Source organism: Aphidius gifuensis, linkage group LG3, assembly GCF_014905175.1.
Source record: "Aphidius gifuensis isolate YNYX2018 linkage group LG3, ASM1490517v1, whole genome shotgun sequence".
NCBI lineage: Eukaryota > Metazoa > Arthropoda > Insecta > Hymenoptera > Braconidae > Aphidius > Aphidius gifuensis.
The window spans coordinates 5,174,244-5,296,139 of record NC_057790.1 but is presented as its reverse complement, the minus strand read 5'-3'; the positions used below and the strand labels follow the sequence as shown (position 1 = coordinate 5,296,139).

The 121,896-nt window shown below is 25.8% G+C and overlaps 9 protein-coding genes and 2 non-coding genes across 15 annotated transcripts; 5 read left to right on the top strand and 6 right to left on the bottom strand.

The window, feature by feature from the left end:
• The first annotated feature begins 1,048 nt into the window (after positions 1–1,048).
• LOC122851629 (UPF0472 protein C16orf72 homolog) lies at positions 1,049–6,150 on the top strand. Of its 4 annotated transcripts, none has more exons than XM_044150985.1 (5): positions 1,049–2,328; positions 2,948–3,022; positions 3,555–3,723; positions 3,787–3,947; positions 4,056–6,150. In XM_044150985.1, the coding sequence occupies exons 1-5, from the start codon at positions 2,139–2,141 to the stop codon at positions 4,160–4,162; spliced, it is 702 nt and encodes a 233-aa protein (XP_044006920.1). In that variant the 5' UTR covers positions 1,049–2,138; the 3' UTR covers positions 4,163–6,150. The 4 variants fall into 4 exon arrangements, with proteins under 4 accessions (XP_044006920.1, XP_044006921.1, XP_044006919.1 ...); XM_044150986.1 differs by having other exon boundaries at positions 1,050–2,328; positions 3,805–3,947; XM_044150984.1 differs by having other exon boundaries at positions 1,052–2,328; positions 3,805–3,947; positions 4,020–6,150.
• Positions 6,151–6,841: 691 nt separating this feature from the next.
• On the bottom strand, positions 6,842–19,320 carry LOC122853544 (the record flags this gene model as incomplete). Its single annotated transcript, XM_044154045.1, is given in 13 exon segments — positions 6,842–7,300; positions 7,374–7,694; positions 7,763–8,060; positions 8,117–8,389; positions 9,985–10,128; positions 10,854–10,896; positions 11,188–11,218; positions 13,109–13,586; positions 13,680–13,932; positions 14,187–14,849; positions 15,591–15,722; positions 16,541–16,624; positions 19,308–19,320. Coding segments are annotated over 13 exon segments (3,192 nt in total), but the record flags the coding sequence as incomplete, so codon positions are not given.
• On the top strand, positions 15,053–15,124 carry Trnat-ugu. Its single transcript has one exon. It is a non-coding gene; the product is annotated as a tRNA-Thr (tRNA).
• Positions 19,321–19,526: 206 nt separating the features above from the next.
• On the bottom strand, positions 19,527–61,539 carry LOC122851628 (dipeptidase 1-like). Of its 2 annotated transcripts, none has more exons than XM_044150982.1 (13): positions 60,733–61,539; positions 52,962–53,955; positions 50,751–51,074; positions 37,882–38,162; positions 37,647–37,803; positions 31,264–31,396; positions 30,007–30,157; positions 27,537–27,606; positions 26,985–27,161; positions 23,552–23,636; positions 23,357–23,432; positions 22,789–22,927; positions 19,527–22,693 (listed from the first exon to the last, which is right to left on the bottom strand). In XM_044150982.1, the coding sequence occupies exons 2-13, from the start codon at positions 53,223–53,225 to the stop codon at positions 22,604–22,606; spliced, it is 1,947 nt and encodes a 648-aa protein (XP_044006917.1). In that variant the 5' UTR covers positions 53,226–53,955; positions 60,733–61,539; the 3' UTR covers positions 19,527–22,603. The 2 variants fall into 2 exon arrangements, with proteins under 2 accessions (XP_044006917.1, XP_044006916.1); XM_044150981.1 differs by having other exon boundaries at positions 61,175–61,220.
• Positions 61,540–85,284: 23,745 nt separating this feature from the next.
• Positions 85,285–88,012, top strand: LOC122851627 (regulation of nuclear pre-mRNA domain-containing protein 1B). Its single transcript, XM_044150980.1, has 5 exons — positions 85,285–85,743; positions 85,980–86,296; positions 86,366–86,515; positions 86,782–87,057; positions 87,125–88,012. The coding sequence occupies exons 1-5, from the start codon at positions 85,593–85,595 to the stop codon at positions 87,272–87,274; spliced, it is 1,044 nt and encodes a 347-aa protein (XP_044006915.1). The 5' UTR covers positions 85,285–85,592; the 3' UTR covers positions 87,275–88,012.
• Positions 88,013–88,387: 375 nt separating this feature from the next.
• Positions 88,388–89,426, bottom strand: LOC122851626 (nuclear envelope phosphatase-regulatory subunit 1 homolog). The gene is made up of 4 exons (XM_044150979.1): positions 89,313–89,426; positions 89,143–89,214; positions 88,924–89,058; positions 88,388–88,810 (listed from the first exon to the last, which is right to left on the bottom strand). Exons 1-4 carry the CDS (start codon positions 89,338–89,340, stop codon positions 88,653–88,655), a joined length of 393 nt encoding a protein of 130 aa, XP_044006914.1. The 5' UTR covers positions 89,341–89,426; the 3' UTR covers positions 88,388–88,652.
• On the bottom strand, positions 89,331–91,335 carry LOC122851625 (alkaline ceramidase). Its single transcript, XM_044150978.1, has 4 exons — positions 90,894–91,335; positions 90,653–90,809; positions 90,328–90,565; positions 89,331–90,254 (listed from the first exon to the last, which is right to left on the bottom strand). The coding sequence occupies exons 1-4, from the start codon at positions 90,984–90,986 to the stop codon at positions 89,927–89,929; spliced, it is 816 nt and encodes a 271-aa protein (XP_044006913.1). The 5' UTR covers positions 90,987–91,335; the 3' UTR covers positions 89,331–89,926.
• Positions 91,336–91,481: 146 nt separating this feature from the next.
• On the top strand, positions 91,482–96,104 carry LOC122851622 (WD repeat and HMG-box DNA-binding protein 1). Its single transcript, XM_044150975.1, has 3 exons — positions 91,482–91,699; positions 91,789–94,572; positions 96,027–96,104. Exons 1-3 carry the CDS (start codon positions 91,623–91,625, stop codon positions 96,034–96,036), a joined length of 2,871 nt encoding a protein of 956 aa, XP_044006910.1. The 5' UTR covers positions 91,482–91,622; the 3' UTR covers positions 96,037–96,104.
• A 97-nt stretch (positions 96,105–96,201) lies between these two features.
• On the top strand, positions 96,202–99,323 carry LOC122851623 (organic cation transporter protein-like). Its single transcript, XM_044150976.1, has 6 exons — positions 96,202–96,354; positions 97,337–97,736; positions 97,829–97,983; positions 98,077–98,574; positions 98,662–99,112; positions 99,203–99,323. The coding sequence occupies exons 1-6, from the start codon at positions 96,333–96,335 to the stop codon at positions 99,240–99,242; spliced, it is 1,566 nt and encodes a 521-aa protein (XP_044006911.1). The 5' UTR covers positions 96,202–96,332; the 3' UTR covers positions 99,243–99,323.
• A 14-nt stretch (positions 99,324–99,337) lies between these two features.
• Positions 99,338–102,810, bottom strand: LOC122851624 (epoxide hydrolase 4-like). The gene is made up of 7 exons (XM_044150977.1): positions 101,631–102,810; positions 101,137–101,216; positions 100,996–101,041; positions 100,650–100,924; positions 100,408–100,565; positions 100,098–100,346; positions 99,338–100,034 (listed from the first exon to the last, which is right to left on the bottom strand). Exons 1-7 carry the CDS (start codon positions 101,835–101,837, stop codon positions 99,853–99,855), a joined length of 1,197 nt encoding a protein of 398 aa, XP_044006912.1. The 5' UTR covers positions 101,838–102,810; the 3' UTR covers positions 99,338–99,852.
• An 841-nt stretch (positions 102,811–103,651) lies between these two features.
• Trnal-aag lies at positions 103,652–103,733 on the bottom strand. Its single transcript has one exon. It is a non-coding gene; the product is annotated as a tRNA-Leu (tRNA).
• Positions 103,734–121,896: the final 18,163 nt, after the last annotated feature.

Sequence of the window (121,896 nt, the reverse complement as noted above, 5' to 3'; positions counted from 1 at the left end):
AAATAATAAACAATTTTAATTTATCATAAGAAATACAAATAATTTATTTAATTAATTTCAATTTTTTACTAACCTGGCAATAACGTGGAGTCTTTTTTTTACGTCAAGCCAAAATGTTGATTTTAAAATTTCATCTGATACAAGCTTGTTTTTTTTTTTACATAATTTATGTATAAAAAATTTTTACAATTTAATTTTTTCAATTTCTAGAATGATGTTTAATTTACTTTTAAACATCGCCTTTTATTTTTCTTAAAATTTAGTATCAACTGATACTTAAATTCACATTGAAAAAAACAAATAGCTCGTAATTTTTTCTTCCTACAATAATTATTTTTTTCATTCTTTTAATAATTGTTTTTAACATCTTGCCAGTAGTCATCCTTAAAGAAAAAAAATTCCATTGTAATCTCTATAAATAACAAAAATATTTGTCTAAATAGGAAAAAAATTAAATAATATTAAATTCTTTTTTTCAAATTAGTAAAATCACAGCTGTAGACTTACTTGGCTTGTCAAATTATTATTTATATTTTTTACAATCCATTTTTTCTAATGCACATCTCTATTGTTTTTAATTTACCAATTAATCAGTATACGTCAAAGATTTAATTTTCGTCTGGTTATTTTCACAATGCAACCCCAGTTAAATCTCCAATAACATGCATCATATTGATGCTTCTGAAAAATACCTAATTTTTTTTTGTTATCAATAAATTAATTATAACAATATTAATAATAAAAAAGACAAGTCAAATTACCTTTGTGAATTGACATTCTTTACTGGCTTATCACCTGAATGTTTATTTATCTTGTAAACATGCAGCCAAGTTGAGCACACGTTTTTCTTGTATGTAAACACTAAACAGCTGTCAATTGACAATTTACAATCAACTACCAAAAAAATAATAACAATCAACCTCAGGCTAAAACATGTTCTGCCACCTCTTGATATATTTACACACCAATAAAATTATTGTTGCAAGTCATTTATCCCACAAGTATTTCATGGTTTAAAAATATAAATAAAAATAATAATAACAATAGTATATTATTATTTCCGTGCGCGTGTCATTGAAGAGGGGATTTTTTAGCATACACTCCAAACTACAAATAATTTGTGAGTGCGAATAAAAAGTTTTGATGGAGATCTTGTTGTTTTGAGAGATCCTGTGTGTCTCATATTATATTATTATCCACCAGACAGTAGACACACAAGAGACTCATCATCACAATCATCTCACAATCGCACCAATATCTCAAAGTATAAATTTTAAATTCCAAAAATAATAATAATAACAAGTATCAAAATAATAGTCCTAAATTATTTAATTATCCTCTCGTGTATTTTCGTAAAAGTTTTAAAGTATCAAAAAAAAAAATTAGTGTTGTGAAAAGAGATAAAAAAAAATAGATAAATTAGTGGCTTCTTAAAAAAAGTTAATTTTCTTTTGAACATTGATGAACTGTGTTGTGTTTGTATATATACGAAAGAGGTGTGTGTATGCATACATCCATTTTCAAAGTTGATACAGAGACTACGAGAGAGTTATTTGTAATGGCCGCAACCTGACCTTCATCGTGTTTCTGAGAGAGTCACTTCACCTCGAAGAAGACTTTGTGTATATCACATGTATATTATTTGCATTTGTATATAATAAATGTGGTTATTGTGTCTCTCGTTTTATCATCAATTTTTAATAATAAAAAAAAAAAAAAAATCATAAAAATACTCATATTTTTTAATATAAATAAAAAATGATTAATAAAATTATTATTATTTATTTTTGAGTTATTTTATTTTTAAATTGATGATATTATTGTCAAGCTGTTTGTGTGGTGAACATAACCCGTCGTGAAGATCGATTGAAAATAACGTGTCTGTGTGTGTGTATGTGCCTGGTATGGGTGTCGCCAACGAGGAGAATCGAAAAAACTAATATAATTTCTTTTTTTTTTTTTTTTTTTTTTCAACAATAAAATTTTCATATTAAAAATATATTTAAATAATTAATTAACAATTAGTGTGTGGGTGTTTATAGAGATATAAAAATATTAAAAATTGAAGAAAAAAAAAGAGTTTAAGAAAAAAAAAAATAAAGTGTGTGTGTGATTGTCAATATAATATCATAAAAGCCATGAGTGAAGATAGAGAGGAGGATTCCCTGATGGATTTTTGGTACACTAGTTGGGAACAACAGTGTGTAGCTGCAATTGAGGAACAACCAGATTATGAGACTCAATTGCACAATCAAAAAGAAATTTTCACGCAAGAGATATGGTCAGGTTTTCAGACAACGGCATCGGCCATTGCTCAGCTTTACAAAGGCAAGATATTTTTTATTCAAATAATTAATTAATTAATTATTATATTTATAAATTTTTAACAAATTGAATTTACACAATTACCCTACTCATCATTTATATGAGTAACAAACAAAAAGTTTTGAATTTATTAAATTAACAATGATAAAAAAAAAAAAAACATTTCAACATTATCATATTGCACTTTTAATTTTTTCAAGAGTCGTGTCATGCTTGATTCCTTCTCTTTATGTTTCTTTCCCCTTGTCCTGGTGCATTCAAGTTTATTATGGGGATCGTCCTCGTCTTCGTCCTCGGACCAATACTTGTTTTCTTTTCTTTTTTTTTTTTTCAATACAAATTTAAAAGTGTTTCTCTCTCATGCAGGAGAGACACATGCTTTTTAAATTCACTGCCATTTCATTCAATCGTCTCTGCACCCATTTTGTATGACAATTTTATTTTTAATTTAAAGTCTATTCTATTTATTTAAATGACAATGACAGAGAAAAATGACTTGATGCTGGAGAAAGACTGATTGAAGTAATTAATTTTATAAACAAAAAAAAACTCTGCATGACATTTATTATCTTTCATTAAATTTACTCCAAAATAATTAATTAAAATAACATTAATTATTCAGATCGTTCACAAGGAGCATCATCACTCTGGGTGCCTTTTCAGACTGCTGCTGGTACAGTCACATCACTATACAAAGGTAATTATTATTAATTTTTTGTTTATTAAAATAACAATAATACAATTTCGTCACAATCTTAGTTTTTTAAATGATACAAAAAAGTAAATAAATAATGATAATTTATTCTTATTTATTGAATAAAAAATGATATTCATACTGCGTCATTTATTTTATTGTAATTGTAATAAATTGTGGAATTTTTATTTTAAATTTATTTGAATTAATGAAGAAAAAAAAAAAAAAAACAAACAGATCAGCTGGTGTTTCATTTATTTTTGTATAATTATTTTATTGATAATATTATTTACGTATATGTGAATGACTATATAAAGTAACGTTGGGAGAAATAAAGTAAATAAGATTGTAATATTCATATTGAAGATAAAAAAAATTCATTGTGTTGAAATAATATGAAGATAAAAAAAACTGCTTTATTCAGCCACGTGATGATACAAGTATCAAATGACTAATCAGCTGTCTGTTTTTCTTTTTTTAATTCTGATTAACTTGTAAATCTAGTTGAATAATTACTAATAAAATATTTTTACAGGTTCAATAGATGGAGTAAGAAGATTTACAGATTTAGGAACTGAAGTTGGTAAACAAAAACGTAGTAAAGAACTTATGAATTGGGCTAGAAAAAAAAGACGTATGATTAGAAGAGAAGATTTATTGGAATATCTTGCTGGTAAATCACCACCTAGGTCAATAAATCAAAGGTAAAAAATAGTTAATTAATTGATTAATTATAAAATATGAAATTACAAATATAAATTTTTTAGCAACATTAATAATTGTAGGAGTTCACCAAGAACAAGAATGATGGTTTGTGGTTCACCATCATCACAAAATCAAGCATCAAGTATGGTTGTATCACCACCAGCAGTACCAGATGATCCAGATGCAAATCTTCATGCTTTTAGAGAAGCAATTGCCTTATCCAGTAAATATATTTTTTTTATAATAAAACATATAATATATTTTTACCAATGAATAAATACAAATAATTTTACAGATTCACCAATATCTCGACGTAACGGTAAACCATCAGAATTAAGTTCATTTATAAGTAATGAATTTGCACGACATCATAAACGACCTGCCTCACACGATGTAGATATGGGTTCACCTACACATAAACGTTCTCGTTTTATGTAACGAAACGTATTATCATTAATTCTAGCCCTGTGACCTTTTAAAAGTCCATTTAATAATTAATTTATTAAATTTAATTGATTTTATGCAAATGATTCGATGCCTCAACGAAAAAAAAAAATTATAAATAATAATTAAGTAACTGCAAAGAGAAAAAAATTTTAAATGAGGCTTGATTATTGAAAATAAATAGATGAAAATTAAAAGCAAAGGAAATACTTTGGTTGCCATTTCGTGACATTTCTCGATTGGTTTGTTATTAGACCAATTATAAAATGATCACACTGTGTGGTTTTTTTTTTTCTGTTGAAGACATGAATGCCACAAAATAACAAAAAAGTAATAATTATATATGAAATTCACATACATGAACACTTGAATATATTTACATATATATAATAAAAATATATAAATAATTGTATCTATAATTTACATGATACTTATATTTATATACATATCTACTGTGACATATAATTTGATTAACAATAAATAACTATCTGGATTATGTTTTAATAATTAAATAAAGGTAGTATAATTTAATAAAATTTGTGTACAAAAATTATCATTTGGTATAGATTATTCCAGACAGTTATTTATTGTATCATCAATAATTATGTTCATGTGTTAGTATATGATCAAAAAAAAAATTGTATAAATATATTCTCATTTACTTGATTGATTGAGAGTATTTATTCAAAGGGGAATAAATTAACTGAAAATGTATAATATTAAATTTAAATTTGTAACGCACTGTGCCTCGTTTTGCTTCGGGGTCTCAAGACCGATCAGAACATCGGGAATAATTCTCATGATAAATTTTTTTTATATCTAAATTTATTGACATAATTTATTTCTTTTACGTTTTTTTTTTTTTGTTATTTTTTTAACAATATTAAATGATAAATATAATTAAATTGAATATCGTGATTTTAATTGAGCAGAAAAAAAAAACGCAGGCGTTGTTTTTTTTTTTTCTTTATTGTGATTGTTAGCTCAAATTTTTTTTTTTTTTTGTCATTAATCGATGCCTGTTTTTTTGTTTTTTTTAAAAAAAAAAAAAATAGTACTACACAGACGGTTAAAATGAAATAATTAATCAGCTTTTGATTTATTAAATACGCAACCAGTTTTTGGTAAATAAAAATTTAAATTGTAGAATTGGTTTCTCATCGATTGAGACCCGTCATTCGTCCCCTCGTAAACCACATTTTTAGACTTATTTTAATTTTATTAATAGAATTATTACTCAGTTGTAAATACGAACATACGCATACTAATCAAATTATTGTCGCGAAATGAAGAAATTTAAAAAGAAACAAAAATGAAAGAAAAAATAAATAGAATCAGTTTGAATTAAGTAATTTCGTTAGTTAATAAAACTACCATAAAAATTTAAATTGTATTTAAAAATAATCAATTGATCGACTATTAACAAAATAATATTTATCTAAAAATACTTTTTAAAAAAAAAACATTCTGCAATATTCGGGTAGTTATAAATTTTCAAATTTTTCATATTTTTATTTTTTAAAGAATTGTGAAAATTAGTTTTTTATTTTAATTGTTTTTTAAATAAATTAAAACTATTTAAAATTATAAATTAAAATTATCATGATAAAATAAAAGATGACAGCGACAAAAAAAGAAAAATCATTGTAAAAAAATTTTTTTAAAGAAAGAAAAAAACAAAATCGTGTGTGTTATAGATTTTACGCGTTAAGTAGGTTATTTATAACTATTTTATTTTAGTAATAAAAAATTTGATAGAAAGAATTGAGGTCTGCGAAATGAATTTCATGTATTTTAATTATGATTTTAAATTGGTTTTTTAATTTAGATTTTTTTTAAATTGTTATTTTGTCACATTTTGTGCTTACAATTCGAAATAAGAAAAAAAAGTAAAAGTGATTTGTTTACGTTGAGTTTTTATTGAGAATTAATTAACTATAATTATAAATAAATGAAATAACAAAACGAAAAAAAAAAAAAAACATAGACAAATAAATAAAATGTGTAGCTTAAAGTTGAACGTCGACGCGAGCTTACACTTGCAATGAGCATATAAGACTCTCTTTAACGGGTATCATAACAAATTCATTACCCGTTGTGTCTCCACGCATAAATAAATTTAAAAAAATTAATTAATTATGTTGTCAATAATTAAATAAGATTAAATTTAGCATAATAATTAAAAATGACACTGTAATAATGCGATCAAATAATTAATGAGACACACGATGGTGCTGTTATTTTTATTCTTCTCCATCAATTAAGAGGGAGTTGTATATTTTTTCGCCACTTGTTTGTACGTAAAAAATAAAAAAAATATAAATAACAAAAAATATGAAATTGAACAAAACAAAAAAAAAAAAACGATAATACATAAGAATTAATGAAACGAATAAGAGAGCCCCGTAAGAATGTTTTCATGATGCGTTTATATACGCATATTTGTAAAACCAATTTGTAAAATTACTGCGAATGAAAAAAAAAAAAAATATTAAAAGAAAAAAAAAATCAATTTTAAATTATTTTATCGATATATAATTATTTATCGATCAATTATACAATTTTAATTAAATTTAATGTTTTTTAATATTACTTTTTATCAAGATACTTTTTGTAATTTTTTTTTTTTCTTGATATTTATTTATTGTACAAAATATTTTAGATATTTTTTTGTTTTTTTTTTTTTTATAATCTGCTGTCTTTTATAATATTTTCAGTTGCAAGTGCAATTTTACGATTTGCAATAGCATTTATAAGTTTTGCTCTTGGTCCAAGAGGAAGATTTAATGCAGCTATGTCATTTTCTGTTAGTAACATCAATGCTTCAAGATCAATTTGTTCAGCTTCAAGAATTAATTGTATGGATGTTAAATTATTAGCAACAAGAAATCTTTGTAAAGGTGTCCATTCTTCATCAGTTTCATCAGTTTCATCTTCACCAGATAAACGATCATCATCCCACATACTTTGTCTTCTTGCAAGACTTCCAGCACTACCAATACTTATTTCTTCATTATTATGAATATTATTTTTACGACAATTAACTGATCCATCTGTTGATTCATTTGGATATATATTTTTTTGTTGATTATTTATTTGTGATACTGGCAAATTATCTAATGTTGATGTTATCTAAACAAAATATAAAAAATTAATTAATATAATTCTACTTTTATTTATGTGATAAATTTAATTTTTTTCTTACAGCTCGTCTAAATGCAACAGAACCAAATCCGGGTCTATTAAAAATACTAGCTGGTTCTTGAAATAATACAGCTTCTTGTACGACATTTTTAATTTGATGATTATCATTATCATCATCGTCATCGTCATCATTATCGTAGTCCCGATCACCCAATAAATCAGGTGTACTTTGAGCCTTACTCAGAGTTCCCCAAACATCTGATATTTTTCCTCTTTTACCCATTTGTTGTGCTTGGGTCTCATATGTTCCAACATACATAACTTCTGAGTCTCTTCTAAGACCAGTTAAACTTCTTACTGATTTTCTACCATCTCCTTCAATCTTGTTAAAATTAAAAATAATCGATTATTAAATTTTAATAAATTATCATCAATAAAATTGATAAATACCTCAACAACTTTAAAATCATCAACTGCTTTTTTAGCAAGTGCTTTTCTACTGACAGCACCATTACCACGTCTTCTTGATGTTGCACTTGATGCTGTTGACAGTGTTCCAACAATATCACTAAATGTTTGTGATGGTTTAACTCTTCCTTTAAAAGTCAAAATACTCGGTCTATGTGGTAATACATTGTGTTCATTTAACATTTCAATATCCATTTTTGCACGATCTTTTAGTAATTTTTTTTGCTCCTTCTCAGCACGTATATCTGCTATTTTTTGTTGTTTAACATAGTCTTTTAATCTAAAAATAAATTTTAAATTAATATTAAATTTAAATGAAAAACAAAATTGAATTACCTTTTTTCAGCATCTTTTTCTGCTTTTTCTCGTAATATTTTACATTTTTTTCTGTTTAATGTTTCTTGTTCAGTTTGTGCAATATCCAAAAATTGTAATATACTATCACATCCATTAATTGCTGCTAGTTCACGTGCTGAATGTCTATCAATATCTAATGACCATATATTACATCCAAATTTAACTAAAAATTTTACACAATATTCATGTCCACGTGCTGCGGCTAAATGAAGTGCTGTATTACCAAAATAATCAGTTTTATCTGGATCTCCCCTAAAACAAATATACAAAAAACTAAATTATATCGTGACTCATCACGTGTTTTTGATTGTTTTAAAGGTTTATTGGATTTGTTTAGTTTGTGATTGTTTAAACTATATTTATAACACAATCAAATATAGTAATAACAACAGGTAATTGGTCTTCCTTATTTGATTTTTCCAACATATACATATAAACCCATTATATTCCGGTACGTTACATTTCGCTTCGGATGGAATTACCTTCCTTCCTTCCTTAGTTTTTCTCTTTCTTTATACACAATAAACATCGACATATTAAACATACATATTTTTACCTAAAAAAAAAAATAAAAAATCGATCTGCAAGGGGAGCATACACTTGCTGGTGGTATTCAAATATACATATCCAATTTGTAACTTTATTTTTTTTATTTTATTTCACATAGGGAATTAAGCAACCCCCATATCCGGTCACCTGTCACTCCGCCAGTTCATTCATAACGATCGATATGAACCTTCGTGATGAGACCCAACAGAAATACATTTTTAAACCACAATACAATTTTTTGTTTTTTATTTTTTATTAACATCATAATAAAAATATTAAATATTATATTTAGTTTTATTTTATTTTTGTTTTTTTTATTTGGTCAATGATAAAAATTCAAGGTGGCGGGATTAATGCTTGGATGCATAATACTGTTGACAAAACATACAATAGCCGTTGCAATTTCAAAACAAAAGACAACCGGTGGAATTTTTATTTTTTATTTTTTATTGTAACTCGTGTTTATATCATTATTATTTTGATATTACGGTTTGTATTATTAGTCATCCGGTCACGCGTAATCAATGGCATAATCGAGTGTCAAAAAATAAAAAAGTGAAAGTTTTAAAAAAAAGAGTAGAAATAATGTATAAATTTATTGTTGATTTTGGAGTAAAAAATTGAAAAAATAATAATATGTAATGAGTTGATAAGCCAAGAGATTAAAGTCATGTCAGTTGGTCAACAGTTTATATTTTTTTTTTAAATAATAAATAGCAGCTGTTGATAATGAAAAGTATTATGATGAAAAATAATACAACCAGACATTTAAATTTCCCTTGAAATTTTGCTAAATAAGCTTGAATTGCAATGACAGGTGAAAATAAATTTGCCATTGACTGAATGAAAACAATACTCCCTCAATTTTTTCCCCGGAACTTCATGGTCGACATAATGGATAAAAAATTTTTACTCACAACAATAATACAACAGCAAGTGTAAGCTTTTTTTTTTTCAAATTGTTTTTTTATAAATTTTATTAATTTTATAAATTACAGAGTAGTATTTTAAAAATTAATAATTGGATAAATATATATTATTTTTTATTAAACTCAAGGTTAACAAGCAGTGCAATAAAATGTGATAATAAAAATACGAAAAATATAAAAACATTTAATGTTTAAAAATAAATAACATCAAAGTATAATAGAAAATATGATGTAGCTAAAAGTTCACTGGCATGTTTTGTATTTTTTATTATACAACATTTTAAAATTTATAATATTATTGATATGAAAATGAGTAAAAGCGATGATGTGGGTAGTTGTTTAGTTGTGATAAGAGGATAAAATACATACCCCCTGGCGACCAGCAGTCTTAGTGAATCTATATGGCCTTCAAAGGCTGCCCACAATGTTGGGGTCATTCCCCCATCATCTCTTGTATTACAATCTTTTTTTGTAGCCTCTTTCAATATTTCCAGTGCTCCATCTCTTGCTGCTCTGTAATTTTTATTTAATATATTTTTTAAATATTTACATTATCATAAATTTTTCTTTTTTACTCTAAAAAGAGAAAATAAATTATTTTAAATTATTTCAAGCGACAAAGGCTTTGATTTTACAAGCTTGTCAATTGCAAATTTAACATGACATTTGAGCACATTGGATAAACATCTTAATTGGCTGGAAAAAAAATAACAAGTACAATGACCGCACGACAATTTTCTTCTTTGTAAATTTTCTCTTTTTGTTTATTTATTTTAATTGAATTTTTCATAAATAATTTTTCAATTGGAGTAAAAAAATTATTACTAAGTCGTGTCATTGATATAGATAATCGATCTTTGTTTGTTCATTGATTAATCACTATGATATCAATATGATAAATATTATCAAAAACAACCCAGATATAGAGCAGTGTTTGTTTTGTTTTTTTTAATCAAGTATCAATTCCACGAATATTCCAGATTTATAATGACTTTACTTGTTAAATTGATATTTATAATAATATATAAAATTTTTTACTTTTTTATTTATTGATTTTTTATAAAATGACGAAGAACAAAAAATTAATTTAAAGCTATTATATGTGATATTTGACAATTAATTTAATTATTTTTTCTTTTTATCTTTATCTATTTTTTAAATTATTTATATGTTTATTATTGTGTAAAACAATGAAGATAAAATAATGTAGAGTAGATGATTATTGTGAAACAACTTACTTGTGAAATCGTTCGGACGACATCCTATATACACTTTCCAACACTTAATAATTGCAACTAAAGTATTTTGTTGATTTTTAAAAAATTAGAAATTTATTATTACATTAGTTCATATGGATATATATTCAATATAGAATTAAAATTCTATGGTATTTATATCATTTTTTAAAATGCGGGAAATCTTTTGTTTTTGTTTTTTTGTGTATTATTATTATTACGGTTTTTTTTTGTTTAAAGAAAGTAACTTTGTTGTACGTTTATGGTATGGCAACCGGCGCAACACGACTAAAAGCTAAAAGGCAACTCAAGCGATGATGCCATGAGCGTATTTTACCTCTACATTCACCTTGACTATCTTCCTCCCTCTACCTGGTCATTTATTTATATATTTTATTTACTTTATTATTATAAATACGTCAAAGTTGTTCACTGTTTGCACCTGTTGTTGGACCGGTTGCATACAAGGCTTCCTGGAACACACTGCTAATTTATCGACCGAGTTTATTGAATTATTATTTCTTCAAAAATTATTAATATAAATTATAACATTTTTCTTTTTTAAATTTTTTATTTCGATATGTTACAACAATCAACATGCAAAGAATTTTTTTTTTTTGTTTACAAGATTACATTTTACATGGTTTTTTTTTTTTACAACAATCTATGATAATATTCTTACAAGTTAATTATAAATTTGTTGATATTAATGTCCGTTTATTGTGTCATTTACAAGGAAAAATATAATAAAAAATAAAATACACAGTTTAGTAAAAATAATAACAGATAGTCGTCGTCAAGGTTCGATAAAAAACATTGTGTCATTTTATTATTTTTTTTCGGACGATTGTTTGTTGGTTTATTATTTTTTATTTTTTTATCAATTGTTTTAACGAACCGGCGATATATGTATACATCACAGCTCAATTATGTTTTTTATGTTGCTTAATATGTATTTTTTTATTCTGTTTTTATGAGTTGTTTAAAAACAATTAAATGATATTTAAATAAAACATATGTTACAATGTTAATTCACATTTTTTATATATTTAATGTTGTAATCAACATTTTGATGACCATCTTTATACTAATTTTGTCATCAGATTTGAGTGAATTTTTTAAATATATTTATGAGTATGTATTAAGAGTACAAATATGATACAATTGATATGGCGATATTTTAAGATCAACAGAAATAATAATGCCATCATTTCCAATGTCAATAAATAAATGATATTTTATTATTTATTGTTTGAATTGATTATGACGATTTTTGTAGATAATGAAATTCATTATTATATCTATATTGTATTTTTTTTGCTTTGATGATGAGTGTAACGATATTGATTTGATAATGTTTTAAGAACTCGTCATAAGTTTGCATCACAGGGTACAAAAATATATTTACACGACCGAGGTGAAACTACAATTTTTGACTTATAAAAAAGTCTCTTCAATCTAATATAACAATAACTTTTTTTTTTTTAGACGTCAAAGACGTCTTTGTATCTAAACGTACAAATAACTTCAATTTTTATTATGAGGCCAAAAAATCAAATTTATAAAATATTCTGTATTTGTCTTTTTTATTATTTCTTTGCTATTTTATTTTTTTTTTTTTGCTATAATGTTGATAGAATTTTCACCCTGACATACCGGAAATAATTTTTCATAATTATCTGATTTTTTATCTTGAGATTATGATATACTTTGTTTTGTAAAATAATATGTATATGCCTCTCAGTAAATTTAATCAATGTCTTTTAATATTTTTTTTTTTTTGTAACAACAGTATTTCTAAAAAAAAAATTAAAAATATTTACCATTTAGAAAGGATTATTTGAGCAATATATAAATAGTATATAGAATAGAAGAAGTCAGACTAAAACAATTAAGATTGAAACTTTTTAGTTATTATCTTCTTTTTTTTTCTTTTTTCGTACAAATTGATTGTCACATCACAAAAACGCAATTCGTGAAGTTTTTCTTTTTATTACTAGTCTTGAAAGTTGAATATTTTTTTTATCAAAGTCAGTTATCAACAAAAAATAACAAGTCTACTCTAAAAATCCAGTGCTAAAAAAAAATATATATCTACATTAATATTTTGTATAGCTCTTGGAGCTTACTCATCGTTGATTCAATTTCTTTTTTTGTTTTTTTTTTTATTTTCGTAAAAATTTGTCTGAGATGAATAAACAATCTCGACAATAATTAAAAATTGCATTATAAATTCAACATGTTTATCAATCATCAACATTAATTGTCGGTTCATTTGAATTATATTCATCGATATATTTATTTTTATTTTTTTCATCATCAATAATTTTGTTGGATAATTTTTCATCAATTTCATTGTCATTAATAGTTTCTAGCTCAGGCTCTTCAACAAGTGCATTATCATTTGGATAATCCTCAATTGAAGCAGTTGTAATATGAATTTCTGTCTCTTCAATTTCAATAACATGACTGTCTTCAGTTGTATTTGAAGCATTATCTTTGTCAATTGAATTTGGTGTAAAATATTTAAGCTCATACTCTGGACCACAAGTCTCAATGACAACTGGTGTATTTAATGAATGTCTACTTTCTTGATGTGAATCACGACGATTATGACGATCCAAGGATTTTCGTCTTGATTCATCTGATTTTGAATGATGAAGTTTGTGACGTGCTTTACGATTACTTTCACCAGTATTAGATCTTGATCGTATTTCAACTTCATCCATCATGTATCTAATGAAAAAATAAAATAAAAGAACCATTAATTAGAAATAGTATAATAATAAATTAATTAAATATTTTATTATACATAAAATAAATACTAACTTGTTATCAGAACGACGAAAATCTGGACTTTTACGAAAATCAATACTTGATTTACGAAGACTTGATGATCTATCAACAGACATTTGACGAAAATTTTGTGATGTTTTTCGCAAATCTCGAGGTGAATTACCTTTACTAAGTACACCAATTGCACCATACTCATCAGTTAGTCTTAAATCAATTGATGCTCTTTTTCTTGATACAAAATCTGTTGGATATCTTGCATATGCTCCCATCATATATGCCACTGATTCTAAAATATTTGAAAGTTAAATAAATATTTAATCAATTGAAGAGCTATATGATTAATTAATATATAAATGTAAAATGAAGGCAATGCCACTCAAACAGTATGAAAATCAATAATTCATTTAAACAGTTTCCAAGTTTGGCATACATTATTATTCATACAATTCTACTGCATATGTCTTGATATTGATTTTCATTTTTTTCTTTTGAAATAATACTGAATTATTAATAAAAATATTTATATACGAAATTTCTTACCAGCATGTCGTCTTATTGAAGCTTGTCTTTTAGCTTCTTCTTCTTCCATGTCCTCAATTTTAGTTTGTCTTAATAATTGATGACGTCTTGCTGTGTCTGATCTGTCTTTAATTTTAAGTGTAACTGGTCCTTTATTTGGTAAATAAAGATCCATTGCCATTGACATTTGGCTACCATTAATTTTATTATTATTATCATTATTATCTCTTGATTTTGTTGGACTATAGCCTGGATTATCAACTGATAATGCATGTCTTTTTAATAATTCTGGATTTAACAATGAACAACCAGAATATTTTGTTGTTTGTTTTTTTTTAAGTGGTGATTTTTTTGTGACTAATGATGGTGCACTTGGACTTTTTTTAATTGTATTTATTTGTGGATTATTTTTTTCATTTAAATTTTTTGAAAAACGTAAAAATTCAGCTGTTAATTGTTTACGTGATATTTCATATGCATTTGGACTTGGTGTTTTATTGATACGAAATAATCCCAATTGATGATCCCATTTACTTGTTTGACTTGATGTTGAACGACGTGGTCGTTGATTACGAGCATATTTTAATGTTGAACCTTGACTAAAACGAAAACGTGCTGGTACTACTTTAGCAGCACTATCACGAGCTTCAAAGGTCATTACGCAGGCTGCTACTACAATGAAACCTGTTGATATATATATTTTAAACAATAATGTAAATTTACAACACAATAATTATTATTTTCAAAATATAAAAACTTATTTTTCTATTCATTATAAAAAAAAAGAAAAAAGTAATTTAAAACTATTGAATTATTGAGTAGTTGAGTTTAATGTTGCTCGTGAAAAAAGTGTTGACTATTTATCCTTAATAAATATATATGTTAACGCCTCCATAGCTCAGGGGCAGAGCACTAGTCTTGTAAACTAGGGGTCCAGAGTTCGATTCTCTGTGGAGGCATTATTTTTGGATCCTTTTTTCGCCCTTTTCATTTCAATAAATACTCCAACATTATTGTTATTATTTTTCAATGTTTTTCGTACATTCATTTGTAAGAAAAAAAAAGTAAGTCATGTTTTATTTACATTTTTTCTTTGTCTAAATGTGCTCGTTTGAAGCTTCTTCATCTTTCATCACGTCAAAATTGTACCCGAAGCAATACTGTCATATACGTCACAAAAAAATTCTACATAAAATGATCGATTGCTCATTGCGTTCTACTTTTTTTCTACCTCTTGAAATATTAACTCTTGACTAAATGAGTTTTTTTTTTTTTTCAATTATATATAAGAATTCTGATTGAAAAAATATTTTTAATTATTTTTTAAATTTATATATTTGATAAAAATATTATTCAATTATCGTATTTGCGATTTTTAACGTTGTAAAAAAATTATTTTATATTAATTTTAGTAATTTTAATTACCTCCAACACCCATGACGATAGGTCCCGCATAACTTAAATTGTTGAGATGAAAACCTTTTGATTTATTTTTCACCTTGACCGTGACATTCCCTCTTATTTCTTGTCCAGTTGATAATTGATCAGCATAGTATCCTGTCATTGACAAGTACAACATATTATTTCAGTATATATATATTTTAATTAAAAATTATTAATAAAAACAATCGTACCAATCGTTGCCATACATGCACCGAGTAGCATGAGAAGAAGTCCAATCCCGAGAGCCTTGCAAGCATGCCAAAGACATCTGGTCGTTACTTTTCCCCTTACAACCTACAAAATTATCTCAATCATCATAAAAAAATATCTCTATCAAGATATCAAACCCTCATTTTATCCTTTTGTCAATTTTTTTTTCCAAATCATCTTTTCCCTTATAATCATTTCTAATTTTAATTCATTTATTGATTTTTTTTTTTTCTTACTTTTTTCTTTAAAATATTTGCTAAATTACAAAACTTATAACGAATAAAAAATTCAACAAGCTTTTATAACTCCTCAGGGTCAGTAAAGAGATTTTTTTTTTAGAACAAGTTAACAATTAAAAAAAAATGAAAATAACTTTTTAATTGGCCCTTAAAGTACTCCGATAAAAATTGCAAGATTTCAAAGTTTTAAACATTTTTAATTCTTTGTTTTATTTTTTATTCTCTTTTTTTTTTTTTTTTTTAAATTCTTTGTAGGGTTGGTTAAAATGTACATTAGAGACAATGAAAATTTAACAACTCATGACAATATATGAAATTATTTAAAGAGAACTTTTAATATTAAAATTTTAAACAATGAAAAACTACTTAAATTAATTAAATGACTTGAGTGTTTTAGTTTTGCATATGAAAATTCATTTTGCAGATTTTATTTTTTATTTATTTGTAAATGTCTGTTGTGATTGTCGAGTGTTGGGAATTTACCTGAACATTCCAGTGTGCACCAGGAGCACATGATCTTCTCTGTGTCCCTTGCCAATAAATGCTTCCCTGGGGCATTCTGCACTTCTAAAAGTTAAAAAAGGCCCTTTTTTTATTTGAATATACATAATCATTGTATACAAACAACAAGCTAACAAGTGCAAAATAAAAGTAAACCACACAATATACACATCAAAACAAAAAATAAATAAATAATGAGAACATGACCAAAAAAATAAAAGGCTAGACTCTGTAAATTGACTCTCGTAAATTGAACTCTTAAAATCTCTCCCAACACACTGACAGACACATATATGTATATATAAATTTTAATAAAAAAAAACAAACTAGAACATAATGATAACATTTTCAATATATTATTATCGAAAAAAACTTGATTTTATTTGGTTTTTTTTTATCATATTGAATCGAGATTTTTTATACTCTATTTTTTTCATCTTATTTTTTATTTTTTTCATCAAATCTGCTTTATACAATATTATCTTTATTTTTAGTATTTTTTTTATTTTTTATATTGTTGTTATTATCATTGTTATTATTGCAATATATATGTTTTTCTTAAGATAATACTTTGATAAATAAAGCAGAGATGATTTTGATAATAATTGTGTGGTTTTATATAGTAGTTTGATTACAAAATTTTAGTTTGATGTGCTGATACGTTTGAAGATGAAACAAACCAAAGGATATTAGACTTTGCTTCAATGTCTATGTGCATACATTTTATGTGTATGTATAAATCATTTGTACAATGTGAGGTTGTGCTTGAAATTCACTTGTTCTATTATCTGTAAAAGACTTTGTTTGACATGTCTCATCTAGATGTGTGAATACACGCGATCATGAAAAAATAAAAAAAAATACGAAAACGAGATAAATTAGATCTTTCATACATTTTATCGATCGTCTACTGTATTTGCAATTTCATCAAACAAAGAAAAACATTTTTTTTCTCAATTTTAATTAAATTAACATTTATTTTTGTAACATTTTTATATCATACATCTCATTGGTATATATTCAACACTGAATTACTTGCATTATAATTTATTATTAACAAAAATTAAACATATTGTGCATTGTGTTGTTTTTTTACATATATTTAATTTTTATTTTATTTTATATATAATGTAATGTAAATGACAAAAGACATACCTTCCCGCCACGACAAGCGTGCTTTTTCTCGCGTTGGCCTGATTAGCGCATGTCAAACTGTCATCATCCTCGTGTTTATCCCCCAGCTATCAATGTATATAGATAGTTTTTCATTAAATATAATTATAATAATCTTGATAACCCTCCAATATTTTCAAGCTGAACAAGCACAACAAAACACCAAGATTCGATGATGTATGAAATTAACGCGTCGATACATTTTTCACTTGATATCAAATCAACTTGATATTTACTCTGGAAATATTTAATCAAAAAATCAAAATCAAAAATATTACTAATTTAACAATTCCTTATGTATTTATTTATTTTTTTGGTATTAATTTTTATATTCAATTCAAAATAAAGTTTTTAATTTAATTATGAGCTGTCAATGTATTTTCACTTGTCAACAATTTATTATAAATAATAATATTAAATAAAAAATATTTTGAATTTTTTTTTAGTAATATTGTTTATAGATGCTCATTGCAAAATGAGGCCATTGTTGTTTGATATTTCCGAACACATATTAAAATTTCACAAGCACATAAACACTCACTTTTGATATGCTGATGATTTTTAGTTGAACATTAAATAATAATTTAATATTTCATATGAAAATTTAATAATCAACAAGTAAAGTTAGCTAAAACTCAGTGATACAATAACAACAGACAAAATATGAGCTTTTATTTAAATACCAAATATATATCCAAGGGAGTGTCTCCAGCATCACCTGTTGGTTCGTATCCTAGTCGAAACCGACGCTGTTCTATCTCTCACTCCGACATTTTTTCATCTGTTTCACTTTTTACGGGATGCTGGAACATGAAATCTCTCTCAGAATTAGTGCGCAAACTCCTTGTAACCAATCAATGGGTCAGCATTTACCTCAATTTATTTATTTTTTTTTCATGTTTTTCATATTTTACTAATAATATTTTCACCAAGAACCATAAAAAATATAAATAATACTCTCGTAATTTATTTTGGTTTCTGTGTTTTTTAAAAATAAATAAATATCCAGATTATTATTTTCTTTTTTTTTTTTTTTTGTTTTAAATTTATTGAGATAATTGAAAAGGTTGATTATTAATGAATTTGTTGTGCATCTTCATCTTGAAAATTAATGGCATGGTGATTAATCGTTTAGTTAAACTTTTTTATCCCCCAGTGTGATTCATCTGTTCCTCTTCAAGTTGAGATTGCTTTTTTTCATTATTAGTCTATGCTTATTATATTTCATTTATTTATATTCACTAATGACTTGAATTTTTCATTTAATTGATGATAATGATGATGATGAAGGAATCTACAAGGAATTGGATTTATTAATATAAAATAATTCAACACTGTATTTCATTTTGTTTCTTTGTTTTTGTTTTTTTTTGTAAATAATATTTATTAAATCATAAGTGCTTACGTATAGTATATAGGTAGTACTTTTCAGTTAAAATTCGTTTTAATCTTTTATCTTTATCTCACAATTCGAATTGATTTATTCAATTATTTCTTATTTTTTTTTTCTTTTTGTATCAATGATGATGTGTATGTAAAAAACGCAATGAATTTGTTTATATATTCTTTTATTAACCCATGCTCGCCATGCTTATTCTTTTTTTTTTATTTTTTTATTTTGAAATAAGTTTCAGTCTGCATTACCACGTTACTAGAATTAATTATTCATCTATTGTGTATTCATGGATTGAGAAATATTTAAATGTAATTTTTTTTATTTTCTTATCTATAAAATTTAATAATAAAGAACAAAAAAAAATCGATAACCAGTGATGTAATACTGAGGCTATTATTATTTTGTTTTTATATTGATTGAATTTTTTTTTGTATGACAAGACAAATTAAAATTTTCACAAGTACAATTTATTCATTTAATATTCTCATGACATCATGAATACCTAACATCAAAAAAAAACTGAAACAACTATTTATTTATCTTATTTCATCATTCCTTCTGGGTCTATGTTTTTTTTTTTCTTTTTTTTCTTAATCCATAGCATTAAATGTCTTGAGTCTAAAGTTTTACTAGATTAATGATGTATCATCTTTTTTTTATCTTTGCTTGAAATGTGACGAAATCAGCGTGTGACTGATTATGATGAGCAATGAGCCAATAAAGTTATATTTTCATGTGTCAGTAGTAATAACGATGAATGGTCAGGCAAACGCCAATTCAATTCTGACTATATCTTTGTTATTTTTGCATGAAAAATAAAATTAAAAAAAAGTTTTAATCAATGTTAAATTAATCATTTAAAAAAAATTTATAAACATTTTGTAATTTCACGGTGTTTTTTTCCACTATAAATATTCATTTGTTGATAGAAAAAAAAAAGAAAAGTTTCGAGCTTTCAGTTAGTTGTGATAATTTCTGCATTTCCATCAGTTGACATATTAGTTTTACACACAGCATCACGATGAGATTTAAATAATTAATTTTTATTTTTAAAAGAATTTATTAATATAATTTATTTCTTATAATTATGTGAAAGAGTGCGTCATAAGAAATAGATTAGTGCACACGTGAATTCGTCACAACTTTTATTCATTTATATATATTTATTTTATTTTTTTTTTCAATAAATTAACAGCCAGACAAACAAGTCAATGGCAATATAGAATTTCAATATTTCCATTTTTCTAATTTAAAAAAATTTAACTAAATTTTTATTGATTTTTATTTTTCATATAAGTAAAAATTTACCTTGAGCGATTTTCTTAATTTTTTTTTTTGAATATTAATTTGTAATTTATTTGCAAAATCTAATCATTCAATGAAAATCACTCGATGAATTTTTTTTTTTTCAATTTATTATTTGATAACTGGTATGATAAAGATTTTGATAAAGATGTGTCTATTCAACTTAATTAAAACTTTCTATAAGATGTTGATTTATTTATTCATTTATTTTTTTTTTCATTGTATTATTTAATTTATACTATTTAATCCTCAGTCATTCCATGTAAAATCAATTATTCTTATGCATAAATTTTTTTTTTTTAATTTAAATTTCATTTTAACTATTTATGAATTCTTAATTATATGTTTCATTTCTGAAAATTCTACTAAAATTTTTATAGTTTTTTTTTTTTAAATTCATTCTTTTATTTCATTTTTTTTAAATTCTGTTTAATTTTCAAGTTTAAAATTACTGAAAATATTATATTTTTTATTTTTAAATTTTCACTTGACATACTTTTTGAATTATTCTAATTAATTTCAGCCTATTTATTGATTTAAAGATTTTTTTTTTATATTTCCATATTGTATAGAACAACAGGGATTATTATATAATTGAGTTAAATTTCACAGTGACATTGTTCTTACCCAGTTTTTCTCTGTCAATGAAATATTTTCAATTCTAGTATTTTTTTATTCTAAACTCTCATTATATATAATTTTTTAAATTCATTTATTTTCATGCAAATATGTTCAAGGTAAACATTTTCGCGTCGAGAATTCAATAAACAAATAAATTCTCTTGTTGACTCATTTATTAAATTTTCTTAATATCATTCCGTACCTATTTTTTTTGTTTAATTAAATTTTCTATTCGCATCTCAACGTTTGAGATAAACCGTATGTACATTTTTTTTTTTTCATTGATATAATTAGCTATAATTAATTACAATTATCATACCTATATATGCATTTTTATAATTTATATATTTATATGTATAATATACATACATACTTTTATCTGTCATTAATAATGACTCATTATGTATGAATACCTAGTTGTAGAGGAGCTGGTACAAATATGAAAAAAGATTGTAAATTTCAATTCAAATTATATTCATATATATTATTATTATATATATAAATATTTATTGACAACTTAAAAAAATCTTGTAGAGGAATAAAATGTGATTCCGTATTTGCATTATTATTGTTTTCTTTTTTTTTTTTTTTTTCATTTTCATTAATTCCATTCATATTATAAATATCCAAACTTTGGTTTTGTGCGTTTGGGCGTATGATTAATTATTAAATTAATTAATTTTTTTTTGTTTAACAATATTTTCTCTGAGTTCTAGGCAGTTTATTTATAAATTACTTTATTGTATTGATCAGTTAGGTTTTGGATTAATCGACGTATTTATTATTCTTATTATGAATTATTTTTGAATTAAACTAAAATTATCAAAGATATTTAAAATCATATATTTTCTATACAAGGTTTTTTTTTTTATTAATGTTTTTAATTTTTTATTTCCATCATACGTTATCTACAGATTTTTTTATTTCGTTAGTATATGAACACGTTTTTTTTTTTTGCATTGGAAAGAAATGTTTGATGGAAAATTTTCTTACTTAATATTTTTTAATTAATTTTAACTCACTGATTATCATTTTTAATTAATTTTTTATATATTGGCACTGGTCCTCAGTCCTCATTACAATGTTTCTTTGAATTTTTATTATTAATATTATTTTAAATTCTACTATTATACAATTATTCATTTTCATCCAATTGAATTATTATCAATTTGAATTCAATTTTTAAAATTCCATCCGTATCCTTTTTAATTGTTGAGCTCTAAAAAATTCAACACATCTCAGAACCATCAATATTGTTACATTTTATTAATATTTTATTATTATTATTATGATTCATTGTTTAAATATATATATGTTTTTTTATTTATTTTTTTTTTTAATAATAAAAATAAAAATAACAATGTGAATATTATTATAGAATAGTTTTTTTTTTAATTGTTCGATTTGAGTTTTTCTTTTTATTGAAAAAAGACAAATTATTTTTACGTTTTTACTACTCGTATTTTGGTGTTTGGATCTGGTGGACCATGTTCAATTTTTGGTGAATGTCCCAAGTCAAGAAATCCTGGAACAATTGTTCTCAAGGAAGATCAGGATGCACCATAAGCACATGCTGAATTATCTGGTGGACTTATTTTTTCTACTGGTAATACTGCTGCTTTTTGCCACTCGTCTCTTATCTAAAATTAAATTACATATTTAATCAATTATATAGCTTGATTAATTTAAATTTTTTAATTCAATAAATTATGAAAATATGATATGAGAAACTTACCTGTTCAACTTTAGCAAAAACTCGTAGTAAATTAAGACCAGCAAGTTTTTTTATATCATCCTCACTCCAAGTAGGATCCTCAAGTAATGTTGCCAGTAATTGAGGATATCTTGATACATCTTCAAGACCAGTTGGTGTACTACAATATATACCAAAAAAACAATTAAATTTTATCAATGTGTTTCATCTATAAAAACGTGCTTTTAATTATCTTTTTTTCTTTGTCAATCTATGTTACTTCAAAGACCAAAAATTAATTAATTTATCTGTAAATAGTTTTTGAAGTTCATTGATATATAACTTCAACAAACTTCCATATGAAGTAACATGAAATTCCAAAGAATAATTATCAACTTTTGTGGTTTCATGAAGTTAATAAAGTTAGTGATAAATTTGATTGATTTAAGTCATGAAGACTTTTGTCAACTACTTTTAAAATCAATTCGTATTTTAAATTTTTCATCTGTTAAAAAACTTTAAATAAAAAAATTAAATAGCAAATATTTTTCATTCCAAAACAAGTGAAAATAAGATATATAGTAATCGATAATTCAAAGATGAAACTTACAAATTTATTCCATCGAAACCAGCACCAATACCAACATGATCGATACCAGCTACTTTTCTTATGTGATTGATGTGTGCTAAAACAAATACACAAGACCAATTGATATGGGTTTTTTTAAAATCTATATATATTTTTTCCTTCATCATGCAGACGACAGATTGTTAAAGAAAAACAAATAGAAAAGTGTTCACTCACCGATCACGTCTTTTATCGTTGCTGTACTGTTGCACGTTATAAAGTACGTATAAAATGGTATCATGGCAACGCCACCATTTTTTGCCTGAAAAATAGAGTACAGTACCATGATGAATCAATTTCTTTACCATTATACTTATTGCTCATAAATTTTCAAGATAAAAAAATAAATAAATATACGACAATAACAATAAAAAAAAAAAAAATGGAAAATATAAGTCAAAAAAAATTGTCGCCTCATGTGTGCTCAGATGTTTATGTTTTTTTCGAGTGCCTCATCTTTCTTCAGTGCATCATAAACTTTATTATTTTTTTATATTTATATTTTCAATTTTTATTATTTTATTTATAAAACGTGAAGTGTGTCTATGTTACGTATGATTTATTTATGATTATGTATTTTGATTGATTGATCTATTCAGTAAATTAAACGTGAAAATTAACTAATTAGTATTTTCGTTCCTTTTACACGTCCTATCGTCAGCGTAGAAGAGGGTTGGAAATTTCTAGGGAGTAATTGATAATAACTCGAAATTATGAAAAAAAAAAATTTAATAAAACGTTAAATCACGGTGCCTCAAACCCACATTCGCTCTAAATTCAGCGCCGTTAATATTTTCATATGAAATAAATTTTTTTTAAATTATTGTTGCAGATGATATGAATTTGAATGGAACAAGACAACATCAATCGAAAGCTCTCCTCATCAACTGGAGTAATGGTGAGTTTAAAAATTTTTTAAATTTATTTTATTTTGATTTTTAGATAACTCTTTTGTATAGCTTTTAAAATTTTTTCTGTTAAATTTTTAAGACATTTAAATATTGCATTTAAACGTAGAAAAATAATTCATCTAAGACTGATATAATATATTTACGATTTCTTTATTTAAAACTTATTTAAGATTTAATATACTTCAAGTATATTTATGAAAAAAAAACTTTGTTTTTTAAATTTTGAAATAAAACAATATTACAAAGATGTCAGACGGATGTCCGTTTAAAAGTTTCGGCCCAGCTTGTCTTCCGGGTTTTGCCATATTTGCATCCGGTGATTTTGTTGATAGAATAAACTGGCATCCGCATAGCTCTGCAGCGAGTCAAACTGACGATGCAGATTGCATATAGAACGTGTATATGTAGATTGTATAAATACTCAAATATATCTATAGATAATAAAACATTACGACAATGCATTCTATAATATATAACATCATATATATATATTAGTGTAAACGTGAGGGGCCAAAGACTAATCCGTTGATTTATCTTTCCCAAAATCTCTATAGACATCATCGCATATTATACTCTGGAGGAAGTGATCTCTCCACTCACGTTGGAAATTTCAACTTTCTTGATAGTCGCGTGCATTGATCTAATATATGTATATAGGATATATTATTATACCCAAAGTGCATATCTATATATTATCATAAAGTTTTAACTAAAAGTTTTCCAAAACTCTTGAATCACTTTTGACAAAAATATAAAATTAAATAAAAATTACTTTTAATTTATTGTTCACCACATTTATAATTTTATTATACGTGTTGGGAATACTGCATTATAAAAGTAAAATTTTTTATTTCTCTTTTTCATTTAAATAAAACAAGATAGAGAAAAAAAATTATTTATCTAAAAAAAAAGTAGAAAATTAATACAAGTTTTGTTTAAAAAATTATGCAAGAAAAAATGTTTGTATAATTCTTTTTTTCTTATAGATATATAGGAAAGTTATTTGGTTTATTGATGATAACGTGTGAGGAAGATGATTTGCCCAAATTTCAAAAAGCATAGCACTGTGGTTTTACCCACATAAACCACAATTAACTGATCGTATATCTATTGATACATGAGGAGAGGAGTTTCACTTAGAGTTCGATACCATATCACTGTCTCACTCGAGAAAATTTATTGATCAAAGCTTTGTATATTTGAGTTATTTTGAGTTAATGGAAATACGTGTAATTATAATTAACCGTAAAATATTCATACACAAAGTAATTATTTAATACTACGTGAAATTTATTAAATAATAATCTTTAATGAAAAAGAAATCAATTTGATAGTAGCTCATAAGTATACAATGGGTTTATCCAAAATGGTATTTATTAATAACGATGACAAATATTGATTAAATTTAATAAATTTTTTTTTCTTTCTTTTATATATAAATAATTAAATATAATATTTTTTTAAAAATGTATTGTTGAATTAACTGATGGCCCTTGAAAGCATGATGCTATAGGCCAAGTGTTGGTTTGTGAACGATGATTAACCACGCTCAAAACAGTTTTGCCTGTGAAGGTCTACTAATTGACCCAGCTCGTTGGCTTTGACGCCTGATAATTAGCCTTCCCGCGACCCAATTTCATCAAGTAATATTATTTTTTTTTCTTTTTTTTAATTTATTCCATTATCTTAATTACCACTGTATTCAAAGAAAATTACAAAAAGAAAATAATTTTCATTAGAAAATTATTGTTTTTATTAAACCCATTGCAATTGATATAATTTAAATCAATTTTGAAACAGTAAAAAGCATTTGATAGTAAACTAATTAAATTTTTTTTTTCATTTTGAATTTGTTTATTCACAAAAAAAAACTTGGTAATTGCTAATGAAAAGTTGTTACTAATGTTTTTGAATCAATAAAATGCTTTTCTTCATATACATATTTTATATATAACAATGTTTTATTGACATTAAACTTTGAGACTCTTTTCGTTCAGAAAAACTTTGTGAAACCACTTTCATAGCTTTCATGATAAAGTTGAAACGAGAAAAAACGAATAAAATAAAAAAAAATAACAACGTATTATAATAAATTTGAAAATAAAAAAAAATATCCAATTTTCTATTTAAGTAGAGAATCCATTTGAGTGATTTTATTCATTGTTGAAATATGTAAAATAACAAGTAATTTAAATTTTTTATTTTTATTTATTTTTTTTTAATAATAATTATTATTTTTATTTGAAAAATAAATCTTTTTAATCTACTGACAATTAAATTGTCTTGTTTATGTTTGTTAACTAAACAAGCTCATGAAAAAAAAAGTAAATTAATAACAAAAATATTTAATTACTTTTAAATCAATTTTTAATTGAAATTTTCAACAACAATAGTTTAATTTTCGCTGTCATAATTCTGATTATAATTATTTCTTTACTATTTTAAAATAACATCTAAAAAAAAAAAAGGTACTTTGGTTATTTACCTGGATTGTTCATCGATCGTTATTTTAATTTTAATTATTTCCAACCCAAAATGACCTCATTGTTTTGTTATAATTTGAAAAAATTAAATTTTTTTTTTTTTTAAATAAAATAAAATGTTGAGTACGCACACACATTTGTCTTGACATCAAGTAACTCTACATTCGTTTTCTATTATACATAGATATTAAATAAAAAAATATAAAAAAAACTTACCAGATTTCTGAGCACGTCGTCAGGCACGTTTCTACTAGAATTGCAAAGAGCCCGTGCTGCACTGTGCGAGAATATGACCGGGGCACTTGTGATTTGTAGTGCGGCTCTCATTGTTCTCGTTGATACGTGTGAAAGATCCACAAGCATTCCAAGTCTATTTAATTCTCTCACAACTGCCTGTAATAATATTATTATTATTAATTATATGTAAAATATATTTTAAAAATAATTTTACATGTAATTATAATATTTCAATTTATCCATAAATGTCATTGAATGGACATAAAATATTCTGTGCAACATTATCTCTACATCACCACCCATATTAATAACAGCCATATTCCATCTATATATACCATAATATTCACATCGTATAACCCATCAAATATTCTCAATTTAATAGACCATTTTGTGGTACTTTTATCACTTTTATAGTACCTTTTATGGCTTAATAAAAAAATAGTGTTTACATCAAACAGATTTAAAACATCGTTAAGAGAAAAAGGAAAAAAAAAAATTATTAATGTAATTGTAATAAATATTGTTACATACTTTTCCAAATTCACTGAGACCTGGTATGTTGTCCTGTGTTGTATTGGTCTCACCAACTGAGCATACTGCCCTGCCGAGGAAATAAAAATTGCTGTTAAAAATGAATTTTCCTTTTTTTTTTTTTATTTTTATTTTCTAATTCATTTTTTTCATGCTCTAGCAAAGGCATTGGATAAGTGTAAAAGAGAAAAAAAAAATACAAGAATAATATTAAGTACAAAGAAAAGTAAAAAAAAATAAAAAAAATATTGTAGAGAAAAATAAAAAGATGGAGAGTGGGAAATAAAAAAAAAAAGATTTTATAAAAAAATGGTATACTCGTATAAATGTCTTCAGTGAGAAAAATGGAAAAGGCGAACAAATGTAGACGACTTTTGCTCTCCAAGTGTACACCACCACCACCACCCCCTAGGCAACATTAAACAGGTGCAGTTGTTTTTTGGAGTCTCTGTCATGCACGTTATACACACCCCCTATATAATATACACGAGTAATAAAAAAAATAAAAAGAAAATGTATACAGGAATTGCTAAGTCCGGTCGTAAGTTTGACTTTCAGAGTATACAACCGAGAAATTTACGTTCTACGTGAGCTCTAACCCTGGCTGACGTGATTTTTACAGTAGTACATGTTGCATTTTGTATTGACATAAGCAAAGTTAATAAATAAATAACATAAATAATAAAAAAATATCTGCGATAATAAAAACTTTACTGTTGGTTTTGTTTTTAAGATCGTAAAGTTATTATTTTATATTTAATTTAAATTTAAATATTTATATGTTTCATATTTTTATTTTATTTTACTTTGTGGTTGTTTTCGGGGGGGATTACAAGATGATGACCAAGTATTTACTTCAAAAGTATTTTAAATTCAAGATAAATTGAATAAAATACATGTGAAATTTCCATGTGACATGTACTCGAAACTAACTTACTGAAAGACTTACTGCATACATCTACATAAATTTTTAAATTTGACAAAAAATAATGACAGTAAAAATGTATAAAATTTAAAAACAATTCTACAGATATAATAGTACTAAAAAATACATAACTATTATAAATTTTTATTTTATTTTTTATTCGTTTTTTCGATTGAGTGAATTTTCTTTTTTTAAAAAAAAAAAAAAATTTATGATGTAGTTATTCATCACCGTCCAAGATCTAATCAGTTTTCGAAAGTTAAAAAAAAAAAAAATACAAAAATAATAAAAAAAAAAATTTTATATAAATTTATCATGTATAAGAAATGGACCGGACAAAATCAATAATTTAATAATATTCCTTTATTGATATTTATTTTGATTTATTAATATTAAAAAGTAGAAATATTTTGACAGCAATAAATTAAAAAAGGGCATTCAAGATAAAAAGAAAAAAATAAAATATAAAGGTATATTCAGCATGTGTCGTCTTATTCTTATGTGCGGCGGTAAACGGTTGTATAGATCACACAGCTTGTGTGTGATTCCGAGTTTTGTAAAATGGGAATATATGTACTGTTAAGGTTGAAGTGAATGGGTAATTTCACGTCAGCCAACTTCGCCAACAACCCAACTGTTTATTTACGATTCTGCAATGTAGACATCGTCGAGGGAGGCGTAAAAGTGAGGCTAGTCCAGCAAAAATTGAAAAGTCAAATAAATAGATGTGTGACTAGCAAAGAGCAAAGTATTGTAATAAATATATTTCTATGCATTTTGTAAAAAAAAAAAAAACAAAAAAAAAATATATGCATTTGAAGTAAATGGAGACACCGAGGCACCTAGGGATCACATGAACATGAGTATATTCTCTTTGGACCACAGAAAAAACAAGCGGGGAAAAAAAAAAAAAAAATTAGGGATATAAACATGATGGTAAAGAAAAATTCTGATTTGGCGCAATGGCTCTTTGGCCGACCAGAATAGTCATTTTTCTATTCAACGTACATAAAATCCCAGCCAACTTTTCACTTGCCCAGGGGTGTGTGTATATCTGTGTGCGAAATGCTACTGGGAATTTTCTGACCTTTATACCGAGGCCATTTACCATTTAATCGTGAACATTATTATTTTTATTTTATTTATTTTTTTGTCTTCTAAATGTATATACATTTTTTTTTTTCATCTACCTACGCAACAAATGAACAAATATATATTTATAAATATTTTTTTTCTCATCTTCAATATATAATCTAATTATATATTTTTTTTTTTTATCATTACTATCTATTAATAATTTGATTGACTGATAATTTTCTTCAATTTCTATCGATGCGTTTTGAAAATATCTCTCTTTATTTTCCACAACAAATAACTTATTATTATTAGAATTATTTTCGTCAGTTAATGAAAGAAAAAGAAAAAAGGTGAAAATAATTTGACAGAGATTAAGTGGTATAGATAAAACAAAGAAAGTTAAATAGATTTTTCGTTCAACTATTGTTTGTGATTATTATTACTTTTTTTTTTTTTTTTTTAACTCACCACGAAGTGTCGCAAGCGTGTGTCAGTGTTAGATATCGTGCTCCAAGTCCGTAAAATGTTCTCAGAACCCCAAGAGAGTTGCCTAGAGAGTGGCCGCCTTCAACGCCAATAAGACTTGCAATTTTGCCATCTCGATGAGCATTGATAAGACCTAAAATATATAATAGTAATAATAAATTTATATTCTTTTATGTTTTTATATTCTCTTGGCTCTACGTCTTTTTTTTTATTGGTATGGTTTTTTTAGTTTTTTTTTTCCAATTAGTGAATCATCAAGTTGAAGAGCCATTTAAATGCGATTCACCTTAAAATGCTTTGTTACAATTTTAGTATCTGCAATGCAGATGCACATGAAATATTACTCAACATTATATTCGCATATATATGAACCATACAAATACTGGACTACGTGTGTCATTTTCATGTAATCCTCTATTCATCTGTCACTATTAATATCAAGTACAATATATATTATAAATATTAAGATCAGTAATTTTAATATATAGAGTACATTTTGCGATGGTTTTTATGAAGATTAAATCTTGATTTTTACTTGAGTATAAAGTAATGACTTTAATACCAGCTGGAAATATTCGCAAGGGTCTTTTTTACTCTCCGTTAACTTTTCCGAAAAGTGACACAGTTGTTATACAAAAGTAGATAATAAAAAACAGAAACAAAATAAGGATAAACAAAAAAAAAAAAAAACAATAAAAAGTGACTGCCAAATTCAAAGTTTTTTTTTTTTGTGGTAAAATTCGGATATTATTTTTCGTATTCTTCAAGAAACTTTTGAACTTTTTTTGTTTTTTTTTTTTTTTTTTCTAACATACAAATATATTAAATAGTAAATTTTTTGATGTCCAATGTTACAGTTTAGTTTGCCCTCTTGACTGAATATGAAATTTCGTACTTATTGTTTTCTTTTTTTTTTTTTTACATTTATTCATTTTTTTTTTATTATTTTTATTTTTATAGGATACTGTCTTTTGCTTAACTTTACAGACGGATTGTCGAGATTTTATTATTTTCTATTTTTTTATTTAATCTCAAAGTTATTCAATCATTTTATTTATAGTGAACATAAAATTTTTCGCATATTATTACATATTATTATTATTATTATTTTATTGTTGAAAAATTTTATTTAAGTATTTTTATCATAATATTCATATTTTACGAGTGCGTTGAAAATAAAATTTATCAATTTTTTTTCTTTACTCAATTCAGTACAAAAAAAAATGTATATATATTTACCTCTTACTGATGTAACAAGTGTTAGATGTTGTGCATTCATCTCAGCCAATCTTCGAATAACATCAATTTGTTCAAGAGATAATTGTACAGCATTGAGTTGAGCTGCACCACAAGGCACATATGCCGACCAAAACTGTAGAAAATAAAGAATATATTATCCTCCTTTTACCAAAGAGCAAAAGATATATACTTTTTTTTTAAATCTTTTACTAAACCCATAAATAAACGTATTTAAAAAATGAAACTATTGCAAATCGTGTGAGTGTGAAACGATTGGATTATCACAAAAATCCCATCTCTTCCACCATATAAACACAGCAGATATGTTTGCACTTTATTTATAATCTATAGTGTTAAAAAAAAAAATGAATAATTTTTTTTTTTTTTTTTTAAATATTTATAGAATAAAAAAATAAAGGTCAAATGAAACGGAAAAATGTCAATTAAATGCGATGAATAATAAAAGTTCTTGATTGAAACAGAAAAAATAAAAATTATAACTTTAATAAATAGCTATTTTTATTTTCTAAAACTTTGAGTAATTAAAAAAACAAAAAAATTCATTTTTAAATGCCAAATATGAGTAATAATAATAACTATTATTATTTTAAACTGCAATAGGCATTTATAGCCTGACCGTTAATACGAAAACCTTTCTAATACACATATACGTAAATTGTATATATACTAAAATTTGGATTACCGTTGATTGTCAAATACTAAATAGATCTGTAGTATACATATGTACACAAAAATTTTAATACATATGTATGTGTATATTAAATACAAACGTACAATTTAAATTGAACAATTGGAAAATACATTTGTTGAAAATTCAATTGGTTTTCAAGGCACATAGTTTGACTAATATTGAACATTACAAACTACTTGATCCTGTCGATGATGGTTAACTCATACATGGCTCTTAATTTTGTTTCGTGTGAATAATACATATAATGATAGTGCATCATTATTATTATTGTTATTACTATTACTATTTATCAATCTATTTATAAATATCGATATATATTTATATTTAATATTTAATAATAATCTCTTTATATATAAAGTTAAACTTAACAAATATTTGTAAGCTGTTTATTATAAATTTATATATAATATTATATTGTTATTATAACAATAACAACAATATGAACTATTATTTAAAAAAAACAATACATTCACTTCATTTTGAAGGCATTTTATTCGTAGAGAAATTGATTAAACGGATTAAATGTCAAAATAGTTGAAGCAAAAATAATAAAATTGAATAAAAAATCTAAAAATAATTGAAATTAATTTTTATAACAATTAGCATAATTTTATAAAATTTAGACTTAGAAATATTCCTCGAACCATCAGAATCTCTAGCCAATATTTGACATTTTTTTTTCGTTTAGTTTTACTCTTGATTGAGACATAACAAAAGTGAGCTTTTTTTTTTTACAATTTTGCACCTTGTTAAATAAATATATAATGCTAGTTTAGTGTCAATGACCTCAAAAATCGGTAGTATAACATTGATAACTTTTGTCTTTTTCATCTAATTTACTTCAAGGTTAAAAATATTTTTTTTTTTTTACATATTTCATTTGATTTTTGTGTTGATATAATAGTAGAGAATTTTCGTGTATGATCTAGTGCTTTTTGGTCTAGGTATATACTATAGTACTGCTCTCCACAGGCCACTTTTACAAGTGAGTATGCTTTTATGCATAAGCGCTCTGAGCGTTGAACTTTACCAATGCGGATTTTCTACTCATAGCTTCCATTAATACAACTTTGGCTTACAACTTCTGTTTTTGCTTGCTTCACTTTTGTTTTTTTCTCTACTTTGCTTTATCCATTTTTACATTTTTACATTTTTTTTTTTTTTTTGCTACACTGCAGTGTAATATCAGTTTGTATACCAGTTTGTCTGTTTACGAAAGATTGCTGTGTACATGTATGTTTATGCTTATGAGTATATACTGTGTGTTTATTTACATGGAAAATGAGTCGTTTCATTTTACTCGAAAAGTTAACTTTTTGGCTTTTTTTAAATACATATATATATTTTTTTAAAACTTTATTTTATCTCTCAATTTACGCCTCAATATATATTTATATAACTTTTACCTTGTTTCATAAAATTTAATATTTGAATTTGATGGTCATTTTATTCTTGAAAATATTTATATGAGTCGATTAAATTTTTTATTGTATGATTTTTCCAAGTTTATTAATATTCATTTAACTGTGTAATATGTTAAATTTAATGTATATTGAAAGTAATTTTGTTTAGTTTTTTATTCAATTATTTAAACATACTTATATACTTTGTATGTTTTTATAAAAATTTTTAATATCTAGTTCAAAAAGAAATACATATGTATACACACACCATACTTGATATTGTAATTTCATTTTTTTACGAGTAAACTTTATGAGCTTAATGTGTCATATGTATGTGATATTTTATTATATTTATATGGCTTTTTAAAAGTAAAATGAAACGAGGCAAATGTCGGTTGAATTATTTTTATAAAAACGTAATAATATTTTTAAACGAAAATGCGTAAATACAGATGCAAACGAAAAAAAAAAAAAAGTTTTAAAAATAAAATACGGCTTTTCATGTATTTATATGAGTTTTTCATTAAATATGTGTTCAACTGGATGATTTTCAACATTTAATGAAAAACTTGTTTCCATTTGTAGCTCTACCCTCGATTATCATCTGTAAAACTTATACCTAATTTTTTTTTTTTTATTATTAAAATTTAGTTATATAAACATTATTAAAAAATCGAGATAAAAAAATATTTCAATCGAGATTTAAATGAATTTCTACAAATATATAATTTGAATGATCGTTTCCTTTCATCGTATGATTGAAAATATTTATCTCTGAATATTTTCAACACGCAAAGTATAGATATGGTGAAAAAAAAAAATAACATATGTAAGCACATTTGTTACCTTCATGACGATATCATTTTCGATATTGAACGAATCCATATATTGATAAATATATATCCGTTATGATGGTTTCACATGGAAAGGACTATTTATTGACGATATCAATTTCCGTTGATGGGTCAGAGTGGTTAGTTAATATAAATGTTGATGATGATTTTGAGTAAAGAGTACAACACATTGTTGATGATATGGTATAGTTTGATAAAATACTAACTACAAGTATCCATACACGATTAAAAGTAATATCATATATCAATTAATTATGTTAAATTATATATCTTCTCACTATTGGTACAATGTATTTCAATATGCACATTTTGTATATATAAATTAACATCTAAATTTTTGAGTTTATCTTAACTGGATACTTGATATTTTGATAGCATGTATATGCAATTTTGATAGGAAGCACTCAAAGTTATATGACATAATTCCAATATAGTTATAACTGTATACATGTATATAGAACGATATACACCACATGGCACAAGACTGAATTGATAAAGCCCATGAGTAGCCAAATGGGAGTTATTTCATTACATATATATGTATGTATATATCATACGAAGAAAAGGGGCCAAGGATTGAAAATGAAATTCCGAAATGCTAAAAATAAAATATGTATATTCTCTACTATATTGACCTGGTGTTTTCTATTACATATAGAAAAATAAAAAAAAAATATATGAAACAATAATTCATAGGCCATAAATTGTTATTGTTATTGTTCATATTTTTTTTTTCCATTTTCAAAATTCTATAGATGTATAGTGAAAAAAATATGACATATGCACATGAGTCAACTTGACCCACCACATTGTTTGTTATCCTATTGTTCATGTCAAATTCATTGATGGCTTAAAGCCCGAGTGTATCATTTCTTCCAAAACTTTATCATCAAAACATTTATTTTTCTAAAACATCAAATTTTTTTCATTTTTTTTCTGTTGAACCTGACCTAAATGTCAACAATGTGATTTTACTAAACTAATTGTTATTATTATTTTTTTTTATCAGTAATAAAACAATTGAATTTCAATTCAGGTCATTGAATTTAATTGAAACAGTATGAATTATTGAATAAAAAAAATAAATAAATTACCAAACAATTTATTGAATGAATAGCACAACAATGACATATTTACATCATCTACATGGTTGACCCAATTATGATTTAATTCTACATTAGGGTTGTTGAAAATTGAGTACATTAACTAAAGCTGGTATTCAAAATGATCAGAAGCTGTAATAGTGCTTCTTGCTGACCGGCCACCATCATCACCAATTTCTGATCCTCACTTTACTATTCTATTCAACCAGTCAACCAAGCATCCAACCAAATCCTTTCATCGATAAAGCAACGTCATTCAGTAATCTCAATACGTGATTGGCATATCGACACCTGTCAATATGTTAAATCAACTTGACTTTGTCAACTGTGAACTTGATGTAAATTTTATCATTATCTTAAATTCAATAGAAAATAAAAATAAAAGTTTTTAAATACAAACTATTACATTTAATATATTTATATTAATAAATAATATTTAAATTATAAATCTTTACAAAGTTTATATTAAAGAGTTTTTGTATAGTAGACTTTATAAAGCTAAATTAGCTTCAAAAGTTTATTGATTAGGCATCAGTTTTGCCAATATTCAATGACCTACTTTAATTTACAAAACTTGAAAAAAAAAATATTCCAATAGATTTTGAAACCTTTGAGTTTACTTTATTAATTCATTTGATGTATGTATATCAATATTTCTAAGCCAACTTGAAGATTCTTGGATGTTATAATCATGACAGTTAAATTTGGGAATTTGTATGAACAAGTGCCATGCCAGTGATATGCTTTTGGGGCAATACACTGATTTACAAATTGAAAATAAGAGGGAGAAGAGTGAGTACCAATTGCTGGCCAATTTCAAACGGGTTCTATGATGTAATCGAGCGTGAATAGAGGTAATCGACAAAGCTAAACTTTAGTATTGCATTTAGGTCATTTATCGAACAGAATATCACATTACTATGTTCCAATTGGCATACTTTGAAAGATGGACTACTAAAATCAGTATATTTGATTCTTGATATTCAATAATTTTCGTGGTTTATAAAAGGTGTTAAAATTATGTGAATATATATTTTGATATTATGTATCTACATTCAATTCACAATTGAAATATTTGTGACATTTTGAATTGAACTGGTTGGTTGGTTTGTTTCAATGCTTTGTCACGCTTCAATTCGCATTTATAATCTACATAATGAAGCAAGATTTGATATACATAATAATAATGTATATCAAATTAAGGACACACTGTGTTGGCTCAATAATTCATTATGCTTATTCAGAGTATATCTGAATGGATGCATTTAGCTATTTTTTTTTTTTTAATTTCATAAACTTCATTTACCTCATAGTTATGTCTTTTTTTCTAGTTGATTCAATTAATATATAGAAAATGAAAAATATTAAATAGAGTAGTAGTAATAATACAAGTAGAATTTTTTTATATGATTCTATTGATTGATTCAGTTTTTTTTTCTTCTTTTTTTGTTGATAACTTTGTGGAAAAGAAAATTGCTGGTGACATTAAATCTCGAAGGATGTCTCGTTTGGACAAAACTTAGCTCACTTGTTGACCTACCTCATGTACTATCGTAATTTATCGAGATCCCTTGCTATAGACTTGTATCCAGCAAAATTTATCTTGTGATCAATGTATATAATCCCAACAGTGAGTCAAGTAAACAAAATATATATATATACTAAAAAAATATAAGGCACACCATCATTTTTCGAGAGTTATATTGTCCCATTGTGGACTAGTTTACTGATAAAATAATTTATTTTTTACTTAATCTTTACTAAGAATTATTATATATAAAAACCAACCAATGAAAATCAATGTGTAGTATTACAAAAAATGATAACATATATCGTAATAGACAACTATATGCTAGCTATAAGCACCACTTCATCGACACATATAACAAGCTTGAAAATTTGATCTCTATCATTTGATGTTGTATTTTTATTTATTTATTTATTTTTTTAAAATGAAAAAAAAAACTCGTTTTGTTGATAGCGAAACATGATAGTTAAATAATACAAAAGTGCTTATGCAATAAAACAACATGAAAAGTCGATATCTCGTTACAAATGAAATGGCAAAGTTGTATATCTATTTACTCGCTGACATTGTACAGAAAGTTTTTTTTTTTCATTTTTACTATTTATTTATTTACTCGATTGGCATTCAGTTTATTGTTTATAGCTGGGTAAATAGAGTTGACCCGATGTTTCGATTGAAACATATATTATATAAAAGAAATGAAATTTTAAGTAATAATAAAATTGAAGAAAGCTTTGTAAACTGTACAATGTATTTATGTCAATAAAAAATAATGAAACATACCTGGGCTCCAACGAGACCAGCTCTCAATCTTGGTATATCAGTGTGACTCCAGTCTGATCTTGCCCATGGATCAACTCTACCAAGATCACTACTTAAATTCATTTCACCAAGTTGATTGTGAACAAATTTTCTTACATTCCAAGGAAGATCATTATGCCTAAATTAAATATTATTATTTAATTATTAATAATAGATAAATGATTAATTAATAATAAATATTTATTTATTTACTAACCCATCTATAAGAGGCACTTCAGTGAGTATCCTTCTGATAACTTCAAGTCTTTGTTGATGTGTTGCTGGTGCAGAATGTAAAAAAAATGGTACACATAAACCACCCATCAATAATGCACCAATAAATAATAATACTGGTGCTAAAGTACGGCATTTATTTCTTGTATTTTGATCTCTTCTTTCTTTACTACCACCAGAACTTGGTGATTCCACACAGGGTGGTGGAAGACGAACTGTTCCGTTGCACGGTGCAACATCTGGTAATTCAGTTAGGCACGTTGTCTGTAATAAATGAAAAATTAATAATAACCTCTCTCAGTCAAATATAATACAAAAAAAATATATATATAGTGTATACCAAGTTTTTTCTACTAATGTAATTACTAATTACATTTAAGTTAAAAGTTACGAGATTTATATAAAAAGATTGCGATAATATATTTAATTCTTTTGATGATACTCAAAAATAATATTATTAAATGATGTTAACTTTATTACATAAATATATATCTTGAAATTTAAACCATTCAACTTTTAGCTGTTGTTGGTTGTGCCATTTAAAATAAAAAAAATTAAATTAAATTAAGATAGAAAAAAAAAAGTAAAATACAAAACACAGGTTTCTTTAGCCTCAGGTTTGGTGGAATAAGTTTGCCAACGGCTTTATATATAGTACAGCTAACTCAACTAACCTAGATACGACAGTTTCAAGATCTAATTTATTTTTCTTGATGTTTTTTTGCAAATATGAAACTTGAATAATTGTTCTTTTGAAAATCATTGAATTTATTGGGAAAAACTTTGATCTCATCTCAAATTTAGTTCAAGAATTGTTACATTATTATTGATGTGTAATTAATTAATTGCACATTTTCAATTCTATACAAACATCTTTTATCTAATAGAATATTATGTCAACAATGTTGATTTTGTAATGTTGTCGCGTAAATTTATCCGAGTGGTTTATCAAGGTGACGATGGAGCTTACAAATAGACTGTAACAAGGTGTCGTATAGTCACTTGAAGCTTGTGATATAGAGACATCAAAAGAAGGACAAGACGAAGAAATAAACAGCAAAATAGACAAGTAAAGGACATGAATGATGAGACTATATATTCATTTGTATATACATGTATACAAATTTATACATGTATATGAATATATTTGTTTATATATTGCAAAGGACTTGGAACTTTTGTTACATACATGTATTTAACAGTGTTGGCTATTTGACTTTGAACTATCAAGTTGTTTATAATTGTAGTGTACCAAGTGAGCTCAAAGACCATGTTGTTTGTTAGGTTTGTAAGTTTACAATACAACAACAATGTCAATGTAAACATTCAGATTTGTTTAATAATGTCTGTATTTCTTGTACAAGCCAATATTATCATACTTTTTAATTCTCTTTGTTGATTTAATTTAATTTAAAAATAAAGTCAAAATAAATTTTTTTTTTTTAATTAAAAATGTCATTCTAAAATTTGACATTTATTTATTTATGAACTCTCTTTTTTTTGTATTTTAAATTTCAACAATTAATCACGTTTATATAAATGATAGTTATTGTTTTATTTTTTCTATTGTTCAATCAAGTTGATAAAGTTTCAAAATATATAACTATATATTCATTAAATTGGCAAAAAAGAATTTGTGAGTTATACAGAAAAGAAACAAAAAAAATTTTAATTAAATGAAAACAAAATAAAATGAATATGTGGTATAATTTACTAGATAAAACAAGTTTCGCTTGATTTAATATCAATTTCAAAACCTCATCAATGCTGCAATAATATATAAACAAAAAAGAAAATTACTGTTGAGAAAATATATAGTACAGGTGGAACAATAAAAGTAGCATTCCATATATGGATCGATGTCTCGTTAAAATTTGAATATAGCAAAGAGAGACAACAACAATGACAACAACAACAACAACAACAAACAAACATTGGACATCAGTGGCATTGGATTTTGCTTTACGAGAAGCATCGTTGTACCAACTGGCGCACAAAACTTGTATACACGAATGAAATTACTATTACAAAAGGGGGATGGGTGAGATGGTGTATATAGGATTGTATCAGTCAGTGTGATGGAATTGCTCCAGAGTGCAAAGCAAGTAGAATGGGCAAGGGTCATTGTTGTGATAAATCATGTGGTTGTTTGTCCAACAATTGCTCCTGATTTTTTTCCACATAAAGTTAGCTAGTAAATTTGTTACATTTGATATGTGTATTTTATATATATATGCAGTACAAATATATATATTTTTATTATTTCCAATGTGAAAAATATTATTGAACATGAGATAGGCACGTAATAGGTTCGAGCAAATAGCTTATTCCTGGTTCCGGACATTGGTTTTCTTCGTGTGCACCTCTGCAATGTCAATGATCGACAAAAAAAAAATATAAAAAAGAAAATGACAAGTAGAAAATTGAGAACATCAACCGAAGAATCAAATGTTCAATACACTATATATAAAATTTGATATAAAGACTGTTTCAAGTTTATCCAATTTGAATGTAAAAGAGGACAATAGTATCATCTATTGTAAAACATATATAAAAATATACATAATATGATATCTAAAATGAGAATATTGTCGTATGTAAAGCACGAAGTAATCTCATTTTTATCACCTCACTCAGGTATACATGTATACATCAAGAATACAATATATAAAAAATATATTTGATAATCTATTTTTCCTTTTTTTTTTTTACTTTAGAAACATTGTGGTTTTATTTTCATTTTATTATTATATAACAAAAGAAAGAAAATCTTTTTATTTTTAAGACAAAAGAGAAAAAAAAAATAAATAAATAAACGAAGACTTGACAAGTCTGTCTAAAAATCATGGGACAAATGGTTGTGGTAGCAGATCTTCACATTGGCCTGGGGGTTGGATTTGGAATTACAATTTGTCTCTCTAAGAGTTTTGGCTTTATTTATTTATTATTATGATTATTGTTATATTTTTTTTTTTTGTCACATCTCATCCTCGTTTGTGTTTACCCCATTTTAGTCCCCTACTCGTTGATTCAACTCATGCTTACTTTGTTGCTTGCTTGCGGCTCACACTTGTCTCACATCGCCAACCAAACAATTTTTTATCAAAACAATAAATATATAAAATATGGAATATTATATATACCAAAATGACTAATGATTTTTGCAAATAATATACCATATTATATTTCAATGTTTTTGTTAAACCAATTTACTCATCAATCATTAAATATATATAAATTTATATTCCCAAAATTCAAATATACTTAATGAAACAATTCAATTTAAATAACAATTAAGTACTTGCACATTGTACATGTATTTAAAAAAGTACTTTGAATAAAAATTAAAAAATAAAAAAAAATGCTAAAGTTAAAAAGGATTATATTGTGATTTTATAGTCTATTTTCAGCAGATAAACTTTTAGTCAGTATATATTTCCTCATCCTTTTTTGCCTATCTCATGCAAGTGCTATTGTAGATACATGTATGTAAGTATATGCAATATATGTTGAAAAAAAAAACAGACAAAAGTCAGTGAGTGAGTAAAAAGCAGCTTCTAGGCATTAGCAATGAGTTTTACCCCAGAATGAAAAAGATGAAAAAAAAAAAACAAAATTAAAAAAAAAAAATAAAATGAGTAAACTAGGCCCGTCAGTCGAGGGTTAATTGGACAAGGGTATGGTAACGGAAGTGTTTGAAAATGATGGTGTGATATAGTGATTGTAGTTGTATAAGTATGTGTGTTCTACTTTAAACTTAACCTGGGATGACTATTTCCTTGAATTGCTTAGCTATATATATGTACAGAATGATTTTACAAGTAAATGTTTGAACACATTCACACTTGAGATGAAGTGGGATATGTCTGAGTCCAGTTACACCCCCAGGTCACATACCTAAATGTCAAATTGTATATATATCTATATATCTACTACATTTCAACATTGAAAATTGAATGTAACATTGCCTAAGTGCAGTTTATATGTTTTGTCTAGTTGAATTTTAAACTTTTATACATGGCTATATTGCTTTCAACGAATGTTGATTTGTAACAAGAAGATATAAGTGTTATTTTTCGTCTTTTATAAATGTATATATGTAAAAATATGTCATTTATTGTGAACCCTTGGTACTTATGCTGGTCGTTGGATGGCTGGTGTAGGGATGTCGAAATAGCTTAGGCTACATATCAGTTACCTCATGTCTGAATGCTGCTGTTGGGGAGAATAAATAAATATATATTTATGATGCAATGCCAATGGCAAAGACAAGAGGGCAGAGTGGTGGCATTATCGATGACATATACCTTGGGTATTGTATTGAGAACGACAACGTTATACTGATGGTACATTACTTTAACATGCTTGAAAGACTTTCGTACTTGAAAACATACACGCCTATATTGACTTATGTGACTTACAAGTATATAGCTTGACTGCTTGTGTCAGTTTTATATATATTTGTGTTGGTAAAGTGACTGTATATACACGCAACCTGAATGAGATGAGTGTATAAAGTGAGATCTATTTCATGCTTCATGTCTTTCTTTTGTACACTTTTATTCCTTTTTTTTTTGTCTATACTTTTAATACATTTTTTTTTTTTTTTTCTATTTTTTTAAGTCTTCCTTAACCAGGCTGTTGCTGTATAGGATAAAGTTTTCTTTGTGGGTAATGTGAATTATTACTGAAAGGTATATAAGAATTGTATCTAGAAACGAACGATGTTCTCTTGTCCTCTTTTTCTTTGTCTGTAGATTTTTTTTTATTTTTATGACTATATTTTTTTTTTTTTCATTTTTTTCTCTTGAATCTTTCAACTTGGATTGCTTTTTTATTTTTTTTTAATTTTATTTCTCTCTATTTTTTTTATTTTTTTTTTACTATTGTTCTGTGATACCGGGAGTGTTGACAATTTAATGTTGAGTAAACGATTGTGAAATAATGTCAAAAAGGATGACACATTGCATATGAAATTGTCACGTCATATGTAGATTTTATATATAAATTATTTAATTTCAGAGACTTTAAATAATTAATTTAACAATTGATCAGATACTTGATAGTGGTATATTCAATATTTAAATTTAATTCAAATTGTTAAATGATTTATGAATTATTTGAAATATGATAGATTGACAATTAAAAACTATTTAACATTTTTATTTTTAGATTGTTTTAATATATTATCACTTTTTTTTTTTACTCACTTGACGTTGATTCTTGATTTCATAATTTCACTCAACTTAATTAATTCTAAAATTAAATGTTTTATAAATTTAATCAACTAAAATTTTTATAGAAAATTATTTTTCAATTTTTTTTTTGTTTCAATAAAAATAAATTTTGACACCAATTGGTTTTAAGCTTTTATTTATATGAAAAAAAAAAAAAAACTTGTTACTTTTGTTATTTTTACTGTAAAACATGGCAAAAGATATTTTGAGTTTTTGAACTTTTTTTTTCATCAATTCTTATCCGTTTCAACTGTCAAAGAAAAGTATAAATAATCGATAAACAAAAAACCGTTGAGAGAAAAAAGAATGCATTATTTTCCGGTAACTATTCTCTCCTTTTCATTTTGTCAATTTTTTTTTTTATTATTATTTTTTCTATTGGCCCTTGCAAAATGTGAAATTGATGCGAAGTTCTTATATCCAAGACACTTTTCTATCCATTTTCCAACAGACCGTATTTTCGTTGTATACGTCAAGTTATTGAATGACTCCACACGTATCATTTCTTTCCCCTCATTTTTTATTTTTCGATTGTTAAAATGTCATTTTTTTAAAATCTATCATTTTCAACATATTCTCCCATTTCAGTTGAAAGTTTTTATATCTTTTTTTTTTTTTGCATTTTCCCCCGCATTAAATGTTAAAAGTCTACCCACGTTTTTTGAAAAAAACATATGGGCGTGACCTCTGTTACCTACTAAAGAATTAAGTGTCGATTATGTTGGCTATGGAAAAAATAAAAAAAAGATTCACCTTCACCTATTGGATCGTTGATGCCAATGTTTATGAAGGGGTTAATGTTGCAAAATGGCAAAATGAGGGTGCCTGATGGAAATTCGATAATAATTGTACTTGTGTGCCAATGTTATATTATCGATTGTTGACGATCAAAAAACTCTTTACTATTTTCGAGTATGTACTCTTTTTTTTTTTGTTACTTTTATCTTTCTTATCTCAGCAAACTTGGCCTCTAGACCTCACTTAAATTCTTCAATAGCTTTTTTTTTTTTTTTTATTTTATTTCATAATGAACAATACAATTTTCTGGATTTTCGTTTAAAATCAAATCCATGATCTCGAGAATATACGATAACTTTTTTCAATATAAAATTAAGTTTCATTATCGAGTTTAAAAGTTTAAGATAATTTTATTTTTTATATAACTTTCTGGTTTATTTTACTTTATTTTTTTTGACGAAAATAGTTTACAAGTTTGTTGTTTTTAAAAATATTATACAAATATACATTTCAATGCTGATGAAAATTAATAAGTTATATAAGGTGAAAAATAAGGAAAATAATATTATCAAAAAATTGAATTAGACATTAATGAATTATCATTAAAACCGTGCTTGTGGTTGAACACAAAGAAAATTTAATAAATGAAAATTTCAACTAGATTAAAAATTTTATAAAAGTTTATATTTTATCAGTATAGAATATTTTATAAGCCACTGAGTTTTCCAAAAGTTTAGATAGTTTTCCGTCATGTATAGAATTTGTTTAACTTATGAATTAATAATATGTTTAATATATATATACGTCAACGTGTTGATTTAATATCTGCATATTTGAATTTAATATGATATAATATCACTGATATCACATGGACTGTGCACATTATATTATAAAAATAATATTGCTATTGTAAATGTAGCATAAAAAATAAAAAAAAAAAATTATAAGATTGATGAGGCTGTGGCTGAGAAACAAATCTTTATTTACTTATGGTTTGTTGACTCTGTCTTTTGATATTGTGATGGGAAAAAGTTGTGGCTCAAAAGATGAGTGACTAAAAATCGATTTATCACACCTATTGTATGTACGACCTAGTGAACTTGATTTGAAGAAAAAGTGAGTGTGTGCAAAAAAAAAAATATAATAATAAATAAAAAATAAAGAAAATAATAAAGAACGTTTAAAGAGGTTTTCCATATAAAAAATCATAATAATTATTTTTTAACTCTCTTGTAGTCTCATGTGGTCGCAAGCTCTTAGTTTTAAATTTGACCATGGAAAAAATTAAAAAAATAACTGATGTAGATACCTCTTATCGAAACTAAAAGCATCTTTTTAATATCTACAATTTTATATAAATTTTAATATTTTTTAAAAATTATTTTTCTTTATAAATTTTATTCATTCATTGTTGCTATATTTTTCTTTTCGTATTGTGAAATATAACACGTTGAATATGACAAAAAAAAAAGGGTAGGAAAAATAATTTTTTCCAACTAAAATTAAGCACAAGGCAGTCAAGCTGCACGCAAGGTGACTAGCAAAATTTTACAACCCCAAGAAATTCCAACAGTATGAGTTGAATACTGAGAATGTTGCTTTTTGCTGATTTTAGAGAGAGGGTTGATGAAAAACGATTAATTTTCCACCGCGACACGGATTTTAAAACTGACAGCTCGACCTGGCGAGCTCTCTTGCGCCTCGAAAAATATATCTACCCCCATCTTTTCCCTTTTCCATATATACTCCTGTCTGGGTCAGCAATCTCCTCTCGCATTTTATATCCCTTCTCTATCTACCCTCGTTTTTTTTCTTGTCATCCCTCTTTTCATTTTTTTTTTTTTTCCTCTACGCACTGATAATTAAAAAATTCCAAAAAAAATTACTAATATTGCTACAGTATTACTTTTAATTTTTAACTAAATTAATTTCAAATAATTTATTAGCTTTAATAAATTCAATTTATTTATCTCGTTTATTAACTCGAGAAAAAATCCATCAATCACCAACTGACGAAACATTGTTTATTTTCATTTAAAATTTAATTTTCATTGATCAATAAAGTTACTTGAATATCAATCATTATTTTCAATTATTGACTCGTATAATACTATAAAAATATTAAAAAATTATTGACTTTAAATATATATTTACTCTTATATTTCAATTGAATTGTATATTTATTTTTTTTTAATTATTGTTGCAGATGATATGAATTTCAATGGAACAAGCCAACATCATCAATCGAGGAGTTCCATCATCAATTGAAATAATGGTGAGTTTAGCAATTTTTTCATCTATTCTATTTTGATTTTTAGTTTACTAAACTCCATAAAAAATACTTGCGTTTAGAGTGTAGTTAATTAAGTTTTTTCGTTATAAAAAAACTTTGTCATGTTCCATTGGATCAAAATCTTTAGTATATATCGTTTGAATATTTTGACGTCATTGCTAGTTTAATTTTGGATATTAAAGATTGAAATCCATTTGTTATTATTTATTATTTATTATTTTTGTCGAAAACTCGAGTCAAATTGAAGTAAGCTTAAACCAGTTTCCAATCAATCGCTTGAAAAAATCCGGGTAATAAGGCAACTTCTTTCCCCTATCAAAAACTTAGCCTGTCAAGTTACAAGGTGAAATAGTTTTTGGCGTCTGTTGAGGTCGTGAAAAGAATTGGAAATCAAAAGTATTATGGGTAGTTTGAGAAATGGTATGATGAAAAAATATCTAGGGTGTGTGAGCACTAGTATGAAAGATGGATTTACGAGAGAGAGAGAAAGAAAAAATAATAAAAAAAAAAATAAATAAATAAGAGAACAGAGTTATGGGGATTTTCGAAAAAGTTTGTGTTTCTGAAGCAAGCGAAAACTGGACAAATATATATTGTATTTGAGGGGTAAAGAAAATGGTAGGACAGGGTTACTGATCGTAAGGGTCACCGCATAGAGAGCGACAGAGCATGAGTGATGCTGCGGCAGAGAAGGCTGCGTCATGGAGTTCAATATAGGTGAAAGAGTTTTTGTAAATAAAAAAAAAAAGAAGCATACAGTAGCTGGGTAATGTTGGGTATGCTCATATACTCATGGAATTTGTAAAGTTGCATGGTCATAAAGCTTGACAAAATGATAGTTCATTTATTTTTTATTTACAAAAAACTTTCATTCACTTAATAATCTGCAAACAATCAAAATATTATGTTGAAAATATTATCTGTTGCTGTTTCTATATTATACATATATACTGATAAATAATGTCAAGGTATTTTATTTCATAATCGAATAGATGATGATGACACAAAATCAATAAAATCAAATTCTTTTTCTTTTTCTTTATAAATACCATTTTCAATAATATTTTACCCTCGTTTTATATTTATTATTTCTATATTTTTCTATTTATTTTTTTTAGTTTTTTTTTTTTTTTTTATATCTATTCATCTTGACTTTATTTAATTTTATAAATTTTTTTTTTATTCAATATCTAGTGTATTTATAAATAATAATTAATATCATAAAATCTCGTTTTACAATTCATCAAGTAATTGTCTATTTTATTATGATTAAATTGTATATTATTATATCCTATTGATCATCAATATAAAATCGATTATTATTACATCATTAAAAAAAAAATTTTTATTTTTTATATTCATATATAAGTGTTGCGGATATTAAACGGTGTTTGGATGATTTAAGTAAATGGCTGTTTAAAGATAAGAGAGTTGTAAAGAAGTCATAAAGATGTAGATATCAATTGTGTGTTGAGGGTGATACCCTATAAGCATTTAAGACACAATCATTATTATCATTATCATTGTCATTTATCAAGATACAAACAAGACATTAAATTATTATTTTTTATAACTAATAACAAATTAATTTATTTATATTTAAATTCACGTTAAATTCATTTTTTTTGTTCTACTTTAATTTAATTTTTAAACATTTTTTTTTTTATATAATTTTTATTTTTCTACGTTCTCATAATCTCAAGAGCTTTTTTTTTTTTCATCTCTTTTTACACATGTGTAGAATATCAATGTTTTATTCTTAAGCACCCAGCAAGAGTGGACACTAAATATTTTACATATTCTATAAAATGGTCACCGATAGAAACCCCTTTGGTTTCTATTCAGGTCGTGTAAAAAAAAAAAAAAGAAGAAGGGTGCAAACAAAGACACCAGAGAATCTGGGGGTTGAGAAACCCCTCGTATTATTATTCTCGACCTATAATGGTTGTGCAGGCAACGACAAACGAGAAACAAGAACCCCAGACTGATGGTATAAGGTATATTTTGTATATATGTATATGTGTGTTGGATGCTTTCTCTCTGATACACAGGTAAATATATATTTGTGCAATGTGTAATGTGTATGTGTAAGTTATCTAGTGTGTTAGTCTGGGCAACGGTGACTAGGGAAGCATCAAGGTGACCGGGGAATATACTGGTGTGGTCACGATAAAGATGAAAATGCATCTTTTGAAGTAAAATATATATAATGGATAAAAAAGAGATTGAAAAATGTCTACCAAGAAATATCCATCCACAAGATTGGTTTACAATATATAACACATTTTTTTATAATAATTTTTTTTTCTTTTTTCAAATTTATTAAAAAATTAATATTCATTATTTCTCTCATAAAAAAATATAATCCAATTTATGATTTATATATATTTATTTATTAAAAAAAAATATAATTAAAGTTTTTTTTTTTTAATTTAATATAAACTATTAAACACTTTTAATTATGAAAATAATTAAATTTTCGTAAATGAAAATACGTTAATACATATATAATATAGTTATATTTATATTTTCTCAAGCAAAGGAAATTAGTCTCGGAGGATGAACAAGAGTGTGATGAATATAATTAATTATTATCATAAATATAAATCTGTTGTTGGTTGGTTTATGATGTGTTTGAAGTTAAAATTCATTTAACGTATATATATAAATAGATAGATATATGCAAATAAAGAAAATTGATTTTGTAAATTAAAAAAGTTGAAAACAAAAAAAAAAAAGAAAAATAGATTAATAGACATATATGGATATAAAGAGAAAACAAGAGAAGTGAATAAGCAGAAATTGCAAAGAGGACATTGATTGGTTTGAAAATTCATCTGTTCTATACATGAATGTATATGAATAAAGTGATAAAGGTGAAGAGATGCAATGAAGAGAGAAAGAGGGATGATTATATTGTGGTAGTTGAGAGACAACATATAACAAGCACTATACCACGTTGATTCTATGCCACCTAAAAAAATTTTAACTGCAGTGCTGTGGCATAGAGGTAAAACTCAGTAATACATCATCATATATATATATATTTATACCACTAAAATAACCAGTAACCGCGATTCTGGTTTATTTTATACGTATATGTATATTTAGCTTTTTCAAACTTTTACATTTTAGTTTTCAGTGGCGTGGTAAAACTCAATATGGCTTTTCTCAAATACATTGAAAAACTTGAAGTGAGTAGTAGAGAGGCTTTTTGGTCTGGCATCAAGATCCATGATCATTCGAGTTTTTATATATTTTATTTTATTTTTTTTTTATTCTGCAATACATGTACTGCATTAATCATGAAAAAAACTAAATTCTTATATATATATAGGTATATATCGAAGAGAAAAAATTATTTTTTATTTGTGAATAAAAAATTGAAATAATTTATTAATATATACACTGCCAACACGCGCAACTTGAAAGGTTATTTTGAATAATATATGAATAAAAAAAAAATAAATAAATAGTCAAGATATGCTTTTATAATATTGAATGCTATACATATATCATAACTTTGCTGTATGATGTATACAAGACGATTGAATATTGGTATTTTCAAATGCGCATGTGATCGAAAACAGATGCTGATGAAAATTCGTTGGATAAATACATGGGAGGGAAGAGAAGAAGGGTGGTTTTAAATATAAATATATAACTGGATATTATCATATTATAATTGCGTAAATATAGAATATATTATAAACACATATAGACATGTATATTTATGCAGCTAAAACTATAGTTTCAAATCACGTGAGTTTTCAATTTAATTTATTTTCCGGTAATTATAATATTGAATCTTGACAAGGCCATGAACGTATCATAGATTGAGAAATCAATATATTGACTGGCCTAGTATTAGTATATTGTGCATATGAATAACAAGAGAATGACATCGTCATTCTAGTGCATAGTACATTGTCAAGTGACTTTATGAATATAACGATGGTCAGCAATATTGAAAATACTAAAATAGACTGGATGAAAAAAAAAATATATATTGCTTAATCCATTTTTGATATATACAGAAAATAAAAATAAAAAAATCATTTAAAAAATCAATGCCATTCGAACCTTATTTTTTTTTTTGCTTCTATTGTCCAACCATCAGCTTCTTTTTCAAAGGGACACTTGGCACAAATGGTGTTACCACAAAACAAAAATGAAATAAATGAAATTTAAAAAATGAAAAAAAAATTCCTAAAAATAGTTGGAAAAACAAATGCTTGAAATTCATTCACGCCTGATGGTTGGTGTTTTTTTTTTTTTTTTATTTTTATTGTTTGTTATTTTTTTTTGTATTTATTTGCCATCGCTTTTCAAATCGAGAATCAACGATTGAATTGAAAAATAAAAAAAAAAAAAAAATAGTATAGAGAACGAGAAAGGTAGAATGGAGTAAAGTAAAAACCATGGAATGACAAAATGAAACGGTACAGAAAAATAAAAAAATTAAAAAAAAAAAACTTACGATTCAAAAAAAAGCACAAGTTAAAAACAAGAGAATGACGAGCTTGATGGTATGATTTTTATATGAAACAATTGACGTAATATGGATTATTTTAATTGGCTTACCTGGTAGTCCATGTAGTTACCATAGCCCATGTGATTACACGTACATGCACATGCCTGTATGTGTCTTCTCATATCAAGCTCAACTTCTTCACCACAAACACCTCTTGAATTAGCCATCATCGTATCACCCATACAATATGTACCAGTACAATACATTCTTGGATCATTTTGATCCAAGTAACCACCTCCAGTATCATTATGATCATAACCCATACGGCTTTGACATCTTGAGTCAGTAGTAAATCCAACTCGAGATTGTGATCTTTGATCCTCATAACCAACCCTTGATTGTGAACGAAGTATTCCTGGTGTTGGTATCTCTTGCTATTGAATATTTAAATTTACAAAAAAATTATAATATTATATATATACAAAACTTTTTAATTATTAATTTAATTATTTCATTATCAATCATATATAATTAAAATGCAAAATAAATTTTTTTTATAAAATTTAATATGTTATCTACAGTTGAAGTGGAAAAAAAATTAAAAAAGTAATTTAAAAATAGAAAAATAAAATAAAAGAGTTATCAAATAATGCAAATTTTCATTAAGAAAAAGTTTTGAATGTTTGATAAAATAATTATGATTTTATAATTTAACAAAATATTAATTTTAACTGAGCTTAAAAATATAGTTTGTATAATTACAATAAAGATATTATATTTTATGTTTATAAAGTAAAATTTTCGTTGTTGAATAACATTAATGTTATGTTAAAAATTTAGAAATATTTGTTTTTCATTATAGCTATATAGCTTCAGGAAAAACTTTAAATTAAAAATCAACAATATTGATTTAAATTCAAACTATTATACATGTACAATTACGTTAATTGGTGTAATTTTATGAGTCAAATATTATACAGTTAAATGTTGAAATTTGAGAAATTAAAGTTGGCACGATTTTTGGATGGCGCCAACATCGTAATAAGGTCAATAATATCTACCATGCCAAATATTAACTTGTGCTGAATGTTGTGTGTTTAATTGAATTTCAACATCTGCTTTGTCTTTGCATACAATATTAATAATTATAAATATTTATCTTCATATATTATTACTATTTTATTCCTTCTAATGATTCTAATTATTTCGTTAAATTGTCTTTAAAAAGATAACATTTTAAACCCTAGTAAAAAAACAAAACTGTAAGTACAACTAAAAAAGTATAAAGCCATTTTTTTTTTGTGGCTGAGTGTACCATACTGTGCTCTTTCATTAACAATAAACTTTTTTTTCTTACATGATTTTAATGAGATCAGTACAACAACAAACACTATAAAAAAAAAATAGTAATAAAAGACTTACAGAACATAGTCCATAACAATTTCAATGTAAAGCCTCATAATACCAAACAATTTTTTAAATCTACTTTATTTAATTATTAATTAATTTCAATTTAAAATTTAAGATATTGAAATTCAATATTTAAATAAATGTTTGATTTACAAATATATTGATATATATGAGTATAAGTAATTAAACATTCCAATAGCAAAACTTGAAATACTTTTGATTACAGTTCAAAGTAATATTGCATTTATAGAATGTGACTTTTAGAGACAAGTTCATCTGTGAATATCACACAATTGTTTCACAAGAGTCGTCATGTTCACGTCACGTAATGCATTAATAAATACCAACTCATGTTCACCCTGGTACAAAGTCAAGCAATTGATGAATATTATATACAATATATATATATATTAAGAGATTTGAGGTGTGCACTTTGTGAATTGACAGCAATGAGTGTCTACGTTTGTATATAACCGTAAAATACAGAAATACTCTAGACAGTTGTATGTATAGGTACACTTATCTCACATGAATTGCTATAAGAGTGGCTTTGAAGCACTTGAGAAATTTTGTTAACTACATTTCAACCAAAATGAGCTTTCTCTTATTGAACTGTATTTCATAAATAACGAGGAGAAAAAAAAAAATTGGATACTTTAATTTATGTTTTTTCAAAAGCATATTCAAGTGATTTTTTTTTTCAAATAATTCATGTTTTAATTTACACCCTTGCCCTCTCTGTCAACCCCCAATCCAACATTTAAAAAAAGATAATTTTAAGATCCTAATGCTTTTTATTTTTCCCCTTTTTCATTGACCGAAAAAAAATTTCTAAATATTCAAATAACAATGAAAATAATACATTGAAAAATATATCATAATTATAAAATTAATAAAATGAGAAATATTACCTGAGGAAATGTTTCCTCTTGATAGGGTGTACGTATCCTCTGACAATCATCATAACAACGTCCATCATAAGCACTTGGTGGTCTTGGGTATGTTTCTTGTGCAGCAGCTGCAGCTGCAGCAGCCGCGGCTGCACAACAATCTGGTATTGGTGCTTGATAAGACTCATAAGGACATTTTCCATCAAGTGTAGTTGTCCCGGAAGCTCTTGACACCTGGTGGACACGCTCCTGTGGACCACTACCGTAACTAGCACTGTGATGCATTCTAGTACCTCCACTATATCAACAAATTTCACTCTTTTTTTTTCCTTTAATAAAATCAACACTAAATTTTTTTATTTCTTTTTTTGATTCTCTCACTTGAAGCCTTGTTTATATATAGCTTCTTCTATTTTTTGTTTCACTTATTTAATTCACTATCCAACACAATTGACCAATGATTAGCCATAAATTACAATCCTGCTTGTATCATGAATATCTTGGTACATCGGTATTGCAATTACCAAACCTTGGCACAGGCAAACCGACGATGTCATGTATTCAGGACACTGAGTATTCAGCCACATTGAGACTGTCTCATCAATGTCCTCGCTATCAATAAATCGGTCCATTCTATCACGAATGGACCCTTCGAGGCCTCAATTACTATTAACCCCAACAATCAACCAACCACCCTCTTCTCTTTCTCTTCCCTTTCTTCTCCCTTTTCCTCCCTCACCTCCTCTTTTCTATCGTTCCTTTTTTTTTCCTCAATTTTTTTTTGCTTAGAAATTTGCTTTTATACACGCACACACACTCAAATACACTCACACACACTATTATCAACAATTTACTACATTTCCATTATCCAAAATCTTTTTTTACACTGTTTTTATTGTTAAACAGGATTTTGTTTTTTATGACAATAGCTGTGTGTTGTTATTATTATTGGTATAATTTTTTTTATTTTTTTGTTGATGTTATTTTTTTAACTGATACCTTGTTAATATTGTTCCTGAAACAGAGATAATTATAGAAAATTAATTTATTAATTTTTTTATAGTTTACAAATAAATGAGTATAATATTTTTATTTCTTTTTATGTGTTTATCAACAATATTTTTATCATATTTATTATTATTAAATTCATTAAAATAATTAACTTATTAATTACAAGTTATGATTTTTATTTTTCTCTTTCAATTATCATTCATATTCATTTATTCAACTCATCAACTACGAAAAAAAAATAGAGAAAAATAATATATTGTGTAATGATAAAATAAAATTTATAAAAAATAAAATGAAATATATATTATTTTAATTTCCGGTTATAGTGTATATGAAAATGATCATAAATCATTGTAGAATAAAAGCAAAAAATAAGATATAAAAAAGGAAAAAAAAGTCAAAGCGTGTGAGGTCTCAAGAAAGATTGACTAGCGAGAAATCGAAAGAGTACCAACTTTTTTTATTAGTAGTATATAGTATCGAGAGGATGAGAGGATGAGAGGATAAAGCTGTATTGGTCTCGAGGGAAGTGAAACATCCTCTATAGATTTTTCGTCTTTTCATCCAACTTTGTATCTTTCTATATATATATTTAGACAAAAGACACTTCTTGTTACTTCGTTTCTGATCCAGAGTAGCAATTTCAATGTTACACCTCGTCAGTTGGAAGTCCCGTGATAGTTTTATTCTTGAAAAATTTCGTCAGTTTGCTATATTTGTACTGTGATACATGAAATGTTACAACCTCGTACTATTCACTGCATGGTTTTTGATATCGCAACAGAAAACCTCAATATCATCCGACAATTTCTTTCTTTCTATAGCTCTTTTTTTTTGCTTTTTTTTATTTCTTTGTCACAAAATGTGGTATCTTGCCACATCCGAATACATATTTCTCTTGTTCTCATTTTTATTTTTTTTTTATCTTTTCATATTTTTGGTCTTTACCCTTATTTTATTTCTTTTCTATTTTTTCATTCCCTTTTTTTTTTTTTCATCAAATATTCTTTTTTTTTGCTTTTATTTGTACTTCATCTTTTTATACTCTCCCTTTAGCGATAACGAGGCTCCTGCGAATCTCTTGCATAAACTTTAGAAAAAATAAAAACAATATATATGCAACATAGAGTCTTGAGTGCGGATAGGTGAGAGGTGAAGAAATATATATAAAAAAAAGAAGAAAAAATGAATATATATAAAAATAAAAATTTCGAAAGAAAAAAGAAAATAAAATTATTAGACTAAGGGCTCAAAAGAAAAGTAAAAAAGTCCGTACGCCATATTTTTGCGTGAATCTTAAACTTTTTCTTCTACAATCTCTCTCGTGCTACATTATTATTATTTTTTTTTTCTCATGAAATATTTATATTATTACCATTATTGTTTTTTTTTTTTTTTTCATACTTTACTTTTGATTTCAACACTCACCTTGCCACCTCTTTTTTATATATTTATTTACTTGATTTTTTTCTTTCATTTCCAACTTGTGGATAACTCTATGAAAATTTTTTGTATCTTTTTTTCTGTTTTTTTAACAATTTGGTATTATGTCGAATTTATGTAATTCCTTTTGAGCTCAATTAATTAGTATGTACGAGGTTGTTTAGCAAATAGTACGTGGTTAAAATGGTATTACTTTAAATAATATAAAATTACCTGTTGTGATAATTATTTGTATACATATATGGTCTCAAAAAAGCAAAAGGGATTTTTGGGTAAAATAGCTTGGTAAAAGATAGCCGAGGTTGTTCGTGTATTTAAGCCCATATAAAATCCGATATGAGCATTAAACCTAACCCTCCATTAAGGAAGACATGCAGTGTATACTATACATCAATGTCTCATATATAAATTTGACCTCAATTTACATCCTATAATTTAATAAAAATCTGACTTATTCAAAAAAATAAAAAATAATAAATTTAAAGTTTAATTTTAAAAATAAAAGATAATTAAAATTTATCGTGTAAACCAAAATACCAGGTCTTTAAAAAAACATTATCCTCAAATTCTACCTGAATAATTTCAATTTAAAATAAAAAAAACCGTCAGGATTAAAAAATAAATAAATAACCAAATAAAAAAAAAAAGAAAAGCTAGTAAAATACACAAATTGAGAACAATTCAACCAACGATGCTATGAATCAGCGAAAAAAAAAAATAAAATAAAGAAAAAAAAAAATGATACCACATCAATTCGTGTCTACTAGATCATCAGAGAAAAATATAAATTTATTTATTTATTTATTCATTTATTTGTTTAGCCTGAGTTGAACATGACCCTCATGTATTTTTTTATTTTTTTCCTCACCCTACTGTCACATGTAAAAAAAAAAAGATCGAAATAAGAAAAAAATTGAAGAAAACAAGATACATATCAAGCTCTCAGCAAGGTCGATCTTTTTTGTAAAGAAAAATAAATATAAAAAACAAAAAAAAGTGAACTAAAATTTAAAAAAAAAGCACGAAAAGTTGATGTATTCATGTATTTTATAGAACCCTGTTTAAAAGAAAAAAAAAATAATAATAAAGTGACAGGAAAAAAAAAAATATTAAAATACAAAATTTATATATACACATCAAAGTAAAGAAAGTAAAAACCCTACACACACTTGGTATTTTTTTTTTACTTGTCAAATAATTTTTTTAAATATTTCACTTTATCGTTTGTCGTAAATCATTTTGAAATTTCTCTTTTGCAATAGCATTTGTGTGTGTGATGTATATTTGAGTATTTACTATATATAAAGTTAACCCAAACATTTTGCGGTTTGTTTCATGGATTTCATGGTAAATAAGGGTTTGAGGAAATAGCGGCAAGAAGGGTAGGGGGGTTGATGTATCTTTGCAATGTTATACCAAACCCACATGCTGAGGTGTATCTGTGAAATTGATGATAATCATGCGTATAGCCTCAAGTGATGACGATGTAGATTAATCGGATCGATATCAAATTATGCGGGTTCAAGTGAGAGACACCAAGAGATGGTTAAAGACAGGTATTAACCCTTTAAGCTTGTTTCTGAGTATTCAAGATTGCTTAATACTCGGCAAATATTATGTACCTATTTGACAATTAACACCCTATTATATTACATCAATTTTTTTATATCTATATATTTAAAAACTATTGCTATTATTTTTTTTTTAATTTAATTTAAACTAGTTTAATTATGGAAATCAAAAAATACTAATTTTTTAAATAATAAAAGTACTTTGATTTTTGGACATATTAAATTTTACTTTTCTATATACATGTATATGTAATAAAAGGATAAACTAATTTACAAAATTCACTTTGGTTTGAAGGAATAATTTATAAACTCTGTGTAATACATTTAGGGGTTGAGGGTTAGTGTGAGAGTGAAAAAATAAAAATAAAGTCCAAGGACTAATCCAATTTTATTTCTCGTCTTGGTTTCATTTATACACTGAGGGATGATCTATATACATTTTTATTATATAATTATATATATGTATGTATGTACTGGTTCTAAAAGTGCTTGTCTTGTTACTTGACTTTCATGTCAAAAGTTTCACTAAATTGATTGAAATTAAATCATTCAAGCACAACACTCTTCTTCATGACCAAGATAATCTATTTTTCATTATCTCATCAAATTTTTTTAAACAATTTAACCTTTTTTTTTATATTATTTATATGTACACGAATATGATATTTAAAAAAAATATCATTTTTAGCTTTTCAAAATAGGTAAATTTTAATTAACACGTTTCAAGTTGTTGTTATTAAATATACTTTGATGTTGGAAGAGTGATAGAATTTCATTTGTACGCATGTTTTATCAAACTACCGATTAATTCCCCTAAAAATATTTATTTACTTGAGTAATGTGAAATATGTTTGTTTAATTCATCATTTGTCGTATTGTCACAATGATACTTGCGATTATTCATATAGAAGCTTTGTAAATATTTGTTTGTATATATATTTTTATAAAAAAAAATAATATAATATTATTATCACTAGAATAACATGATCATTAATAATAAATTTATTGTTAATTATATCAAAAAATATATCAAATTATAATTTACATTTATAAATACGGAAAAGTAATGTAAACAGTTAATTATTTAATATTATATTATCATTAATAAACTAAAAAATGTATACAAAAATGTATATCTAATAAATAAATAATGAAAAACAAATATTTACAATTTACATATTTTAAATTTTCTATTAGTATATAGGTACACAGAAAAAAAATATTTTTAAATAAATAAAAATGAAAATATCCGGGAAAATTTAATAAACGTAAATTACAATTTAATTAAATTTGAAATTGTACTTTCAAAGTATGAAAAAGGTTTCATAAAAGTAACACCATAAAAATTGAATTAAGTTGAGTGTATAAACAATGTATTTTCTGATTTCTTTTTTTTAATTTTTTTTTTTTTTTTTTCATGTGGTAAAAAGTACTTGTTTTAAATATAATAAATTAAACAAAAAAAAAGAAAAAAAACCGGTATAAAGTCGTTAAATATTAATACCATTTCAATGTACACAGAATTTTTTTTTATTTTTTTTTTCAAACATGTAACTATACCCGATTTTAAATTGAAATTAAATCATCGAGAAAAATGAAAATTTATTACTAAAATAAATGGATAAGTTAAAAAGTTAATAATGATAATGAAAAAGTAAATAAATAGATATCTTAAATACTTGAGAATTTTATAAAAATAATTTATCGGTAAATGAGATTGATGAAATTCTTGATGAGCTTTACAAAAAAAATTTGAAATGCAATTTTTTAAGTTATCTACTCGTATAAATTTCACTTATTTCATCTTATCTTAACATATATTATTAAACTTTATTATTTTTAAATTGTTAATATTTTTTTCTATAATATAATCTACTAATTTTTATCAAAATAAAAACTACCCTCTAGTTGAATAATAACAAGTGTCATTTTCTCGCTCATAATATATTGTCAGGCAAAGCCAACGTAAATTTAATATTGTTACAAAAATAATGTTAAAACTTAAATCAACAAGATTATGGTTTAAAGAATTTTTTTTTTTTTAAATTGTGCATCAAGTGGTTGGTGATTTAACGTAGTGGGGATGACAAAATTCAATGTAGCAACTGGTAAAGAATTCAACAAAAAAAATTAATAAAAATAAATAACTAAAGTTATCTTGAAAAATTGAATTTTAAAAAACACTAGTAGCATAAATAGAAAAAAAAAAAATTTAATTTAAATAAGAAAAAAACAATAAAAGTAAGAATGGTAGTAGTAAAAGTAGATCAGTAGTAAAAAAGAAGAAAAAAAAAATAAAACTATTGAGTATTATCAAAGACAACGATAATATCATGTAATAAATATTTGATTAAATTCAGCAATATGCAATTGATCGTAAAACGTAAATTAAAAAAGTCCATATTGATAATTGAAAAACGTGTGTAGAATAGTATGAATACGTTGTTTATATCTGCTCAATATACATTTACATTTATAAAAATTTATCAAAGAGTTTTACGTTTTTTTTATTTTGTTAATAAAAAATAATAAAATAATATAGCATAGAAAAAAAAATCCAGTAAGTACATTAACAAAGGAGATTCATTTTTTGATGCTTGAAGAAAAAAAAAAAAATCATAAAGTAAAAAAAGAGGTATGCGTTAATTAATTAAAATAATTGGACGCTTGAGACTAGGTACTTTGAAAAGTGGAACAGAAATAAAGCAACAGCCGGGTGAAGATAAGAAGATGACAGTATACAGAGTGTTTCCGATACTTAGAAATACTTATTTTCACAAGAGTACATCAAATAGTAACCTCTTCATTTATCGATAATATCAAATTTACCATTAAATTTTTTAATTATAAGGAATTAAAATAATATTCAATAACTAGAATTAAATTTTTAAATTGAATAAATACTTTGATATACTTTCATGTATACAATGCGTGTGTATAAAAAAAAGTACTTGTATCTACAACAAATAATTATATAAAAACTCTTATCCAAGAATAAAAAAAATAAATAAAAAATCGTGTTTTAACAAAAATACAGATAACAAGTCAAAAGACGAAGAATGCGAAAAAAGAAAAAAAAAATTTAAATAAAGTAAAAAATCCATTGAAAGTAAAGAAAGATACCAAAGTTGGTATTTTTGAAATAATAAAATGAATAAAAAATAAACTACAAAGCAGTAACATAAGCTATTGTAATTGGGTCTTTCAATTTATTTATTTCTTTGTCCAGTTATATCTCTTTTCACTCTGTAAGTCCCATTTACGACAAACCTTTTTGTATTTCATGTCGAAGGTGCTGATGAAAGGAAAAATAAAAAAATAGAAATAAAAATCAGGAAAAAAAATAAAAGTAAGAAAAAAAAAAAAAAAGAAATTGTGAGAAGGAAGTACAGAGTGGATTGGAACGGCGACGTCAACAGCGTCGAGACGCCTCAAGCGTGATATCCGAGATAGTGTAGGCGAAGAGTAAAGTCTCAGTGAACGAGCGCGGTTACGGTAATGATGGACCTCAGGCAATTCAGTATATATAGAAAATCTCATCTACTCACCTATACTCATAAAAATATATGTATAAACATGCATATATATATATTTTATATATGAACCTATATTGTTAATCTCATCATGACTCTGTATATGCATGTGTACAATGAAACCACGTTTTCTCTCTATTTACGTCACATTCACCTTGAAATGTCAGACAAAAAAAAAGAAAAATAATATTTTCAACAATAATAATATCAAATTATTATAATGATAATACACACCTGAATAATTTATTTATTTTTTTGCCTTCATGGCTTCATTGATACGTTATTTGTTTATTTTTTTTCATTGATCATTTTTGCGAATATTCTACAAAATATAACTATCAATTTTATTCATTCATTATAAACCATTAAAAAGTATATTTTTAAATTATATCATTTTGTAATTGATTATTACTATTATTATTATTATAATACGGTTCTATTTTGTATGAGTAAAATCGCGAAAACACGCGTGGGCAGTGAAGGAATAGTTTTACACATAAATTTTTTTTTTCTTCACTTATTTATTTATAAATTTAATTATCTACTAGTTGTTAAGAAAATTAATGCAACTAAAATTTAAATATCTCTAAAATTTTATAATTAAAAAAAAAAAGTTTCAAACATTGTTTATTATTTTTTTTAATTAAATTAATTTTTATATAAAAATTATTTATACCAAAATAGTAAAATCCAGTAGGATGAAATAAAATATTTAAAAAAATTTTCACAATAAATTATTGAAAATATAAACAGTCATGAAAAGTATGAATATTATTGTTTTTTTTTTTTTTTTTTTTTTTTAAATAATTATTTTTTTTAATAGTAATTACATAAAACACTGGAACACACAAGTACACACTCACATAAATTAACACACGTGGGTTTTTTTTTTTTTTTGTTTTAATAATTAATATGTCATGTTTATATATATATTTCCTTATTATTCAGGCACAAGTACACACTCGTATTTATCTAAAAATGAAATATGAAAAAAACAACTGTTCAAAAGCGAAAGCCAAAGCACGCTCGAGTCGCCGCGGCAAGACTGGGGCTCCTCTGCTACCCGGCCGGGTAGCTCCCATGGCAACCCTGGCTTTACCCTCACTCTTTATCTCATTTTCCATTTCCCATTCCCTTTGCCCTCAGTTTACTCTACCCCTGCCAACCGTCATACCATTTGCCGCCTCTGCAAGCTCTTCCACCCACTGTAGTTTTAACATATATATATTCAATATCTACAGCGCATTCAGCAGCAGTTGTATGACACAAGCGCCATCTCTATGTCATCAACACTTTTTTCTTTCTCACAAGCACTTATTCAAATATATAAAAAAAATATCACCATCTCTTTTTTTATCTTGCTATAATATATATAATACGTGTAATACGCGAATTGCGTGCGCACATATAACCTCTCATCATCGAGGTAAAGTTGCAGAAGCTCGTGGCTTGCCCAGAAGCTTTTTTTTTTTTTTTTTCTTTTGCAGCTGTCCTTTCCCTCAGTCTCCCTCCAATTTTACCCCTGACCCATCTCATTTTCCTACTTTTCCTCCTCCTCCTCCTTCTTCTTCATCATCTCCTCGTTCTACTCTTCTTCCTTCTTTGTACACGAATATTCTACAATACACTGTACCCTCAACCTTTTAATAGACAGAGACAAAATACATAACATTGCGTCCTTTTGGCGAGGTAAGCTTCCAAGCCAGAAAATCTAACGGCTCGACATGGTTGTGAAGTGCAAAAAGAAAAAAAAAAAAAAAAATACCTCGATCACACACGTTTTCAACTCCCTTCTTCATTACGTGTTTCAAAGAGCCCTTTCTTTTTTTTTTCCCTTCCCTGTTTTTTTATTTTGTCCCTCAATGACGCTGAAAGTAATGATTCTATATGAGTCTTCTTTTTTTTTTTTTTTTTTACATGTTTTGTTTTCATTGTTATCTTTGTTTTTTCTTTCTTTCTTTGTCGGAAAAACCATGTAAAAATTAGTTATCATTATGTCGTGTAAATTTTTTTTTATGCCTATTTGTAATTTTTTTTTGTTTTTTTTTTTTTCATTCAAGTTTTACGATTATCTACGGCTAAAGAAAAATGTCATGTTCAAATGCACCGATGGGTTATCTATAGAATTTGTTGCTACAGATATTTTTAGTTTTTTCGATATACATGTATAGCGTTGTATGTCGAAGCAATCAAGATAAAATCGTATTGAAAGAGATGATATTTAAGAAATAATGAAAATAAAGTGTAAAAAATAAAACGATGAGTAAGAAAAATTCAATAGTTGAGTCATGTGGAAGCTGTAAAATCGATGGTAAATAATGTGAATGAAAATAAAGTTTTAAATGAATTTGATAAAGATGAGATAAATTTTTCTTTTTATCTTTTTTATTATTATTTTATAATTTTTTTTGAAATTCTTTCTATTGATGTTTCCAAATCAATGAAAACTTATAGATTAACGATAGAAAAATTAGATCTTAAACATTTTTATACATGCAAATGGATGTAAAAATAAAAAATAGTTATATTTTTTTCCAATCTATTTGATTTAATATTTTAATATTTAATTTTTTTTTTATTCAAATATATTCACGTGATATTTTTCTGTTGGAATAATAATTTTTTATTACTTTTACACATCGTTGTTGATTTTGAAATTTTATAAATACATTGGAATAATTAAACATAACAAATATCGAGAAAAAAAAAAACAAATAAAATTAACATAATAAATTGTATCAAAATTTTACATGAAAATATATTTTTTCATGTTTTATACACGTCTGGTTGAATAGAACTTGCTTACAGTTCACCAGCCAAGTAGTGTCAGTCACTGCTATAGTCAGACACGCTTGGAATTGTCAATGGCACAAGTATCTAGTGAAAATCTATAGTCCAGTTGAAACCAGAACAGTCAGTCTAGCCGCATCCTGAAGGTAATCGTTATTTTCTTTTTTAAATTGTATTTTACAACAATATATAAAAAATAACTCAAAATATAAATTTAGTAATAAAAATAAATGCAATAAAAACTTTGACGAGACTTAAATTCTCAAAACGAATGCTGCAATATGATTGAAGCAAAAACGAGAAAAAAAAATTTAAAAAACCATCTTTTACTGGTATAATGAAACGGAAATGAAAAAATATAATTATCTATTTTTTTAATCGATAGAAAAAAAATAACTAAAATTAAATTATTCGTTATTTTTTATCTTGTTAATATAATTTTTTTTTTAACTTTTACACTTCGTGTGATAATCATTGTGAATGTACAAAATTGATAGTAAAAATTAACGATAAAATATAACAAAAATAAAATAGAATGAAAAAAAAAATAAATAAAGGGTATAGAAAATGGGCTAGAAAGCACGTTAAAAGGTGGATATAAATCTTGAAATGTACTAGCAAAACGACGTTTAAATCTATACGATTCGGGTGTACGATTTGGCCTTGGACAACGGTCGAATGAGTTTTCTTATATTGAAAATACGAAACGAATAAGACAGCCAAGATAAGACAAAAAAAAAAAAAAAGAATACCAGTTGCTGCAACCATTGCAAATCCATTGCAAATTTTATTTTATTTTCTTTAAAATCTATACTTACATTGAACTATTCTTGAATTTAAAAAATCTTTTATATATATATTTTTTTAAAATTTATTTCTCATATTCTTAACGATAAAAATCAGTATATAGATACATTTAAATAAAACCAAGTAAATTTTTTTTTTTTTAAATTCTACATATATTCAGCCAAAATGAAAAAGATATTTTGAGATCGCATGATAAGTAGCTGTCTCATAAATTCATAATCCATTGCTGACAGGAATAAAGGAAAAAGAGATAGCAAATAAATAAATATTAAACCATGAGAGTGCACAAAATACACAGACTAAAAAATTTGTCAACATATATTCATCGTTCGACTTTTACATTTAGACATAAAATCCAGACAAGCATTTTTACATTCACACTGTGACCTTTTGGCTATTATTAAATTATCCATTTTTATATATCATTTTTTTTTTTCCTTTACTTTATTTTCTCAAATAAAATAATCGAATAAATTTAAAAATGTCAATGATTATAAAAAAATATAAAAATAACAATCAATTGATGATATTTACTTGATAAAAAAAAAAAAATAATATAATGAATTTAAAAAAATAATTATAATTTTTACCAACTATTTAATTCATTTGTTTTTTTTTTTTTTTAAATTCCTTGTTCATTATTTATTTTTGCAACACGTCTCATTGTGCATATGAAATTTTTAAATAATGTCAATGAAAGTGTGAATATATAGACAGAACATTTACCACATGAGAATAGTGACAGTGCTTCAGACCCCCTTTGGGTTAGCCGCGAAATTTCGCATGCCATTCCAAGCTTTGTTTCTCTTTTGCCTGCTCATTCTCATCACATGCATTTATACATATATATGTACACATGAATTGGACCCTGACACACGCTCCAATAGACCATCAGCATGAAGAGAAGATTCCACTGAAGCCATATAAATATATATATCCATATACGTATATATGTATAACTCATGATAAATGAAGGAATGAGAAATTCAGAAGTGAACTAACTGTTGTTCTCTTTTATCCTGTACGTGAATACATTGTAGAATTATTAGTAGAGACGTATGAATGTACTTGCACATCGAGACAAACCACTATATTTATTAAAGACACAACCAACCCCAAATTTAACAAATTAAATCCAAGAGCTGGCTATATCAACGTTTATACTACTTGCAACGTTGCAATTCATCGGAATCATTTTATAATAGACAATGAAAAAAAATATTTCAAATACTAAAAAAATTACATGGTTTTATTGTTATTATATTATTCAGATATTGTATCTAAATTCCATCAACAATTATCATTATTATTATTATTATTATTAATTGAATAGAATGCGTGTGGCTTTTAAACAAAAATAACAATTATGCTGTAACTCGTTTATTCTGTTAATTTAACTTTAAGATATGAATTCATTGTTTGAATTATTAATGTTTCCGCTTTTCCTTTTACTTACATCTACTCATTCTGGACGTGCTTTTCAACAGACATATATATATGTATATGAACAGTTGAGTTTGGCAATTCGGCAGTGCGGGTATATGAGAAAACATTCATCTTGTTCATATTGTACTTCCTTGGTTTGGTATTCACCCTCAAAACTCAAACACAAAAGCAAATTTTGTGCATAGTTTCAAGTTATTTGTTTGTGCATTTTTTTTTTTTTTTCTCAAAAAACTTTATTACAAGTTTTATGGAGTAATTATACAAGAAATCAATACGCTTTAAAGATAATTTATTTTAGATTTCTTTAATAAATCATAGTGAATTTAAAAAAAAAATCATAGTTTGTTAATAAAAATAACAAGGGTTTTGTATATATGTATGAGAGTTTTGTTGTTCTATGTGGCAAATACGTGTCGCTTGTAGCTTCATTAAAGTCCACTCAACCGTGAGGGAAAACTAGACGCCAGTAACACACCGTGTGTGTGTCGATGGTGCAAATCATTTATACATGTATATATCATTATATTTACAAGTATGCAGTTTGTCTACATGTGCACATATATTTAAAATAGAAAATATCATTATTATTCATAATGAACAAAATGTTATTGACCGTTAGAATTAAAATAGGCAAGTATATTAAATTAACTAGTTTTTTCTTCAATTCACGCATAATCAATTATTAAAAGATTCTTCTATAAAATAACGTCTCTTTATTGTTAATAATTAAGGGATCTATGTTTAGTAATTTTTTAAATAATTTTTCAACTAGTTTTGAGTAGGTAGAAAATACTTTGACTAAGTAAAATCCTTTATATTTTATTCTTTATAATGTATTATAAAAAAATTATATATTTAACAGCTTTTAAAATTTTAATAAATAGTGACATTTATCACCAAGGCTATCGTCTAGCAAACAACCTATTCGCCGGGGTTTTTAAAATTTTCAATTTTCAAAATTTTTCTTTATATATATCTACATGTATTTTGTCTTTTATTTTTATCCTTTTTTTCTTCGTTACTGCTACCTTATGACCTCAATGAATTTAATATTACGCTTGTGATATTTTCTCAATACGTCACGGTCATCCGCCTACTCTTTTACACGTGCATGATAATAATATCTGCATATACTACTAAAAAATTGATTTACCTGAATTTATTTATATTTAAAATGTATAAAATGAAAAAGAGTTAATATTAGCAAAAATATTTATTTTAATTATTTAAATTTTTTAATTATTGTTGCAGATGATATATGAATTTTTCAATGAGACAAACTTTGGCTAGCCGACGATATTAATCGAGGATTTCCATCATCAACAGCAGTAAGGGTGAGTTTTGCAATTTATTTATCTATTCTATTTTGATTTTCAAATAACCGAGCTCTGTTGTTGGATGACTGGTTAATTAATTTTTTTCGTTATCCAAAATTATGTCATGTACTTTTCAATTGGATCAAACTCATTTGTATCGTTTCACCATTTTGACATCGTTTCAAGCTTGCTTTTTGAAGTCAATTCAAGATTTAAGATCAAAAATCGATATTTATTTTCACCTCAGTATATGAAAATGTAAATTGAATTTTGTGAATATTTATATATAGAAAATGTGATGAGATTTTTGATATGCAATCGATATTGTCATTTGAAGGGATTATTAAATTCGTGAGGTGATATAGCTGGTTGTATGTCTTGTGGGACATCAAGTTTGTTAAAAAAAAAAAAGAGATCCTATGAAAATTTTATTTGGTTAAATTATGAGAAAAGAGAAAGAGAGATAGATAGAGAGAATAGAAAGAGATACCTAAGAGACACAAGCAAAGGCCAATGCAGGTAGGTCATAGACCTTGTGTACTCTCGTCTCTTTTTATTCCATATTTTTATCTTTATATATGTATATATTTTATGCATGTTTATTCATCGTAAGTGTATACAATGAACGCATGGATTACATATACTTACAGTATTAACTTTATCCGCATTTAGACGTGCTTCATCTAAGTTTATATGTGTGTTATGAAATTATTACTTAAACATTTTTCATGAATATTAAAATATAAAGTTTTCAGTATATAAATAAAAGTAGATATTGAATCACATATATTATCTTTCATCCACAAACTGCAACTGCTTGGAATAATTTTCTTTCAATTCAATTACATGACAAGATTTTTTTATTTTTTAATTCAATTATTTTTAATAAATTTATCCATCCATATCGTTTGAGGTTTTTTCACTCACTTGTGTCAGGTCAAATGTAAATTATACGATATATAATTTTCATATTCAATATCTCATTAAATTTGATATAAAGGAGAAATGATTCTTCAAGTTTGAAATAAAAAAATTAAAAGATTATATCAAGCACCCCTTTTGGTCTTGTATGTTTGATGATGGATTTAAATGAAATTTACTTTTTAAAATTTTTTTTTTCTTTTTTTTTTCCCTCGTCGTTGAAATTGAGTGTCTATGGGAGATAAATCCATTAAGTAAATCATGATCCGGTAGTGTAAAAAAGAAAAAAAAAAAATATATAGTCAAGAAAAATATATATGTTGAAAAACTAACGTCTCTGTTTCTGTATAAATCGATCTAGATCTTCTTCAGTGAGGTCCATTCCCGGAACATTAGCATGTAATCTTTATTTTTTATTTTTTTTTTCTCTTTTTATATATTTTTCTTTTTCTCACGATTTTCATGGCAATACTTTTTTTTTTTTCTTACTCTATCTATATATTTATCTTACTTTTAAGTCACCACTTTACTGTGCCAAGGTTTCATTTCTCTACTTTCTAGCTTTTCTTTCATTTTTTCTTGATTCTCACTTTTTCAACATCTTGGTGTTTGTGCAATATTGAATTTCTAACAGGAGAAAAATAAAAAATTATAAATGAGAGAGAGAGAGAGAGAGAGAGAAAAAAAAAAGAGGATTGTAAACTGTATATCCATTTTCTCATCTAAGGCTCAAATCTTCACTTTGCCTCTAATGTTTGGTGGATCTTCTCAAGCTCCATGGGATCTCATTAACTGACATTATACAAGTAATTATGTATCATCCTTCCATCTGCATTTTAACATTATTATTATTTTATTATTTTATTTTTTTATAAGATTACTCGAGCACCATCGCTTCAAAATAATGTTAAAAATTTTTTCCATTAACTTTGTTTTTTAGGCATTTACATTTTTCATTTTCTTCTCTCTCTCTCTTACTTCTCATTTTACATTGATGCAAGTTTTATCTCACTCTAGTGCATAAAGTACTAATTGTAAATCATACAATGAATTTTAAAGCTTGAAATTTATTCACATCTGTGGCTTATTTACTTGGAAAATTATAATTTTATAAATTAAAAAAATAATTATTTTCATTATATATAAAACTTTATTTTTATTTGCGTTTTGATTTTTTAAATATTTTAATCATTTGCTTCTGAATGTATGTCTTGTTCTTTGAATAAATTCAAAATTCATAAAGAAATATTATGATCCAAGTCAAGTGTAACAATAAAAGTAACGAAAGAAAAATAATATAAAAAAAAAAAAAATTTTGTAAATATAAACTGCCGTCAAAGACGATTGTTTTATTTCATTTTATTTTTTTTCATTATCTTTACTCGAGCAGCTTTGTACCTTATTACAGTGCAAAATTTTTCATTTTATTTTTTTTTTTTACGTTTTCTGATCCTTGCGACGGTGTCTATATCCATTTACATTTCATCTGCCCGAGTAGCTTTCACCCCGTCAACATTGCCTAGCAAAAGATACTATATTTTCTTCGCAAAGTCACTGTACGATATTCTCGTCCACGCTTTATAAACCAACAACATTATATGCCGTCAAATGCATCACAGAATTTTAAGATAGCTAAAAGCAAATTGATGCCCCGTGGCAAAATACAATGTCATGTAACTAAAATTACGAATTCCAACTGTTATTATTAAAAAAAAAAAAAAACCAAACGAAAAACAAATAATTAAATATTAAAAGTTTAATCAAACAGTATTTTTTAATTTATTTTCAAAAGTTAAAATAAACATCGGATTGTATTATTATTGAATTTTAATGCTAATATCGAATGAATAATCAAAAAAATCAATTTATGAAATTGAATCAAGTGAAAGATTTAAAAAAATTTTTAAATAAAAAAATGACATCACTCTGGGACACGCAAATTGAAGCCGGCGGGAATGTTGGAAGTAATTGCATTTTGTAATTTGAAAAAGGATTGGTAGAAAAAAGAAAGAGAGGGGAATAAAAAGTAAAATAAATATACAGTTGACAATATTTTTATCTGTTTTTTTTTCGTGAAATTATATTAAAAGGTAAAAGGCAAGAAAGGAAACGAAATGATTTAAGCAAAAAATGCCCTGCATGTATAAAAAAAATATATATGTATGCAGTTATGCATAAAGAAAGGTACCTTTTAGGCCGAAAAAAAAGTTGACGTAACCCGTACGCTAAAAAAAAAAGCAATATCTTAAAACATACGAAAAGAAAACTGGCTAAAATCCAAAGACAGAAAAAAGTTTAAAAAAATTTTATATCATTGTTTTCTTGTTTGTCGTGTACATTGCTTTTCTTTTTTCATTTCTATTTTTTATTTGTTTTTTGTCCACCTTTTTTTTTTTTTTGTTCCCGTGGGTTGCTACCACCCATTCCATATATTCATCCCCCAAACTGTCGAATCCCTTGTTTCTATTTGTGGTAAATTCGAAAAACAAAAGACGAAAAACTAAAATGAAATAAAATAAAAATAAATCAAAAAAAAAAAGAAAGAATAATAATAGAAAAAAAAAGAGAGAGAATAGTCAAACAAAAGTAATAAAAATTCGGTTTACATTCCTCCCAAGAAAATCATGCTTGAGTGAATTCACTTGAATTTGCTGATTCGACTTTTATTTTTATTACGAGTTGGACATAATTGCCTTGGTAATGGTAAATTCTAAAGATAAAGACAAAGGTTTAATCGACAGTTTGTTATATGAGTATCCATTTGATCTAAAACTTTTTTTTATTTATTTTATATACATATAAGAATCAGAAATAACTTTGATGATGAACCTCTGTTTGTGATTTTTTATTACAACATTTTCTTGATGGTTTCTATTAAAATTACAATTAAACTGCCCCATCGTTTCAACCAAATAGATATTTATTTATTTAACTTGTTATTCATTTTTATTACTGATCATATTTTTATTTGGTTTTTTCTACTTTTAAATTCTCTATTTTCCAAACATCATATGTTTTATTTATTTCCAACACTGCAGCCTATAACATAATTATTTTATTATCCAATCAATGAGTGTTATCATACTTGAATTTTTCATTTCATGCACAAATAAACATCAATTAAACATAAATACCAATTTATTGATCGAAAAAAAAATACAGTTTTTATTTTTCTTTTCATTTTTTGAATTTATAATTTATGAAAAGCTTTTTTTATCTCAACAATTTTTTTTTTTTTTTCAATTTTCAAATGTCAATCTAAAAATATAATTTTCAAACAATAAACACACTGATGGGGTGAAAATTGAAAAGCTCGTTGTATATTCATTGAAGAATTTTCTTAATGAGATTTTTTTTTTCTATGTTATTATTTTTCTTTTCTATATATTGTGGATAAAAAAGAAAAAGAAAATTACATGTATGGTGTAAAGTAAATATTTAATTTACTGGATAAATCATCATTAAAATATAAGTATATGGAAAATATATTTAACTATTTATGTATGTGTGTATATTTGTATTTAAATTTTGTATAGAATATGTAACAATAGTTGTGTGTACGTACTTTTCATTCATATTGTATTGTTAACACGATCTTGTTAACTCAATTTTCTTGCACTTTCGTATTTCAATGAAAAGCTCAGTTGTATATTCACATTCACAATTGTTCACGATTTCTTTCCTTCCAAAGATGTTTCGCACACTAACATTTTCCATCTTGTCTTTTATACATCTTTGTTCACTTGATTTTCCAAGTTTCATACTGCTATTGTTTTTAATTTACTTTTGTATACAAACAATTTTGATTAATCTGAACTCTAAAAAATATACAATATTTAAATATTAAAAATTATTATTATTATTTTATAAATATGAAATATATTTTTTTTTATGTGTTTTTCATCAAATAAAACTAAATTAATAAACTTTTTAATATGATTTAAATTTTACATGTTAAAATGATATGAAAAAAGTTAAAATTAAAAAAATAAAAAACCTAGAAAACACAAAAAATTACTATCAAATTTTTTTTTTTGTAAATTGGCATATATGTATGATATTTTTGTGAAATGTAACAGTAAAACTCTTTTAGTTTTGGTTCATTTCATTTCACCAGAGTTGCAAATGTGGCTGTAGAAACTCATCTCAATAGCTAGTCGGTTGGTCTTGCATTGTTAAGCTCAAACTTGCTAACTTGGTTTTGGCCCAGGTCGACGCTTTCACTAAAACTCAACTTTTTAACCAAGAAAATTTTTAACTTTTTTTTTTTTCCTCTATATAGGAACTCAGTATAGGAAAAACACATCAAGCCAGTCTACATTGTGTTTTGTTGAAAACATTTGTTTGCTGAATAAATATCAATTTATAAATGAATTATAGAAGTTTTGAATATTCTCGTTATTATAATTCTCAGTTCAATGTCTCTATTGAAATTGTAAACTACTTTTAATGAGAAAAAAAAAATGAAATTTTCGATTTCCAAGGAAAGCTTTCATACATACGTACAGTGTGTATGTTAATTTTTTTTTCTCATTTATTTGTTAGATGTATTATTTATTTTTTTTAAAGAAAATTCCAGCTTTAATATTCATTTATTATTTTAAATTTTATTGTAAATCGTAAAGTTGTATCAAGAGGGCTATTCGTGTTAACGATTTGTTTAGTAATTCATGAACTTCATAAAACGCAATTGAATTATTCACTAGGGCCGAGATTGCAAGTAAGCTATAAGCTAAGTTGCATCTTTTGTTTTCTATATTTATATACATATATTATTTTTGGAATAAAATCACGAGTCTCAACTGAATTTTTCTTTTTTCATTTGTTGAAAAAGATAAAGTACAAGCCAAAAAACTATGAAAAAAAAAAAACCATTTTCATTTAAGTTAAAAAAATATTTAAATATTTTTTTTCTTCATTGACCGATCGTTCTAGATTTAGGCCAGCTAGGATACGAGCCAAATAGGCGAAAAAAAAATTAAAAAAAATATCGGTGAAGAGTCAGTAGGTCGAGTTAAATATAAAAATAATAAAAAAATAAATTGTAAGAAATATTTTTGAGTTGAAGAGGTATAGAAGATTCTAGTCAGACAGGCAAAAATGAAATACTTTATGCAAGCAACCGCGATGAAAATCCAATCAAGAATAACCGAGAGGGTGAAAAACCGAGACGACCTAAGTACTTGAAAATTTAAAGGAGAAAAAAAATAAAATAATTTCTCTAAAAACTAGAAAAAAAAAAAATAATAATAACGGAAAAAAAAAGGTTTGAATACGGTTGATGAGACCAAATACACGAGTATTATGTAAGTAGATTTTTAAGATTAAAATTTATTTCCAACTATTTTACAAATGAAAAATTTTTATCTTTTAAATTTCAAGTGATTTTTTTACTCGTAAAACCATGATGTAAATAACTAGATGGAAATGGAAAATCAAATAATTTTACAGTCATTAATATGATTGTTTAAATAAAGAACACGTAACTGAGAAAAAAAAAAAAAAAAAAAAGTTCCAATTAGCAGTTGATCTATAACAGGCCCTATAATTGAAAATCACTTTCCGGTTAAATGAAAAGTCGAGGAAAATTTAATTGACAAAGTATAAAAAAAAAAAATACCACCCATGTCACTCAGTGATTTTTAACTTTGAATATTTTTTTATTTTAATCTTCCATCAGTTGCTTATTTTTTTTTTATTTTCTCCTTCAATAAACTTGAATTAAAACTCGTTAAAGAATTAAAACAATGTGACATACCACATCAAAGTCAAATTTCCGCATTGAAGCATTTTGCCATCAAAATTGTTTTCTCAAGTTTTCTTTTATCGTCGTTGTTATTATTATATATAATTTTTGTTTTTTAATATAAAGAAAATCTCCCTCAAACTTTATCGAGAGATGATAAATATTTTTATTGGAGTTTTGAATGAACTTTTCCCAAGAAAATGATGTAAATTAAAAAACAAAGTATTTAAATGAATAAAAAAATTTTTAAAAATATTATCAGGGGGGTGGTGGACCTCGAAATATATGAAAAATAATAAAAATAAAATTGAAAAGCTTGGATTGACAAAATGTATCCAGTGCTGAAAGTCGATATCCGGGTTCATCCAAGTGGTTGCTCATCAGTGTGGTTTACTTTGTGGTTAAAAAAAAAATCTTGTATTCTTTCACAAAAAAAATTTCTGTCATTGGTATCAACAGTTCCGTTGGAATTTCACGTTTTCCGGATATATCCTTTCTCTGGCCAACTGAGTCCAAAATTATTAGTCTTTCTTGACAAAAATTCGGGACAAAACATGTGTACAATTTTTTATCAAAAAAAAAAAAAATATAGATATATCTATTTCCGTACGATTGAGTCGTAAAAGTAAATACATGAAAACAATATTGTTTATGCTCCATATATATTTTATATATATATAAAGGAAAATAAAAAAAACCACGTAAATATAAATAAATAAAAAAAAAGCTTTAAAATAAAATAAATGTTTAAAAGTAAAATCAAATACAACCGACAAAAAGAAAACAATAAATACAAAGTTTAAAATTTTATAAAATAATAAAACTTGTAATTAAATGTATAAATAAAAAGAAGTTAACAATAATATTATCTTGGAAACAATTTATTTGAAAATTCAGTTAGTTGAATATTAATTATCAAGAATATTTAATCTGTCACTCAAAATAAATATACCAGAAAAAAAATAATATACAATTCTGTCAAATGCAAACAAATTTTATTTGTATAATAAATATACATAAAAATAATAAACTCATGATTTCACATTAAATTAACTTGAAAAATAATTATTAAAGTACGATATACTATTAAATTCTTAAATAACCATTAAGAAAGAAAAATAAATAAATATAAAAAAGCGAAAAAGATGATTGCACGCAAGCTTGTGCGATTGCATGTGGCTAGACCAATAGTCGCGACGTGGTTGATCGTAAAAGTCAAACGTTCAACATCAACACATCTAAACGTATATATTTACGAGTGTGATTTATGATTATGATGATCTTTCCTGCACAAATATTTTATGAACATTTACTTTTAAATCTTTATCATATACTCACAATAATATAAAATAATACTCATCATTTATTTCATATTTATTTATTTATTTAAATTGAATTATACGACTATCAATGCTTGTTCCACAACGTGAATTTTTCCGTACAGTAGTTCATACCCATTTGTATTTGACTGATTTTTTTTTACAAATTTCTACTGATGGATTATTTTGGGGGAATTTTTTTTCTAAAAAAATATTCTAATTTATATGAATTTATAAAATTGATCCACCCCAATTTGATCTTAGATAGATCAACAGTTAAAACAAATTTTCAATACTGAGAATGGAACTTCACAATCTGCTATAAAAATTGACTCATAATAATATTTAATTTCTAATAATATGTACATAATTGACCTGTCCGAGAATATGTTGTTTCTCAGTGTATATTGTTTATAAATTTATTGGTAAATTTCATAAAAGTATAATGTATAACATGAGTGATCCTAAAACAAACTGAGGTGGAAAAGTCGAGGGCTAATTTCAGTCAAAGACTGTCGATAAAACATTATGGTACATAGAAGTTTGTGAAATATGAGAAAATGATAAAATGATGAAAAAGAGATATACATAGGATGAAAAAAGTTTTTTTTTTTATTCAAGGAGACAGGTGTATGAAAACGAGGATGTTAAAGCCTAGACGATTTTCTCGTTTCCCCTTAATTTCCTATTTTAACCCTTTCATCATGTTTTTTTTATTTTCATCTCCAAACGACCACCACTAAGAAATTTTATACCTTCTCTATTTTCATAAACTCCCCTTGCTCGAAGTAACGAGGCTGACGTGACGATCCGGCACATGAATGTATATATATATATTAAAAAAAATAAAAAAAAATAAGAATGAACGGATACTGGGGAAAAATAGACAAGGCCACTTTGGTAAGGTGTCGCAAAATCCAAAGTGTTTGACGTTCTATATATCCTTCTCTTATTACTTTCATCTTTTTTTTTTTTCAATTTTTATATTCACATTTTTTATAAAATTCTTTTTTTTATTTTCAAATATTCTTTTACTTTTTTTTTTTCTCACTTTTTGTGAGCTTTTTTTTCTTGTTCTTGTTCTTTTGTTTTTTAATTCTTTTTCATCTCGTCGACCTGATTGGTTCGTTATGTGGGACTTTGCCCCTCGGGTGACATGAATTGGCTGGTAGTAATTAGGATAGGAAAGCCCATGTACTATTAACATCTATGACACATTCTAAATTTATCGTTTTTCTCTCATCCTTTACATTTCAATTTTATATTTCAATTTTTTTTTTTTTATCATTAAAAATTATAGATACAGTATTTTTTTTTTTATATCAGTAAAGGTGGTATACATTTTCATGCCAATTTAATATTTAATACATATGAAAAAATATAAAGAATTGCATTATAAAAAATACTCTTGTGCTCGCGACTGCTAGGAATTTTTTTTTTTTTACTGAGTATGCAATTTGTCGGCTTTAAAATTTAATGAGAAAATTTTTTCAATTTACAAAATGTGTTTGACAAGTATAATATATTTAAATTATAAAAAAAAAAAATGGAATTGTTTGTTTTAATAATTAAAACATTAAACTAATTTATTTAATAATATAATTATTTTCTATTAATTTAGAAATTTATGAAAAAAATAATTCTACTGGATAGCTAATATTTTGAAAATTATCATAAATTTCATTGACATTATAACTATAATTATCAATAATTTGCTTATCAATATTATTACTTGATGAGAATATTTTTAGTCCAATGAATCCGCCAAAACCATTCATTCCTTTATAATAAATTCCAATACCGTTAATTGGTGCTGGTTGTGTCATGGCAACATCTTGAATATCCAAATATGGAATCGAAGTTTGTGATGCATCTTTTTTTAAATCAGTCAATTGAAAATGTATAAATTGTTTATTCGATTTGCTGACTATTAAATTCTCTGTTGCATACTCTGAAACGTCTGGTTTATCAATTTCAATTGGTGTCCTAGACAAAAAAAAAAAAAAAACAAATTAATTTGTTATTTAAAAGTTGCTTTTCATTATTTACAATTTAAATTGATGATTTTAACTTACGCTGAATTTGAATATGTATTTTCCACTTCTTTCCAAAATTCATAACGATTTTTCATGGCTTGTTGAAATCTTGGTGTTCCCAGAATTCTTATGTTGATCAACCTGTTCATGTTATTCAAAATATTTTCATCCCAGTCAAATTGGACACCTAAAATATACAACATCAAATCAATTTAGATAACATTTAATAAACAAAATTTTATTGATTATAAAAATGGAAATTAAATTTTCTATACACACCAGTCATTTGATAGTCTGTTGGTAATTTAATATCAATCAAGCCAAAACCTCTGGCAGATGATTCATCAAGTCCAATTGATACTGTGTCATTTTCAATGTTATGCTCTTTAGTGGGTTTCCAGTGGACAGTGCCATTGACAATACTATCATTGATAAATTTAGCCTGTTGAATTTCCAAGTATAATATTTTATTTATAAATTTCCATCGAATTCCAGTCACAACACTGTTAAAAAAAATAATACAATAATTAGTTCTATAATCACAATTTCAATTTTATTATTTAACATTAAACTTACTGATCAGTTGATGCTATAACAGGTTTTAAACTTATATGACGAATGCCATAATTTTCACCAGGATATCTAGCCTCAGGACAAAGCATTACTCCCAAATGTTGACAATATTTTTTCACATCATATGGTGGATAAATAACACTCAATGATTTATTAACACGATTCGATTTTCCAAATGTTTCTTTATAACCATCTTTATAAAATATTTCAACATGATGAATCCATGGCTCATTCATGGTATATGATTGTTCGGCATAAACAATAGCATTAGTTGCATGAAGAATTTCTTGACAATAATTAACTAAATAAATATAGTTAAAATTTTTATCGGTAAATCCAGTTAAAAATTGTGGATTATGATTGATACATTGATAAATATTTCCAACATAAATTGGAAAAATATGAATAAATTTATCATAAGTTTCACCTTTGACATGTGCTTCACCTGGATCACAACGATAAAATTCAGTTGATGATTCATTTAATGCCCATTGTGCATTATCAACAATAACATCAAAATCTTTATGAAAATTTTCAATTATTTCTTTTGCTGAATTTAAATATTTTTCTGCAATTGTTTTATCATTATCAATATATTCACGATATTTAATCATATATGCAATTTCAATAATTGAATAACTTTTTTTGATTCTTAGCATTATTGATTCAAATAATTTATATACCGTCATTTGTCTTGGTTCAATGTCACAATTACGATGTTCTTTTGTTCGTTGTTTGTACTCATCAAGTATAAAATTAAATATTCCTTTTTCTGGATAAACTGTTGATGGTAATGTTTTATTTGTTAATATAAAATTTGAAACAAATGTTGATAATTTTTTTCTATATTCACTGTGTCGATTTATTAGTAAATATATGGTATCACTTTTTTCTTCTATTGTACATGTATTTTTACTTAAACAATCAGTAAATATTTTATTATTAATATCAAATTCAATGAGATTTTTTTGTAAGCTTGATAATAGGGTGTGTTCATTAAATATATTTCTCATTCCATCGAGAATAGCTTTTTCTAATTCGTTATTTTCATTTTTCAATGAACTTTTTCTCGGTGTTTCGTCTGAAAAAAAACATTTAAAAACCACAAATTATTATACAAATGAATATTCATTAAATTATGTAATATTTATATTTAAAAATTTTACTGTTTTTGACGTATTTCATTTCATTTAAATCAATAAAACCACGTTTAATAATTATTATATAAAATTACCATTTATTATTGTCTTATTGACGTCAGGCTTTTTGTGTTCGTTTATAAATAGCGGTACGACGTAAATAATAAATAGAAAACTTGTAATAATGAAAAACAATGATACAATCAATATAAAAATTATTTTCATTTTTGAACTTGATTCTTTTGTTTTTGTATTACTTGGTGTTGTTTTATTTTCATCATTGTTTACAGTGGGTATTTCTATTGTACTCATTGCTACTTGAATTAATTAACCTTTTTTTTTTTCGTAATTATTTAAAAATTTATTTTATTTATATAAAATTGTTTATTAAATAATTTAAAATTATTTATCGTTATTGAAAAAAATATAGAAATATTATTAAAATTTATTTTCACGACAATACCGGATTAACGAACTAAACAAACTAAAAGTTATTGAAAGACTGAAGGTTGAAGGTTATATTAAAATTATATTTACTGATGTTAACTTGTATGGGACACTGATATTTTGTGAATATAGAATTAGTATGGCCTGATATGAACGATTAGTTTTTGTAGAATTCACTACACCACGTGGTTAATTTTAACACGTGGGCGTCTAGACGATCATGTGACTAAATGTTTTCAGGTGAAAATATATTTTCCATATCTTGATAAAATTTTATGGTAGAGACTAATGTTTTTAGGAAAATCAGAGAAATATTTTTATTTCCATGGTAACAATATAAATATAATAAAAATAAAATATTTGAGTAAATAAATGAATTTTATTATCACATTTAGCAGATAAAATGACTTTTATAATACAATTTTTAACAGTCTAATTTTAAAAAGAAATTAGGTTATAAAAATAGAAAGAAAAAAAAATAAATAGAGTGCAGGATTAGGTTGGCCTGAAGCCTTGACTCATTTTGCTTGAGGATGCAATCTCAAAATGTACTTTCTTGTAGGCATATATATTGTCTCATATGAAAATTATTCATGCCAAAAATATTACTGCAGATAAATTTTAAAAAATCACTCAAAAACTACTGTATTCTCGGCTATATTAATTTTTTTTCCTCTTAAATTTTATTATCATTTTAAATTAATGGAGAACGTGTAAAGTCATATAAAAATGATGAAAGTAAAAAATTTTTAAAAAACTGTGATTGTTTATGCATGTTTAAGCCGACATAATTTTTTTTTTTTTTTTAATCCATTAAAATATAAAAAAATCTGAAATGAATATTGTCGAAATATTTATCAATGTCCAATGCCATTTAAATCGATATTTCTGTACGTACGTGACTGAATTTTAGACATTGGTAAAACGTGAACCACGATGAATTCATGGTACACGTGAGGGTTTGGGGACATCGAATTATAGGCACGGCCACAACCCATCATTTTATTTTTATTTCGTTATTTATATTTTTTTTTCATTTTATTTCCCACTGGATGTCACATTTGAGCGTGAAGGGAAACAGTGTTATTTCATATTCATAGATAATGTTTTTACGTATATATGTAAAGTCAATCTAATTACATAAATTTGTGAATTTGCGCGTACAAACCAACCCTAGTTACAATACTCATTTAAATTATTTTAAAATCATAAATAAATTTATATGAAAATATTCAATAATTTATTATTATTAAAACAGTTTAATTAATGTTTTTTACGTAAATTTTATCATTTATTATTATGTTATTTCCAATGTTATATCATTTTTAAAAATTACCCTCAAATTAATTATTTAAAAAAAATATATATATACATTAAAAAATAGCAGAAAATAAAGGAAAAAAAAATAATAATAATCATGTGTGTGGGAGAGTAGTAAAAAAAAAAAAAAAATATGCAGAAGAAAATAACCGTTAAAAAAAATATATACCCCGTAGTTGTTGATAAAAAAAAAAAGAGTGTAATGTTTTTTTAATCTCAAGAAAAAAACACAAGGATAGCAGGAATTTATAAATCTATACTATTTTTAGTAAATAAAGACAATTTCTACCTCTCATTCTTTTAAATATATATTCAATTGTGTAGAGGATATTATACCCACACACAATCAGACTTTTTCCATTTTATAGAACAAAAAAAAAGAAAAAACAATTCAATTATTGCAAAAAAAAAAAAAAAAATAACGATAATAACAATATAAAATAGACAGACATAAAATAAATATAAAAAAAAAAATATCAAACTAGGTTGAATGTTGTTTTTTCATTATTTTTTGTTGCAATTTTTTTTTAGCATGTGGTTTGAGCTTTTGAAAGATACAAAGTCATGAAATAAATATGCCTTCAATTTTTAGCACAACATGATGTTGATCGGTCCAGGTCACTATTTGAATACCTGTAAAAATTTATATAGTATACCTAATGTTGAAACGTATTCATATTTTTTTTTTTTTCAAAGCCAGATTATCTAGGTAAAAGAAAATACAAAAAAAAAAAAAATATAAAAATATATGTCAATAAAAATAATAATCCAAAGAGTTTGAAAAATATAAAAATTCGAATTGATTTAAAAGTAGATATAAAAAAAAAATAAAGTTTTTTGAAATAAAATATTTTATTATACAAAAAAGTATAAAGCAAATAAAAATGATAATATTATTTTAATCTCTAGAGAATTTTGTTTATATATATTTGTGTGGTAGATTAATATGACAATGTTCAAAGTGCAAAATAAATGTAGTTTTGTAAAGTGAATTTGTCACACTCGGCTTCATTATACTTCACATGGGGATATTGTTGGGTAAAATGGTATGCACATATTGCATTATATCAGTATAGAGAGAATATAGAGAATGCTTGTTGTTGAATTACTTTGTTGATAATTCCAGAGGGTGTAATTAAGAAAAACTACCATGAATTGAATTAATAATGAAAAGTCCAATATATAAATATAGAACAGTCATGAAAATATATAAAACAGGCATATTCTAATCAACAATCCTCCAAGAAGCCATTTCATTTATGCGGTTTTACGTATAAGTACTTGACTCGTGCAATACACTATTAATGTAAATATTCATATTATATAATTTAATATATTTTTTTAAATTTAATTTCAAGTTTTGTAATTTTTAAAATAATAATACGAAAAGTTTGTTTTCATATATTTTTTTTTAATCTTGAAATAGCTTTACCATTTGTACATTTTACTGAATAACCAAGTAAATGTCAATTAAAAATTTTAAATATAATTTAAAAAACTTTATTTCTAATTGGAAAAAAAAAAAAAAAATAGCAATTAATAAGATTATTTGTATATTTTTTTACATATTTACAATGATTAATTGTAACTATTTTAGTAAATAATTTTACAAAACAATTCAGTTGGAACAATCAATTTCAATCAAAAACAATAAGTAAATAAAACCGCATGGTTATTCAGCCAAACGTTTGATTGTATATATATACATTTAAGTTGGTAGAAATAAAAAATGTGAATAAAAAAAAAACATTCAATCATGGAAAAAAAATATAAAAAATTTTTGTCGATGCGGCATACAGGTACTCTGCAGGTATTTCCAAGTTGTATTGAGAGAGAAATAAAAAAAACGAAAATTTCGCGACCTAGTAGTGAAGTCAGGTATATGAGTCAACATATACTTTTTTTTTTTTTTCAATTTATATTTTTTAATACACTTCTATCCTTTTTAAACATTTTTTTCTTTTTCTGTTATACTGCACCAAAACTAAAAATCTCATCCATCTCAATCTTTCATTTATTTTTTGTTTTTTAAATATAATATTTCATTTCAATTTTTTTGTTTTTTTTTCCTCATCGTTTTTCTCAACACATATATACCTCACTTCATCATTTTACTTTTTCATTTATTATGTTAAAATAAAAGCACTGTGAATTCAAAAAGAAAAATAATACCAAAACCAGACTTTGAAAATTGCATTTCGTTCAGTATATAGTGCAGTTAAATTCGCCTTGTTACCCACCACCTGTGAGCTACAACTTTTGAAACAATTAAACCTTCCCCATAACACTACCAGCAACAGAAGGTAAAACTCAAGAAACAGCAACTACTTTCACGTGATCTTTTTATCCTATAGAAACAAAAAAAAAAAAAAAAAAAAATACAATTTAAGTTATATGATCGATAAAAAGTAAATTTTTATTATTTTTTTTTTGAACTTATATCATTTGGCTGATTATGCAAGTTCTTACCTGCATAAAAATAGTCTAAATTTCTACGAGTATAAAAAAATTGTGATAAAAAAAATCTAGAAAAATATTAATGTATCAATTTTTGTGGAAAAGTCCTTTGACTTTTTTTTTTCATTTTCATCACATTTTTCATGTTCAAAATTCTGAACTTAAGTTTGTATATATATATAAAATATATATGTATATATTTTTTTTTCCTCGAGGTCAGAAGAGTTAAGAGATAAGAGTTTTACTTATTCTCAAGAGCTTTTGTTTTTTTTTCTCTTTTATTTTTTTATTTTCTTTATTTTGTTTTTTTTTTTTCTTTATTTCGTGTTTTTTTTTTTTTTTTATCATTATTATACCGTGATTCAAGCTGGTGAATATAATGAAGAGGAATTTTCCGTGGTTTTTATAGATGCTAAGAGGAAATAAAAAAATAAAAACTTGAAATAGAGTGACAGACGAGTCAACGAGACGTGTCAATGAAATATTCATTGATGTACTGTAGGAGTTAAGTTGTCGGGTTAGATGTTAACCCAGTATGAATTGATGTCAACTCAAATGCTTTTTACTGTTTTTTGAATTTATTTGACTGGTCTTTTTAAATGACATATGTCTCGTTGAAAATTTTATCTCGAAAAATATATATATATCACTAATTTTAATATTTAAATTTTTTTCTACAATTAATTTACATAGTTGAGCAGAAAAAAATTCAAATTTTTAAAAGAAATAACAAGCAATTTGCTAACTTTTAATTATTATTAAAGTAAAAAAAAAATAATAATAACAATAAACATTTCTTATTTAAACCAATTGCTCAATTAATTGTACTACTTTTTTTGTTGTATGAATAAATTGAATAAATGCAGTACTTTTTAATTGCATAATGTCGATGGCGTATTAACAATAATAATATAAAATATTAAAACTTTTTGATTGAATTAATTGCAATTACTTGATGTGATTATTGTATCAAAATAATGTTCGACTCAATATAGCATTCTATTTGACAAATAAAAATAGCTATTTAATTTGTAAATTAGAGTGGGAAAAAAAAAACGATTTAAACATGTGATGAAATATCCTGAGGGCTCGTATTTAATCTCTTTTTTTAAATGTGTATTTTATTCATTTTTTTAATATCATTTTTATCAACGTATTCGTTGTCAAACTTTATCGTGTATATAAAATAACAATTAAAATTAACAAGTATTTCGGAGATTGTTTTTTGACACTATTTTTTCACTATTTCATTTTTTTATTTATAGCTATATACATTGATGGAAAAGCCATAAAAAAATTAACTACATATGTTTAACATGAAGAAGGAAGCTACACATGAAGTTGTGAAACTAGATTTTCTCGTGTTTTTTAAACTGAACATCAGTTTTGAAGACTAGACAAGTTCTTGTTTGCTGTCATAAGATAAGTTTCTCTAGATTACGAGCGACTAGTTGTAACAATTAACCCATCCTGGAAAAGTGTCTCAACGTCCTTGAAGTTACAAAAAATTAATGATATAATTTTTTAAGCTTTTCGTCGTTCCCAATATGTATATTTATTATTGATTTGTATTTTAGATTTATTTTGACTATTTTTTTAAATGTTCTTATAAATTTTCATACCAGAAAAAATGGTGCTAGTGGAAAAGTCAAAACAGAGTAGACGAGGGTGATTAGGATGTATATTATTATCTATCGTAAAAATTTATTCTCAGTATAAGACACCGGTGTTTTTTGAAGATAAATTTTTACCCTTTTCCATTTCCATTGTATATTGCTTTTGAGTGTTTTTTTTATTGACGTTAAACGCACTTTTCCAAAAATTTGTCTAATCGCATATATGATTTTTATTTCAGGTTACTAATAAATAATTTTTATTTCCGAATAATAAAAATTTTCTATTTCAGATAGAAACGTTTTTTTTTTTTTTTTGTAAAATTATGGTTTTTTTCAGATTTAATAATAATAATAATAATTTGTAATTGAATTGTGTAATAATAATAATTATGAAAATATTTTACTGATTAATTTTTGTGATATTTATTTTTTAATATTTAAATGTTTACTAATTTTTGATAAACGATATGTACTTGCTAGCTTTGAGGGCAGGTATGTTTTTTTTTTTTTTACAAGCGCACCAACACTTGCAGCTATGAATGCAATTCGGTTTTTTTTTTTTATTTTAAACCGGGCCGAAATAATTATGGCTCAGCCACAAAGTGAAATAAAGTGATTGAAGGTAGGTTAAATTGGTCTAATGGAGAAACCACTAAAAAAAAAAAATATAATATGATTATGAAATATAATTATTTTTTTTTCAAATTCAATCCGCCATTTTAATTTCAAAAAACATCATCGTAACGACATCTATTGTGGTAACAACAAAACACAAATGAAGAACAAAAAAAAAAAAAAAATGGTTACTTCTCTTTTGACATTTTTGCGTCTTTGGTTTTCATATAATCTCAATTCTCAACATACATGCCAATTTATTAAAGAAAAAACATATAATATATACACATCGTTAAACTTTATATTATAATATATTTATACATAAATGAAAAATAAAAATTTATAATAATTGTTTTCAATACATATTACTTAAAGTGTCTGTAACTTTGCTGTAGCACGTGCGCACAGTTCTAGATAAAAAAAAAAGAAATAAAATTCGTGCTTGAATTGTTATTTAGTGTGTGTGTGTGTGTATATTTTTGGAGTAAATGTTTGCTACTTGTTTATTTTTCAAAAATATTTGCAAAAATTATTTGTAACTAAATAATGGCAGGATTTACTGAAAATGCCCTGGTTAAAAAATTATTGGATTTAAATCCATCACAGCAAAGCATACAAACACTTTCACTGTGGCTAATACATCACAGAAAGCATCATGGAACAATTGTCAAAGTTTGGCACAGAGAAATGTGCAAAGGTATATTTTTTGAATTGTTTATTTATTTATTATTATTATTATTTTATATTAAAAAGCCTTGGCATCAATTAAACTTATCGAGAAAATGTTATTTATTGTGTTGCTCCAAAAAATCATAATTGACAAATTTGCCATGTGTCACAACCTATATTTTGTCTTTCTTTATTTTTTCTAATAAATTAAACTAAATTTTTAAAAATTGAATGTGTATTTAATATTGTTTGTTTTTTTTTCAGCCAAGGATAATCGAAAATTAATGTTCATGTACTTGGCAAATGATGTTATACAAAATAGTAAAAAAAAAGGACCTGAATTTGGTAAAGAATTTGGTAATTTTTTGCCAAAAGCATTTGAACATATGAAAGGTTTTGATGAAAAAACACGTGAACGTTTAAATCGTCTTCTTATTATTTGGGAAGAACGTGGTGTTTATGATAAAACACAAATAACTGAATTTAAAGCAGCATTTGATGCTGCAACTGAACCTGTTAAAGAACCTGGTACACCACCACCAAAAAAAAAATTAAAAACAGCTGATGTAGAAAAAATTAAGGTTAATATTAAATCTTAGCATATACATATTGTAAATACATATATACTTTAATTGTTATATTTATTACAGACACAAATACCAAAAGTTGAAAAAAAAGAGAGAAAAAAATCTGAAACTGAAGTTGAAGTTGATGGTACCAAGGAACTTCATGTTACACTGAGTCCAAAAACACCAGCTGGTGATCCACCAGAAACAGAGGAGTTAATCAAAGCCTTAATGGTTGTTATAACAATTTATAAAATAATTAATAAAACGGATATTGTATCAAGTCAAATAAAAAATCTAGATATTGAAATAATTAATAATTACAATAAAACTAATTTAAATCTATTGAAAATATATACTTTTTTTTTTAAATTAAAAGTTCCAAGCTTTTTTAAGTTGTCAGTATCATTGAAATGATTAATAGTAGTAGATTAAATTGAATATTTTAATATGAAAATAGAATTGATTCACGTGGTTACTAATATTATTTGTTATTTCAGGATTTAGAAAATTCTGCATCATCTGATGCAGCTGTAAGAGAACAAATTGCATCATTGCCACCAGAAGTATCAGAAGTATCATTATTGGCTAATCTTGCTGATCGTTCTGCTGCAGATCAATTGAGTATTGCTGTTAATGAAGCAGCAGCATTATTGGCTGATTACAATGGAAGATTACAATCTGAAATGGAAGAGAGAAAAAAATTACTCACAATGCTTAGGGATTATACATTAGCACAAAAACAATTGCTTCAACAAGCTCAAACAACATTGGAGGTAATATTATTATGACTATTATTTATGGAGTTTAAATAATATATTTTATATATTTTTTTATTAATAGGATTACAAGGAAAAATTAAAGAAAGTATGTACAGTAAGAGCAGACGTAAAATCTCATATTTCAAATCTTCCTGATTTAACACAATTGCCAGATGTTACTGGAGGTCTGGCACCTCTGCCATCAGCTGGTGATCTTTTCTCACTTCACTAGTTTGATATATCATAAAAGTAATTAAACTTTTGAATTTAATTTTAAATATTTGTATAATTAATTGTATACAAGCGAACAAAAGAAAAAAAAAAAAAAATAATAATATTCATTCACATCGAGGAATGATACTGGAGGTAACTATTAAATGTTCTATAATTTTTTTTATTTTTTTTTCCAAATAAAAAAATATACCGGTAAAATGAATTAATTTTGATTGTTAAATAATAATATCTTGATACTTCCTGATAAATATGACCTGTTAGTATTTTCATTTGAAAAATACGAAAAATAAAAAGCTTCCTATAAATTATCATTAAAAATATAGTTATATTATCATTATTATATTTATAAATGTATCGAAAAATTTCATAAAAATTGATTATTTGATTAACTTGTAAAAGAGATACAAAAGTTAGTACGTGGATAAGAAAGCTTTGTTTTCTTTAAATATATAATCATGAAGAGAGGATATAATAAAGTATTTTTTGATAATAATTCCTCGAATTGAATGTAAAAAAAAAGAAAACAAACAAACAAAATGAGCCAGACAAATTAATATTAATTAATAATGATATTTGTTTTTTTTTTTTTTTGATTATTATTGATACTTTCAAACAAAATGTGCACTTCTAAAAAGATACGAACAAAACAAAGCCTGATAAAATGAAAATTTGCTTTGTTTAATTTGTACTGCATCTGTAGTTTTTGCAATGAATTTGATAAATGCTTCAATACAATTACTCTGTTAATCATTATTATTTCTTTTTTTTTTTTTTTTGTAAATATTCTCATTATTTATCAAATTCAACAATAATTATACTTATTCCATTTGATTTATAGAGTATCAAATTATTTTTGAAAAAAATAAAAAGAATAAAAATTAATTTAGTCAGCACATGATTGAATTCTAGTTGATACGACAATTAAAAGACATAATTGCTTATTCATAAATTCATATTTTGAATCTTCAATTAAATAAATTGAAAAAGTGAGAAAAAATTTATGTTTATGAAAAATGTAATAATTGTAGCACAATAATATTGTGCTAAAATAAAAACTGAAATTATAAATAAATAAAAATGTTTAAATTGGAAAAAAATAATCTCAATAATGTTAACAATTAATTATCATTTTATTCATATTACCCTAACTAATTACATATTTTATTTTTGTCGAAATTTTTACTTGCAATTAACAAATAAACCACATGGCTTGTCTTGATTACCAAGTTATTTTTATTTTATTTTTTTGCAAATATATTTATAATTTTTTCTTTTATTTTCTTATTTAAAAAATAAATTCAATCTACCAATGTAATGGTAGCAATAATTCCATTGGTAATATAAATTATATTGCTATAGTAATAATAATTTATTATTCAAGTTTCATGTGGATGTTGAGGTCTCGTTGGTTTCAATATTAATTTACCAGTATCATCACAACTCATGTTAAAATCACCCAAAACATTACGAGCTCTTTGTGTTATGATACTTGGTGCAATAACTCTTCTATGAACACCTAACATGAATAATATAACTGAAAAAAAACAAACAATAACTAGAAATCAAGAAAAAATATTGGTATATGTTTTGAATTTAATTTTATTATCATTATTAAATATGAATGATTAATAAATTGATCAATCTTACCTAATAAAATACTTGCTAATGCAAAAATTGGATGATTATACAGACTCTGAGTAAATGAAACAGCTGATGTGTTTGGATCTGTAAGCCAATGCCAAGCTCCAACAGCTGTGCAAATTGATACAAAACCTAAAAGTACTGTAATTAAAAATGATTAATTATAAATTGTATTGTTATTGAACAAAAAACAATCAACAATAAATTAGATTTTAAATAAATTACTTCTCCATCTGAGTGTTGAAGGTTGTAAACTCGATATCACCTCTGTAAGCCTTCTCTCAAATGCCTTTAAATCTGTAATAATTTTATGAATATTTATTTACAAAAAAATATGTTTAATAACAAACTACAGATATTATTTATTTATTCTAAAAATTATTTGGTTATGTCACCTTCACACACTGTTTGCTCCAAAGACATATTTATTTTTTTTCTAATTTTTTATTGTTGATACTAAATACACATTGACCAATTAAAATAATCAATCTTGTTATCATTTATTTTTATTTTTAGCACCGGATAATCGGTGATGACGGTTATTCAATTTATATATTTTATTAATTTTTATTATTTTTTTTTTCCATCAACTGGTGATTGTTTATGAATCGATAGACGGCGCTGTACTCTTCTCTCTCTCTCTCTTTTCTCTCTTTAATAATAATCATTATAATACAAGAAATGTGACGAACATTTTTTCAATATAAAAAATAGACTTTTAGTTTTTTTTTTTTATAAATTTATTCTCAAACATAAACCCAATTTTTAGTATTATCAAAAAAATTAAAAAAAAAATATCACAGACTCTTCAAAATGCATTTTCATACAATAACATTCCCAAACTTGCATATCGTCACATTTCCTAACATTTAAAAAATCATACAATAAAATTAATATTAAAAAATTAACATTTGAATATATTTTTTGAGATAATATAAATAATAATAATTAAAAATTCATATAAATATAATTTTAAAATACTATTTGATTAATATTTTTAAATAATAATTTAGGCATAAATATTTGAATTTCTATCAAATCGTACGTAACATTCAATAGTAACATATGGTATACCCAATTCGAAATCATTTCTTGGCCAATACTTAAGTATTGCTGTTTGTTGTGGTTTTTCTTCTTTAACTGAAAAATATGCAAACAATACAGCAGCAGTATAGCTAGCAATAAATATAAATAAATGCCAAAATGCATGTAAATATGGAAAATTTAAATTCATCCATGTGTCACAAAATAGACGATCATTGAGCCAACAAGTAACTGCAATTAGCCAAACTGCCCCACAACGTAGGCCAAGTCGATAGACCCTTGATGATTTAGTCCTGTTAAAAAATTAACAAAAATATTACATATATATTTTCAATAAAACATATAATTATTATTTTAAAAAAATACCTTTTTAACTCGACAATCATGATACCAAATGCAGGTAAACCAAGACTCATTAAAGCAAATGCATTGATTGCTGGATGAATCAATGCCAAACCAGTAGCAATAATTGTTGGAAGTATTACAAATATGGAAAATATTTTTCTGTCATTACGAAATATACTTGGAAAATATCTACGTGGAAAAAAAACACATAAACCAGCCATATAAACCCAAAGAATAGCTAATTCATCCAGCAATTGACCTGTTAAATAAAAAAAATTTACATTATATCATGACGATAATAATATAACACTTATTAATTAATTAAATTAATTAATTAAATGAATACCTATTAATGACAATGTTGCATGAAAATATGCACTACTGATGCCAACAAACATCAGCATTATCCAAATGACATGTATTGCTGGATTAACAAATCTTCCATAATCTCTGAATAAATGTATTAAAACTGGTGGCAATAACAAAAACAATATATTGCTTAACTGTAAATAAATAATTTATTATTAATTTTATTATAAAATAATTAAACATATAAATATTAAATTAATTTAAAAAATATTATTTACTGTATTTGTAAATTCAGCAATACTTGTAGAAATAATATAATTTCCTTCACACCAATCAATTGGAGAACTTCCAGGCTCAAATGGTTTCCACATGATTTTTTTAAATATATATAATTATAATTTTCTAATTAATATTTAAATTAACAATTTAACTCACAACTTTATTTTATATATTATCACAATTATATTATGTCATATTGAGAAGCAAGCAGAAGCAAGTGACGATTTATTGTGCTCAAAAATATGTATTGCATGAAAATATGATTACAGTATTAATGATTGTCGTAACAACGTTTTTCTACCACGTTCTTTGTTTATTCAAGCGAAGTAAAAAAAAAAAAATACGTCAGAGCTGTCAAAAGTCGAGAAGTGATTGCCTTTGTCTTGTTATTTTTTTTATTAAAACGTAAACAAAGAGAAAGACAGAGAAAAAGTCAAAAAAAAGAGTGAGAAAATGATCGAACATATGATTGGGTATTTTTTTTTTGATGTACCGACAGTGTATAAAAAAATCGTGCTAAGAGTATACATAAAGTAATCACTAGATGACGTTATCTGCTTTTGTATTTCGCGCCAAAATTCTCGCTTGATAGAGTTTTAATGGCGGCTGTTGAGTGGATCATTGACAATTGAATAACTCAATTGTTATTATTTACATTGTTTGTTTAAACATCAATATTAAATTAGTATTGTTTAAAAAAAAATTAATAGTGTTAAAAGAGAATAAAAATGCCATTGACATTGAGGCCAATGCGATATGCCCATCCTGAGGGACATACTGATGTTTGTTATTTTGAAGGAGAAAGGTTAGTATCAAAATTAAGCCAATAAATAAATAAATTTGTTATTAAAATATTTAATTATTATATTAATTTTTATTATCAATTTTTTCAAGGGGTGGATTGATAACTTGTGGAGTTGATGGTGATGTAAGATTTTGGTTAGATTTACAAGATGATGATCCATCATGTCAGTGTGTTGGTGAAATAGCAACCTCATGTTTATCAAAAAATGAAAAAATATATGTTGGTAATGATAGTAATACATTACAAATATTATCATGTCCAGAACTTGAAAAAGCTGGTATTGTAACAAGATTTTCAGCTGCAGTATCAGCACTTTCAACAATAAAAAAAAGTAAATTAATTGTATCTGGTGCTGAGGATATGAGAATACAAATAACAAATATTGATACAAATGAAAGTATTGAATTAACTGGTCATGAAGCACCAATATTAGGTCTATCATTAGATCCACTTGAAGAATATATTGCATCATCAAGTGCTGATGGAACAATTCGTGTTTGGAATATTAAAGAAAAAAAACAAATTAAATCATGGAATGTTGTACCAAAATCAAATTCATTTAATACAGCAAAATCATTATCAATTCCTTCATTTGAAACAACTAATGGTAAATTTTTAGCATATCCACATGGTAAAGAAGTTGTTGTTATTGAACGTGATAGTTGGAAAGAATTATTTAAATTAAAATATTCAACATTAAAAGCTGATATAAATATTTGTAAAGTATCTGATTGTGGTAATCGTTTAGCTGGTGCAACATTACATGGTGAAATTGTTGTTTGGAATATGCAAAATGAAGATGTCATTGGTTATATTGAACATCCACAAGATTCTAAAATAACATCACTAAAATGGAATCCAAATAATTCAAATGAAATTGCATTTTGTGATAGTTCTGGTCAACTTGGTGGTGTTGATGTTGTATTACCACAAGTAACACTTGATAATTTTATTTGTGAAACAAAAACTAATGGTCATAAAATTGATGATGATAATGATGACAATGATTTTTTAAATGATGATAATATTGATAATTATGATGAAGATGATGATAATGTTATATCATTAAATAAAATAAAATCAACAATTAATATTGATGATGATAAACTCAGTCATTCAGATATTGGTTCAGTTCGTCATGAAAATACTCGTCAAGTTGTACCTGAAATTTATACACAAGAACCATTTCAACCAGGCTCAACTCCAGTTCATTTACTTTCACGTTTTATGGTTTGGAATGACATTGGTATTGTAAGATGTTACATGAATGAAGATGGTAATGAGTCAACAATTGAAGTTGAATTTCATGATGCTACAATACATCACAGTATGCATATGAATAATTATTTAAAACATACAATGGCATCATTATCATCATATGCACTAGTACTTGGTTGTCATTCAATGGATGATATTCCAAGTAAAATAGTTGTAATTGCACTTCAAGGATGGGGCTCTGGTAATAAAGAATGGAGTATTGATTTACCTGATGATGAAGAAGCATGTTGTGTTGCTGCTGGTGATTGTTTTGTTGCTTTAGCAACATCAAGAAGACACTTGAGATTATTTACAATTGGTGGTGTACAAAGAGAAGTATTATCAATTCCTGGTTCTGTTGTTGCAATGAATGCACGTGGAAATCATTTACTTGTTGCTTATCATTCTGGTATTGGTATTGATAAAGATCAAGTTATGAATATTATGTGGATACAAATACAAGGTTATAAATTAAAAAATCAAACATTAACATTACCATTATCACCATCAGAAGATTTAATGTGGATTGGTTTATCTGATATAGCATCACCAGTAATAATGGATGCAATTGGTATTGTTAAAATTTATAATCGTAATATGAAACTGTGGCAAGTTGCTGCTGATACAGATAAACAATGTAAAGGAAAACTTGATCATTATTTTATTGTTAGTATAAGTGAAATTGAAAAATGTATACGTTGTATACTTTGTAAAGGTAGTCACTATCCATCTACATCACCAAGGCCAACAACAATTGAAATTCCCCTTATTATACCACTCTGTGAAATCGATAGTGAAAAAACTAAGAAAGAAGCACCACTTTGGCAAATTGGTAGTAATCCAGCTGATGAAAGTACAGCATTACTCACTCTCATTGGATATTTTATTAATGGAAATTCTGATTATTCTGTTGTTGATTTATGTGAAAATATTGCACCATTAAAAATCATTGAATATGCTATTAAATATGCAAGTAAAAGTGGTAAAATGGCATTATCAAGTAAGTTACAAAAAATTGCTGAAAATAAAAATAGTTTAAAAGACATTGAAGTAATTGAAGATGATTTATTTGATGATGATAATGATGATGTTGAAGAAGCTAAAGAAGCTAAAGAAATATCATCAAATCCAATAATATTAACTCCAATTATTAATAAACCTCCAGAGGCTGATATCAAACCATTGACAATGAGTTTTAAGAAAAAAAATATATTTGCTAAAAAATCATCTCCAATGATAGCTAATAAATTAGATGGACTTAATTCACTTCCTGAAAAATTAGATAAACAAGAACAACCAAAAACTCTTACACCACAAGCTAAATCAAAGCCTAAAAAGAAAAATATATCTAGTCCTGCAATTAATGGTGAAACATTTGTTAATTGGCTTACTCAAAATAGAGCTAATTTACAAGAAGAATTTCCAGAACTAGATAATAATGGAATAAAAAAAATTGGAAGACAACGATGGGCTGAATTAACAAGCAGCAATTCACAACAATCAATAAATCAAACAGAATCAGAAACAAAAAAAAGAAAATTATCAAGTCCAGATCAAAATAGTGAAAATAAAATTAAAAAAACATCAAAAAAATTAACTGATTTTTACTGCGATAAGTAAATAAATTTAAATTAATATTTTTTAATAGAATTTTTTGCTTTTTTTTTTTAATAATAAGTATTTTTTATAATTTTTTTTCTTCATATTATTAAACAGTTTTTTTTTGTACTATAAAAAAAAAAATTTCATGTGATATTAAAATCCATCGACTTTCTTTATATAAATAATTATTTGTTTATTCATTTATTTTTATTTTTTACTTATTGGTTTTTTAAATATATTTTTATATATTATTTGTCTGGAAATACGAGAAAGCGTAGGATGAGTTGGTTCTTTACTTGATGAAGTACCACATTTAGTGACCTACTGGCATAAAATATTTCATTCGCATAATGACTTGAGATTCTTTCCAGCAATTATTTTTATAAACTCAACACAGTCTCTTTTATTTTTTTCTTCAATTCACAGTCAATTTTTTTTTAAATTGTTATTGAATAGATCATAATATCAGAATGAAAAAAAAACATCTTGATAAACAATTTTCTAATTATATAAATTGATCCTTTATTTTTAACGTGAATTAAACGGAAGGTGGCTCTCCCCACTAAAAGATAAAGAATTTGTCTTCGCAGAGATTAAAGAATTTTTATGCTTTAATTAATTTTTTTGATATGTTTATTAACAAAATAAATATATAAATAAATTGACTATTTGTGACAATTTTACAGCCAAGTTTAAACTAAATAAGTGTATGGATTTAAAAATTCAAACTGATACTTTTACTTGATGTACTTTTTAGTGAATCTAACTTTAATAATCAAGTAAATTGGATTTTGATTATTTGAATAATTTGCATTACAGCATATAATTATTATACGAATTTATCAGTAATTTTATTTTATTTCAGATCATAATTTTCAATTTTGTTTAACTAATAATAGTTTATGAATTATATTTGTACAAATCTTCTATTTTAATTTCTCCGTGAATACATGATGAAATAATATAACTGTTAATTATATGATAACAAATCTTCTTGTATATGAATGAATCGAAATTAAAGCACATATATATATATTATATGAATAGCTAAATTTGCTATACCATCAATGGTAAAATTGCCTCTGCATCACACGTATATGCATAGATTCAGTATAGGCTATATATAATGTACATTTCAACTTGAATTTATTTAGTAAGATTTGTTACCTGGCTTTTATTGATTGTATATCTTTTTAATATTCAAAAATCGAGAGTAGTTATTAATATATATTGAAACTATTTTTAGTTTTTCTAACATTTTAAAGAGATAGAACCTAAATTGATAAGATACTTAAAATATTATACGGTAAGGTCTTAGAGTAAATTCAGAACTCTCTTGATAAGTATTATATATTTTTATTTTCTCAATTTTTAATATTGTATCGTTTCTTTTTTTCTTTCTTTTTTATCTATTTTTATCTTGTCGTGTTTTATTTATGATTTAGCTAATTTTTTTTGTTTGTTATAGAATGCCTTGAAGATCCTATTATAGTACCGGTAACAGAGATCTCGTACTCTATTAACCAGGTCGATAATGTGAAGGGTGCTGAACGCTATAATGAAAAAATATAAAAAAAAAGGAAAAAAAAAATCAAGAATTTCGTTCGCTTGATGCTCGCCGCTTGGGTCTTCTTCGTACTCCCGTTACAGTAGTTTATCCATGAACGTCAACCAAGCCGGACAGCTGAAACTGGCACACCCTGATCTTTATAGACAAGCATCTTATCATTAAATATTTAACGACTCAACAAGTCATTAAATTTAAATTGTAAACATGGTAGAAAAGTCAAAACGTGGTGAGTTTATTAATTTTTTATATATATTTCTATTTTTCATAGGAAAATAATTTTTTGTTAGACCGTATTATATATCTAAATTTACAAACAACACGTGTATTGCGTCACCCTCGTTGCATACATTGGATTAGAATACATACATATGTATGTACACCTTCGGTCATTCACCAGATTAAATAATAATATTTATTCAATAATATGAAAAAATAAAATAATAGTTATACATCAAGCAATCGTACATATGACATTTTTTATTTTAAAAATGACAGAAAATACTCAAGGTCATAAAATAAATAAATAAAATATATTATTGTATATTTAAATTTGAAAAATCATAAGAAAGAAAATTTTTTTTGTGTAGTTTAATGATTAAATTATCTTATCTTTTATATTTTGAAACTTGAAAAAAAAAAAATTAATTAATTTTTTAATATAAAATTTTTATTTATCTAATAATTTTTATTTTTATTTTTTAAAATATTTTTTTTCAAGATGAATAAATCGTTATGTAAAGTCGATTATTTATAATAAAGTTGCAAAATATTATTTATTCATTTAATTTAATCAGAGAACTTGACCTATTGAATTTTAATTTTTTTTTTTTATTTAATTTTTTTCTTTTATTTAGCGGTTAATACCAAAATTTATTGACTCGTGTTATATCTGTCAAAACCACCTGTTGGACTACTTTAAATCCACAGTGAATTAATTTTTTTTTTTTTATCTAGCTTTATTTCGGAGTAAAAAAAAAAAATATTATTCATGAATGCGTTTACTTGAAGTGACATTAACCCACATACTTACTTATCTAAAAAATAAAATTTCACCATGTCACGTCACCGGAAATTTATCGCAATGTATATTTTACGTGATAAAAAATATCTTTAAAAATGTATTTTAATATTTTCCTTACACTAATAATTACCCAAAAAACTGAGTTAAATTATTTATAAAAAATTTTTATTTTTATTTGAAATATTAGATTATGGACCTCTTGATGCAGTCCAGGAGGCAATGGGTGTTATGGGCCCATGGCAAATATTAATTGCAATTGCCTTGTCACTTGTAAATATTCCAGTGGCTTGGCAGCAATTGTCAATCGCTGTAATAGCACCAAAAACTTCATTTACATGTAATATACCTGCAACAATAAGTGGAGCAGTATCTTCTCATGATGCTTGTGCTTACTCGACAGTTGTCAATAATGTTAGTGTTTCTCATGAATGCATTGATTTCACATTTCATAACGAGGGTCTTAATAGCACAATGATTACTGAACATAATCTTGTATGTGGCAGAAGTTCATTGAAAAATTTTGCTCAAGCATTCACTATGCTTGGTATCCTTGCTGGAAATATGTTATTTGGTACACTTGCTGATAAGTGAGTATAAATTGCTTGATAATTATTTTGATTACATTTGATGTAACTATTTATTTTTATTACTATATAATTTGTTTTTTTTTCCTCAACAGGTATGGTAGAAAAATTCCACTACTAGTTGCTTTGGTACTACAAGTTGTAAGTGGATTGCTAAGTGCAATTGTACCATGGTACACTGTTTTTGCAATATTAAAAGTTATTTCAGCTTTTGCAACTGGTGGCACTATGTTGGTCAGTTTTGTCCTTCGTAAGTTATAATTTTATTATTAATTTTTTTTTCTCTACCAAATAACAACATTCTAATAATCATTGGTTTATTTATTAAATTAATTTTTTACAGTTATGGAAATTGTTGGCATTGAATGGCGATCAACATTGTCAGTTTTATTCCACATTCCATTTGTATTAGGCCATATGTCGATTGCTTTAATAGCATACGTAACTGGTACATATTTTTCATACTCATTGGCAATATCTCTACCATCAATGTTTTTATTGTCCTACTACTGGTTAATACCTGAGTCACCAAGATGGTTATTGGCAGCTGGAAAAATTGAAGAAGCAAGAGCAATATTAGAAGAAGCAGCAACTAAAAATAATATACCATTGGAAAAAGTTAATGCAGCAATTGAATTTCATAGTAATCAAAATGTTAAAGATAACAAGGATAATAATCAAAATACCTACAGTATGCTTGATTTATTTAAAACACCAAACTTGAGAATTCGTACTATTTGCATTGCATTCAACTGGTTAGTTTGTGGTTTTTGTTTCTTTGGATTGGCACACTATGTTAGTCGTTTAGATGAACGTATCTATTACAATATATTTATATCAGGTAATAAATAAAATTAATTATTAATAATAACAAATAATTGTAAATAATTCAAGTATAATTAATTGATTTTTTTCTTTGTTTATAAAGCTGCTTTTGAATTGGGAGGCATTATGATTGTTTGGATTTTCATTCATCGAGTTTCTCGTTTAAAACTATTGATGTGTGGTAATGTAATTGCTGGCATTAGTTTATTGGTACTGACAATTGTTACTGGTGAAGCTCAAGTATGGATTATATCTGTTGGTTGTTGTGCCATGTCTGTCAGTTTTACTGTTGTTTATCTTTACTCCAGTGAACTCTTTCCAACTGTTGTACGAAATAATGGTATTGCATTGTGCAGTGTTTCTGCTAGAATTGCTAGTACTGTTGTACCATTTATTGCAACATCTGGTGAATCAACAAAAGATAATAATGATTGGCTTGTATCTGTTATTTTTGGTGTTGGTCCATTAATTGGAGCTGCTCTTTGTATTTTTCTACCAGAAACAATGGACTGTCAATTGCCAGAAACTATTGAGGATGGTGAAAACTTTGGAAAGTAAGAACATTTTATTTATTTATTTTCTTTTAATATATTTAAAATATTATTATTCTTATTTATATATAAAATTAATAATTTTATTTACAGAAAAATCCAAAGTATTCCTGTTGATGAAGAAGCTAAGTAAAAGAGTAAATTTAAAATTCTGGTAATTAATTTTTACTCTTTTTATTATTTAAAATTATTATAAAACATGGTACTATACGAAGGTAACACAACAGATTTTTTTTTTTTATTGTTTCTTTTTTTTTTTTTTTTTTAATTTTAACTCGACTGCTATATATTTTAATATTAAGTATATGTACTTTTTTTTATTATTGTTAGTTTTTAAGAATTTTTTGTGTATGTGAAAGAGAAAAAAAAATAATAAAAATGTGTCTTTTGTTTTTTCATAATTAATAAAATTAATTAAAATTGAGCAAAATATAATCACATTATATATTTAAATATATTCAACACAAATTTTTCATACATATTTTAATTTTTAAATTCTCACAAACATCATTAGTGAATGAATAAACATAAAAATCTATTTTTACTCAATTAAAAATAATTCAATTGAGAAAGTAAAAGAATAGAAATTAATAACAAAAGTAAGTAGCTTTATATAGAAAGTGCATAATAGACTAATGTCAATGATAAATAAAATGAATGAATTCATATATCAGCCTTTAAATCATCATTGTGATGATTGATGCAAAACGACTGTGATCTAACTAGTATTAATTGATAAATTATTACGTCGTCGTTTGACCCAAATATAAAACTCTATTGGGTAAACTACTAACAACACCATTTGTTCTTTTGTGAACAGCATCAAATACTTGATTTCCGTATTTAACTGTGCTACTCAATGAACCAAGCCAAGTTGAAACTAAACCTTTTGTTTGACTTGTATCAATTTTTAATTTTTCCGGTCCTAAGAAAAATAATAAAATAATATAATTTCGAGTTGAATTTATAAAAATATAATAAAATTTACCATTTAAAAATTTAAGTATGATGTTATTGACATCATCTGGTTTTTCTTGATGTGGAAAATGTTGTGCTCCAGTGATAACTTTGATATTAAATCTTGCTGAATATTCAGAACTTTGAATGATACTTTCTAGTGATACCGAGGGGTCTGTATTGCCAACTATTAATAGCATCTGATTACCAATCTGCTCATTTGATTGTAACCGAACAAAGGGCAAATTTCGATAGTAATTTATCGGTCCAGTCCAATCCTCTAGTAAAAAAAAAAAAACATCATACAATGTCATTATGAGAATAATTGTTTTTAAAATTACCCCTTCTACTGAATGCATATTTATATGCTTCAACATAATTTTTTTCACTCGTTCCTTGGTTCATCTGGAGATGTTTAAATGTATCATTGATAACTGATAAATCTTCTTTTAATGCATCAATTTCTGGTAAAAATGGAAGTCGACTAAAATGCATCCATCTCAAATTGAAAAAAAAAAATAAATAATTATATTTTTTCCTAATTTAATATTTAAATTTAAATTATTCATATTTATATATCTACTTGTCATCAAACGCAGTTTGTCCATTCATTTTAGACCAATAATAATTTGGATGTGGACTTGATATTGCAATAAATTTATCAACAATTTCACTGTGTAGTGCTGTTATATACCAGCCTAAAAGTCCACCAAGATCATGACCGATTATACTACAATTATCTACATCAAATGTTGATATAAATTGACGTAATTCATCAATCAATACTTCAATTTTGTATGATCTTGTGGTTGTCGGTTTATCACTATCACCAAAACCTTTTAAATCTACTGCAACCACCTTATTACAAAAATATTAATTATTAGAAATTATTTTGTTCGTTAATTAAAATGCATATGTATTAAACAAACCCTGTAATTTTCGGATAATGGAATTATTTGTTCTCTCCATGACAGCCTAAAGATGAAATATAAATTAAATAATTTTCTTTGGATATTTCAATATGAAAATTAAATAGAAATGCGAAACGAAAATAAGCAAAATTTATTTACCAACACTCGGGAAAACCATGCAATAGCAATATCAATGGTCTATCTTTTTTTCCAGCTTCCACATAATGGAATTTTATACCCTAATACATAATAAATGTAATATATAATTAAATCATTAATTATTTTTTTTTTTTCCTTGTATGATAATGGGAATGTCAAGTCTTTAGTAATGAATTATCAAATTTATTCTTATAATAATTCAAAAAATAAATAAATACCACATGTATATAAGTATTTCAAAATATATATGTAATTCTTTATTGATTTTTTTCTTTTTTTCATTTATAAATGCCATATCTTCTTTTATTAATGGTATCTTTCTGACGTCAAAATTGTTTGATTATACTGATGTTGAATTATTCTCGTAATAAATTCAACCAAAACATTGATGTTATCATAAGGTCACATGTATTAAAATATATTTATTAAAAAAATAATATATTTATAAAATTAATTAGTTAATAATAAGTTTTAAAAAAGTAATGACAACTTACTTTTAATTTGACGTATGAATGTTTACCAAGACTATTGTCAACAAGACATATTGGTGGTTTATCTCTGTATCTCATTCCAAAAAATTTTTTTGGATCCCAAGCCCATTTAAAAAATCTCATAGTTATCATATAAATACCATAGATGAATGATAAAATATGTAACTTTGTTATTTCACAAAATGATACACGAACAATTTTAACATCCATATTTTACTTGGATAATTTAAAAAAAAAAAAAAAAAGTTTAAACTTTCACCTGTACTTCAATCTGTCAGGGTTTTTTTTTTAAATATTTTATACTATGACTTGCATCTGAGAGTTCGATTTTTTACTGAAGCTAATTTTTTACAGTACATTAAAGTACATTAATGAGAGAAACTCAGATGCGGTTATATCGTCACATAAATACATACACACACAATCGAACAAAGGTCATTTGAATCTCGGATGTTTTATTTCGCCTCTGATTATATATTATAATTGATATAATTATTATTTCAAATTTTTTTTTAATATTGATTTTTAAGAAATTATTCTTTAAATACTCAATGAATTATTGTTAAACAATTTTACTTTGTCTTGACTTTGCACACAGTCATATTATATTAAAATAATATTTATCACTCAAATGACTAGATTATTTATTATTATCAGTTAAATTTTCACGTGTGCAGAGTTTTGAACTTTATAATCATTAACTGTGAGCCAACACTTTTTCACTGATATGAATACTAAATTTTTCATTTAATTTTAAAAATACATTTTACCCGCGAAATAAAAATAGGCATTAGATACACGTGCTCAATAATTATAAATTGTATATTTTGATCGTTCTCGTCGATCATCACCGCTGGACTGTGACCCGAACACGTATACCCATGTCGCGTCGTCTTATCTCGATACTTAGTAACGACACAAATGGCATAACATTTTAATAGTTTTATTTTTATTTATATAATGAAAAAAACGTGGTGCTATTTCTCAACTTGTTAATAAAAAATTATAAGGTATAATTTATATAAAAAAACATAACAATAGCATAAAACAAAAAATATAATAAAAACAACAATTGAAATGATAAAAAAAAAAAAGCAAATTTTTCCGTCAAGAGCCAATTGAATTTTGATGTAAAATTGAAATAAAAAATGCACCATATACGACGGAAATATTCTATTACATCGTTGTTTCATCATTCGAAGATTCAATTACAATTCCATTCTGCTGGTTCCATTACGGCATGTATTTCCCCGGTCGTTTTTCTCGACTCGTTGTTCGTTTCTATCATGCACCCTAGGGGCGTTTTTTATTTTGCTGCCCTGTCATTTGTTTTTTTTTCCTTTTCATATATCAATCGTTTTTATTACATTTTGTACTTCATTAAACTCTTTTATCATTACAATGTCCAGCGTTGGATTATCGTGAAATTGATTTAATATTTTTAATGACAATAATAAATATACGTGGATAATTTAAAATCAAGAGTTAATTGATTATATGGGAATTTAATAACTAATCAATAATTATGAAAAATAATAATAAATAGGTATATATTTTAAAAATACATTATATTGAGTATTGAGTTTATTTTTTAAAAATTAAGGAGGTTGTAAGGATAAAAAACACATTAGATGTCCGGTAAAAAATAAGGCAAAAGAAGAACCGTGTGAAGTTGGTAACGAGTCAATGAGGCGGGAAACTTCAGTCGATTACTGAGTAATTAATTAAAAACTTTAATAAAATTAGATATGGCAACGTGGCCTACCGGTAGTTTCGACTTTCCACACGCTAATAGCTTAGAATGATACAGAAAGATACAGTATTTTGAATCATACTGTGCTGCAGTGTTGTCAATTTTTCGTTATGACTATGACGTCAGCAGCACCTTTAAACCACCTTAATGAATTCGTACACAACTTCCTTAAGCTGTTGTTCGATTCCTGCAATGCCGGCTACTGAATGGAGATAAGTTACCGACAGATGATACATCGTAAATATAGGAAAAAAGGTCAAAAAGTTAGTTTTGGCAGCGGTGGGATTCGAACCCACGCCTCCGAAGAGACTGGTGCCTTAAACCAGCGCCTTAGACCGCTCGGCCACGCTACCTTACGGTGGCGAAAAGACTAAAAAAGTTTTTGAATGGACCTAACAATTTAAATAATTTAAGGGATTGAGCTTCCAAATTAATTTTAAATCATAATTTTTTGATTATTTTTTGGAATCTATGAGACATTAATCAGTTATTGTGCAGCCAAAAAACATATTACTCCAAAAACTTCAAAATCGCTCCAAAATAATTTCCCAAATTGCAGCCCTTTTGAGCACTGGATAACCAATCAAATTAATTTGCTCTCTAGTTTTTTAATAAAGTCGATGACATGTTAAAATAAAAGACCCATAATTTATTCAATGATAAGAAAAGAAAATAAATAGTAAACACCTGTTAATACTTACCAAATGTCACGTTTGGTACATATTTACTGGAAACAAATATTTACAATAAATTTCAAAATATATATTTATATTGACAAAAAAGACTGTGTATTAATATTATATGTATATATGTATAAACAAAAGATATGAAACAACGAAAAATATATAGATATACTTGAAATAAAATGAAATAAAAAAAGACGAAAGAGTCTCAGGTGGATAAAGTGCTCATCTATAGTTTGAAAGTGTCTTAACATCTAGTGTGACACCTGGGTATTATGGGGGATGGTGAATGATGGTAGATAGTAGATAGGAAAATTCATAGTAACTTCCGTGAAAAGCAGACATTACGGATATTCCATGGAGGGAAGGTTTGTCGGCCACATGTCACATGGGCGTTATAGTTATATGTCTGGCTGGATTAAATAAAGTACCAGACCATCGTTGAATTCACGGGCGGAGCTTTCGATCCGGGCGTAATATATAAATTTTATATTACGCATGCGCTAACATTGACTTTATTCACATCTCCACCCACGTATATACATATTTTGAACAAGAGAATATATTTCAGCTCTCTTCGTGTCACGTAATCAGAGAACGTGTATACTGTACAAAATAGAAAAAAATATATATATTCATATATACTTGTATATTATTATTATTTTTTATTAATTTTTCACTCAACAATCATACTGTTCTCCTACAAGTTCCATTCAAAATTCCATCTTTTATTCGACATCATCCCTCTCACCATAATCATCATCATCATCGTCATTATTATCATCGTTATTGTTCTATATCACAGCTCTATTCTTTTGTATATCATTTCATCTTTATATTCAGCATCCGACGGCCATTTTGTTGCAACTTAATATTCGTAGCATACATATTATAAGTTTTATTGCAAATTCGTTATACATAAATATCTCATCTCATTATTTTTATTGAAATCAAATTAGACTAATTGTTCATAGATCTGTTTGCTATTCTGATGAACAATATAGTATAATGATTCGAACAATCAACAAAGCAGTTGAGCTTTTGCTTCTTTTTTATTTTCATGGAAGCAGCTTCAGTTCGAAGATCAATTTTTCTCAGCGTTGTGATCATTTCCGACGGTCAGAAAACAAAGGAATTATGATAGCTTCCAAAATGATTTGAGCTTTATATATATTCTTGTATATACTTGACATGATTTTGATAATATTTTTTTCAGTGTATGCAGTGTACTTTAATTAAAAAGCTCAATCACGAATATGTTTGATGAAAATGATAAGCTTAATATCCACTTGTTCATAAATATTAATCTATCGATAAATAATTTTACATATACATCAGATTGAATATTATTATTTAGTCAAGATTTTTATCATTATGACATCGATGACATAACACATCATCAAATGTAATTTGTTGCATCAAGCTTTACCGTTCAAAACGGAAGCCACAAAAGATATATAAACTATACCAAGGATGCATCAACTCATTGCAGACTACTGTCACACGGATGTTGTTTATGGTTTATGTACTTTGACTTAATAAATTTTAGTTTTTAATCAAACCACATGAATATATAAACAACCTAGATCCAATAAGAGAAATTATAATTTAACTGAAGTGTTTACAATAATTTTAGTATAGAAATGTTACAAAATCATTGTTTATATGTGTGGTTTAGGTACATATATATATATATAATTCTTATAAGAAAAGTTTTGGCATTAACCACACGATTCTCTTGACACAGTAAATTAATCATTTCAACGGTTGCTGTCGCATTAGGAAAGACGGATAAGACAAATGAACGTCTTGGAGCTTGTTAAGACGTAATCCGAGAGATGTGTCCGCAACCTTCATTCCTCTTTCCTCCCGTTTCCATTCAGACATCTAACCCCACACCATCTTCATCTCTTAGTATATCTTCGATACCAAATCATTCTCGCATATTGACATCTCAAACATATTATCACTCTTATTTTATATCCCGGATTACAAAAGCCATCGCCATTTTTTTATTAACTATATGTATTCAACTCAAATTTCTTCTATTTACTTCTTTATTATTTTTATTATTAGTAATTCTTTATTTTTCTTCTCATAAATAAATCATTTCTATATATATTTTCATTGTAAATATCTTAGTTATTTTAGTAAAAATTTTAAAGTCAATTTGTGATGTTGTTGATGATGATCTGAGATTTTAATGTCTGCCAGTGACATTGTTCGTATTTATAGATAAATCTCATAGATGATTAGGATCAAAACTCATCTGATATAGGTCTGTTTTTGTATATATTTAAAAAAAAAAAAAAAAGCATTTCAACAAAAATGTTTTTTAAAACCTATGTTATACTTTTAGACATAGTGAGTGAATTTAGTAGATAAGATTGTGTACAAATGTTGTCAAGATTAAAAGCTTTTTCTCGCAGATAAAGTAGAGTACCAAAACTACCACCTTATTGTCACCTTTTTTGATATTTTATTAAATTTAAACAAGTACAATCTATTCTCAAATCTCGACCAACTTATTATTTTTTGAATTAAACAGTATTAAGAATTTCTTTCTAAATATAATTACAACAATCATATAAAATATATTTTTTTTTTATTAATAATAGTAAAGATAAGATATACGCATATGAATATTTTTTAGAGTATTATATAAAAAGTAATCGAGTGAGACGAATATTTTATCTTTCACCATTTTGTTAACCCCTCGTTCCGGAGTCTCAATGGTGTAACCATAGTAACGTCGCGGCTTCCGGAAGCCAAAGGGGGTGGCACGTGTGAGGGGTTGAAAATTCAACGCGTGTATTATATACTGATGTTTTATGTTCAAGCCATGTTCAGTATAGTCAGCCATTGTTAAACCTCGTAACGATGATACATTGAATATAACATATTATATGAACAATTTGGTAAATTGACATTTAAAAAAAATATATAAATTTAAAACAATCAATAATTTATTGATCCATTTGATTAATTATTTCTTTTAAAAAACAAAGAATGAAATCATGGAACCAATGAAATTAGTTTGAATAATGAAATATCTATTTTTTTTTTATTAATCAACATCAGCATTGGATACTTGAATATGTCAAAATCATAACAAAGTGTCTTGAGACCCTTCAATTTACAATTGCCAATCAGGTTTTGTCGATTGATAATGAGGCTCTTGACGTGGATCCTCTGATTATCCATCATTAGGATGATGGAGATTATAGTTGAGATCTATAAAAGATAAGTATAAAAAAACAATATTAAATTTTATTAATAAATATTTAAAGCTTTCAGATTATTTCTAATTAAAAATAAATGAATAAATATTCTCATATTAATTTAATAGATGTTTTTTCTGTTGCAGATGTATGCGGTAAATATATAAATGAAATTGTTTGACAGTTCCGGGATACGTCACGAACGCAATTAGTGAGAAATTTGTCGAGTACCTGTAAAGGTACTTCACTCTATAGTAGTCAAGAGATTCTCGAGGCTGTAGAGGGTACTCTTAACCAAAAGCTGCATTTTGATTTGTGCCTCAATATGCTACATTGAATATTCCGGACGACACTTTTCATCCAACATCAGGTACACTTAACCGGACATTCTTCCATTTTCATTGTTAATAAATCCTTGATAAATTTTATTTCTTTATCATTAGTGATTGCAACGCTCCAAATGCAGTTCTTGAATATACATTTTTTTTTTTTTATGTTTAAAGAAAATTTAAGTACAAGCTTTACTATAAATATTTTTATTCTTTCCGTCGGATAAAAATTATATATTTTTTGTTTCTTAAAAAGCAAAACAAAAAAAAAATCACAGGTATATCTATATTGCTTACAAAACTTTATCCCATATTTTTATTCTAAATATATTATACATTCTTAAAGAATATATCCTGTGAAAAAAAAAATAGAAAAAGAAAAATAAGAGTATATGGAAACAAACTGGTGTACAAATGAAATTTGACACCTATTAAACCAACACCTTTTGTATCATGATGCGTTTATCATAAGCGATAAGAGAGGTGGATATATATACTCGATTATATAAAGAGAGGTGATGGTGAATTGTGAGTCGATATAGGGGGATATATATTATAGAATAGAGAGGCGTCACACTTTAGGAATGGAGAAGTCCATGAGTATATATATAGAATGTACACACAACGATGGGGAAATAGAATAGAAATGACCCCCCATGAGATTCACATTAGCAACACATGGCCAGACAACAATGCAAAAGTACCCAAAGTTACTTTATATCCAGTATATTTTTATCTACTTTCTCTCTCATTTACTCAATGTATATATCTATAAATGTTTCTCTATGGAACCAACCGGATCTTAGTCCCATGTATACGATTACATAACGCATGTTATACTATGGACTCTAACAAAACGAGCCTCAGGGGCTGGAGCTAGCTTGACGGTTTCATATAGGGGTGAACACACCATTGCGTTCAACCCATCCTCCCCTATATAATAATCTCACCCTTAATACGCCATTTTGTAACTTCTATTTCATATGATCAAGAAAAAAAAAATTGCTTTAGAATGGTGAGTCTGTTCACAATATAAATTTATTTTCTATTAGATTTTTTATTTTATTGGGTAGTTTTTTTTTTTTTTCATACATTTTTATAATTTCATATCAATTTTGATATTTAAACTGTATCTTATTTTTTTTAAATACATTATTATTATTATTATTATTTTGAGTGTTGAAAGATCAGCAATCAGCATAAAAAAAAAAAGACAGACTTTTCAAAACAGGAAGCATCATTTCAAGAAGATGCTATCTTCTACGTTCAAATGGTCTCAACCATTTTGACCGTGTAATTTGAAGATACCTTGTCTGTCGATGATTATCAAAAATAAAAATATCACTTTAGATGGTTCAGTACATTTAAACACTTGTTGTATATATATATCTGTATTTATTGAAATGTTTTTCATAAAATATAAATTTAAAAAAACTTGCATGCATTAAATTTGCATTTAGTTTGGAGTGATTTTTCATGTTAATCAAAAAGATAAAATTTATACATTATTTCCAATACATATAATAATATTGATAATAAATATTACATAATTTTTTGTATATATACATAGATAAATTGTAATCCCAAGTCCCGACGGATGATGCGGGTGTTCCATGCTCTAAAACGCAATATATGAATGACAGGTAGCCATGGTATTAGTCCCTTGTTTCACCATGGATTATATCGAGCGAAAAATTATTAATCGACATGTATGTTAAAATGTCCTCGTATATCGTAAAACATATTTAATCAAATATATAATACCCATCATTATTATATACACGTATTAATTGACTATGTCGTTGTATAAATGTTGAAATAATAGCTGTACATAAGCTTGTTCAAAATTCAAATGAGCGATAAATTTTTATTTAAAAAAATAAAAATAATCGCACATTTTTAGTCAATACAATGTTAAATACAATGGTACATAATGTGTATATATAAATAATAGTCGCGTATGTGAATATATATATTTTGCATGTATAGATATATAGAATGGAAAAGTGGAATGGCGTGGGTTCTCTTGCTCGTCTCGTCGTTAATAATGGGAAAATTGTGAAATGGGAGCGTTGTCACGTCGAGGTAATTCGGCACGCGTATACCCTCGCCTATCAAATTGATTTTCACACCCTATTTCAATGGGTCCTTCATATAGTCCTCATTTCATTCGAGTCACATAGATATAGGTATACGTGATATTGTAAAATATACATATTCAAGCAATATGAATTTATACGTCCTCAAATGAGTGATTCATTAGTACGGAAAAAAATTTATAGTTTTTATTACTATGTTTTATGATTAAATTTACTATACTTATAGTAAAGTTGGACAATGGCAAAAGTATAATTAGATTTACTAGAAAGTATAGTTAAGGTTACTATACTGGTATGGTAATTAAAACTATACCGGTATAGTAAAAAACAAATTATTCTCTTTATACAGATTTATTATACCTATAGTAAATTTAACCTGTACTTAGAGTATATTTTACCATACAGTATAGTAAATTTATGTTTTTTTTTAAAAAATTAATTAAAAATAAAAAATATATTTTAACTAAATAAAACATTATAGTTGATTGAAAAAAAATTTACATCTTAATATTATAGTTAAATAATACCTGAAGATAAAATTCCAAATATTTGAAATATTCAGAAAACAATGTTAATAATATATGGGATTTGACAAATTTCTTAAATCAAATCTAAAAATATATATTTTTTATTTACTTTTAAAATAAAAAATATTCTATTAAAACTATACATTTTATACAAGTATAACTACAGCTTAGTGTATAAAATTTTTCTGATTGTTTAGGTTATTACGTACGTAATAACTGTATTACCTTACAAAATCTCATTTAATTTCATCTCATCTAATATCAATTGATTTTTTTAATACAATACAAATTTTATTTTCAATTTTAATATGATATACAATGTATACCGAATAAAAAATAAAAATGTCCTTTTCTGATGGAATAATTTAAAAGAAATCCCACAGGAAAAAATACTTATATATATTATTTTGTTTACGAAATTCAAAAGCACGTTGTTCAGTTTCAAATTTGTCCAGTGGTAACAAACCAATTGTCATGAATATTGTTAATAAATTCAGAAGTTATTGCCCAGCACGGAAATGATTTATTTTATTTTTTGTAATTGAGTATCAGATATACGTCAAAAAATATATAAATTTTAAATTTTTTCCATAGAGAATCAGTTTTTGATATTTCATTATTAACTGATTTCAAATATTATACTTCCTAGTTTTAATAATTTTTCACTTCAATAATAATTTCAGTAATTTTGATCGTGGTAATTCATAAAAGATTATAAATTTAGAAAACGAATATTTTCTTTGTTTTATCTTAAATCTAAATAGAAAATTTTCTAATGATTCAGCACATCTTTTCATCAGAGTTTATCCTCTTCTAATTTATTCAGTATCTATATTGATAAATTTTTATTGAAACAGATTTATATATGGTTATTTATATTTTCAAATATGTTGATCAGTGTCATGATACCAGTCGATGTCTTCAAAACTACGATGTGACCAATATATTTTTATTGTAATTTAATTCAGCCCACTTGAACAATTTCTCCTATTTACAAAGTGTTTTTATATGAAATAATATTGTTGAATTTGAGACACGGAATTCTAAATTCATTTGTATTTACGTAATCAAATAATAAATTGAGCTAAATCATAAATAAAAATAAAAATTGAAGAAAAACTACAAATTCGAGTAATTATTCTTTATAGTTTTTTTATTTTTATTATAAATAAATTTAAATTTTATTAAATATTTTTGAATGTCTTGCCTTTAAATTTATTTTTTGTTTCTGTAAACTTATTCAAATGATTTATTTGGTAAAATTTTCTTTTTATTAAATAAATTTATTCATATAATAAAGAACTGTACCAGTATAATATCGATTACAATACAGTATTAATAATATTTACCATACAGTATGGTAAATATTTTACGATACAGTATAGTAATAGTAACTGTACTTTTAACTTTATGTATATACTATACGAGTATTAGTAAGTATTACTATACTGGTATAGTAACTAAAATTAATATAGTTTTATTATGGACGGTATAAAGTAAATTCAACCATACTTTTGTCGCTGTCCGAATTTACTATAAGTATAGTAATAAAAACTATAAATTTTTTTCCGTGTAGTACCGTGTGATTTATACATATATTTCTAGCTTCATTTTCGTATCATTTCAATAAAAAAAAAAAAAAAAAAAACACATCAAAATTACCTGACAGAAAAGATTTGCCAAAGTCCAACTGCCTTCGACACGAGATTGTATATGTTCTTATGTGTCTTTATTGTAACCATTTTATTCATCATAATTAAAAATTTTTTCAATCACTTTTTTTATTTATCATAACTTATTAAATACCTCTTCACCAGTTCTATTATCCTCATACAAAACTTTAATTTTTCCTTATAAAATTTGATATTCTTCCGGCAGTTTCAAAGGATAAATTTTCAAATACATCGAATACCTCTTTAGTCATTCTATGTTCCTGATACAATTAAGGAATTTTTTTCTAAGTATCAGGCAAATCTAATATAAATTCGAGGAGGTAAACTTTTGAAAATACCAAATACCTCTTTAGTCAGTCTATGTTCCTGATACGAACCGAATTATTATTTTTTTTTTAAGTATCAGGCAAATATAAATTCGAGGAGGTAAATTATTTAAAAACATCAAATACCTCTTCAGTCATTCTATTTTCCTGATACAAATTAAAATTTTTTTTTTTTTGTATCAGGCAAATATAAATTCGAGAAGGTAAACTTTTGGAAATACCGAATACCTCTTTAGTCATTCTATGTTCCTGATACAAATCAAAATTTGTTTTTTTTTGTATTAAGGAAATATGAAATCAAGGAGGTGAATTTTTAAAAACATCGAATACCTCTTTGCCTAATCTATTATCCTGATACAGAACATGTTTTCTCTTTCGATTTAGAATGTTTGTCCCCTATAATTCCAAAAAAAGCAATAAATGGCGCTTCGTAGTTTGACTCAAAAAATACCTCTTTTCTTGTTCTATTACCCTGATAAAAAAGTTTTTTTCTATTTATTAATTTTGAATGTTTTTACCCAATAGTTTCAAAAAAAAATAATAGATGGCGCTTCCAAGTGTGACTCAAAAATTACCTCTTTTCTTGTTTTATTATCCTGATCAAAAAGTATTTTTCTATCCATCAATTTTCGATGTTTTTACCCTATAGTTCCAAAAAAAACAATAAATGGCGCTTCGTAATTTGACTCAAAAAATACTTCTTTTCTTGTTCTATTACCCTGATAAAAAAGATTTTTTCTATTTATTAATTTTAAATGTTTTTACCCAATAGTTTCAAAAAAAAAATAATAGATGGCGCTTCCAAGTGTGACTCATAAATTACCTCTTTCCTTGTTCTATTATCCTGATAAAAAAGTATTTTTCTATCCATCAATTTTCGATGTTTTTACCCTATAGTTCCAAACAAAAAAAATAGATGTCGCTTCGTAGTGTGACTCAAAAAATAGCTCTTTTCCCGTTTTATACTCCTGATACAAATCGAATTTTTTTTTTTAACGTATCAGGCAAATATAAAATTGAGGAGGTAAATTTCAAAAAACATCGAATACCTCTTTAGTCATTCTGTGTTCCTGATACAAATCGAAATTTTTTTTTTGAAGTATCAAGCAAATATAAAATCAAGGAGGTGAATTTAAAAAAAATACCGAATACCTCTTTAGTCATTCTATGTCCCTGATACAAATCGGAAATTTTTTTTTTTAAGTATCAGGCAAATATAAATTTGAAGAGGTAAATTTTGAAAAACATTGAATACCTCTTTCATCATTTTATGTTCCTGATACAAATCAAAATTTTTTTTTTAAAGTATCAGGCAAATATAAAATTAAGGAGGTAAATTTCGAAAAACATCGAATACCTCTTTAGTCATTCTATGTCCCTGATACAAATCGGAAATTTTTTTTGTTTTGTATCAGACAAATATAAAACCGAGGAAGTAAATTTATAAAAATACCGAATATCTCTTTAGTCATTATAAGTTCCTGATACGAATCGGTAAAATTTTTTTTTCTTAAATATCAGGCTAACAGAAAATTGAAGAAGTAGTTTTCAAAAATTTTACTTATTATTTATCAGGAATGTAGACAGCTAAAGGAGGTATTATTGAATTTTTTAAATCCTAATAACATATAATATTAAAATAAATTTACTATTCAAATAAAATAGTGTCTTTGCGCCTACCATCCTGATCAAGTGGTCAAGTGTTCTTTTTATAATAGGATATCCACTGTTTTTAAATTTAATTTATGAATGCAACATGTCGAAATGTGCACTCAGAGAAGGATAAGTTAACAGTTAACATACCAATATGTTTACATTAAACATACAAAAGTTTAATGTTAAGATATATATATTAACAATAAACATAGATATCTTAACTGTTAACATACGCATGTTTATAGTTAACATACGTATCTTTACGCGGCCAAATATTTTGATACGCCAGTCTACTTCTTGTCATCTTTTTTTTTTGACATTATATTGTGATACTATTCTAATTGTAATATAATATAATATGTACTCGTGTTGTCATAAATTTATTTAAATTTAGTTTTTTTGTAAATTCATTCTTAATTTACATTCAATTTTCATATTTACATACGTAAATGTCTTCAACTATCAGCCTAACCTTCAAATTGTGTCAATTACAGATATCTTAATAGTTAACATACGCATATTAACTATTAAGATACCTATGTTTAATGTTAATAAATATATCTTTGATGTAAACTTATCAGCCACCACCCATTTTAACATGGCATATGTTAACATTAAACAGGATATGTTAACTGTTAACATATCCTTCTCTGTGTGTGTAATAACAAAAACCATTCGAAAGGGCTATATAATTTTAAGGTTGAAATATATTTTTAATTTTATAATGGATGTGGTGGTAGTTGGATAGCATAACTAAATATATATACAAGTGGAAAAGAGAGATTGTACTAAGGCACGGGTCAAAATCTTTAAAATGTCCAAACAACCGAGTATACACTTTTGTGAAGGACTTTTCGTTGTAAAACGGTAGCCAAGGGTACAAGGCCGGACGTGACATGACAATTTTTTAAGAGTAGATTTTTTATGGCACCAAAAAAAGAACAAAATATATACCATACATCTATGCGTGTATGGTACCACAGTAATTTGTCAGTTCTTTAGACTAGACACATTTGTAAAGTCGTCCCTAATAGACGCGTCAGCAATCAATCAGTCATATAATGGATCCTCCTTTTTTTTCTTTCCAACAATAAAAAAAAAGTGATTATACATCGATTAAACAGATAAAATAACATAAACAAACATCAAACTGAAAAGAGATTCTGTAAGAGATATTTTCCTTTTTTTTATTTCGAATATCAATTATTTTTTCGTCAATAGACAATAATATTTAAAAATAATTTGAAATATTTTTTATTACGAATAAATTTTCAATTTGTTGTCATGAAAAGTTGTGTATATAGAGGGTTTTAAATTTAGTCACATCTGTTCTATATGTATGATGGGAGTTAAAAATTAAATTATCAAAGTAATAAAGACAATCTATTTAAGTCACACCAGTTGCATTTGCATCTATTGAGGCAAGACACTCTATTGTTAAAATTAAACTAAAAATAAATGACACATCTTTTGCGGTTTATTCAACATACACGCATCTACTGTGTGTGAAGACCACTTCTATATATACGTGATCATAGATTAAATCTAGTTATCACTAGTGTCAATCGTCACCATATATATACATGAACGTGACACAAGAGCATGAGAAATAAAAAAAAATCTGATGCTACACAGTACAAAGAATATAATCGAAATAAAAGTTGTGGAAATAAAAAAAAATAAATATAAAATAAAATATAAGAATAATACATTTTTATATCATTCAATATTGAAAAGGATTTTTTCGGAGAACCAGCTGACATTCTCTACTATACCTAATTTATCAAAAAACGAAATCAAGTATAATAACTAGTCTTGTACTAACCCGCAGCGAGTGGTGGTGATAAAAATTCAGTACTGCTACCAATTTCATTTTTTTTTTTTTCATTATATAAATTGTGTATTTCAAAGGTCTACTTAGCATTCAGTGTCACGTAGAGTCCATGGTTTAATACATCAAAAACTCGGCAATCTGCTTCCATATAGTCTCACTCTCCTCTTCGAACTTTCATATACATAAAAATATTCTTTATTCATCATCATTATCATCATCATCATTTCTGCACTACACTCACTCGTTGCTTCGTATGTATATAAAAAACGACACTGTTGAAAATTATTTTGCCACATACTTACTCCGTTGGGTATTTCATAGAGTATTTCATTTGTTCCTGCGGTATATACCCAGAGGAATCATTTCTCGCTTAAAATATCTCTTTCTATCGTTTGTAAAGTACAAATTTGCTTTTTCTTTGTTTCGTAAATACGAATTCTGATTGGACCGTTCGCGGTCTGATGCCAGCCATGACAGCCTTTTTCTGGGCTATGTATATCAGGCCAATAGTCAACCCGAGGGCGTATCTTGGGCGTGGATTTATTCTCCTCTCTTTTTGCCTCCCCTCGGTGTTCAATTTCATTCGCGGGTTATCATTATTATTATCACTCGAATTATTTTGATTCAAATATGTGCTACCTTGACAGCAGGCAATAGAGCTTGCTCGATTGATAAAACATTTTGAATTCTATCTTGCCGACTAAACTCATAGCTCAAGGATATTTCATTTAGATGGCGTGTTGAGTGCTCTTATGGATTTTTCAAAAACTTTTTTTCTTTTACTTTTTTGAGACTAATATGTAAAGCAATGTGTTAGAGTATAAAATATACATGCAACTTTTTTTTTTATGATGTATTTATATATAGCATCGCCGGTGGTAGAAAACAGGTCAGAGGTTTTAATATCCTGCAGTCTATATACTCATTTAATATTAGCAGCGATAATTCGTATTAATAAGATGAAATTGGCGGTACTTGGATATACGTATCGTATAATTGGTGACGAGGAATCCATTTCTCATGTTCAGCAGCTACTGATCTTAAATGCTCATTTTAAAATTTATGTTTCAAAAGGGTTTTACAAATGTGTGATAATGACTCAACGATGATTTCATGTTATTATTTATTATTTATTTATTTTTTTTATTTTACTGAGCTTCGTTGCATCCTATTTACTTGCTCAGCACACATCAGAGTACATTAATATTGTCATTTGCAAAGCATATGTAATGCAAATAATTAGAATCCACACACTAGAGTTGTTCGTACAAATGTAGTCATTTGTATATTGATAAGAATCAAAGCGTTGTGCCTGCAACAAAGAAATAAAAATAAAAAAATTATAGTATAAAAAAAAAGGAAAAAAAAAAAAAAACTTGAAATACAAAATAGACACTATATAAAGAGGAAGGTTGGCAAGGGTCTTAATGACCACGATGTTACAATGAGATATCTGTTATGTCACAGATCCGTCAGTGATATCGCAGAACGATTCAAAACGATGAGCCCGCTGGTGAATTAAAAATGTATTACCGCTTTTGCGAACAATCTCTTTACTGCTGCACACGCGAAATTTTTTTTGAATTTTTATTGTCCCTTGGAGGTTTTATTTTGTTTTCTTGATGCGTGTTGAAAAAATAAAAAAAAATATAAATGCGAATCATTAAGAATAAGAACATCTTTCATCAATAAATTTACGAGTTTTTTTTTATTATTTTAATTTTTTTGTGCACTTGCAATATGTGCAAAAGCAATAAATGTCGAATGACAAGACCACGGGTGTGAGATTATGGTAGGTATAGCTAAAAAATTGTCAGTCAGCAAATTGGAGAATCGCGGTCTTTTACTGAGTGAAGTTGTGCATCATGAGAATAAAAAACTCAAATGAAAAATAAATAAATAAATAATAATAAAAATATATATAATATGAATAAAAATAACTGAAGAAATGAACGACCAGCAGCGACTTCGAATAAACATGCCAACTCGAGCAATTTAGAATATTAGAAGTTGGTTGTATTCTCATATAGGAGCATTCTCGTCTGTCACAAATGGGTGAGCTACGGTGATGGCGTTTTAACCGCAGAGACATCACCAAAGAGCCAATCCTATTGCCGTTTACTGCGCGTTGCCAACCGCAGATAGCTGATGAGAAGTCAGAAGAGAGCACATGCAAAAAAAAAAAAAATATAAAAAAAAATATAGATATATATTTAAATACAACCACGATGCTTCAAGTTTCCAATTTGAAAGAAATAAAACGACGAATGAAAAAAGAAAAAAAGTTTTTACACAATAGCCGATGAGAATTTATTTTTTCTATATATTTTTGTATTATATATTTCCTTTTTTTTCTTTCTTTATATAAATTTTTACTATGTATACTTGTATTGCAGTCACGTATACACAAAGAACAATTTTCTACTGGGCATTTCGCGAAGACTAATTTTTAATATTGAAAAAAGAAAAAGAAAAAAAAACTGTTACATAAAATTTTTTGGGTATATAGACAGGATACTGATGGGGGTGTCCAATTTAAATAATCTTTTCCAACTTTAAAATAAGGGTAGTGTACACCCTGTAATCTTTAGACACGTGTCAGGATCAATATACTATATATATACATAATGTATACATGACTTCTTGGACGAAATGTTACTCGACAATTTGGACTTTTTCTTCAGCTTCTTCTTTCTTTACATCTTATTTAAAATTATTTCTTATTATAATAAATATAATCATTTATGTATGTTACAGTATAAAAATTAAAGGGAAGAAAAAAAAAATAGAATGAAATACCAAGTTGGTGTATTTAACATAAAACAAATTGATGTTATATTAACATTTTTATATGATTCGCCTACACACATGAAAAAACTCGATCGAAAATCGTCTTAGTCGATTCCCTCATCATTCCACTTGAGTGTATGACGCACCAAGTTTGTGTCAGATCGATCATGCTACACGAGAAAAGATACCCTGCTGTGATACAGCACACTAGCTGCTTGTGCACAATATGCAGAGCCACAAAGTCAAACCATCATGCGGACCTTATACTTACTGATATAAATTTTTTTTCGTCATCATCATCATCATCATCATTCTGGTTGTTATTGTTATTTATTTTTATATATACAAGTCTCCTTCATCCTTCGTTTGCGCTTTTACTTCAACTCAGCATCATCTTTAAGTTTTTTTTTTTTAATTTATTTTTCGTTGCATATCGAGCTTGCATACTTGTCTGTATATATGCTCTGAATCTCGACATTATGATAATATATAAAATCTGTCGTGGTCATCCTGGTGTTGATGATTTTATATGGAGTTAAATTGTCATTTCTAACTTCTTGATGACACATCGAAACATCAGTCGACTGTCATCTTCATCAAAGCAACCAACACTTTTATATTTATTTAAAAACAAAATTCAAACTTGATTTTATATAATATATGAAAATAAATTTATTAATTTATTTATATAAACACTATTAATTTTTTAGTATTTTGAAAAATTATCCCTACAGTGTATGAACAAATAAACACCAAATGTGATAATGAACATGATAATTGTAACTACAATATTGCGTGTTTCAATTATTACCGCTTGAATTCCCCCTTAACAAAGATTGAATAGAAACTATAGTTAATACACAATGTATATACATACAATCATATCATTTTATTTATTTATTTATTTTTGTTGTAGTGCGAAGAAACGCTTCATCATAATCGGTCATTCGACTATTATTTTTTTCCATTTTTAATATGTACATATATTTTTATCTATACATGTATATGCGCGTATTCGGCCTTAGGACAAACGTTACAAGATATTGACCCCCTGGACAGGGGGTACACTGTGATGCATTGCGGGACGCCCTCTATAATATATATATCTTTGCATCTTGGAATATCTCGTTGACAGGCTCGAGAATTTGATAACACGATTAGCTTGTTACACGACTATCCATTTAACGCTTTCGGCATATTGATTGAAGGAAAATAAAAAAATGTCAAAAAAATAAAAATAAAATATTATCAAAACAAATATACATATACATTGACATACCCTGATTATGTCTTAAAAACATTTCGATTTAACGCTATACACACATACGTGTTTAATTTATTTTTTTTGTTAATAAAAAATAAAATTATATAAACATAAAAAATAAAAAAAATAAAAATATATACGCAGTGTGATTCAATGAAGATGTGCAGAGATAATTTACCTTCAAAATCTTCTTCACTTTTTTATATTTTTTTTAAAAATCATACTCGTGTTTTTCCTATTTGCGTTTCGAATCTTCAACTTGTCCCAGGCGTCACACCCGGTATTCAACCATTGCCTCATTACCAAAGCAAATATTTTATAGTCACACTACGAAGCCAGCATAACTGTATGACGATCAGTCGTCATAAAAATAGAAAATAAAATAAAACTGAAAAATACACGGTATAAAATTGGGGAAAGAAAAAAGAAGAGAGCGAGAGAGAGAGAGAGAGGAGTGAAGGGGGGAAAATGTATATAAAAGTTATAGAAAGAAGACAAAATGTGATGAAGAAATGTAGCTGAGATGTAAAAAAAAAAAAAAAAATGAAAATAAAGCATGGGCTTCCTTTTTCCTGTCTCCAATCTCCACTCGTCTTGACACGACGACTCTTTGCACCCCCAGTTTTTTTTTTTTTTTCTTTCTTTTCTTGCACCAACGCCCTTTCACCCTCTTTCTTTGCACACCTCTAGATACCACGACATTTTGAGTTTTTCACTCGCGCACTTTTATGGTGGGGAATGAGGTGGAAAAAGAATGACGAACAAAAAAAGAAAAAATAAATAAAAGAAATGCCTTTTCACTGCCTTCGCGATTTACCTTTCAACTCACTTGTTTTATATCCCCGGGGTGCGAGACTTTATTTTCTTTTTATTCTATATATCATTTTTGTTATTGCGCTTGCGTCTTGAAATGTAAAGCTGTTACGATAGCTAAAAAAAATTAGATTGCTCGCAACCCTCTTACGTCCCTATACAAAAACGTCATCCACCTTCTTTTTGCTTCTCATCACCCACTCTGAAACGACTTCTTTATTCTTTGTTTTTCTTTGACTTATTCTTTGATACACAGCTGTGTCAAAGCTTTATTTGTATATGTATACAATTGCAGTAGCAAAATATTCACTAATGAAATTTCTTTTTCACACTTTTCTTTTTTTATTTTTTTATTTATTAATTCCCCTTTTTATTTTATTTTGATCTTTTAACAACAAATACATATTCAATTCATGTTACATTAACATATATTATTTATCGACTAAATACAGTCTTATTCTACTCCTAGAAAATAGCTATACAACTAGATATTTAAATTATATAACATAATAAAAACGATCATAAAATTGCCATTCATGTGCATTATATATATTAACCTTAAATTCATTGACAATTTGTCCAATATATGTAGAGTTGGGTGTATCCTTTAGTGCACCATTGAATCGTCAATTTGTCGAGCATTATCCTGAAGAAGACTACGCGCAATACCAGTCACAATTTATGAATAAAGAAGCAGGCATGGTTCTCGTAGAAACATATAGGCAAAGAGGTGTGTTAGAAGGGTGAAGGGTCGAGTCAACGTCTCCAAAGGATTTCGTGTATTTAGGATAACAAGCCGCGTTTCGTCGTCGTATATATCTTCTTCTACCTTTCTTTATATTCAACATTCAAACCCTCTTTCTATATCACAATATACATGTATACCATTGGGGTTAATATATTTCTTATATATGTATTGCTATCTTCCTTCGGGCAAATTCAACTTGTATTGGCATGCAGAGACCCCATGATAGAAAACTCTTCTATATTGACATATCGTTGTACGTGATCCAAATACATGGGACATTATACCAAATTTTTCAGGAACAAAGGACTCTTCTGGACTTTAATTTTTTCCTTTTTTTTTTCTCCATATGTATGTATCGTCAAATCGAGTGGAAATCGAAAGAAACAAATTGTTCGGAAGACAAATAACCCATCGTGTACTCGTGCGTGGAAATAAAATTTTTAGTTTGTTAAAAAATAAACTGTAGTATACATTGAATTTTCTTTTTTAAAAATAACAACAGACATTGATGTTATTTCTATATTTTTATTTTTATTATTTTGTTGTGATTGTT

Bases quoted from the DNA above. Each gene is read 5' to 3' on its own strand.
- LOC122851629 (XM_044150983.1), top strand. From the start codon at position 2,139: ATGAGTGAAGATAGAGAGGAGGATTCCCTGATGGATTTTTGGTACACT. The intron at 3,724-3,786 runs GTAAAAAATAGT...TAAATTTTTTAG, and splicing joins CCTAGGTCAATAAATCAAAG to CAACATTAATAATTGTAGGA. The intron at 3,948-4,019 runs GTAAATATATTT...ATAATTTTACAG, and splicing joins AGAAGCAATTGCCTTATCCA to ATTCACCAATATCTCGACGT.
- LOC122851628 (XM_044150982.1), bottom strand. From the start codon at position 53,225: ATGCATCACAGTGCTAGTTACGGTAGTGGTCCACAGGAGCGTGTCCAC. The intron at 38,163-50,750 runs GTAAGCCAATTA...CATTTATTACAG, and splicing joins GTAACTACATGGACTACCAG to ACAACGTGCCTAACTGAATT. The intron at 22,928-23,356 runs GTAAGTTTCATC...TATATATTGTAG, and splicing joins GGTTTCGATGGAATAAATTT to TACACCAACTGGTCTTGAAG.
- LOC122851627 (XM_044150980.1), top strand. From the start codon at position 85,593: ATGGCAGGATTTACTGAAAATGCCCTGGTTAAAAAATTATTGGATTTA. The intron at 85,744-85,979 runs GTATATTTTTTG...TTTTTTTTTCAG, and splicing joins GCACAGAGAAATGTGCAAAG to CCAAGGATAATCGAAAATTA. The intron at 86,297-86,365 runs GTTAATATTAAA...TATTTATTACAG, and splicing joins CTGATGTAGAAAAAATTAAG to ACACAAATACCAAAAGTTGA.
- LOC122851626 (XM_044150979.1), bottom strand. From the start codon at position 89,340: ATGTCTTTGGAGCAAACAGTGTGTGAAG. The intron at 89,215-89,312 runs GTGACATAACCA...AAATTATTACAG, and splicing joins GGAGCAAACAGTGTGTGAAG to ATTTAAAGGCATTTGAGAGA. The intron at 89,059-89,142 runs GTAATTTATTTA...TTTTAATTACAG, and splicing joins TTCAACACTCAGATGGAGAA to TACTTTTAGGTTTTGTATCA.
- LOC122851625 (XM_044150978.1), bottom strand. From the start codon at position 90,986: ATGTGGAAACCATTTGAGCCTGGAAGTTCTCCAATTGATTGGTGTGAA. The intron at 90,810-90,893 runs GTAAATAATATT...ATTTATTTACAG, and splicing joins TTGCTGAATTTACAAATACA to TTAAGCAATATATTGTTTTT. The intron at 90,255-90,327 runs GTATTTTTTTAA...ATTTTTTAACAG, and splicing joins ATGATTGTCGAGTTAAAAAG to GACTAAATCATCAAGGGTCT.
- LOC122851622 (XM_044150975.1), top strand. From the start codon at position 91,623: ATGCCATTGACATTGAGGCCAATGCGATATGCCCATCCTGAGGGACAT. The intron at 91,700-91,788 runs GTTAGTATCAAA...AATTTTTTCAAG, and splicing joins TGTTATTTTGAAGGAGAAAG to GGGTGGATTGATAACTTGTG.
- LOC122851623 (XM_044150976.1), top strand. From the start codon at position 96,333: ATGGTAGAAAAGTCAAAACGTG. The intron at 96,355-97,336 runs GTGAGTTTATTA...TTGAAATATTAG, and splicing joins GGTAGAAAAGTCAAAACGTG to ATTATGGACCTCTTGATGCA. The intron at 97,984-98,076 runs GTAAGTTATAAT...AATTTTTTACAG, and splicing joins GTTGGTCAGTTTTGTCCTTC to TTATGGAAATTGTTGGCATT.
- LOC122851624 (XM_044150977.1), bottom strand. From the start codon at position 101,837: ATGGATGTTAAAATTGTTCGTGTATCATTTTGTGAAATAACAAAGTTA. The intron at 100,347-100,407 runs GTAATTTTAAAA...TTTTTTTACTAG, and splicing joins ATATGCATTCAGTAGAAGGG to AGGATTGGACTGGACCGATA. The intron at 100,035-100,097 runs GTAAATTTTATT...TATTTTTCTTAG, and splicing joins CATACTTAAATTTTTAAATG to GACCGGAAAAATTAAAAATT.